The sequence below is a fragment of the Malurus melanocephalus genome, unplaced genomic scaffold, assembly GCF_030028575.1.
Source record: "Malurus melanocephalus ecotype Western Australia unplaced genomic scaffold, MMel_1.1 scaffold_390, whole genome shotgun sequence".
Taxonomy (NCBI): Eukaryota; Metazoa; Chordata; class Aves; order Passeriformes; family Maluridae; genus Malurus; species Malurus melanocephalus.
In genome coordinates, this window is record NW_026623622.1 from 232,263 (window position 1) to 376,441 (window position 144,179).

The 144,179-nt window shown below is 38.0% G+C and overlaps 4 protein-coding genes and 1 long non-coding RNA gene across 12 annotated transcripts in view; 2 read left to right on the forward strand and 3 right to left on the reverse strand.

Annotated features, from left to right (window-relative positions):
* Nucleotides 1-6,474, forward strand: part of GAD1 (glutamate decarboxylase 1) — a 30,956-nt gene extending 24,482 nt beyond the window's left edge. The window contains exons 15-16 of the mRNA XM_057379143.1: nucleotides 443-532; nucleotides 2,136-6,474. Coding sequence (XP_057235126.1) covers nucleotides 443-532; nucleotides 2,136-2,309 — 264 coding nt within the window. The 3' untranslated portion in view covers nucleotides 2,310-6,474. The remainder of the gene's footprint in view (nucleotides 1-442; nucleotides 533-2,135) is intronic.
* A 13,163-nt stretch (nucleotides 6,475-19,637) lies between these two features.
* Nucleotides 19,638-33,865, forward strand: GORASP2 (golgi reassembly stacking protein 2). Its single transcript, XM_057379138.1, has 10 exons — nucleotides 19,638-19,758; nucleotides 25,819-25,899; nucleotides 26,675-26,878; nucleotides 27,309-27,395; nucleotides 27,838-27,968; nucleotides 28,533-28,665; nucleotides 28,789-28,912; nucleotides 29,273-29,359; nucleotides 31,197-31,292; nucleotides 31,982-33,865. Exons 1-10 carry the CDS (start codon nucleotides 19,696-19,698, stop codon nucleotides 32,299-32,301), a joined length of 1,326 nt encoding a protein of 441 aa, XP_057235121.1. The 5' UTR covers nucleotides 19,638-19,695; the 3' UTR covers nucleotides 32,302-33,865.
* On the reverse strand, nucleotides 32,157-37,890 carry LOC130581177 (uncharacterized). Its single transcript, XR_008966195.1, has 3 exons — nucleotides 37,131-37,890; nucleotides 36,559-36,639; nucleotides 32,157-34,161 (listed from the first exon to the last, which is right to left on the reverse strand). It is a non-coding gene; the product is annotated as an uncharacterized LOC130581177 (long non-coding RNA).
* Nucleotides 37,891-47,212: 9,322 nt separating this feature from the next.
* TLK1 (tousled like kinase 1) lies at nucleotides 47,213-112,734 on the reverse strand. 3 transcript variants are annotated; one of them, XM_057379162.1, is made up of 21 exons: nucleotides 112,677-112,734; nucleotides 89,800-89,918; nucleotides 86,658-86,729; nucleotides 82,416-82,491; nucleotides 79,861-79,907; nucleotides 79,413-79,499; nucleotides 78,238-78,327; nucleotides 77,300-77,392; nucleotides 75,953-76,063; nucleotides 74,100-74,236; nucleotides 72,602-72,790; nucleotides 64,626-64,692; nucleotides 60,957-61,054; nucleotides 57,753-57,834; nucleotides 57,404-57,495; nucleotides 57,228-57,317; nucleotides 56,373-56,542; nucleotides 54,972-55,107; nucleotides 52,354-52,465; nucleotides 51,971-52,078; nucleotides 47,213-48,966 (listed from the first exon to the last, which is right to left on the reverse strand). In XM_057379162.1, the coding sequence occupies exons 2-21, from the start codon at nucleotides 89,911-89,913 to the stop codon at nucleotides 48,790-48,792; spliced, it is 2,148 nt and encodes a 715-aa protein (XP_057235145.1). In that variant the 5' UTR covers nucleotides 89,914-89,918; nucleotides 112,677-112,734; the 3' UTR covers nucleotides 47,213-48,789. The 3 variants fall into 3 exon arrangements, with proteins under 3 accessions (XP_057235145.1, XP_057235146.1, XP_057235144.1); XM_057379163.1 differs by lacking the exon at nucleotides 112,677-112,734 and adding an exon at nucleotides 112,337-112,415; XM_057379161.1 differs by lacking the exon at nucleotides 112,677-112,734 and adding an exon at nucleotides 111,992-112,319.
* A 28,043-nt stretch (nucleotides 112,735-140,777) lies between these two features.
* Nucleotides 140,778-144,179, reverse strand: part of METTL8 (methyltransferase 8, tRNA N3-cytidine) — a 20,449-nt gene continuing 17,047 nt past the window's right edge. For 3 of the 6 annotated variants that reach the window (XM_057379153.1, XM_057379152.1, XM_057379154.1), the window contains 3 exons: nucleotides 142,327-142,433; nucleotides 142,165-142,230; nucleotides 140,778-141,446 (listed from right to left, as the gene is read on the reverse strand). In XM_057379153.1, the coding sequence (XP_057235136.1) occupies nucleotides 141,262-141,446; nucleotides 142,165-142,230; nucleotides 142,327-142,433 (358 nt within the window). In that variant the 3' untranslated portion in view covers nucleotides 140,778-141,261. The remainder of the gene's footprint in view (nucleotides 141,447-142,164; nucleotides 142,231-142,326; nucleotides 142,434-144,179) is intronic. The other 3 variants (XM_057379151.1, XM_057379149.1, XM_057379150.1) reach the window with 1 other exon arrangement.

The following is a 144,179-nucleotide window of genomic DNA, read 5'->3' on the forward strand; positions in this document are numbered from 1 at the left end:
TACAATTGTTTTTGTACTCATAATGAGATTATTATGCACACTGAGAACCTGCTATTTTTGCTGTATGTTCTGTTGCTAGTGCCATTACATAAACCTTTGGCTAATAGTATAAACTTAATTTCTCCATTTACCAAGAAAAGGAAAATTGGGTTGCCCTTACTGTGATCCTGAAAAAAAGTTACTCATAAAACTGCACAAAGCATTTGCAGTTCATTAGCACCTAAATATTGTAAATGGGATGATGTATAGGGAATCTAAGGCAGCAGATGCRAGCAGCAGTACTACAATCCATTTCTATCTGTTTAGCACGCAGGACTAGGAAAGTTAATATTAGATTTTGTCTTTCATGTCTGTGATAAGATATGCCAGTGACTAGCCTTTACTATGGAACTGATCTGTATTATTTTTTAATTGATGTATACATTTGTGGTTTTTTYTGCAGCCTGAGCATACAAATGTGTGTTTTTGGTATATTCCTCCAAGTCTCAGGGGCATGCCAGACTCTGATGAGAGGAGAGAAAAGTTACACAGGGTAAGTATTTTTGGTTAAATGTAAAAAGATAATCTACTCTTTCAACCCAAAGTTTATTATTTATTAGAAATAATATATCTGTGTTTTGACACATATTCCAAATTCGGAGACATCAGTTCTCCCTTGCTTGTTATGACCTTGACATTTGTTCACTTTTGTCTCCTATTGATGCTGAAGTCACGTTTTCCCTGTAGAGTCAGAGTCAGAACACTTAGTTATCCTTTGGTTTGGATCACTCCTGTGCTCACAGGTGTTACAAGGATGCAAAAAGTAGCTAGGCCTACAGGCATCACAGACTTGTCTGGAGTGGACAGCCTACCAGCAAGAAAAACAGAAGGGTAATTATTTGAAAATGCTTGGACAGGTAGAGGACATGCAAACCTGCAAGATCCTTCTCAGGTATTTATTTTGATTTAAATGCCAATGCATTAATGCATTTCAGTGAAAAGGAATACCTTTTGGAGGACTTCGGGGTAAATTTATTTGAAGTGGTAGAGGGAAATGAAGGCATCATAGAAGACATCATCAGGAAAAAGTAAAATGTTACTTAGAACTTGAGGGGAACAAAATACATTTATTTTGTAGTAGTGTTTTAGACAGACAGAAGTGGAATGAAATACGGTCAGGAGACAAAAGAATGATTTTATAGGTGCCAAGTTATTGCTCTTTTGTGTGTGAGTGTATGTGTGTTTGTGTGTTAGGGAAGGGAGAAGGATGGGCAGACTTGGGAGATTTTGTAGAGGATTTTATGACTGCACTACAATGGGGAAAGAGAATAGATGAGAATAGAAATTCCTGGGTCAAGCAACATGTTAGTAAAAAAATTGCCAAAAAAAAAAAAATTAAAAAAGAGAGAGAATAGAGGAAGACAGAGGTAAGAGGTAAGAAACAGCAAGAAGGATGAAATATTTGATTTGACCCTATTAAATGTTAGAAGACATCATAAAGCATTCTACAAAACAGTAAAAGAGCCAGACATCTGACCTTGGCTGGCAGAGAGTAGAGCAGGAGAAGGAAGGTCTGGATGGAAAAACTGGGCTTAGTCAATAGCAAATATTAAGACTGTCAGGGCATTATTCTTTGTAAATTAAACCAAGGAAGTTAGATTGCGGTAAATGCACAGTACTGCAAAACTACTGGAAGGTTTCCATGGCTTATGTCAACAGAAAATATTCTTTATGACATAGATCTTGTTGAAAAATTTCCATTGTTGTCCCCCTACACAAGTTGCTTTGAGGATATATAATATTCTCATGGGAAACATCCGTTACCCTCAAAAAGGTCTGAAGTGAACTTCCATAAAGAAGCAGAAAATGTTTCATCATGAAAAAATCTTCAGCACAAAGAAATGAGATGTACATTTAATATATAAAATACTCTAGGATCTATTAATCTGTAAACCAAACAGACAGATATTATTGTTGTCAATTTTCCTTTAAATAGCCAATCCTACATATTTCGGTTTTTAAGCTTTTTCTGTTACAGACATTTTTTATTAAAACAAGTGCCTCTCTGTTTATCTTTTCCAAATTAAGAAATGCTGTGACATACAAGGAAAGAGTAATTTTTCCTTCTCTCTCTCCCTCTCTCTTTTATGATAAAGGTGGCACCAAAAATCAAGGCATTGATGATGGAGTCAGGTACCACCATGGTTGGATATCAGCCTCAGGGCGACAAAGTCAACTTCTTCCGAATGGTCATCTCAAACCCAGCAGCAACCAAGTCTGACATTGACTTCCTCATTGAGGAAATAGAGAGATTGGGGCAGGAGCTGTAGTGGTTGAATTATTTATTTCTGTGATTCACTGTTTTCCAGCACTGGCGATACTTTAACCCAGTTCTGCAGAACAAGTTTTAAGGAAATTCTCTTTCTGTAAGTTCCAATCTCCTAAGACATCCTTAAACAAAACAATTATAGGCTACTGAAATATATATGTATTGGTAGATCATATTATTGAGGGAAAACGTATTATCTTGAAGTTGAAGTACTATTGACTCTTACATTGGTCTTGTTTATTGTAGTCAGCAGGAAATTAATAAGTATTAAAATAGCAAATTAAGAACTCTGCACAGTATATATGTACAGTATAAATAAATATACATAATTCTATATACATACATATATATATATATCTATATATATATATATATATATAAAGTGGTTATAAACTTAGATCTAAGCCACAGCATGTTTTCCACTTTAAGAAAATTAACTTTTCCTTCAACAACTTTGATGTGGATAATGTGCTGCAAGTTTTTCTGCCAGACAGAAATAGACATATAGAAACATTTCTAAAATGTAGATTCTTAGGAGCTAAAGCAAATGTATAACGGTATTAGATCTTACTGTTGGTGCTTTTCTCACATACAAAACAGCAATCTCTAAGAGCACCTTTGAGCAAAATAGTTGTACTTGCCCTTTAGTGTCAAATCAGGGCATAACAGTAGCAGAGTCATTGTAACAGGTATATTATTGCTGTATTTTTAGAGGTTAATTTGTGTAGATTGTGTATACTATTGTTAAATTACTTTGTGTAAAAGGATTTAAATGTAATAGTTTTACAGCAAGATAACYGTTGAATTGTAGGTATCTGAAATATTTGCTTATTTATATGCAGAGATTTACCATGCTGAAGAGTTGTCTTGTATTTTCTTCCATTTGTAATGTAACYTATTTATATATTATTGAAGTTCTAAATAATGTTTATGGTATTTTAGTGTCTTTGTGAGCCAAAGAAAAAATATGAAAATATTAGTTGACACTTTCRTTTAAATCCTAGTGCCCTTAAAGTATAACTTACAGATAATTTTACTGAAGATAAGGAATTCTAACATTGTGTGTATACTGTCAAATTATGAGATCCCTTTAATCTATTAGAATTACGAGAAATTTCAGTTTTATTTATTGTAATGTCAGACTGTCTGTTCAGTGCTCTGAATGCTTTTTTACTGAATATTGACTGCTAACCAAGGCCCCTGGTTTTGAGTTTTATTTCAGGACTGACCTCTGTGACCATTTTAACTAAATTCTGTGGGAATTTTAATGAGCATCATTCTTCTAGTGAAATGGAGTTCACTCTGTTTGGAGCTTATAAAATAAATAAAACCAAAAGTAATCTCAGTATCTTTTAATACAGCTGGCTTTTCCCAATAATTTTAGCTGGTTAGGCTTTTCAAAGTATAGACACTGGATTCATCTTCAGCTTGATCAATTTTAATCATTAGATAATCGATAATTCTGAGTGGAAAAGTCCATACTGGAAACAGAGTAGTGGAACAAAATGGAGRTTCAATAATCCTCTGCTCACTGAGTTAGTGTCATGATGATAAATGGAATATGCTGATTTCAAGTGTTTTCATACATGATTCTATGCAAGTCAGTAATCAATCTCTTTTTCTCCTTCCCCTCCATCTCAGTAATAAAATTGAATTATTTTAGAAACTTTCAGTTTAATAGAGTCATGCTGTGCCCATGGAAAGACACCTACAAGTAGGAGTGATTTCCATCCTGCAGGTCCCACTGGCTGTCTATTGAGGAAGGTGTTTCACATTTTTGGCTGTGTTAGCACAGGGAGAAGAAAAACTGTTATGRTAAATGCTGTATTGTATAGCATAGCCCTTCCAGCTTTTCATAGGACTCTTGCTTATTCCTCTGTCATAGCCTTCTGTAAAATATTTTCTTCAAATTGWGTTGGATCTAAAAATTATTGTAGGTTTGTCACCGATCTTTAGATTTATGAGCATTATTTTCAAAATAGTATCTATATTGTTACTTTTATAACATTAAACCCCCTGGTCATCTTACCAATGCAATATTCCTTTCTTCAGGTTTTTTCCTCAAGACAGTGTAGTTGGTTTCTTGCCTTTTTGCCCTTCAGCCTCAATCTCCCTGAACTATAACCCTATAGTATTAATGTGGATTCAACCCTTGACATTTCCTGATGTAAACATCYATGCTCTGTGACCTGAGGCCTGCAGCACAGCAGTCAGCATGAACATTGACTTGAGCATTAACTTGCRTAATATTAAGTGCCATTCTTTATAAATACCTTCTATTCATCAAAACTAGAGGGTCTCTYATTGACAGCTGTTCTTAGAGCACAGAAAGAAGTTTGTTTTGAAGGAATACATGCCACATTTTTATTAAAAACTTCTGTCTGAATTCTGGTCTCAGTCAAATTTACTTTTTTCAGAGGGCAGCTACAGAAGATTGAAAAAATTGTCAATCCTTCTTGTTAATGGGAAACAATATGAATTAATAYGATCAATCCAAAGATGTACAACTGGTGACTTAGCTTCATTAGAGGATTTTATGTCTACCACAGAAGCACCATGGTTCCTACGATTTCCACCAGTTCTTAGGTGGGAATTTYGATTTCCTCCAACTCCTTGTCAAGTATTTTAATAACAGTGTAACTAAAGCTCTAACTTACCCTCAATCCTCTAAACTTGATATTTGACCCTCACAAACCTCATATCCAGATCAACATCTCAGTATTCTAATAACAGTTTAATGTATTTGAAATGTTAAATCTCCTTGAAGCATATAAACWAGGTGAAGAGAATCCTCCTCATCCTGACCACAAAGCTACAGTGAAGACCTCAATACAGCATCCTGGCATTCATACAGCAAGCTCCTGACAGTTCTGTGGTGTAGTCAGAAACACATCTAGAGYTCTGCAGTACTTTTATAATGTTTTGCTCATTAAAATTTCTGCTTCTTCATTTAGTGGAGTATCTCGTGTTTTGAAGGTCAAAAGCGTCAGAGGTTCTTCCTATTGCCRGTGATGGTTTGCAGCCAGGTGGGAATAATGGTGCTCCTCCTGCCATTTTGGAAGCGAGACAGTAATGCATAGATGTTTTCTCTAAAGGCAGAGGGCATAAATTTATCTTCCTCCCCTCTGCATTTATCTTTCTTTCCTGCAGTGCTGTGTCTTGACACAGAGAAGCACAATTAGATTTTTGCAAAGCATTTAGTTATTTAGTTCTAATATCAGATTCTGGGGTGTTTTCCTGTTACATCTACCATGCTCAACAGACGCTGTTCTCATATTAATTTCTGATTTGGTAAGCTTATTTTAACAGAGCAGCTATAGTCATTAGTGAGAAAACTCATCTKTTTTCTTATTAGGTCATTTCCATCTGAGTAATATGCCACAGCTTCTCAGACTAATGCTTACCTAGAATTTTCCTGCTTTTTAATCTATATACTATTGACTGGGAGAGATTAGGATGTATGGATATACAGAAKTATTGACTAACTCAAAGCATTTTAATTCCAGGTGAGCAACTTTGTTTTTCTGAGGGTTAAAATATACTCTAGGGTAGCAATTTTGCCTTTAAAATCACATGGACAACCACTGTAACTTTGCATGCRTGAATTCAGATCAATTAGATCTGATCTGAACAGGTAAAGATCTTAGCTGAACAGGTAGCTGCAGTGCTTATTAACTGATACAATTTATTTGGAACTGTCTGACCATTGGATAAAAATCAGGAGCAGCTGTTGATTTTGAATGAGAAAATTTCTGATTGTGTTATTAAAGGTAATTTTTAGAGAAGATAGATTGGATGATTCACAGCAGACAGATGAAACCAGGGGCCTTGGGAATAACTCAGAATTTTAAAATCATCATGGACTTTGCTCATAATCTGTTTTTTGAATGGTGACAAATATGAAGAGATTTTTTAAACAGAATCTCTGTTTTGTGGTTTAAGAAATGTTGAAGTTATAAAGAAGTTATGCAATGCAGTTTTAATTTTTCAATAAAAGTTTATCTTAAAAGTTACTCATTTGTCTCATATAATTTTTGTGAGATCTTTTRTTTCCTTAAGAATATGAGACAAAAGCCAGGCAAAATTATCCTTCACCTTAAAAATAGTAAGGGAAATGCTAAGACAACTATTTCATTTTAATTGTGGATTGAATGTGATCTTGTAACAACAGATAGAGTAAGGACCACAAGCACTGAACCTTGATCACTTTKGACAGAACTATTGAGATATTATTACTCAATGTGTATAATATGTATTACTCATGTGTATAATATGAAAAATGTGATTAAAAATCTTGGATTCTAGACCATATTTTGGGGCAACCCACCATTCTCTTGTGGGAGATAAAATAATTTTAGGACTTCTTTTAATACCAAATATATTGAAAAATAAGAGTAGATTTTGAAATCATTGAAATATAAGATTTTCTTTTTCTTGATATAGACACATTCTGATTAATTGCTGCCTTATGCATTATTCATAGAACTGTCATTGATTTTAATAGTATGTAAGAAATTTGATTTTGGTTGCTTTAGGGTAGGATGAGCATGCTTCAATTARGATGAGTTTTCTTAACAGTTTTATTTCCAAATTAAATATTTTATGAAGCAAACTAGTCATGAGAAAAATACATGCAAAGAAACTTATTAAATCAATTAGTGTAGCATACAATGCATAATGTAAAGCACTAAAAATTATGGAAGATGATTGTATGGTGCATAAAGGAACGTTCAGCTGACGCACAGATTGTTCAGTAAAATGTTAGGACAACAACAAGACTGTTGTCAGTACAGCTCTCTGTGGCCAACAGAATTACACCTGCATGAATTTCTTCTGTAATGTTTTACAATTTTCAAATGGTGACAGCTATGCTGAGGGTGATGACACATGAATTGGGAGTGCTGATCACTCAAGAACAGCAACTAAGAGAAGAGGAGATGAGAAGATGCAAGTGTCTGAAAGCAAAGGTTAAAAGGAAGGATGGCTGCAAAACACAGAGGGATTTGTGTTTCATTAGAGCATTTGAAAGAATCAGACTTTTAGACAAAGCAAACTTAAAATTTTGGTTAGAAGAAAAGGGAAAATGCAAGCAAATGATTTTAAATAGACYTGATAAAGAAAGGGAAAAGTTATGGATTTCTGTTTTAATAGATCTATCTACTGAGGAAAAATTGAACATTGTTTAGCAATGATGATAACAGAAAAATCTGAGGATAAAATATTACAGATCTTGAGTTATTTCTGCCAGTTACAAGGTAATTTGTTCAGTATCTGAATGTCATTATTTCAGAYTGGATAAGTATATTGATATGTGTATTTGTGAGTGCATTTATATTTCTTGGTATAGATGAGAAGAACATGTACATGTCTTTACATACCCAGCATGTATCAGAAAAAATTACGTTCTGCATGATGATGACTGTTTTGTGTAGGACTTTTCAGAACAATTGAAGTATAATACTGAACAATTATATAAGGAAGGAAATAGTAAAATATTTTCCCTTACCTTTGAAAGTATGTGTGTGGGATATTTATATGAATTATTAAATCTCCATCATGTGAAATTCTCAAATTAGATACCCTTTAATGGGATATCAGTCTGATTTAACTAAGAACAGTTGGTTTGATGCAGGAATTACTGTATGAAAATTTTTGGCCTGGTTTTATATGGAAAGGTGTTGTGTCACAACTGTGAGTACAAATATGCAAGAACAATGCAAGTGATAGGAAACAGAGTAAAGCTAATTTTAACATCCAAGAAAGCCTAGAAAAAAAAAAATGAGTCACTACAAGTAAAATCAACAAATGTAAGTACAGTTACTTTAGCTTAGATTTACAGAAGCCTATCATATGTGACCGCAATGTAAGCTGGTTTGGAGCAGGACCTGCTCCCTGTGACACCATTAAGAGTTTCAATTAAGCTGGTGTATAAAGAAAGCATGCTGGCCTTCCAAAAAATAGAAACTTGAATGCTAACTTTAAACTCATCAGGGGAAAGTGTCTCTAAAAAGCAAAGTGAGAAAGGCATGAGGTATTTCTCATTCAGTGTCATATGCTATTTATATCTTCTAAAGATTGCATGTATTATAAATTACATTGACTATTTAACACATTGCCTTACTAGGACTTCCCATGGGCCTCAGCAAAAAAAGCCATTAATCTCAATTAAGCTTCTTCCTTTACTTTTGGGAAGATTGCCTGCAGGGAAAGACTGACATTTGTTCTTGTGGGCATAGGGCCAGACTTGCCACTAGATAAAGTCTTTATTTCCATTAGTTTGATGCTTTGTGTGGTTCCTTGTTGCATTGCCTGGCTGTGAGCACCCTCTGAAGACAAGGCCCTTATTGACTGTCTCTTTTCAGGTAATCCACTCTSCTGCCACATGCACAGCACTGGCCATCACTAACCACACTAGCACAGCTCTTGATTATCTCAAGGAGTACAGCTTCACTGGGCTGTGGGATGAGATCTCCATCTGCTGGGTTCATAGTGCTGAATCAAAGAACCACAGTTGTTTTGATTACACCAGGATTTCCTATTTGTGGAAAAAAATTACTAATTCATTGTAACTGTGACTCTTAATAACTCACGGTTTTAATTTGCCAGTAGGTATGCTGCTAGAATAATTTGGTGGGTTTATTTACTTTGGTTGCACTTTAAAAGTATTTAACTTGTATCTGACTGTGTTATGTTTCAGGGGGGCTATATTTCTTCACACTGTTTAGCATCATGATGGCTCTTCAATTAGTCAATCTTTTTCAAGAAGAGGTGTGTGTGTGTGAGGTTTCCCACTGCAAAAGAACCAAATTTAGTTTCCTGCTGTAAATACCCCAGGTCAGTGAATAGCTGTTACTGGTTTGACTCAGTCATTGCAAATATAATTATTCTGTAGGTATAAATGAAATACCAGCTTTATCTTACAGTATAAGGTGATGCATCTCCTCTCGTCTTCCCAAACGTATGAGGCCTGTCTTTTTGCCAGGTATGATGTGAAGTCCCAGATTGCTAACTGTGACCTGGCTCCCTGGCAGTGGGAACTGTAATTGCCATCAGACAGCTCCCTCTGCTTCCTGAAGTGAGTGTGTGCAGACTGATTGCAGCATTAGAGCTCGTGCTGCAGGTTAAAGAATTTTTTTAAATTTTCTTTCTTTCACATACATCAACATTGCTTTAAAAAGAGCTACTAGGCCAGTAATTGCTAYAATTTTCCTTCCCTAAAAGCCTAGAGTTTTTTTTTCTCTCAGGAATTCTATGACTACAGTATAAATAATTATGCTTAGCTATTGTTGAATGACTTAAGAACTCATGTTAATTTTCTATAYATAATGCTGCTATAATTGTACAATTCCAGTACAATTACTACCGTACTGGAAGCAGGCCAGAGGTGGAATAGAGRTTCTCAGGGGGTTTGAAGTCTCTCTCATTTATTCCATTGCTCAGACCAGAGCTGTTTCCATYAAGCTGGCAAAGTGGTCAGAAGAAGGGACTGAAATGACTGGAATATACTATAGTTTTACCAGGGAGGGTACAAGCAGAYAAAACAAAGTTAAACTGAAATGAGCTAGAAATCCCCTACAAATCTTACATTATATATTTTAAATGACAAAAAGGGCTTGCACAAAATGGAGACATATTGGAAATAGACTTACTGCCTTTGATATTCTAATATGAAAAATGCAACTCTAAAGCTTGCATCCGTAGCCCCCAGTCAGTAGATTTCCCGTTTCCTACTGGGCTTTCAGTTGTCCCTGGAGAAGCAGAAGTTGGAGAGAAGGCTGGGGGGGGCAAAACTGAGCACATAGGAATAGAGGTGGACAGGTCACATRTCAAGACTGTCACCTGTCTGTGGCTGTGAGCCTGTGCCGCCTCCAGCTCCTGCTGGATCTGGGCCTTAGCTTGCAATTTCTGGCTCTTGCAGCACTCTATGTTCCTTTTCTAAGCATTTCTGTGGTTTCCATTGAAACYAGTGGGTAAACCGCCTTCCCTCTGCTTGTTTCTTGGCAGCAGCAATTTCCTCTGTGCTTCTGTTTGCTAGTCCCTTTGTGGTGACCGCAACCTTTTCCCTTCATGACGACTTAACTAGGAAAAATTTCWAATGATCATCTGTTCTCAATTTTCTTCAGCCATGTAAATCTTTCTATCCTTGATGTTGTTTTGCTTCGCAGCTTCTTGGCCCAAACCCCTGTTCCCGCAGTGTYGAGGCCTAAGACAACATCCAAGTTTGTGCTGGGAGTTAAAGCCCCAYGTCACATCCCACAGTTCACTGAGTCTGACATGTATTAAGAAAAGATGCTCAAAGAAATACACATGGTAGGTGAAGTCTGTCCTTCCAAACAAATCAAGCATCTCCCTGAAACTCTTTGAAAGCTCTAGCGGRTGCTTTGCACATCACTTCTCTCCAACATGTCACACCCGAACGCTACCCCATGAGTCAGGAGAAAGGAAGCCCTCATASTAAAGGTTCAATTTTTGTGAATAACACCACACTCTTCACAGTGTGCTACAGAATAAAAGCCTGTCCATCCATTCAAGGAGGTATTGCAGGACTCAAACCCCTGGGCTCTAGCAGTGATCTGCCCAGAACAATTGGAAGAGGAGCCAGTGCCKGCAGGAATAAAGGGGCAGCTGCAGAAACTGGCTGAGTCTTTCCAAGGGGTACTATATCAGCAGTCCTGTCAATTGCACTGTCACCTGCAAATCCCACCTCAAAATAAATAAAAGATATTCCAGCACATCCAGCTGCATCCACCAGTTCTTGTTTCCCAGACTTTGTGCTTGCTGAGAAATGAATCTGATCAAGGTGGCATTARCAAGGGCCATTGAATCATTCTTGTCAGCAGCATGGAAAGCATTGTTGTTCTGTGCCATTTGGCTTTCAGTGCAGTGATTTCAGATGACAAACTGCTCGTTTGATTCTTAAGCTCAACACATGGGTGACATCCTCAGCTGCTGCCTTGGGGACACTGCAGAAARCAGGGAGAGCTCGCAGTGAAATGGAAACCACATCCAATGGATGCCGGCCCAGGGACGAGATTCTTGTTGTAAGCTGTTCCTTAATTTAGTTTAACGTATCTGGGTAGCTCTGAAAATGACCTCTGGTACTTTTTCTGCTGCTAAAACTGATTTGTTTTGCCAATACACACAGGAAGTCCTTTAGCATTTCCTCTTTGGAAATGGTGCCAAGGGCACTCATATAGCCAGCAAAGGAAGGATTGGCCTAAGCTCCAGCTCTAGCTGCTCTCAGTAGAACATGTGAGAGGACAGAAATTCCCTTTTTTTTTTTTTGAGAAAGGTAGGGTGCTGCATTGAGTTGACACTGCTTTCCAGCTCAGTTTCTAGGATCTGACTATATCCTAGGTTTTGTCCCTCTTCTTAATCAATTTTATTTGCTCCCTCCAGCAAGAGTTCATTAAGAGAAGGGTCATCTGCCTTTAATGAACTCCACCTTCAGAAYAATTCTACCCAGTAGAATTCTTCCTAGGATTTTAAGGCTATTGTTTGAGGGTGGCCACTCCAATGGCATACATTATATTACYAGTTTGTTTTATTGTGTTCAAGCTCCCAGACCTAATCTCAAAATAAGTGATGTTCACAAGGACCCAGGAGAGGTCTCCTGCTTTTACAGGGATGTAATAAATAACAGAAGAAGTTCAAAAAAATACATTTTCTTGTTGTGGAAGATAGAATCCTTCTTCTTCAGACTTRAAGGAAAAGAAGTTATCAGCGATTGAGGCAGAAGAAAATAAATCACAATGGACTTCTTCTCAGGGCAAGAAAAGATAAAGGACAGGGAGTTGAATGTTGCTTTTGTTGAGGGCTTTTGGTTTTGTTTTTTTTTTCTGAAGGGGGGATTAAAAATAACTCCAGAAATGCATAATTGTGGAACCTTTCATAGAACATGTCAGGATGAAAACAATTCAAAAATATTACAAAGAYTACAAAGGTCTTTTCCTGAGGCTAAAGCTGATTGAGCTTTCTCTGAGCTAGCAATGTATTGTTTCAAGCATGGCTGGAAAGAGGTTAAAGGCACTTAGTTTGCAGCTGTCCAGAAGATGGAGGAATGTGCCCTTCTGAGACTAATGAATGCACTTAGGAGGGCTGTTAGAGAGCTGGAGCTCTGTGGGCAGGAAAGGAGTATTGTCAATGTGTATAGCCTATGGGGTCATATCATCCATGTCAGCCTGAGCACAGTATTTGTCCTGTTTTTCTCAAATTCCCTGTGATAATATTTGTTTCATTCTTTCTTTCTCTAAAGCAGGACCTTCTAGGGCCTTTGTATTTCTTCTTCTTTCATCCTATTCACATATTGCAGGTTAGCTAAAGGAGTAGTAGCCYAGTAACAGCACATCTGTAGCACAAGACAGTGATTACAGACTGCYTGATTTCAGAAGGTCCCTGTTCTGGATTTAGGGATACAGAAGAAAATGACAGAGTTTCTGGGACAGGAAACTCTCTGGTAACTGGGCCCTGATAGGAAGGTGGTTTCTGTTTCCTTTGACTTTTAGAACTGCTCCTGTACTCTGACAACCAAATCTATGAAGGCCAAAGCAATACAATAAAATGCTGTGGATGAAACCATCACATGGATTTCTTTCATCCCTGATACTCAAGAATTATATTTGGCATTTCTGCCTGGTCAAATCTGTCAAGCCAAGTGTAATTTCTCTTTTTAATGTTTAATGCATTTGCAATAACTCTGTAAAGCCCATAGAAGAGGTCTGAACTTTTTTTCCAAGAAGGACCTTTGTGTCAGGTTCAATAAATAGGACACCGTTCAGGATGGGACACTAAAGGATTTAATATACGACCCTTTTTAAAATACAGGGGTTTTTTTAGTGTAAGGCTTTCTCCAGTACTGTTTTATTCTGGAAGAGTCATCATCAACAGCTGATCTAAACATCCCTCAGCAGACTCTGGCAGTTTGGTAGTACTGTCAAGGTGTACATTTACTTTCCTGTCTTACTGCACTTCTGTCTTAAGCCATAAAATTTGAGTTGGGAAACTCCAAAGTAAATTATTTTGATTTGTTTTTTAACATGYCCCAACATCTGTCATTAACGTTTCAGTCTGAAGTTGAGATAAAGAGCTCTAGAGAAATTGTAGATAAAGCAACATGTAGAGCTGACTTCTTAATTCAAGACAAAATTATTTAAAGTGCTTTATAGAACTAAAGCTGAAATAGTACATGTCACTATACAAAGTACTGAGCACCCAAGACACTGCAGAATAGAGTCTGTTAGCAAAAAAATTCTCATTTGATTTGTTGCATTTAAGAAAACAGGATTTAACACATCCTTGGTAAATAAAAAGGAGTTCAGCAGCAAATCCTTGACTATCAACAAAGTCTCTCTTAGTATAAGCAGTTTCCTAAACTCCAGATTTTAGGCTAACCACTTGGGTCAAAAATGATTGACAGTGCATGTAAGTATCGTGTAATGAATTGGATGGAAATTACTTAATTAATCCTTCATTATGAACCCTTCTTCAAAACATCCCTAGCTGCAGTACTCTCAAAGCCAGCTGCTATCTACAGCTGAATAGTAGCAGGCATATTAAGCCTCTTAAATACTTGCATTGTAATTCCTAAATTGGGTGGCCAGAACCTTAGTCTGTGCAATTGCTTCTATAATTAAGATGCTATCTGTGTTTCTATAATGAACCCTGTTTTCAGCTCAATATAGTTTAAAGAGACTTCTTTTCTTTCTTTAGCAGTGATTTCACATACATTGTGTTATTTCCTGGTTAATAATCAAGTGAATCTTTGAAACATACTGACATTTGTCATAAACTCCGTGCCCTTTCTTAACCATTCACCAGGGCATCTTTTACTGAGAATACATCTATTTAAAGGTTATTCTCCTCTATTATGCTTCCTCTTCAGCATACACTCTGTAAAAAATCCTTAACACTATGCTTCAGGCCAGAATTGGGAGTCTGATGTCTATATGAAATGGGACAACAAGCTAGAGTAAGGATTGCAAGTTTAAAGTAATTATGGAGGCAGAGAAGCGAGGACATTGATTTTACCAAGCCCATTCCACTCTTCAGACACACATTTTCAAAGCTTTATAGGAGCAGAAGATGTCTATTTTTGAGTATAATCAGTCTTAAAGTCTTAGATGAAGCCCCTGTAGCAAGTAAAAATCGTATAAAAAGCCATTCTGTCAGAAGCCTATGGCTATAATATCTTCAACAGTCTGTGCCTCTCAGATTTGTGTGAAAACTACTTACCAGTGCTTAACTCAGAGTTATGGGGTCTTCAGCAGCCTTGGGAAGACAGGCAGAGTTTAACTGAGTTACAGCCAAGTCAATCACTTGGAGTTAAAGTMATGAAGGCTTTAGGTAATTTCCTGTGTCCTATTAATAGAACCTCCACAAATTAGTTTTGCTGAGTTTCTGGTTTCTGAAACAAAAGCCTTGATTCTGGTCTCAACTGACTTGGGGAAGGGAGCTATGGATTACTTTTACAATTCTCTGATCCGTTGATGGCATCTGCAGTCCTCGCTGCAAATTACAGCAGCCAAAGGAGCTGTTCCTGATAATAACCAGAGCGTGACAACACTGACTAYAGCTCTAATACGTGCCCATGCTGGCAGCTCTGGGGGAAAAGCAGAGAGCAATTCTGCCACGGAGCATTCCCCTTACASAGATGCAGCGTGCTAGGGCTGATCMTGAGACATTTTTGTGGCCCTTCTCTCCCACTGCAGAAGGAGATGGCTGCTTGTCACAATAGTACCAATTAAGAGTTTTGACCTGAAGGCTTATGAGCTCCATCTCCTTCCTGGCTGGATACAAGCAGTGAAACTGCTTCCCCTCCCTTGTGCTTTAGTGTAAATCAGCCATAAAACAATGGAAATTGATAGATATTTATAGTGGTAAAAAAATGTCAGGTGGTCAAGACTAGGCTTTTTGAGGTTGGTGTGGAATTTTTGTGCCTTGCAGAGCAGCAGCAGAGAACCAGCCCTGCAGCATTCTCACTGGGAAAACTACCACTGAAAGCAATTTGTCCAGCCACTGCCTTCATCCCTTGCATTTCATTCCCAGTTTAGYTGCACAGCAATTAATGACCATGGAACCAGCTTTACAAAAGCCYCACATTACTTCTGTACTTAATTAACTTTTAGAGCATCAGACCATAGAATTTAGCCATTACCTGCAGAATTTCAGGGGCTTGTTTGGTTAGAGGCTCACTAATGCTTGGCTTCCATTCAAAGCTTCACTGTTAATTTCTCTTTACATTCACACGTGKTCTGATCTTTGCCCAGTTGTTCCCAGCAGCATCTCAGCAACAGCTTCAGTCTCACACCCCTCACATTTTCACAAATGCTGACCATTGGTACCTCACTTATTTTTTCTCAGATCACCTCAGTTCCAAAGCACCTACTGCTCTGAGTCTCCAYAGCCTAAAACTATGGGGAGTGTATGTGAGCACTCCTGCAGCCAATGGAGGRGTGGATGGCTTCTCTGTGCCAGCAGGCTTTTACCACCATTTGTGCAAGCTAGAGCCACCTTTTTGTTTCTGTAGAGCTGAAGGGTYTGTGCTTTAGGTGTTCTGTTAGTGTAAAGTCCCAAGTATTGTGTGTGCACAGCCAGGTGGKTGCTCCTATGTGTTTGCAAAGGAGATAAAATCTCCTTGGGCACTGCCAGCATATGAGTTGATCTTAGATATGCATCAGACCCTTTATGGCTCCTACCAACCCCAATCCTGCTCTGATGGGACTGAAGTCAACAAGTAGGTATTCTGAATGGCAATTCCTCATATTGGGCAATGCATTAAGAGCAGAAATGAATAAGGTCATACACTGATTACAGGATAAAACTAAAAGCTATATTATGATCCATCTTCTTAGTCACTGCATACTGCTGCTCTGAAATTATAGCCTTCCTTCAGTGTTTGCTTACTGGGACCATCTTTTATTACTGTAGGTCTTCYCATAACTCTGGCAGTATTCACTTAATTTAATTTTAAAGGCATCCATTAATTAAAATTATTCTATTTACTGATTCTTAGTAATGCCTCAGAAGCTTTTGTTGTGGTGTGCATGTCTATGTTAAAGCTTAAGACCATTTCTGCAATAAATCATAATTTTCTGCCTGTCTTAGCCCCTAAATTATGTGGGTCAARTAGACTGATTTGTTCACTATATTTTAGTAGCTCCCTTTGTGCCACACATGCCTGGGTTTCTCTGTTTTYATTCCTGTTTGCCCAGCACCAGTGATACAGAAGGGTTTAAGGAGGGGAAAAGAAATCTCAGTTGCTTTTCTTCATCCACTGCATATCCTGCTCTGCAGRAGGTGCTGGCCCTGCTGGAAGCATTTGCACCACATCGTCTGCAAAGGTCAGCACGGCTGYTTCATCTATTGCAAACTGGATTTTAGCCAGCAGCTGTAGCTGACGGTTTCAAGAAGGCCACTTCCCCATTTATCTTYYTCAGACAACTGTGTGCAGTCTCCAAACCAATAATTCATCACTGCACATATGTGCCTTCTACTTTATGATTTTATTAACATATTAGAAGGGCCCTGATTTATTTATTAAATTAATTATTATTCTTATCAAATGATGACATGTTGTTAGCCAGGAAGATGCACTTGCTATCTCACAACTAATTATTCCAATTAAGTTTTCATGATTCTACCATAAAGCACAGCTCATTAACTTTAATTACTTTTGAAATGCAGCTGCTGAGATACAAATGTAAAAGAACAGGTAGGTTMTATTTGTTGGTTAATTTCTGCAAATGGGGTTTGTTGTCATTAAGTCTTAAGTGATACTTTCAGGCAATCTCGTTCCCTATTTTTTAGGTAAGCTTTGTCTTTTTTATCTAAGAGGGTTCTAAAGTTTGGGGTTTTTTTACAGTCTAGTCTTTTGCCATAGAACATTGGACCAAATCCAAAGATATTTCTTCAAATAAACCTGGTGTTTCAGTTCAGCCCTTAATGGGATTTGATGGACAACTGCAGGTAACATCTTTCTTTGCTCAGGTGGAACTAGCCCAGAAAGGGTGACAGGGTGGAATTGTGTGAAAGGCTAGTAYTCACACCACAGATTTTCAAGTGCATATTCACCAAAGTGGCCACTTTTTAATGGCAAAACACTGTTATTCTTTTTGGTCCTGGTGTTGGTGGACACAAGTATCAAATTTGGGATAATAGTCACTTTTTTTTTTTTTTATTTTTCCAAAGAAATCAAAGCTCAGATCTTTCCTTTACAGTCTTTAATGACATGGGAAAGGGTTTCTAATGGGTATTTTGCAGTGTCTATTTTKCTGTTTCTGCTGATAGTTTTCTAAGGATGAGGTATGCATGAAGTATGCTGAAGTGAGTCTTTAGTGTCTTCAGTGATGCACATGAACAATTATTGTATCTGACCCAACATGAACTCTGACTAGGAAATGCCGGCCGTTAATGAATTGTTTATTGGCACCAAAACCACTTACTTCTTCACAATTTCTGGGAAAACAGAATTGTCACTGAAATTTACTGTGTGGTCTAAAAATGCTCTGGAATTTATGGGACTTTGGCCAGGGAGGGAAGCAACCCTTTGTAGCGTGACTTAAGTTGTGGGGTTTTTTCTTAACACAGTGATTCAAAGGTCTTCCAATCCAAAGGCAAGGCAATGAAATTGAACATAACCTAGAGAAGCTTTCACCAAATGAAGGTTTTCACCCACAGGTCAGTTTTCAACAAAGAATGGGTCAGCATCACAGAGCCAGTCAGCCAGGAGGACAATATCTGTCTAGCATCTGCCTCATGGCCACACAAAACCTTACAAACAACCCATAAAACTGACAGCACCCACCTGGAAGGATAAGAAAAGGCATCATACAGGAGCTGCTCTGCCAGAAGAAAGCAAAAGAATGACAGTGGGAGGTAGTTTGCCATCAGCTGCGGATCTTTTAAGGAAGCTTCGGATAAAGGGTGTTGTCCCTGGATCACACTGTGTTTTACTATTGTAGATATGATCCTCTGATAGCAAGAAAGAAAGGAGCATGGCTGGGATTCTCCTCCTGAATCCCAATGGAATGTGCATGGAAGCATGAGATAGTTTTTCGACTTATTTCATCAGTTCACGATAACAAACTTCTCATACTGTGTTAGGAGCACAGAAACTCTTGAAAGGTATAGTTAGTTTATTTATGCATTATTCGCTTTGCCTTCTTAGCATTGAAGCATATCTGGATATACTAGAGTTGATTTCTTGCACTGATGAGGACAGACACAGTGCAGAGAGGTAAACATGCCTGAACTGGTGTGACTATAGAGTCCAGAACTGGCCATGCCTGGCGAGAGTGCCTGGAGAAACACTGTCTGTGCGCTCCAGTGCAAACAGCTGAGCACAGGTAGGTGGTCAAGGGGGAAAGGGGCCGGACATCTCTGCAGACGGCGCTGGGGTAAAACCCAATCACAGTGCATAGAGGCTTTTAATACTAAATAGTAAAACACGATGATAATACAGAGGGGAATGAGTCCAAAAGAAGAGAAGTATGCCAATCTGAATATCATTTCCGTGCCCCATTAACGATCTTTAACACTGTGTTGCAGTTCACTAATAAATAATGTTTCTGCATCACTAAAAGMCCGGTGACAGCAGCATTTCTTAAAGAGGTCACCTCTCCGGAGGTCTGCGGAAGCGGAACCRGGATGCACTGGTTTGCATGGGCAGGCTGTGAAAAAGCCCTCGAGGARCAAGGGACTGTCGGAGAGAAATGACCTGAGTTCCGTAGTGCTTCCCGATAACCATCGCCCGGCTCCTCCGGCTGCACCCCGCTGGCTCCGGGCAGGGTTTTATTGCTGGCACGGGGTGCGATCGGGCAGCGAGCGGCGCCCCCGCACCAAGCGCTCTCTGCCGCTGCGAGTCACGGCAACGCCGGCAACGCGGATCTGCCGCGGKACCGCGCTCAAGTTTGCGGGCGGTGCTTGCCCTGAAACGGGTTAGTCCAAAATTCGGCTCTTGGGCAGCCTTTCTCACCCGAGCCGTCCTACACCGGGGCACTCACTGCTCCTCCCGCTYCACCTCCAGCTCTCAGATGGTTTCAGGCGCTCCCGGCGCCGMCCCGCAGCCCCGACCGCGGCGCCSGAGCTCCTGAGAGCTGTGCGAGTAGAGAGGGCAGTACAAGATACGGCCTGCCGCCTTTATATTTTGTGCACACACTTACTACACCTTATTAATTAATCAAGACCAATAAATTAATTAACACTTCCCGTCTAGCACCGTCGGGGCGTACCCGCCCTGCACGTGGCACMGCCGCCCTCGGCCGCCAGGGGGCGACACGGCGCCACCCGCGAGCGCGAGCCGTGGCCCCTCGCGGCCGCCGTAGGGCCCCGCCTGCGCGGGGCGGGGGCAGCGCGCGGTGCCACGTCCCCGTCGCGGCGCGTTTGCGGCCATGGGCGCCTCGCAGAGCATCGACATCCCCGGCGGCGGCACCGAGGGCTACCACGTCCTGCGGGTAAGGGCGGCGCGGCCCGGCCTGGCCGAGCGCTCCGGGAACTCAGCCCGGCGGCGGCCCGTGCGCCCGGGGCCTGTCCCGCCGTGGGGCCGCCCTGGAGGGGCCCGGGGGCTCCCGGAGCGGCCCCGCCGCGCTCCCCGCTCGGCCCCGGGGAGGCGCTTGGGCAGCGGGGCCGCCGGGGCTCCGCCGCGGCTCGCGGGAGCGGTGAGGAGCGCCGGGCCCGCGCTGCCGCTCCCGGATTTGGGAAGTGTGGAGGAAGTATTGGTCCGGAATGAACAGTTGTCGTGCCGCCAGGTTATGCCTCAGTTGGACCAGGCCGGCGGGCCGATGCGGGAGAGGCGGTGCTGGGCTTGGGCAGCTTTTGAAGGAGACACGGCCTCTCCTCCAGCAAACGCTGTTCACACCTCAGCCGGCGGCAGTCTGGGCTGCGCTCAGGTGCTCCCGGGATCAGTCAGGATTGCTTTGGTCGCTGCATCGTGGGCTGGACTGGAGCTGCTGCCCCTCCGCGATAGTTCAGGGGTGTCGGATCGAGGTGTTCACATGACAGGCAGGGACAGACACCTGAGGGCTGCAACTCTAGTCGAAGTACTATTTTTCATGGTTACATTGGTTTTWTTCACACCGTGGCCACAAAACTTTGGTTTTGTATGCGAAATACAAAATATTTTATTAGGCTGCATTTTTGAGGTTTTGTGAACAACCTTTTGAAAGCCCTTTCTTTAGTTTGCATTTAGCTTTCAGTGAGCAGAATGGTTCCCAGGTCGTGCTGTGGAATCTGAGGCACTGGGATGCAGGGACTTTGCTGGACTCACTCACAGTCCTGCCCACAGCACAGTGCCTTTGCCTCTGCAGCCGGAGTGTGAGTGCCCTCAGGGTGGGCACCTTGCTGCTCTGGTGTGTTTGTTGGCATCAGATCCTCTTGGATCAGTTCTCTGCTTTTATACTGATGTTCTGATCAAATGMAAACATTCTGTAAAGTTTCCATGTAGACTAAAGTCATAATGGGTTTTTTTCCTCCCTTTTAATATTAATGGTATGTAACAGTCTAGTGTTACTAATTCATGTCAGTCCACTTTGTCTTCTCTTTTTCCCCCCAAAAAAACTATTCTGCAAGTTGGCAAAACAGGCAGACTTTTTTTTTCTTTTTTTTTTTTTTTTTTTTTTTTTAGCACAGCACAGTGTAAATTTCTTTAACTTTTTACTTTGGAGACTTGTAAAACCAGTAAGTACTTTGCAGTTAGAATATCAGCTACATCAGATTTGTGAGTTCATACTGTTTTATTAAAGCATGTTAATAAATTGAGATGCATCTCTTTTATGAAGTACAATCTACTCTTTTCTGCTTATAATCTTGCTTGGATCTGGCACTTTTTGTTTTCATTTAGGCWCTTTTTTGTTGTAATGTTTTTGCTGTGACCCAAAGTGGCACTGTTTGATTGTCTTTTTAAATGCAATTGAGAGGTGCACATTAAAGAAGGCCATCCTTATTTATATTAAATGAAGGAAAGGACTTACTTGTCTGCTGTCCTAAACAGTCTGATATCTCTCTTTTTCACTGTCTTACCTTTTTACTGGTATCTTGAGATGTCACAATAATGAGTGATTGCTCTTTTTCTGTGGACAGGCATCTTAAATTGCATCATGATCTAACAGTTGCAATTTGGGATGTTTTTATTGAAATRCATGTGACAAACATGAATGTGACAAGAATTTCCCTTTGTGGTTTTTCCAAGTWCAATTTTCCATTTGGCATTCTGTAGTAAGTTTGTTACAGACAGCATTGGGCTTGCACTGTTTAGAGGAGCTCTCTGCAAGTGCTTTGTTGGCATGGACTGACCTTTAGCAGAATTTAGGGTCAAGCAATACTGCTGATTTGTTCTAATTTACTCTCAAGGATGTTTTCTTTCTGAGCATAGTACTTTAATGAGGTAAATGAGAATGGTAGAAGGAAAACAGCAGTAGTCTTCCACTGTTACAGATCTAATTTGAGTAAGATCAGATTTCTTTGATAGCACCAAACTTCTGATAATTATGTAAAATGGTTGTTCTAAAGATGTCATTACCCATTGGAAAATTAGAGAAATGTCAGAAATTTTTTTCAGTTATTGGAAGAATTTGTTTGGGTAAGGCAGATAAATGGCAATGAAACAAAGTGTTTGCAGTCTTCAGTGTGATTGTAGGAGCCAGAAGTTGCCAGAGGCATCAGCAAATGGAGACGGTTGCAAGTTACAGKTTTTTTTACAGTGAGACTTTTAGACTGTACATGATGCTTCCCCACAAAAGTGGTAAAAAGTCTCTTTCTCTGCTCACTTCAAACAGGAACAGAAATATATGCAGCAAGTGAACACTACCATCATTAATTTTTTATGTAGTATTTTCAGATTACTTAATTCTTTTGGCTGCTTYTGCTGATATTCAGTGCAATATCGCTTTCACTGTGAGCTTTATCACCAGTGCAGTTGTAACAGGAAATAGGAACAGTCCAGGACTGCTGTCAAAGGAAAACAATTTCATCATGTGCATACTTGACAGCAGAAGCTGCTCTGGGTTGCACTGCTGGGRTTCTACACATTAAAATGTTTCCTTTAACATGAGGTGTGTGGCTGACTAGACCAGCTGGCTGACTCTGTGTTGCTCAGTATGCATTGTTTCTGCTCTTAGAAATAGAAGGAATGAAAAATTTTCTTGTTCCGCAATGTGAAACTGTTGTAGTTTGCCCAGGCTGATATAATGACCTGACAGTTTCTTCAGCTAATAGATGATGTCATAACATCCCCATGGCTGGGGCAGAGTGGCCCAGTGGAAAAGGTCTTGGGGGTGCTGCTTGACAGCAGCAGAACATGAGCCARCGTGTCCAGCTGGMCAAGGCCTGGCCTGTGTCAGGAATAGTGTGGCCAGCAGGACCAGGACAGTGATTTTTCCTCAGTACTCAGCAGTGGTGAGGTCACACTGTGAGTGCTCTGTCCARTTGTGGGCCCCCTCAGTACAAGACAGACTTTGAGGTGCTGGAGCAGGTCCAGTGAAGCTCTGGAGYACAAATCCTATGAGGAGCAACTGAGAGAGCTGAGGGTGTTTAGCCTGGAAAAGAGGAGCTCWTGGGAGACCTTATTGCTGTCTACAACTCCCTGAGAGGAGAGTGTACTGAATGGGGGTTGGCCTCTTCTCTCAAGTAACAGGTGACAGAACAAGAAGACCTCAAGTTGTACCAGGAGAGAGAGGTTGGATTTTAGGAAAACTTCCTTCATCAGAAAGATGGTCACGTATTGCAATAGGCTGCTCAGGGAAGTGGTTTAATCACCATCCCTGGAAGCCTTCAAAACACATGTAGATACAGACTTTGGGTCAAGAGTTGATGGGGAGCTTGGCTGCATTAGTGGTTGGACTTGATGATCTTAAGACATCTTTTCCAATCTAAATGGTTGTAAGATTCTCTGTAAGGATTCTGCTCAGTGAGAAGTTTGTATGCTACCATGGTATGTGATGTTCTCCCTAAAAGATACTGAGCAGTGGCACCCAAAGTTTCGATTTCTCACTCTTGTTTGAATGCCTTAGTTTGTTGTAATAGTGATACAAATGTGTTGCATGAAGTGATGACTTATTTTTAAAGGGAGATTCGCATTTTAAAAAGTTGAGTTGAATTCTCTGTGCTAAAATAAAAGGTTGTKCTACATAGATGAAATCTGTTTTCTTACCAAAAACTTAGAAAACTTCTCTTGAAAACTAGTGTCTCATCAAGAAATTCAATTCAGTTATACAGTRTAATGTGTTAAAATAGCTGGCAGAAATAAAATAGATTCTGTCATATCTAAGACAAATTGCTTATACATGATGTATAATGAAATTTTACTGCCAATTATGGAGTRGGTGGAAGAACTACAAAAAAACCTTTCAGAATTTCTTTGCTAATAAAGTAGAATACTAGGAAGCGTTTCTTATGTGGGGAAAAAAAAAAGCCTTGGGAGTTGTGTATTTAATACTAGAAGCTAAGCTTCTGAAACTTCAAAAACTAGTGTAAGTTAGGTGACATTCAGAAGTGGTCACAGCCTTCATCTGCTCTGAAAAATCCAGGTTTCAGTGCCTAATTTCATTTGCAGTTGCACTGYTCACTTAGGGCTTCAATTTGTGACTGTGCTGCTGAGCAGACTTCTTAAAATGTGTAATGTATGTACAATATATATTATGTAGGCATAGAATGATAGCATTGGGAACAGTGTTCAGCAAAGAAAAGCTTCATGAATTTAGCAGGGAAGTCTTTTCAGTACTTCAAATTAAAATTGGTGTACTGACCTTGAAACCTTCTTCCTGTTAATTCTTGATAGTGAATTAAAAGTGAAGTCAGTGTGTGATCTATGTACTCAGCAGCCCTGCTGTCATCTTGGTGAGAAACTGAAACCCTGCAGCACTATCTGAGGCCYTTTTCTGCCCTCTGATACTCAACATTCTTGATAGAGGTTTTCTTCATTTGCTCTTAAAAAGCTCTGGCAATGCATTTCCACAGCTTCTTTGCATTTTCTGTGCCACTGTTTGTCTCTGTTGTTAGAAAGTCAGGGCATTTACCCATAGGGGTCTGTAACTGGTATGTCTGAAGTAACAGCTGGCTTTGAGAGAATCAGGCTTCCTGAACTGCTGGGGATGGTATCTTGCCTGCAGTAGCATCTGTTGTAAATTATTTTACTTGATTATTTCTCAGTAATTATGCAATTACAGAGGCAAGTTCCTAAATWCCTACTTGGGGCACACAGCAAAGAAGCATATAGCCAGATTACTCAGGAGGCACAGAGTTTATGTACGTATACATGTAATCTTTATTATTTCCATCCTTAATAGTGGTGGAATAATTTGTGCCCTTGTATTTTCTAAAGTCCCTGGTTATCTTTCATTGCTGTAGCTCCTGGAAGAGAACCATGGCCACAGAGCTTGGAGCAGAGAGCTGAGTTGTGCATTTGGCACTGTGTGGTAGTGATGAATTGGGCAGGTAATGACTGAAACTAAGATGGCGCAACAAAAACTGTCTGGGGTCCGTGTGATTGTTGTGAAGGGCTGAGTATATAGCYTCTTTGAGAAGGAGACTTTTTATGTGGAATGCACTTGGAATTTCTGGTTGGTGTTTCTGGGACTGCCAGGTATGCTTTTCAGTCAGTGAAGGTAGGCCAGGGAAATAGGAAACTTTTTGTGACTGAACCTGTGCATGGCAGCATGAGGAAATCAGATGACAGAAGGGATGCAGCTACCTGTTTCTGAGGTGCTTGTATAATGGATTCAACTATTAGGGCTTGGATTAGATACAGCTTCCTGGTAGTTTTTACATGCCACCTTAGAAACAAACCATGCAGAGATGTTCAAGATTGTGATGGGTTTGGGGGAAGGTGTTCGACATCTGAAGGCACTTTCTGCAGACTARTTGTTTGGAACTTGGAAATTCTCTCAGTCTCTTCATCAGTTTGAGGCAGAATACAGACTTGGTATTCTAAGTAAATTATTTATGCATCYTAAGTGTCAGTGAGCTTGACATTGATAGATGCTGAACATATGCAATTCTCATTTATTGTATGTACTCTGTCTTATTTGAAAAGTTTGCTCTATTGAATACTGGCCACTCTTGGCTCACAGTGGTCATGGTAAATCTGATGTGTTATCAGAATAAATGTGCCACTTTGCTGGATTTACTGATTTTTAACACTGAGGTTTAACACATGTCATGTCTTTAAATTTTTTTCCCAGTGAGTTCTGAAACCATCTGCTGRTTTAATTTTGATATTAAGCCTGTATATCAGGTTCATTTAAAACCCAAACTCTAAAGTTCGTATATGACCTATGACAAGCTACTGCTGTGTCATTCCTCAATTTATAAATGACTACTTATTTTGAAAACTATTTTATTTTTCTTAAGGAAGGGATTTTTTGGTTCTGAAGATTATATTAATATATTTGAATATTTAAAAATAGTACATACAAACATTAATAGCTTCTAGAACTACAGTTGCCACAAGTAGAAATGTAATTCTGGTSTATTAATCAGAATTGGTAGACTATTACTAAATTCTTGTTTAACTTTTTTAGGTACAAGAAAAYTCACCAGGGCATAGAGCTGGATTGGAGCCATTCTTTGATTTTATTGTGTCCATTAATGGTTCGAGATTGGTAAGTGTGTTGCTATTTTATAACTTCTAATGTAAACAATATGTTGAACATCTGATACTTATAGGTAAACCAATGGATTTTTTTATTTAAAAAATACATCAAATATTTATCCTTAGTTTAAAATGAGGKAGAAAACTGCATCAGAAATCAATTTACTTCACTCTGTAGTTACAGTTCTGTCAACAGTTTAGGTGGAGAGTAAGGATGCAGACAGACATGCTCTCTGCAGACATCTGCACCAAGGTTGAACTGCCTGCTGATCCAGCCTTGATGGCTTATGGTGGTGCCCTCCTAGTTCTGTCTGTAAAACTGCTTCCATGAAAACTCACAATCTTCATTCAGTCAAAACTGGTTGATTGAAAAAGCTGCTGTCAGAGCTGYTTGCTGGGCAGGAGACATGGTGGGAGCTTTCAAGAAGAGCTGTAGTCAAACAACAGACCATCACAGTAGTGGAAAAACTAGCTGTGGGAAGGTCTTTCACCAGTATGCCTGGGTTTGAGAAAGCCTCTGAAAAGCAGCAAGGTGCATCTTATTACAGGTTCAGTTGAAGTATTTTCATTTTTGGAAAGTATGACCTGTTACTGTGAAATCCTAGGGTTTTGCCAGAGTTGTATTCTAGAATTGTGAAATGTCTGGAAAATTGTTACAAAGCAGCTGTTTATATAGTTCTGGTAATGCACAGTGCTTGTAGCACTTTTGAAATACAAGTGTTGCTGTAGAACTGAGTGCTTGTTCTGTTAAACACTAACCCAAGCTCTTGCTTAAACATTCGCAGAATAAAGACAATGACACTCTCAAGGACCTTTTGAAAGCAAATGTTGAAAAGCCTGTAAAAATGCTTGTGTACAGTAGCAAAACACTGGAACTGCGAGAAACATCAGTAACCCCCAGCAATATGTGGGGTGGGCAGGGCCTGCTGGGAGTGAGCATTCGCTTCTGCAGCTTTGATGGGGCCAATGAGAACGTCTGGCATGTCTTGGTACGTATTGACTTGGAAGTATTCTCCTTACTGTTGCTTACTGTTGAAAAGTAACTTGCATGGAATGTAGCTAGCAAGTCATGAGATCAAACTTGGTCTTATTGATCAAACTGTTTTTTTCATTGATTTTGGGTTTGGGAAGACTTTTGAACTAGAACTGTATACTTGTGAGTATATTGWCAAGTCTTGTGTTTAAATCAATATGTTTGGACAATATTCAGAGACAGTGTATTTGGTACAATATCAGAACCATATGAAAAGGGACTGTCATAGAGCCACTGTTCCATTAGTTCATTACTCTACTGTGTTGAAAACTTGACCAGTTTGTCTGACTCAAGAGCTTGTGTGAAGTTCGTATCTATCTGTTCTGCTACACCCTGTTACATATGACAGTTACATAGTGGTTTGTAACTTTCCATCTTAAAACTAGGAAGTGGAGCCAAACTCTCCTGCTGCTTTAGCTGGACTTAGACCTCACAGTGATTATATCATTGGAGCAGATACTGTCATGAATGAGGTAAGTATATAAAAATAAGGTGTTTATTTTTAAAAGACTAAAACCCCAATTGTACGAGGGCAGTTTGAAACATCCCTGGCTCTGTCTCTGTTCAGTGTGAATGGAAATCAAATGCAAAGAGGAAGGAGCTCTGGCATGGTGCCTCTTCTCAAATGCAATTTTGCTCTTAAATGTCTTCATKAAGTCAGATACAAACTTTTTTGTACTCTAATATTAATATTTTGAATAGCATATTTGAAATCTGGGTTATGGCATGTCTTCTGAGTTGTGCTAGGAAAACACATTTTGAAGTTGGTCTTGTAATAAAATGGGAGCACTGCAACAACTGCAACATGTGGCTGTTACCAGGTTCTGTTACACAGTCAGGACTAGAATGTTAGATCTAATGCCAAATGATAAAACAAGGACAAGAAAACCCTTACGCATTTTTATCTTTTTGCAGTCTGAAGATCTCTTTTCCCTCATTGAAACACATGAAGCAAAGCCATTAAARCTTTACGTGTACAACACAGACACAGATAATTGTCGGGAAGTGGTGATTACTCCAAATTCTGCCTGGGGTGGAGAAGGCAGGTAAGGAGACAATATGTTACAGGAGCATGGTGCAACTTTCTTATAACACCAGCCTGAAAATTGCTGGGTTTAAGTTTTCTATGAAGACAGGAAAAGAAGTGTTTCTGCTCTAATAAATTATATATTTACTTGAAATTCAGATGCATGTAGTAATGAGAGGGGTGTAAATCAATAAATTAGCCAGTGCAGATGTGCATAAAGTGCASTGGTTGCTTTCTGCATTAAACTCCAATGTAGTATATCCTATATTGTGAGTGGCCAGAACACAGCACTGCAAGTAACAACTGTGAGCTGAATTCCAAGCTGTATACCTGCTATAGCTGCTTGATTTAAATGATAATGAATTTTATTTTGTGCTGAGTATTTAGTGCTAAAGCTACAGAATTCCCTTTCAATTGTCTCATATTGATTATTTCTCCACAGAAAATGAGACAGCAGGGGGACAGGAGGGGAAGGTTGTAAGAATTTACCYTAAAACTTCTTGGTGTCTTGAGTTGTTCATGCATTGTTCATGCATTGCTGTAAAAGTGCTTCATTGACTCACAAGTCTTCATATTTTAAAAGCCTAGGATGTGGCATTGGCTATGGATATTTGCATAGGATACCTACTCGCCCATTTGAAGAGGGAAAGAAAATTTCTCTCCCAGGACAGTTGCCTAGTGCATCTCTCAGTCCCCTCAAAGATGGTTTCACAGAGGTAAGTGTGGTCCCTCCTTCGGCTTGGTAAAAATGGATGGTGACATTACACTGCTTTTCTGCTTCTRTTGGTTCACGTGGAAACAAACCCTAATGATTTAACTTTCTTTTCTCGTTCAATAAGGTTCAGCTGTCATCAGTTAATCCCTCAGCCACCCTCCCTCCTGGGTCAGCAGGCATTGAGCAGAGTCTTTCAGGACTTTCTATTAGCTCACCCTCAACTACTGTCAGTAATGTTCTCAGCACAGGTTGGTATGGCGGTAGCTGACCTGAAATGCATGGTCATTTTTTCCTGACTTTTTTTCTCATAGATGTTTCTAATTAATTTAATAGAAGGCAGAAGAGGGAATAAAATTTTCTTTTAAACTTTCCTCAGCAAAGGCTAAAGTACTGGATTTGTGCCTCACTTGCTCACAAAATAGTTGCAAACAACTTCTATTAAAAATATTGTGTGTATTACTTAGAATACTATTTTTTTGCATCAGCATTTTATAGTTAAGGCCAATAGTAATTCTCCTGTAAGCAATTATTTATTTGTATTCCTTAAGGAGAGAAGTTGCAGTGTTGTGTGCCTAAAATCAATGTTGTTTCCCTGTGTACCCCACCAGGTGTTCCAACAGTTCCGTTATTACCACCACAAGTCAGTCAGTCCCTTACCTCTGTGCCACCAGTTAACCCAGCAACCACATTACCAGGTGAGTAGGTAAAATTTTTTGCAACATTTCTGAAACAAAAATCTTACGGGAGCAAGTGATGAGAGCTGTCTTTTCCAAAGATTTGACTTCATACAACCTATGCATTTCATGTAACATCTCTCTATACAATCTCTACAATGTGAAGAATTATTTTTCTTGGGGTATGCACAYAGCTTGTCTGTACAGAGGAGTAATTTGGCAACAGTTTACAATGTTTACCTTTTAAGGCCTCTGCACAGTCGACGCATGATACAGGATTTCTCAGGAAGGTTTTGCTTCGCTATTTGCAACATTTTAGGAAACCCATTTTTAATACTCAGCTTGATCACTCTTCCTAGTATAAATACAGGGCTAACAATACAGAGTTTATGTTGCAGTTACTGTTTCTGAATTATATAGGAATTTAAACTARTATAGTACGAGTCTTTTATCAACATGGTTGTTTCCTGATAATAATGAACATATCAAACACTAGTATCACAGAAGTATTCATGGGGAGTAAAAGAAGGATTGTACAGGATTTTGCTGTGGCATTGGTCTGCAGGTATAGGATTCAATTGTGCCTTCCAAAACACTGAAGGAGTTGTATTTTATCTTTTGCTTTTTATGAGACAAGTAGATAAAGATATGTCCATTACATAATGCTTGGAGATACAGCCTCTAACATAGAAAAGATGTGTAGTAGAACTCAGTGCATGCAAACAAGGACAGAGAACTCTCACAGAAGCKGAACATGTTAGTAGTTAGAAAACTACTAGGCAGAAAAAATTGACCTTTTCTTCCCCAGCCACCAATTCACCCTTTCTCTAAAATCTGTAGTTTTCCATTCATCTTTTTCTTTGAATGGTATTATTGTTTTTTGAAAGGAAATCAGAATATTTCTTGCTATTTGCATGGACATAGTAGTGAAATTGTACTTACTAAATATACTGGAGGTTTAAAATATGAGTGAATTTGTATGAAGTTCAGTTTTTTTCAAATTTAAATAAATTTCAAACCAAAGTTGCATATAGCTAGCCTGAAAGCTCTTTGAGTCAGATTATACCAGCCTTCGTGGCTAATAAATTCATGGGTAGGTAAAGATGGCTGGGTTTTAATCAAAATCTCTATACAGTGGCCTTGCTTTATGACTTTTCCCCTCTGTCTTAATACTGTAGTATCAACAGTTTATTTCTGAATTAGCYTTTTCTAAACTAAAAACAAAGTATGAATAGAGTCATTGTCCCAGAAATGAAGCTCTTCTAAAGTGGAAAATTCAGGGGCGGAAGGATGTTCCATAGSAAACACAAGGATGGAAGGGCACATGTTGCATTCATTGTATGTTTCTCTTCTACTTTCAGTCCTTCCTGACTTTGAAAGTTACTTTGTTTAGCCTTTTGACCCACATTTTTGTGTTTAACTCTAGTTATGAACTAAGTGAAAAATACTAAGAATACACTAATCAGTATTAGGGATCAGGAAATACTGTGTATTTAATCCTATTGTTATTGTGTGCCTCTCAAATTGGGAATGGAGAACTTCTGGCATAGTGCTGTGATAAAACAACTGCCTTTGCTGAAAGCTGAACCTGGAATGCAAATCTAATTCCGAATAAGATTCTGCTTGCCTCAGRAAAGTCTGAAAGGTTTGAGATTATGTATTTGCTAGTCTAGACTTCCTGCAGTAGCTATCTGTTCTCACTGTGCAACTTGAAAGCTGAAATTCAGGTGGATTTCYATTGTTACATGTAAAAATGATAAGATATAAAGCAAGTTTAAAATTATCAACAAGAGCTAAGAAATAGTTTGAAAAAGACAATTTTAAGTTTTCAGCTCTAACTTTTTCACTCTTCTCTTAGGTCTGATGCCATTACCAGCAGGGCTTCCTAACCTGACTGATCTGTCCAAACTTAATTTACCTGCACCACAGATTGTTCCAGAAATCATACAGCCTGGTATGTGCTTCTGCAAACTGAAACACTGTAATAAGAGTTATCCTTGAAACTCTAATTTAGACTCTGGGGGGAGTCCTGAAGGGGGATAAATTAAATCTTTGCCTGAAATGGGAGTGGATGTTACTGCTCAGATTGGGCAGACAAGGAATATGGCTGTAGACAAACTCATTCTTAATCTGTGTCTGTATGTCTGATGTTTCAGTTCCTGTTATCTGATTTATATCTCAGAAGAGCTTGTGCCAAAAGTGAAAATATATTAATTATGGGTAAAAGAAAATATGAAGTGTTTTCTTGTAAGCTAGATGAGGAGATCAAAGCTCCCTGAAATGAATGCCAGAATTACGAATTAATGATAGATTTACAGTTTTGAATTCAATAAAACTGCTGAAGGTGCACATGAGGTAAAAATATATTGGAAGCTTATATGAAACACGGTTTTTGTTAACTTCTTGTTTCTGGCATTTTCAGTGAAGACCAGAAAAACCTAATCATCAGTGTTAATGTATTAAATATCTAGTCCTCTGGGGAGGTACAAGCAAGCTTGAATTTACTCTGATTCTTCAGTTCTGAAATCTGGAAAGTATCAGGCTTGAAATAAGCCTGCTGAGTCAGTGCTGCACAAATACCATTTGATCTGTCTGTGGTGTGCAGCAGCTCACTGCCGTTTTTTCCCCTCTTTTTCTCTTTAGGTTTGCCACCCCTTCCCCCCTTGCCGCCTCTGGATCTAATGGGAATAACACCTCTGTCAATGCCACCCAAGTGTGTTCCTGTGCTTCCTTTGGTCACAGAGGCATCTACAGTGCCTACAGATTTGCTTCCCCCTATTACTCAAGCTGGAAGCTTTTCCATCAACCCTGGCACTACTGTAAAGGTAGAACAGACCTCTGCAGTCACCTTGGATAGTGCTACTCCAACTTCCAGGGCAACTATTGTTGACAGATCAAATGAATCCTCCACAGCTAATGAGAAAACAACTGGAATCACAGATACACAAGCTTCTGAATCATAACTCCAGATCACTTTTGGATTGGCTTGGTATTTATTTAGCCATGGGATACATATTTGAAAAGCAAGCTATCATTAATTTCATACTAGTTTGTACTTAATCTTTAGGAGTCCTGTAAATAATATGGAGGTATAATAAAAATAAAAGGGGATTTATAAAGTGTGGGAGGGGAGGAAGAGACCTTGTAACGTTACCAAAAAAAAAAAGTCAAGGTGGTAAATAGAGTTCCACTGCCAAACTCTGAGGTATATGTTTTTAATACAGGCTGACAGCCTTACCCTGCTAGGCTTGTCCTTGCTTATAATTAYCAATTTTTGCTTCTGACAGAAATGAAGCGGGTCTTGCGTGTGACATTTACGTACCATAGTTCTTGTTCTTTGCAAGTATCTTGTTTCTACAGTGGGGATGAGAATGTTTAGTCTGAGTTGTGAATCTTAACGCTGCAAAACTTCCACCTAAAGATATTTCTGTTAAAATTGCTGAGTGACCTGTTAACTGACATGTTGTTATTCAGCTTGTACACAAATCTTTGTCTTTAAGCTCTTGAGAGATGCTCAAGCCATGTTTTGTGACCACTGCTGCGTTSTTTCATACGCCCACTGTAAAACGGCATTTGGAAGGAGATACATGGAATGTTAAATGTAGCACACAATTTGGCACTTCATGACTACTGTAAGACGATTTAATGGATTAAGCATACATATAGCAATAAATTCCTGGAATTTTATTCATTGTGTGATAAAACAGYACCTTTTTTTTWAAAAAAAAAATCTTTMAATCTCATTTAACTGTTTTTAGCTCAGCTGTCTAGCACYGATCTATGAAAGGGCTCCCTTCCAAAAGAATGGGTCCAAGAGGGAATGCCAGACATCTTAATGGCAGGCAGGATCAGCACTTGTTGTTAAATCCATTGCAGCAATGAGTCATTAAATCTGCCTGCATATGATTCATACTTGGCTTTTTTAATTCGTATTTAGGATGAAAATTGTAGATTAACTGTAGATGGCACACTTGTAGAAACTGTTATGTGCACTGTGCTCCTGGTGATAGCCGGTGCTCTTGGTGTCAGGTAMAGTTGATGTGGAAGACTCTTCTGTATCACTTCTAGTCCTTCTGTATTACTGGGATTTCATWTGTATGTGGTTGCTACATGCATATCATCAGCAGGCTCAAGGTGAAGTCTGTCTCAACAGCTGTTTAATTTTGGCAATGTAGTTTGCCTGATCACTGTTTGGAACAATAGTTACATCTGATTTCTGACCATAATAATAATGTCTCAAATAATAAGTTCAACTGGAAGCCTTATTTAATACCTGTTGTCTTTATCACCTAAGTATTTGTATTTCCTCTGCCCCACTACTGTACATCCTTCATCATCTGTTATGACAAAAGCCCATGTCAAAGACAGAYCCCARATACTTTTTCATACTGTGAGCAATTTCTTTTCTCAGCTGTTTGGAGTTGGAAATTAGAGGGATTAGGGCACTTGCTGTTTCTCAGAATGTATTCTTATTTACCTTTGTAAATCCAGTGTCACGTACCTCAAAATTAAACCTTGACATGAGAAGGATGTTCCTCTTTTCTTTCCTGTAACAGAGAAAGTATGTTGGTATCAAGCTTCATTAAGCCTCACAGATATAACAGCCTTTCCTTCAACTTTGTTACACWCTTAAACCCAAAAATAGTAGAAATACATTTGTCACATACCAAATCTAGAGCAATTRCTGATTGTAATCAAATGCTTTGAACTAGTGTCCTTGGGTAGATGTTTTTGTTCTTGCAGTACGGCACAGTGTTCTCTGGCATGGTTGTATGCTTTCCAACAGCAAGCTGCAAACTTTCATAGGTCTTGTGCAGTTGTCTCTAGTAGCAGACAAAATAAGATGCTTAGTCTGAAGTTTTGCACTTCTGTTAGCTATTTTAAGTCCCTTGTTGCTGACTATATATCCAACCTTTTGATAGTTATGAGAGCAGTGGAACTTTTGATAGTTATGAGAGCAGTGGAAGTAAGGCAATGTTAACATCAGCAGTTCTGCTGAAGATAATGCAACTTCAAATTTGGAGATGATTCAGTGGTATAGATTTAAGCAGTAATCGCTCAGCTAAAAAGTCATATACACTGATAAGTTAAACACTTACTACTTAAAATGAAAGCACARACCTTGAAGTAATGCTATTGTACTCTGTCCCTGTTTTTTTAATTTCCTTAACTAGATGTGATGAAATTGTACCTTAATCATTTCTGGCAAGGGTCTCTTAATGATTTCGTTTTCCCCTCAAAAAGAGAAAGGAGGAACAGGAAGTTAAGCTATACCTAGTGGCTGACAGATGAYATAACCCTGTTTCCATGAGTTCATATATTCAGCTGTTAATGAACAGTTATGAACAGGCACATTAGCTTTATTCAAAGCATTGACACATGGAGTACTTCAACAAGTCCTGACAGCAGATGAAGACAGATGTATCATGAACATCCCCAGCGCTGATGTCATTAAGAATGATTTACATRTGTATGACCTACTCTGAAGTGCATACAGTGATTTCCTGCTCCAYCAAAGGCCAGTCTGGGGGCTGTGGTGTTCACTGATACTGTGGATTTGTGAGGGTTGTCTCAACAGCCACRTGAGCATGTGCTGAAGAGGTGCCTTTTCCAGTTTGATGCTCTGCTGCTGCTGCAGGAAACAGCTGCTCAGGCTGCAAGGTCAGGGCAGGAGTGTGRACAAAGCGCTAATGCTGAAAGTTTCATAGCAATGGAGGGGTCATGTGGTGGGGCTGTGTCTGAGTCTCTGACAGCCATCTTTTAAATCCTGCCCACATTAAACCTCGTTGCAATTGGAGCTCCATTCGTTCCCGGGAAATAGCTGTGCAGGGCCACGAGATGGCGTGCACCAGTTTCTTTTGGCTGAATTTACAGGATAAGAGTCAGCAACAAGGGTGGTTGGTTCCTGCCCGCCAGCAGCAACCGTAGTCAAATGGATGCCAGCTGGATGCAGAATGACTGTGCTGGAGAACTATAAAACCAACTGATCTGAAGGCAGAAATGGGCTGAGCTTAAACTATTTCTAACTTTCAGAGTTTTGTTGGCAGTTTGCTGACTTAAGCCAAGCTAACCACGGCACCTGGTTAAAGTTTAGAAGAAAAGATCCTTACAGGCAGGGACTTGTTTGAGGTACTGTAATGCTGAAGGAAGCCTGGATAAGATATCCAACCCCTCCATGATGTAAGTCCTGATTATGGAATTAAGTCAAAGGGGGCAGGATAAGGATCAGGGATGTTTGATCGTGGCGCCACATCTTCCTCAATTATGTATAGGCTTTGTCTGTACTAGTCAAATAAAAGTGTTCATAATCACTCTATGACATGGAGGCCTCACTGGCACCAAGSTCAGATTTTTTGGTTCTTCACCTGGACTTAAGACATCTAGAATCTGTTTCATTTTAGATTTGTATCTAAATGTATCTGTAATGGCAAGCAAGAATTAAGACTGCAGAAGTGTTTCTTCATTTTTAAGTGTCTGTAGTTCATAACTAACTCATGCTTGTAATTCTCCTGTGTACATTCTTCATGGTAGTGTCAAGGCTTAGTATGTTGTATTTGTGCAGTCCAGCACAGTGTCTAGCACTGTGCTGCGCCTCCCAGTAAAAATTTGTGTAGGTCAGAAAACAATAATCTTCAAACTGATTTCTCTGTAATATCTGTGGTAGAAACTGGGATTTTTTTTGAGCTGTGGTATAACAGAACCAACACCTGCCATAGCAAAGTTTTAAAGTTAAACATTTAAAGTGTAAGATAAACCAAAACCAAATCCATGGCCTCAATCAAACAGAAAACTTCATTTAGCTGATGTGAATCTCCAGCACTTCTGCCCTGCAGCCCTGGCAAAAGAGTTAAAGGATAGTAATCTGCCATTTTACAGAATATCTAAGAAATTTGCAGATGGTGGCTAGAGAGCTAATGAGCTGAGCCAGGAACAAATACATCCTTTACCAGAAACCGCCATTCACGTTTATCCCTAGGCCTTGTGAATAAATTATGTTGCCAGGGTGCAGTTAGCAATTCAGAATTTCACTTGGGTGGATGACTGGTATTTCTTGAGAAGAGCTTGCACACATGGTTTCAGCTAAAGTTTAGTAACAAAGTTTTGGGTTTACRCAGGTGAAACTGCATCAAGACTTTAAAGTTCAAAGGCCAGAACCTGGCATGTRGGTACCTGCTCTGGGTGGAAAGGGTGAGGTGGTGTGTACAGTTTTCTTTACTCACAGCAGGAGAGTGCAGTCTCTGTCCATTTGCCACATTCCACTGCCCTTCTTGGATCACATTCTCAGCCTTGGAACTTTTCTCCTGTGCAATCAAAAGTTATGTTTTATCCTTAGTCATGCAAAGCAAAATTTTTACTCTCAACTGTTTCCTTTGTTAGGTTCACAGTTAATCTGCCTTAAAAGCTGCATTCCAGCATTGCTTTAGCTCACCCACAAGAGAGAGCTTCAGCGACCACARAGGTCAGGCTCACCTTGGGCAACTAGGAAAGCCTATTCTGCCAACAAAACAACATTTTAATAACAATCCTCTTGTCTGAGAGCTGTTTGCTCTGCCAGCAACTGGTTGCATATTCACTTACTTTGTTCATGGCCCTTGCAGGTTATCTACCAAACCCCAACAGAAGCTAAGAACACAGGAAACATGCATGAACTCAAGCTGCAAAACCTATAGCCAGCATAGGCTTGCTAGTTACGTAAGAAAAGCCTGCAGTGGATGATTTTAGTATTAGCAAAAGCAATGCAGAGCTATGAGCTTTGTGTTTGAAGAGAGGCTCTGGATGTAATGAGACTCACTGAGGATCAGCTCGTCGGGATCTTCTGATGTGCAGAAAGGACATTATAAGCAGTGCCCAGGTCCTGCTTACTGAAGACATCTTTTCCCAGTTCTCAGAGTTCACCTGCCAGCATCCTCTGCTGGCAGCTTTCAAGAACAAACAGCTCATTTCAGTGATCTTGCTCCTAAATGAATGTGAGACATGAATAGCAAATCTTCAGCAAAACCCACTACATTCTCACTTGACATAATACAAATAGCTTCCAGAGCAGACAGACACTTCAGTAGCTAAGACTCAGCTGTGACCATTTTGCTGCCATCTCACAATTCAAGCTGATTTCTCCTGAAATTCTGTTTAGTGAGTTTTCAAAACAGTCTTTAATAACAAGCTAAAGATATAAACCTCCCATCCAGGCATTTCTAAGCACCTTACCATTGCTTGGGCTTGAAGCTGTGCCCATACYATCAAGCAGTGATGCGACACACAGGAAAGAAAGAATCTGGGAACTGAAGCTAGCTCGGAGGAGCAGTGTGACTTCTTTAAAAAACATCAAAACTTGTAAATAAAATCTGCAATTTTTGCAAATAACAGCTCATTATTATTAAGTGACTTACTAGGCACCAGTTAAGTATTATCAACTGTGATGCTAAAAGCTAGAAATGTTAGTAAAGATACTAAAACCTTTTTCAGAATACTGTTTATGCCCTCAGGTGTTCATATGAAACAGGCAACAGAATATGAACAGAATATGTGTTCATATGAAACATACAACAGAAGTGTGGTCCCAGGCAGTGACACTGCTTTAGTAAGGGTCAGAAATCTCGCAATAGGAGATGTTTTTGTAGATATAAACAGTACTTGGGTAAAATCCTTTAAGAGAGTAACTGTGGTTTCTAAAAAAAAAAGAAAAGAAAGCAACTGAAAGTCTTTGTATTGCCAAATAACATGCTGTGACTAGAAATGACTGAATTTGTGAAACAATTACCTTTGTTTCAAAGTTGCCTTTTTATTTGAAGCAGGTTTCTTAGCCATCTTGCCAGTAACACCTCTTCAGAGAGAAGACAAAAAAGCCCCACAACACAAAACCACACTTGCAGTCTGGGCACTAACTGTTTAATAATGAAAAGGAACTTAGTGTTCCTAACCCAGTTCTTGACTGTTTTCATTCCTAACTACTAAAAGTAACAACTTACATGCTTATGGATTGCATTGTGCTTCTGAATATTTTTAGCCTAAAAGTACATATCATAAAGGAACAGGAAGACTTGAAGGAGTTCAGGGTGAAATATGTAGAACTGTGAGGAACTGAACCAAATATTTTCCAAACACTCYGTGGAAACTGTCATATGTCACTCACACACAAGCATGCTGCTGCATCCTTACCTGCAGATATGCACTGCTGGAGTTCGGTTTAGTCTACTCTTCAGTCTCCCATCAGTTTGCAGAAGTACTTGTGTCAGCCTTTACTGCTGTCTTTGCAATGCCTGCTTGTCAGTCCACAAACTTGTGCCTCTGACAACTCAATACCATCACTCAGTAAGTACATTACTAGCTCCTGCTTTAGAGGACTTGCTGCCTTGATGGTTGCAGCCATAATCAGTACTACTTGAGGTAATATTTAAAGGTAAGGCCTGAAGGCCTCTCAGATTCTTGCTAGTTAATACCTTCCTCCCATTTTTCTCTCTTCACCTTACTCAACCTCTCATGTGTAGATGGAACCTTGTAGTATGATTCAGAAAGGCTAGAAAGGGTTGCCAAAAACACAGGGCGATTTCTTGTAGTGTATAGGAAGAGAGACAATGAAAGAAAGCTGTCTTCTCACTAATCACCACATTTGGCACTCTGCTTGGCTACTCCATGGAGCAGAGGGTCCTACTGTCACCTCTTGTTGAGGATTCCTCATTTTCCATCCTCATGCAGGGAATACCCATGCTTTTTCAACTAGTTCTCCTTGAACCTCCCAAGAAAGGAGTGGAAGCGCCGCCCACATCCAATGCCTCGTATGCTCTGCTCACCACCCATTCAGCCCCAGCCTGTGCTCACCTCAGTGCCCTGCAGTTTCTGTGGCAGATACGGGCTGGCCTGAGAGAGGATCACAAATCAGCCGGTGGGAGACACTGCCCCACGCCTGCCACCTGAGACACCACATCCTGTCAAGTGCAGCAGTGGTTTTCCAGAGGCAGCTTAGCAACAAACAGCTCGCTCCGCCCACAGCGTTTGTGTGCTGGAGGAGAGGTACCACACTGTACTCAAGGGGAACTCTTCAAAAGTATTAAAAGAAAATAGTTGTTATTGGGGTTGAACTTGAACAACCTCTACAACTGATTGTGATGCTGACAGCAGCTCATGAACACAGTGTAGCTCTAAGTGCAAGGTCTTTGCTTCTAGCCTCCTATGCTGTGCAAGCAGAATACTGGCTGTTGAAAGAGAAGATGTACTTCACTAGAGAAGGCTGCTTGATTCCTGTACGTATCTCCTTATAAAGACTCGATGTGCTTTCTGAAAGAAAGACAGTATTTAAATTGATTAGGCAAATAATAAATAATGCCCCCAGCCTCCTGTCTGCAGCAGACTCTGAGTGCTGGGCATATGGCACCTTTCCAGACCACTTGGCAGCCAATGAGGCAGAGCTGGTGATTATTATTTCACCCACCTTTGGCAGGAAATAAAACATCTGTTTAATCCTGACAGCGGGACTCCCCAGCAGTTAAGCTAAGATGGTTGAAAAATAATCTAATTGAAAATTATATTTAAGACAGCAGAAAGCAGTGCTAAAACTTCTCAAATTTTCTAAGACTCCAGTCTTACACTTTGAAAGTCATGGGATTTTTCATGGCTGTAGACAGTCAGGACCTCTGTTTCACAGCTCAGTCAGAAAGAAATGCTGCTTTTGAAAAAGGGCATCTTTTCAGCAGGACTCAGTGGACAAGTGGTTGTGGCTCTGGACTGCTCACAAGTGGAGCAGCTGTACTTGCTGCTGCTCTCASTTCCGGTTACCTGTGGTGCTTCTCATTGCTGTTCAACCACATGGCAGTGTTAAGAGCTGGAACACTTGGACTGTAACTGTGAAAAAGCAGCAAGAGAAGACATGCCATTCYGTGAAATATATAAGCAGATGAAGGTATTTTTGGGCTGTGGAACAACTTTTAAAATGATCTGTTCTCCTGGAAAGTTAAAACCAGTATTACGGACTATGAGTAAGTAGCCAGAGGGCCAAATGAATAGCCTACCTAGGCAATGATGAACARGAAGGACAGCTGCAAATCTCACCTCATGGAACAGCAAAAGGCCCCTAAGGGGTCAAAACAGACAGCCTTCAAAAGAGGTAGGGCTATTTACAGAGGGTGATATAGTAAGAGTGGTCCAATGAAACTGMGCAAAGCGAAATTGAGACCAAATTCTTGCAATAATTCCTATGTCTCAGATAAATCTGCACAGCAGTCTTAGCAGGGAAGTATTCAAATCCCCTTCCAGAAAAGGACAAAACAAAATGTTACATTCAGCAACGCAAAGAATAAGTCTGTACTGAATTACTGGACTATGATGAAAAACATTCGCTGTTTTGTGGGATTCATCTCACTCTATCCTCTTCCTATCCAGCAGAGCTTACCCACAGACACTGTAGTGTTCCTCTTTGAACTGGTTTGGCTCAGTGGRTGGACAGGCATTTGGTTAGGGGTGGTCACTTTGGAGGGAGGAGGGTTTGGAGACTCTTTACAGGCAGTCACTGAGAACAGATTCCAGCTGGCTGCAAGCACTCCCACTAGGATGCGATGCAGCAAAATCTCATGCTTCTGAGCACCCCTGTCAGCTGAAAAGCACAAGCACCCTGGCAGGCATGATAGCATTGAAATGTACAGTCACAGCCATTATTGTGCTACRCCTTAGCCGATTTAGTTGCAGTTTGGAGCAACAGATGTGGATTAAACACTCAAAAAACCCTGTATCCATTTGAGGAATAAGAAAAAGGAGCCTGAGTCCAACCAAAGACAAAACTGGAAAGCAAAAATGGGACTTTGGTAACTTGACTTTGCCTGTTGCACCCACTTCTTTATTGGCTTTGACTAGGTCAAAAAAAGTGTTCAGCCTCTGCAGCTGCAGGTAGCTGTTGTCCTTTGCTCAGCAATATAATCAGCTATTGACACAGAGCTGTGACAGAAGCTGCTGCTCTGGTTATGGGCTCAGAGCTACTTAAATTGTGCAAGATCATTACCATCTTCCACTTAGACCTTCCACTTAGACCTGCTGCCTACCACAAAGTGTCTCCAAAAGTTCCTGTGCAAGCTCCACATTCCTGGATGAGTTGGAACATAAAGGAAAAGGAATTCAAACTTCAGTTAGTAGTGGTGGATTATATACCTACAACTTTTAAAAGTATTAAAAGTTGTATCTTACTGTATTTTGTTTCCCTCACTGGAAAGGGTGAATTTTTCTTCTCCATTATGGTCTTGGTAAAACTCTGTACACTTTTTCAAGGGTACACAAGTGCCTTGCTTGACTGTTGGCTACATGGTCACAGGTGTCTTTGCTGTCAGTTATCGATGCTATCAARAAAGCAGCATCCCTTAAAAGGCTTCCAACTGAATTTTAGCTCCAGGCCACATACTTTCTCTCTGCAGGGTAGCTTTTACCATCTAATCTCACTGGAACAAGAAGCCTTTAAAACTAGGAAAAAATGAATGAGGAAATCAGTGATACCAATTATACACCAAATGAAGGTAAGTCACTCTGTCTCATTAGCACTGTTTAATTATGCTTGGATTTAAATTCTAAATATAGTTCATACAAATTCACAAGGGCRAGTGTTTGCTTCCCCTGTTGTAGTCCTCTTCACATCTAATACTTCTCTCTCCTATGAGATCAACAGTTTTAAGGACCCATCTGCCTGAGTCATAAATAGAAAAGATGCTGACACTTCACCCCTTCTGAGTGAAAAATGTTGGTTAAGCAATGGCTTATGTTCAATATTTGCACTGCTGTGAGAGCCAAGAGGTCTCAGATGACTTCTCAGCTTCCTGCACTGGGTCTGTGTGTACACATAGAGTCCCTGTTATGGGTTTCTGTATTCTTAAAAAATTCTTAACAGTTTTCAATATGCTTGTTGTCATGACTCATCATGACCGGCTGAACAGATACTGGACCAAGTGGCAGGTATATTTATACTTRTATTGTACAGTTGCCATAACTCTGGCAACCAGCCCACTGTTTAGACTAAAAAGGTGTTGGCTAACAAACCCCTGAATTCTTAAACTACGCTTCCTCAAGGGCGTTGGCTAACAAGCCCTTCGTTTTGTACACTTCAGTACGCTCTCAACTCCCACAGCAAGCTTATCAAAGGTGCTGGCTTACAAGCCACAACACARCTTCAGTAGCTCCTCACTTGCACAATAAACCCCAGTACAGAGTAGAACATGATAGCTGTGCTTTGCCAGACAAAGCAATCAAAATTAACAAAGAATATCATCAGTCCTTAGAATCCTGCATTGGTCCTGCCAYGTGGATGGTCCAGAGTGAAAGAGGAGAAGAGAGGAAAAAGAGAGAGGGGCCCCAATCCTTTTACAGCTGGTGCACAGCTCTTASATAAACTAGATTTTCTGCACCGCTTTGTTTGCAAATGCAGAGTCAGCCCTTCTCCAGGAAGGGAGGTGGGGGACAGGACACCGAGCAAGAGTCTCAGGGCACAGCAGGGAGTTGGCTCAGAACAGTGCTGTCCTATCCCTGCAGGAATCTCTGCTCTGATCACCATTCCTGTACCAATACTCAGAATGTTTGAGACAGAACAAGCTTAGGTCTGGTCCTCTGCACTTGTGTGCATGCATTAATCTGTATATGTTCTGTTTGTCTGTCTGTCTGTCTCTTTAAATGCAAATCACCAAAGTCTGYAGGAATTTGAGTCTTACCTTCCCAGTCGTGGTCAAGCACTTGGCCCAATTCATACCTTTCTGGGATTAACTTCAATGTCTTTGCCAGTTTATTACTACTAACCTGGTAACAAATATTATTTCTAACTACTTGTCCAGTTACTAGTAGATTTTAGAAGGATTCCAGAAAGCCACCCTAAATCTGTGTCTTCTATCAAGGGGTTCAGCTGAGAAAGAGAGAGGAGACCCACCCTGTTTCTCCCTGAAGAAAACACCCCCAGCAACAAGTCTCAGCTCTTGAGAGGAAGCCTGCTGTTAGTCCATATGCAGAGTAACTGTCCAAAACATCAATGAAGATGTCTTCAGTTTGAGAAAGGTGGGGTTTAAACAAGCACTTCTGCACCACACATTTCTAAAAGGAAGGAATGGGACAGGAAGGAAAGAAGCTGTTTTTCTTCTAAGTCTGGAAAAAAATTCAGTGTTAAGAAGCTCCATCTAAAAAGACAAAGATTTGAAAACATCATCAGTATTTCTAAAAGCACAGAGTGCAAACATGCTGCCTACCACAGCCTCAGTATTTGCTAATCCTTTATCAATGGTTTTGTTTGAAATACCATTAATTAATCAAATCACATATAAAGACTATTACACTGATTCTTAGAGGAATCTCTGCTATCCATCCAATTGTTAACCACCGCACGTTTCGGGAGTGCATCCTCTGCGCATCATGTCCCATGGCTGCATGGTGACACACTGGGGTGCTGCTGGACACAGCACCAGCCCAGCTGTTCTAGAAGTTGTAAGGCCAGTGTCTGAGGGCTGGGAGATACATATTAAAGTATCTCACTCTCTATAAGCCCCATTTCCCACTATTCCATTGCAGTGAAAGGTGTGCAGACAATACATACATTTAAGCTAAAATTCATTTGGGCAATATTGCCAGATCCTACCTAAGAGTACTACAAAGTGAAATACAATATTTGCATACGCTGGCAAAAGCCAYTGACTTGTAGATGTGTGTGACACTTCTACCTCTTCAGCAAGAACTATAAAAAAAGAACCCATTGCTTGTAGATACAGCCAGCATAGTTAATACAATATACTRCCTTTGACAAAGTTGTATACAACTGATATTTTAAACTATCATAGTTCTCTATTAGTAAACAATATTTAGAAGAAGCTGCTTTGAAAGTGTCTTCAATATATAGTATAGTTCTGTTAGGAGTTGAATATCTGAAACAAATAATGCAAGAACCTCACGTGTTCAGATGATAACAATCTTAATTCCAAAAGATACATGTGTAGTTCAAAATTAAATACATGGCAGCTGTACAGAAAGCAAGGCTCATGTACTATACAAGGCTCGTGCACTGTACGTGGCAGGAAACTGTTTTTCCTGCCACAGWGCACAGGACTGGAAATAATAGGTTTAAAGAGCAGTAAGAAACACAGGATGATAGGARAAACTAGAACAGATCACTTGGATAAGTAACGCAGCCTCCACTAACAGGCATCTTTAAGAACAAGGTGGACAAGTTTGTCAGGATATAAGTAACCTTGAGCCAAACTTCGGTATTGGAAGAGGCCAGAGAGTTTTTCAGGGATCCTTGCCTAGTAAGCATTGAGGACCAAGTAAAACCTGCTTTGTTTGTGGACAGGGTCCCTAGAAACACAGTGGCCTCAGGTGGGAGGTATGCAATGCCATAACYCCAGAATAGTGACTCAGGGAGCTCYAGGTAYMTCATTAGAYTCCTTTCACCAATCTGTGATCACAAAGACATGAGATCACTGGATCATTCATTATTTCTCTGAAAAACGTGTAGTCTTATTTTTCCGACAAAGGCAATACAGTCCATGGCTGCCTGGGGCCAGGCATGATCCGGGCCTCAGGAAGGGTATTTAGACCCTGAAGCCCAGCTCATGCTGGGACACGCCAGTGCCCTGGTCCCCGTGATGTGGTGGCAGACAGGCACGCAGAGCTGCCTGGCTCATTGCTGTGCAGGGCACTCCTCAGCTATGAAACCCATCACCTTACTCTGGCTCYAGCTGATATGGAGAAAAAAAAAATGTAAGCTACAATAGCAATTGTGAGATTAGGTATTTTAGACATCGGTATCAGGACGCTCTCAATCCACAAATTTTGARGCCATCCCTATCCTGATACACTGCCCCACCAGGCCAGGCTCTCCAGTCTCCCCTCAATATTCCACTGCAATATCCCTTTACTTTTGGAGAAGAGCACCAAGTCCTGAAGGCTCTTTGAAGAGTAATAAATGACCCAGGGACACTTCTCACCTGTCCAGCGGTTTCCTCCCCTCGCCGTCCCACTCGGCGGCACAGGCTGGCTGTGGGGCGGTGCTGTCCCGGCCGCAATCCCGAAGCAGCAGCGCTGTGGGGGCCGCGGGAGCTGCGCCATGGAAAGGAGAGGCCCGGCCCCGCTCAGACCCGTGCTTTTCCCACRCTCAGGAAGACATCAAAGCTGCAGCAGGAAAACGCAGGATGCTTTAAAAGCCAAAACATGCTTTCCTTTTCGGGGTTGCTGATTTCAAACACGCAGTCACCGCTGCTCAGGCTGCCASGCGGGTCGCAGCAGCGCGGAGCTTCCCGGGCCGCACTCGTCCTGGTGCCTGCACTGCCATGGTGCATTTCCCAACTGCCTGAGTCAAACGAGCTTTTCAGAAAGTTAAAATACTGACCAGCCTCTATGACATTGGTATCTATCAACTAACACAGACCAAGTTCGAAGTGCCTAAGGCTCCACAGTGAAATACGAGCAAATTCAGTGCTMAAATAAGCAAAATTATGCCAAAACATGGTTTTATGGCAGGAACAAGCCAACCAATGTTAACTCTAGCAGCAAGGATGTGTAGCATTACATTCACTTAAAATCATGTAACTTCTCTTACAGTAATTTGTTTCATATGTAAAGGGTTCTAAAAATTATTTGATTATAGAATAATGTATTTTACAATCTTGCAGTGCAGACAGTTGAAAGTGTTTATGAATTTATAGGAAACCTTTTATTTCCAAGATTYATTAAGAACTGTATGATGATGTTTAACTTCATTTCTTTTGTCTACCTGCTGCTAAATCAGGAGAAAGCTTAGGAGACCTAATGACAGATGACACATGGTGAAGTTAGTAAAACRGGCATGAAATAACAGACTGAACACCTGACACATGAATTACCTAGAAGTGGATCAGCACTACACCAGCAGCATAATTCACGGTCCTAACCTTAGCCTGAAGGGTATTTCTAACCCAAACAACTTCTGAGTGGCAGGCATCAAACACACAACTCAGAAGTTCTTCCAGTGACCACAGAATAAGTCCTCGTGGGGATACAAAGTTTTCATTAACAGTTGCAAGATGTTAACACAAACACAACTGTGCTACATTGGGGTAAAAATCTTACTACTTTGATTTAAAAGATGAGATGGTAACTAATTTTTTTTCCCAAATACTCCTGTATGAAGCTCTTTTAAAGTGAGCATTTAACTTTCAGAAACACCTACTTGTAAAGCTGAAGTAAGTGTCATGTATTTAGCTGCAATAACCTATTCCCAGATCCTAACCATAGGAAAAACAAGTCTGTACATAAACCTCCTCTTTTAGATAGCTGTTAACTTTCTCAGGTACTTAAGTAGTTCTGTAATATACTGCCTAACTTACCATTGCTAAGAGTAACCATAACAAATTCCAAATAAATAAAAATACAGTTAGCWCTATCCTGCATATTTTCCTGTGGTAAAACCACAATGATTAAATGATTAAATGATTAAATTTCCGTTATCAACATGCAGAATAAGAAGGAATAAAATCTAATGTGAACTTACATCCATAGCATGTTCTCCTTGAATTCTGCACTTGGTATTGTACTGCAGAGAGTGAAAAGGATGCAGATCCAGTACTYCGAGTCTAATTTTCTAATAATTCTATGAGCTAATCTTGTTCCACAATATTTATTATTCAATATTTAAAGAAGAACCACTGAAATACTTACAAGTTGCTTCTGTGAGGTCTGTTCAATGAAATSAAGTTTTGGTTACCTCATCAAGAGAGATGTTTTAAGTTTCATGGAATTTTCTCCTTTCAGCTCCAATGTTACTTAAATTAATTACTGCATTATTGGCCTTTTGTTTGTAATTAAGAAGAGTTAGCTTTAAATAGTTTTGTGTTGCTAGTGATATGGTTATGTGATTTGCCCTTTGCTGAAATGCAAAAATGCACAACGAAAATCTTGAAATTTCAACTGCCATTGTTTATTACTGTTTTGGCTACATTCTCTACAATTTCAGCAGCATCTTAAAGAGACAGTTAACGTTTCTTTATATACAATGAAAACAAAATGGCTTGCAACATCAGAAACAAGAGCAACAGTTTAACTGTACAATACTAAATGAAAACCTGTGGTAATACAGCCTCCTCTTTCTGCAACATGGACAAAATTACATATAAGTATTCAGCATCAAGAATGGGATAGTAAAAAGAACAGAGAACAGGAGAGAGATACACTGTTCTGAAAAATAAGTTTCTACCATACAAGGCAGTTAGAAAATGTTTCACATTTTAAAATATCTGTACAAGCCACAAGAAACATTTCCTTGTTGATAGGAACTTCCAGAAATAGAGAATAACCATGAGCAACTTCTACATCTAGTATCAATGTGCTCTGCAGGTTGAGAACGCAATAAACTGACTGAAAGAACTGTACTTTATATTGCCAACACAGATCTGATTTACATGCCTTGATTGTTAACAAATTGCCTATTCTCAATCTCTCTTACAGTTGACTTGCACCTTAAGGAGGTCATTTGACTCTTGTAAAAGTAAAAGCAACATCATTTAGCAGCAATTAAAAGCGCCTTGRGGGAGACTTAAAAAAAATACAATATCAAATTAGAAAAAGCCATACTTTAAACATTTGTACAGGAATAAGTTGCTGAAATTTAACTGAAAATGTGACATCTGTACAACAATTTACAATAGAGCTAGAAGGGAATTTATCATTATTCCTGCATAGAACATTATACATGACCTGTTTGCATTTGGTTTCATACTGTTGCTTGCTTTTACTAGAAGCCTGGAAGGTTTCACAAGTTTCAATACCACAGCAAGTATAGTACTTTTAGAAAACTGAATGGATTTCAAAATTAGCAATCTTATTTGAGAAATAAGTACCAGGAATTCCATATCACCCTTCCAATCTAAATCCACTGAAACACCACCACATTTTTGGAGGTACAAGCCTGAGTAGCCAAATAAAATACTCCCAATTTTATTTTAAAAATCTGATGCTGAACATTATCTTTCACCGTCTCACACTCCTTACTTTGGTTTCAAAAGATCAATGTCTTGAAAAGATGGCAGTTCATTTAGTTTATAACCAGGCACAAAATTTTTCCTGTGTTTTCAAATTTGCTCAYTACCCTTTTTTATTTAAATAATGAAAAACTACCCTTCATGTTAGAACTTTCCAGTATCCACCAAATGTACTTTAAAGTATTAAAAAGTTTATTTACAATGTTCCCCAGAAAAAAACTAAAAACCTTTTCTTCAGTCTTAAACACAGTATACCTGTCAGTTTGTAACAGGCAGTGTCATCCTTCAATGTTTAACGGTGTTTCTCAGAAGGGTACATTTACTCACAGTCCATGATCCATTCCAATCATACAAATGACACTATGTAGGAGGACTTCAGTCTGAAAACACAGTTATCAAACTTGTCCTGTGTAAAAACACTCAAATGCTTTCAAGCTCAAGTCTGCATCTGGAAACTAAATAAAGGTATAATCTCATTCCTCAGCTGGAGAAATTTCAGTACGAAATAATGCTTGAAGTAGGTGGTGTAGGGGATGCTGCTAGGCCAGTCATATGCAAGTTTCCTGAAGAATTTGATCTCCTCATGTGAGGGAGAAGATAAGGATCATTAGCCAGCTGGTGGACATCAAATCTATCCTCTTTTCGGTATGCTAAACAGCGTCTGATAAAGGCCTAGAAAAGCAATGTAGAAAGTTAAAAAAGCATTCAAAATACTTACATCTACTTTCAGGCAAACAGGCAAATCCTTCTGGATAGACCAACTTCTAAACAAATTCTTGTTCTTAAATAATTAAATTCAAATGACAATTTCACATTTTACTGCTAAGCCCACTGAAAAAACGTAACATAATGGCAGAAAGAAAAAGGTGAGCAAATTAATTTGCTTCAAATAATCACATTTCAAACATGTATTTCCGTGTTTAGGAACTGTATTTGCAAGTAAAACACTAGCACCTCACCCAACTAGATTTCTGCATGTGTTATGCCTGAACAGAGTAATGAAAACCAGGAGACTGTGTGAGGATTGAAAAAGGAGACTTTTCTACTTTCTCCAATGAGCTTCTAAAACCATTGAGTTGAGTGGGGAAGAACAGGTGGATGCAGAGACAGAATTTCAATGCTTTAGCTGACTCTTGAAAACAGTTTTCTCATTTCCACACGTGCCAGGACAGGATATAGCAAAACATGAATTTGACAGTGATGRCTGCCATGCTCAATAGGCATTATATAAAGAACATTTAGGAAACCCCTACACTGCTGAAACTCTCTTCCCATGAAAAACTCAATCACACCTGCTTAAAATTATCTAATCAATGGAAAAACTCTGTAGCTAACTTCACAAATGTTCTTGAGTAACGATGTCATCCCTACATTTAAGTCCATACGGTGTATGCCAATCATTTTGTGCTGAAAGTTTCTATCAAATCTTATGTCTAGCACACACAGAACATTTGGTCTCCTGAGAGCCCAGGCTTCAACATTTAATGACAGAAAATCCTTATTATTGCTACAGAACTGATTAGCAGATCATTACTTAATTTAGAACTTAATTTAAAAGAATTACATATATCTTTGACAAATCTGTTCAGCTGTTTGTTCTTTGCTCCAATTAAAAACAGCAAATTAAAGGAGAAAATCTGTGATACAAGTTCCAAAGAATCCTGCTCGAATGTACATCTATYATTTACATATCCAGCACGAACAAGGTACAATATAATAATCACGCACATCTGTTAGCATATATTTACATGTTCTTGGATATACCAGATTTTAATAAATTTTTTTCACAATAAATCCTTCAAAACAAATGAACTGTAAACAGTTATTTGCAAGATCCTCAGAGTAACAGTTTGTGTCTAAAGTGTTTTTAAAATACTTCACGGTTTTGTGGCACTGTAGCCACACTTGTGTGAAGCAAAGGAGACCACTGCACAAAACAGGAAACTGTGAGGAGGATCAAAGGACAGTTACAGTCTGAAAACTAACTAACAATGTCATTTGAGGTTCCATATTTATTTCATCTCCATGTTTTCCAAATCAGAATTTCAGGTTACAAGCTGTTCTTTTCCCACTGCCAGGCCCATAAATCTCAAAACCAATTTGGATTCTACACAGTCATTGTAAATGGTCTGCATTAAGAAGCTGGTCTGAAATTGTTTTATAGCATTTCCACCAGASAATGATTTCTCCCTCTCTCTTAAAGTTGAGACAATCGTGACAATGGTTAATATGAGTGGAGAACACTGGGAGTTTATTTTAGCCTTTCAAACAAACAGAGCATGGAATACACAGAGAATGCAAAAAGTTGCCAATTCTCCATGCTGAACTGTCTACTCTTTCCTAACATCCTCTAMATAAAAACTAGTAAAGACAAAGAAATGCAAAGTCAAAAGACACAGATATAAACTGCTGGTGTGTCATGTTATCATTTACATGATGTGTATTTGTCAACTGCATTCCAGGGACTTTTATCAAACATAAGTGAGAAAAACAAAAAACAGCAAAAAAACCTCATCCAAAAATAAAAACACATTACTAACTACAGGTCTTCAACCAATTTTTCATAACCTTAACTGCAACTGTCTCACTAMCACTACTTTTAGAAAATATAATGAAAAGAAATATACCACCACTTGTAACAGCAGGTTTATGTACCCAAGAGACTTATTTTCTTGGGAAGATACTGCCTCTAGAAATAGGTTTCCTTTCCTTTTAATCTTTAGAAGCTGAATCTTAACATTCCTAAATTTTTGGCATCTTGTGCCCCAAATCTAAGTATGTTTAATTAGTGGCTGGAACTTGAATAAGCATTCTACTATCCTGGCAATTTTTTTTCAAAGAGCGTATCTCTTCCATCCAGTCATGAATGYATCTTTCAAAAATTGGGAGAGCTTTTACAACCAAGTAAATACAACATTTCCTTCCACATCCACAGAATTGGATTTGTGTTACAGATGCTCACAGCAATAATCATTTGGGAAACCACCTTAATCTGTTACTGAACAGCCCGTCTGTGCAGGGGAATTTGATACTACTATAGTTTTTAAACACAGGACAAACTGCCGTTGACACTTTTGTGGCAGAAACACTATTTTGGCAGTTTTATTTCCCRCATAAATCAGCATTAAAACATCTTCTAGCTTCTTCATCTTAAAAATTCCTGTTTCTAAACTCAGCTTTGAGTTAATGCACACATACGATGACCTTTCAAGGGGAAGAGTGTTAGTGGTCCTATCCTTCAGGTACATGGTAGTCAAATAGTTCTTATGGTCAACAAGGCCAGAATAACATTCCCTACTTTCAGAAAGAGATTGTTCCCTACTTTCAGAAAGATCTCGCTAGCAGCAGCATTTCACAAGAACTTCTAGTGAAACAGCCTGAATGAGACACATAAGGTCCTCTGGGAAAAAGCAAAGCAGACACTTTTTGAGGTGGCCTACTTTAAAACCACTTGCAAATTTCTGGAATATATATATATAGTTTTGCTTTGAAGTACATGATTTTGAGAAATCCCAGAATAAGGTTGCTTAAATAAAAACATCCAAATCCTAGTTCTCCATTATGTTTTTCTACCTATTTAGTTATGATGTCCCACAGCTTTTTAGGGGTTAACAGCAATTTTACAGCTGAATCCTTTAAGATGAGTGTTTTACTCAGAGATGATATTAAAAGTTACCTTGGCTTCATTGCTTACAACGGGTTTGACAGGGAATTGAACTTCTGTGGCTTTTAATATTGTATTTTCTTGTAAGATATCTTGCTGTGATTGATTGTGGCCAAATGGCTGCAAAATAAGCACAGGGTTTTTTTCAGATTTATCCAACTACTTTGATTTCATAAATATTTATGCTATAGTAAGTTGTTGCARTGTTAATACAAACTGCCGACCATTCTGCAAATAAAAGTTACAGGCAGGATTTTTTAATTTTTTGCAAAATCAATGTACACTGCCAACAAGTAATTTTCCATGTAGATTCATGCCTTTCAAATGTAATTCACAGTCTACTGAGAACAGGCATCTACACTAAAACTCTTTAGATTTTCAAATGTTTTCCTTACCTTTCTACCATAAAGGCATTGGAAAAAAATTACTCCAACTGACCATACATCAACCTTATTAGAAATCTTTGGTGGCTCTTTGCCAACTACAAAACACTCCGGAGGCAAGTACCTGTAAAACAAAACATGCATCTCAAGTAACATCATCTGTAAGTATGGCATCACTACAATGTACAATTATCAAACTGTACGAATACCTTGGCTACATATCTCTGACCTTCTGACAACTGTACAGCTGCCCTACGTGCTGCATTCCAACACCTTGCAACCCATCAAGACTGACATTACACTTTTTGTACAGTTGGTCAAACAAAGGGGTCTATTTCACACAAGTACAAACACAAACTCTTTTTTCCTAAACTGTCAATTATCACTTTTTTAAAAAATTGGGACCCCAGGTTAAATAAMAACCTTCTTCATCCATCAAAGCAAGAAAAGATGAAAGCCAAATAGGGCATTTTACAGCAAGGCCTGGTTAGGAATCAGCGATAATGCAGATATGACTTAAAGACCCTTTATCTAAGTTTTTAGTAAAAATGTAATATTACCCAGAGGGGTATATGATAGAAAAAAATTGACTGTTATTTTCATCCTTATGTTCTGCAGAAAGAGAACTTTACTTAATGAAAGCTGAGGAAGTTTCCATGCCATTTCTCAATTACAGAATAACTGATTAAATGGAGCTTCCTTTACAAAACAAAACCTTCCAAATKTATTGATTTAAGTGCAGTTAAATATTATTGACTGCAATACCTGAAATTGCAAATGCAAAAAAAACTATTAAGGCAATCATAGAACAGGCACTTTTTCGCGAACAACATGTAAGACTTAAATAGAAATTTTGAAGAAGTATTTGTAGAAATGGAAATAAGCAGAAAAATTAGATAAAAATGCAACAATTTAAAACGGTGTCACAAACTCTCTTCTGGAATACTTGTCTACAAGTCTGATTATGACAATCAAGAAAAGTGATCTTAAAATGAAACAAATGCAAAGAAGGTTACTAAAAATAAAAACCTACAGTTCAGGAAACAAATAAAAACCTACAGTTCAGGAAAAAAAAGTGAAGGCTATGAAAACACCCAGGAGCAAGTACTAGCAAGGGGCCACAACCTACCTGAAGGAGGACAATGTTGGCACAGGAACAAACAAGTATGAACTGGCCACAAATAAACACAGACTGTAATTAGAGGATTATGTTTCTAATGATCAGAGAACTGAGGTTACAGAAGACACTTCAAATCAGATTACTGGGGAYAAAACACTAACTAGATTTAATATAAATGTCTAGAAACTTACARGAGATTACATAAACTAACTGCCTGGGAAGCCAGGTAGCTGGACCCAKTGACTGAAGAAATCCCTCCCAGAGCTATGCTGCTGACAGGTTTGTGCAATGTACTCTGAACAGACTCATTCCCCCCTCAAACTCACTCTTAAATATTTCCCTCCCTAATGAAAATTCTGGGTGCAGAGAAAGCATGAATTAGAAATGCAGAGATTCATCATGAATCTATAATGATTACAGATCTTTTTTTACTCTCGTTTGCAGCACCCCTAGTGCCTAAGGCACTTTAGGCATTTTAGATGAAATCCAAAGGCCAAAWTTTTTCTGACAAACATTCCTACAATAAAATATTTAGGCTGGTGTTTAAGTAGATAAAGCATTAAAAAGAGTAACAAAAGCCTAACAGTTCTAAAATGCTTCAGCTTGAATAATCATTTTTTCACAGCAYGTGCAGCGTGGCATTTGTGGAAGAATATGTGTTTCCTTTTCTAAAAACTCTGAAGGAAAAGGCAAAGACTTCATTACATGCAACTTCTGAATATGGGAAGAAGTGCAAAGCAAATGGGAATGATACTGGCTTCTCTGTAGGGCAAATGAATTGACAAGCAACAACCTGGCCAATGCAGGATTTCTAATCCACCCACCCTGACATAGCCACCACACCCCCAGGCTCAAAGAACTACTGTGCCATGAAGAATCTCCATCTTTAGAGAACAATTTCTAAAATATGTTTTTCTGTAAGCAATGAAATGTTTATTGTCATTCCTATGCTTTGGCAGGTGTTTTACACCAGGCACTGGTGTAAAACTCCAGTGTTATGGATGAGCATGGAAGTGCACCCAAAAACCAAATCACAGCTGCTGAGCTGTCATTAACCTTTARAAAGGAAAGGTGTCCTCTTTTGTCCTAAGGACATTACCTGTTGGTAATCCCTGCTCTACGATTTCCAAGTACTGTGCACCCACACCTAATCATCATAACTCTGTCAAATGTCTTCAACCACCAGCAGCCAAAGATTAAATACCTGCTTCTTCAGAGGAAACCATGTTTCTAAATCACAGTGATCATCTCCACAGTTATTTTGTAGACATGTGTATATATATATATTTATACATTAAATATATATATATATAAAATACATACACTTATTTTACTTGTTATTTTTCCAGCATTTGGGAATATTAACATGCACAGCACTGCACAAAAACCCTTGTCATGCATGTTAATATTTTCAGTCCTACTGGTCTCTCCAAATCGGCTTTTTAAGACAGATTTATGAATTCTGAACAATGATCCAAAGTCTAAAGAGCAAAATCAAACCAGGCCTTACCAATAAGTTCCCGCGCCCTGTGAAGTTAAATCCATTCCATCCACTCCATAGCTATCATCATCCATTATTTTGGACAGGCCAAAATCAGTAATTTTTATTTCTCCACATGCTGTTCCATCTACAAGAAGGATATTACCTATTCAGGGCGGGAAAAAAAAGCAAGAAAAAATTACCTCAAAAAAGSTAACAGAATGCTTTATTTTCAAAACCAAGTTCAATTTTCAAGAATATCTAACTTCATGAGACATGACAATTTTACAGAATCAAAGAATCAGAACCATAAAATGGTCTGAGTTAAAAGGGACCCCAACCAAACCCATGACTTTGGTGTTATTAGCACCRAGACTGAATCAACTGAGTTACATCTACATAATTTTTGCATCCTCAAGTCTAGAGTAACTGAACCCTGCCAAATATCCATGCAGCTTTAGGAACTCTCTAGGTTACCATCATGATGTGAGGCTGGTCAGCMAAGAAATGCCAAAATGAAGTGAGGAAACACCAGAATGCAGCAATACACTAGTTACAATGAAGTTTCTTTATTTTTCTGCAGAACAAATTCAACACCACAGATTTCAGGGTTTGCACATGCCACAAAGTTGTGCCAAGAAATTGTTACAATCCTACAAATCTTACTCCATGTGTTAAAGTTGTACAATAATTTCTATTTCTATTTCTATAAAAATTACTTGATGATGTTCCTCTGAGAAAAAAAACTAATGAGACTAAAAATACATTCTACACAATTTCGTAAGACAAGAGAAACATGTATGAACAGCTCATTACAGAGAAGCCAGCAAACATCCTGGCACTAAGAATTACTTCACAAATCCCACACTTGGAAGTGTAGCATATTAAAGCACATGAAGAATACAAGGATCATTCATGCCCSGCTGTAAAAGCGAAGGCCAGGGAATCAGGACAACACATTGTTTATAAAAATGTTCATTATTTGTTATAAAGAAAACTCTCTGAAAAGTCCTATTTTGGAGTGCTTATGCTGGGATACTGGAAGTGATTGATTACATTTTTTACTGGTTAATATGAGAAAAATTATTTACACATCAGCATTCCACAATTACCAGACAGGATTGAGCCTACTAATGATCTTATCTGATTATACTGCTAATTACCAATGCATGTATCGATTAGCTATATGATTTTTTTGTACAAATTTGTATCGAAATAATGTGAAGTAAAAAAATTGTTACAAACATTTTCCACAGAAAAGGCAGATGATTCTCGCGATTAAATTCTGAAGAAAAGTACACACTTTTCCCAGATGTTTACAACCCTGACACACAGAAGTTAATTCCATCATTTTCAGGTGTGAGTTACAAACCAAATAAAGCATAAAAAAAAAAATTTCATTTTCAATCGTAACACACGTAAACCACTTACCTGGTTTAAGATCATAGTGTATAATAGGGGGCTTGATCTCATTGAGATACCGTAGTGCATTTACTATTTGCATTACAATGGACCTAGCTTCTTTCTCTGACATCAATTTATGTTGCTTGAGATAGAAATCCAAGTCATTGCCTTCACAGTATTCTAACACCGTGCAAAACCTAGGGTAGAATTTAGAGAGAGAAAATTAGAGAAAGTATCACACTGCACAATCAGAAACAGTCATGACAACCTAGTTTCATACTGACAGGTTTAAGAATGGCTGCCTGAATATGAAAATCTATGAATGAAATTGTTCACAGAACACATGGTGTAACTATTAGCTTATGAAAACTGACATAAATCAGAACGTTCACACTCACTTAAATAGAGAATGCATCCATATTGATGAGAAGTTGAAAAAAGCCTCTTTATTTATAGTATACACCTTCCTCAAAATCAAAACACCTTAACTATCCCTTAAGACATGACACATTTCATGCAGAGGTGCAGCCCAGTCACCAGGAGCTATACCTAGGGTAGTAATGCTCCTGATAACTTGGTAACTTGTCTAAGGTATGGTAGCATTTTGAAGCTGTCCTGCAGCAGCTCTTGCTCTGCCCCACAGCCTTCTGGCCTCACACCCCCAGGCCACCCTGCATGGTTTGCTAGTCACGTGCTGCAAAASGCTCTCTTCATCACCCTATAGAAGGCCTGTAATATTTGGCAGACAAAATTCTGCAATTAGTGTGGGGTTCTTTAAACTGTTTTGGCTGAAAGCAAGAACATACATTATTTTTGTTCAAATACTCTTCATTTCTGTTTATCTAATRTACAGCACTGAAATCCTTGCCAAGYTCTACTTACGTATCTGTATCCAGGGAGAAGTAGTCATACAGTTTAACTATTCGGGGGTGATCCAGTTCTTTGTGTATTCTATATTCTCTGCAGGCATGTCTAAAAGAAGATGGATACATTAACCTTCTACAATCAATAAAATGCTATTAAGCTTAACATATGAAGCGTAAGTCATTAATATTTACTTGTGGTAGTTCTCTTTCTTTTCATCCCTCCAGCTTTTGTTAAGCTGGTGAATCTTCACAGCAGCATATCTTTGTTCATAAAGATCAAAAGCCTAAAAMAGAAATGTACAAATATGGGACAGTTATAACCAAGGTGATAAAAATAACACCCAATGAAGTGAGGAAAAAAGCTAGCATGTGATTCACACATTACTGACAAGGCTACTGCCGTGCTACCTCCCCTCCACAGGTTAATCGAAATTTGCTCAACCCATTACAATGCTTCTACTTAATTAGACCTTCTTTTGTCTTCCCAAAATTAAAAGTACATGGCTCAAAAACCAGATTTATCAGACTCAATAAACTTTACCTTGTATACTTCACTGAAGCCACCTCGGCCAAGCAAATGGAGTAACAAATACCGTTCATTCAATGTGGGATGATCTTTAAATCTTGAAAGAAAAAAGGAAGTTTTACTCTACTTAAGGTATACAAGTAGCATCTTAAATGTAAATCTCTCTGTATTACTCATCATGAGGAGTTTTCTCTTTAGAAGCAACATATAATATGCTGAGCAACATTACACCACAAGAAATCTTAAGAGCACAACTGTACAACATGACCGATTTCAGAACSTTTTGACTATTTTGTTTAGAAATATTATCACAACACTGTCATCAAAACAGTCAATCCTGGCAAACTTTTTGTTATTTTTCTCTATTTGTTTTTGAGGATAAGAAAAGCATGCTCAAATTTAAACATGTGATACATGGGTCTCTCTTTGTTATGCCAAATTTCAGAGAAGTCTCACACTTCATCTTTCTGGAAGAGATAACAAGGACATTCTTCCAATTTCACATAAAACATGACCAGACGTTGTATATTACCACCTCTCTTTAGCAAAATGGATTTTATGTACCACTAAGAAGTTAAAACAAATCAGRAACAGCAATATGGGGAAAATACACCAAAGGACTCACTATCTGCTCAGACTCTAAGCAAAAGCAAAAAGAAAACACTTCTTCCAAATAAAAAATGATGCTGTTGGACCAAGAAAAATGACTATACTCTCTCTCCTGAATATACAGAGGACAAAATAGATTCTTCCGTCCAACCAGGGTGAAGGGATGTGAATACTCATCACATTTTTAGTACAATGATGAGACAAAATACTCATGAATCTAAGGCAAGCTGCCAGTTATATTCCACAGAAAACTTTAAAGAAGGGTTTAGGGCTAGTCTGCCAATGGCTCATTCTATCCTTCAATATTCTCTACAATTTTGGAAGTATGGTCATAGGTAGTCAAGTATTTGAGAGAAGATGCATATTCTTGTTTACTGTGCCCCTTTTAGAAATAAAACTTCCTTTTTCACTCACTATGAAGATATATATTTCAATGCTMAGTATCTTTTTTAAAGAAACCATAAATAATAATTAATGCATTCAGTGTAGAAGAAATAAATTTAGAGGCAGCATTTAGGCACTTGATATCATGTGACCAAGTAATCCAATTCTCAAAAACCACACTCAACATACCTAGATTCGTATATTTTTTGTACTTCTATTACATATGTACTTCTAGTAGGGCCAATCTTGTGAATCTCACTACCTTCCCTCWCCACTGCTTTTGCTACTCTGTGTAGCTCTCCATGGCTCAGAATCTGCACCCCAAAATGTGACCTCCAAAGCCAGTCAGGSACACCCTAACTAACACTCTCGACTTGCCCCATTATCCCAGTGCAGYTGTAGATGTACAGGTTTACCCACGAGTAGATGCACTTGTTGCTAGAACAAGAAAATGGGCTTAGCTTTACACCACAGCTGGAAGCAGAAATCCCAACAGGATTTGAGTCAGAATCCAACTGCTGCTTTGCCTCAGAACCCTCTCCCTTACCAAACAGCCAAATTGCCAAGACATGCTGGAAAAGACAGCAGGGGCTACAGACCTAAATGACTTCTTCATTGCTTCTCTCTTTTACTACAAGATGACTACAAGCTGTGGCTTAGTCRCTTGGTAAATACTTGTCTAAACTCCCACAAAAACATGAACATACAGTTTAAAGTTTTTCATTCTGTACCATAAAATGTGTCAGCATTGACTGCAGACRATGAGTAGTGAGTGAAGCTGCACTATTCTGCTTGGCCATGTCCTGTAACTGTTTTCAACTGTGACTGCAATTTGGACATTCTTTGCCGCACACATACAGTATTTACACAGKCAAAGTCTGTCATTTTTTCTGTGCCATTTATTCCTTATGGTTGAAGTATCCTCCTTTTTAAAAAAAAAACCTAAACCTGCTCTAATGCAAACACAGAAGATTTTAAAACACTATCATTTAACCTGCTTGTTTATTTGCTGCAGAACATTTATTTTTAAAAGAAAATTCTCTGCCGTCAATTTGTAAGTATCAACACTCATTATTCTTAATATCCAAAATATAACATCAATTTAGCTATCAATTAGCACCAAAGCCACATGGTAACAAAAAAAATCTGTATTACTGCATGGYAGGTACCATTAAAACAGTCAAGTATAATCTCACATCCTTTTCTTTTAACATTAAAAGCCTTAGTGCATGCATAATTCAACTGTGTCTAAAAAATAAAAAATTAAATAAAATCCTGAAGCCTTAAGGCTATTGTCTCATAAACATTTCCTAGTGTAGAAAGCGAGAAGTCCAGTCCTACCATGTCCTTCCCCCTGGCTCATTCCATCCTTGCACTGTCCTCTCTCCTCATGGCATAAACAGTTTTGCAACTGGGGCAAAGAACTAGACCAGGAAATTGATCCTGGATTAAAATTAATCCAGAAAAATAAACCACAGGAGCTGATTTTAATTTGYATCAATTTCCAACATCGGTTCAGTAAAGAAATGCCATTGCAAGCGTGTGAAAGAAAACAGGGCTAAGTAGCCAGGGAGAGGCAGAACCAGTTCYTTTCAAGCAACAGTGCCAGCTAGAAGTGTTGGTGAAGCTGTAGCCTCTGTATTTGTCATCATGGAAAACAGACTTAATTCCTCAAGTTACATAATTACTACTTTCAAAACCACACAGYAAAGTTTCATATTAAGTAACAATTTAACATGATGATGCACCGTCACAAAGGTGAAATACAAAGTAACAACATAATACAGCTTTTCCCTAACAGGCAGCTATACCTAGTAGGAATGACATAACAGTGCCATAAACTCAAAAAGTAATTTTAACTGCAGCACAAAATTGCTGCTGGTGCATCACACCTCCTTGCCATTTTTTGGATTATCATCAGCTAAGTGAATTACATTAAGTTATCTCACAAGTATTTCCCTTAGTAATATGGTCTAGCAAGTTTCAGCTCTACACTGTAAGATATGTATGTATGTGATTTCTTYCATATTCAACAAAAACATTAATTAATGTACCAAATTATGAGAAATTTTAATAATGTTTGAATAAGCTGGTGTTCAAAATACATATATAAACATAGAGAACCAGTAAGAAAATATTAACAAGTCTCTGTTCTGTAGGTAAAATGTTATATTAGAGAATTACTTTAAAAACAGGCATGCAAAATTAAGACAGTAAWTCTCTTACTGTGAATTATCTTCATTATTTATTCTTTTCAGTTCTCTTATGTGAAGATTCCTAACTCTTTCCAAACGTTCAAGTTCTGCTTGTATTTCAGCTTCCTCCTGCAAATGAAAAGMAAGAAATATAAAAGCTCATTTACTCCCCATTTGAAAAGGGTATTTTTACCCCTGCATCAATACTAGTGGTGATGGAGGAACATTACATTACAAAACCCTGCTGAACTAGAAGAAAGCGCTGCTTTCTCTTAAAGCCAGAAAAATTCAGAAAGATAAGGCAAAAGCCTGTTTCAAGAAATTTTTCTGTTCATGAACCCACAGGTAATGGGATGTTCATGGTTTTGTTCTGCACTGTAGGGATGCTATTTGAAATGAGAGGCAGCTGGGTTTTGTACCTCAGCCAAAGAGATAAATTATCTGGGAAGCGGTCTGAAATTGCTGTACAAAAAAAGAAGAGATATGGGCAGTTATAGATTCTGCACAAACCGACAGATTTGAAAAAGACATTTAAAATATTAYAAGGCTGAAGTGCAAATCAAGTAATAGAATAAAAGAGCACATAATTACAGCAGAAATATTCTTAAGGTGCTGATATATAAGACACCACMAGCAATCTAATTTTAAAACATTTTTCTATTTGTATCTTATTAAAATTACAAATGCAGGATGTGTATTGCCTAAGATTTTAACCGCAACTTCAAAAGAAGCATGTCAGGTAGGAGCACATTCCTCAACTAATTTGAGCATTTAATTTTATCTCAWCTTTATGCTAGGTATTAGGAAACAATGAAATAATTATTTATTCAGGTTCTCTAAAAGAGTAMAGAATTCATGATACCTAATTTGAGGAAACCTATGTGTCTACAGTCAAACTGAAAAATAYACTCATTGAAAGATATTGTAGACAGGGTTATACTGAGTTCAGAGTTAGTGCCTCTAAAACTTGAAAATTTGAAGGAAGGGGAGACAAAAATAGTCCATATTAGAAAACTCGTAACTATCGAATTATTAATTTTAGCTGAAAAGGAAATGGAAAGTCTGGTATCTGATACGTATTTTTTTTTAGTATCAGCACCCCTCATCTTCTCATGTTATTTTGGCATGGCCTTTTGCACAGCCACATGGTTTAACCAACTGGAATACTAATCAATCTTTGAGAGRAAAAAAAAACAAAATACAGAAGAAAGAAAAGAAAAAAAGAAACTAGCATCACAAAAAAAGCCACATTTGTTTTTTGAAAGAAGCTAGATCAGTGTTCCAATTCAGTTTACTCTCTGACTGTACAATATGATGGTAAAAACAACACRGCAACAAGCTATGGCACAAGGGAATAGAGGCAGAAGTCAGCAAGGTAGAGAGAAAATGTCAGAAAGCTAGCATTTTCATAAACCTGTATGCTGAAGCAACAACTGCTTTTGTATGATCTAAATCACACATTAAATGACCACATATCTAAAGGATTAAGGAGTTTGGACTAGATTATTTCAGTGGATATCCTGAAACAAACCCCATAAGGTAAGGAAAAGGCAAGACATGAGATCAACCTACATTCAGAAAATGAAAATCAGAATCCTAATAATTTAAAAGCTGGACAGAGTAGCACTAATTTGCTAGTAGGAAGAWTAAACAGTACACTCAGGTTGAAGATACAATGTCAAGAGCTGGGTTGTTCCCCGTTTATATAAYGTCAAACTCCTTTTTCTATATTTAGATACATCCCGGCAGTTCCCTGTTAAATATCCTGAAATGATAGGCAGTTCCTCATAACCCAGTAGTCCTTTATAAAGAATTCTAGTCCTTCTCCCCTCACAAAAGGCCACACACAATTGTCTATGTTCTTCCCAAAGGCTAACAAAAAAAATCCATCAGTTATGCCTCTTTTGGACCTTTTTGTTCATATATTATGCAATTCAGTGGTTCTCAAAACGTGGTTCATAGGCCAATGTTAGTCCAAAGAGAACTGGCTGGTTGCATTGTTTCCAGCTGTTATTTAGGACACTCAGGCTATGAATACCTTTAAGCAAGAATGAACCAGCTTAGCTGCCTCAGGTCACTGCTATATAAAAGGAAGTGAGAAAACAAGAGCCCCTCTCCAGGACCAAAGCAACTAGCTGGAAAAGAATTTCCTGGGTAGCAGAAGGAAAAGAAAACGGGTGGTGGCAGCATATACAGGGCACCAAAAATAAGAGCACCAGGAAAGAATCTCCAGAGTGAAAAGGAAGAGGAGTAGTCAGCAAAACAGCACATGCTAAAGGAAGGAAGAAAAAAATGTAAATAGCAAAGAAGCATACGTAGGAAATACAGCCATATAAAAATGAAGGTAACAAAACTGGTTTTCTTAGTTAATGACAAAATCTGTACCACACATAAGAATTACAATGTAAGAATGTATTTTTATTATTTTCTTCACATATACTCCAATACGATTTGCTAAGAATAACACTTGTTTCCCCTCTGGCATTTGGTTAAGGAATTTCCTTCTTTTGCAAACTACTCCAGCACTGATGCTCACAGTGAAACCAAAATTCTGGTATTAAACAGCCATGTARCAGCTTATTTCATCTATCATTTGAAAATGCCATTAGACTTCAATAAAGTTAAAGCAAACAAAATTTCCTGATAGAATTTTATGTGAAGCTGGTGCTTCTAAACCATTAACAATGAAGAACTATGTGGGYAGTCTACTTCACTAGTGCCAGCAAATTATATGCAGATTTCCCATGATAGATTCAAATTCTATTGATAGATTCAGATTCAAATGACTTTCCTGTCATGTTCYTTAGAAAAAGCTGCAGCTTTCTCAAGGGGCCCAGTTCAGTTTATTACAGYAGGATTTATTTCAGGTGGCTTGTAYTTGAAGAGAACAGGCCTGAAACAGAGTCTTGCAATATTTCAAGGGGAGAAACACTATGACCTGTTTTGACTGAACAACTCAGGAACTACTRCTCAGCAGATACAGGTACTTTTCATTCACTCTTGTTGAGGTGTTTCWGTCTGCATCAACTGCCATTATTTTTTAGAGGTTATTCCTCAAAACTTTTGCTTGAATGAGCAACAGGTTTTTCTTATAATTATCTCACTACACAGATTTATTAGCATGATGGGCTTTAAGAAAAAGAAGTGAAAGACTAGAGTAAATATCTGACTGCAAAAATAATTTAAGATGCAGAGAAAAGATTTTCCATAAAAGCAGGAAAATTATATTCTCTTGTGATAGGTAATGTACTAACTGGTAACAACTGAAGTGAAATCTGCAGATGATGAAAATGTTATATTAATTCTGAAATGCAATGTTTGTGAATTAGAGCTTTTGAAAGGCCAAAAAACAAACATAAAAAGCCCATATATGAAACTTGGCTGCCTCACTGAGCTCTGAAACAAGAGATCAGAAAGTGGAAAGGGAAGAGCAGGATTGACAGCATTAGCACTGTTAGCACTGTTAGAAAGATTTCAGGAACCAGCACAGTTACACTGGATGGAATCATTATTGATCCTCTGTAATCCCAGTGTTTATGAAAAGTTGCAGAAACAGAAACAAAAGGGAGGTCACTATTAGGCATAAAGTAGTATGGCCATTTTAGTATTAGGTTTTTAAATCAAACAGCACTCAACAAGTTATCTCTTCATTTTGATAGTGCTAGTTTTTATGGGTTTGGTTGTGATTAAAAAAACATACCTTTTTGAGATGTCCTAATCGAAGTTTGAAAATTTCTTCCTGTTCATGGTACTCTGCTAGAGTCAAACTGGAAAATGAAACAATCATGTAATTACAGATTTATAAGGTGGCAAACAAAACAATCGAATTTTTACTTAAAAACTACAGTATATCCAGTATCTTGTCATTTACTGCCACTAGAAGTACTAGATGCACATTTTTGAACCATCTGAACATCTTGGGCTTGTCATTTCAGGGTCGAAACATACTTACAGAATGCCTGTGTCTGGGATTCTGCAATATTAAGTGCCTCTCCCACTGAGCCATTTCTTTCTTCCAGAAASCCTATTAACTACCTAGGTGCATCTTGAATCCCATCACCATTCCAGTTTTCAGCTGATACTACTCCACTGCTTGGATCTCAACTCTAACGCATTCCAAAATGAGACGAGTGACAACACTGGATTTCTGAGCTGTGATTTACAGAAAGTAGTGCAAAAMCACACTTTTCAAGTTCATTAGCACTACATTTTGCATGAAACCACAAATTCAGCTTTGAATTCATATGTGACTCTCTTGCTCGTTCTCTTTTCATCTTGCTTTTCCCAGCAATTTCTGGTTACAAATAACTCAATGCTCCCTCACTGTCTCTGGACTTGCCAGGACCTAAAGCCAGTTACCATGYAGAGAATCTAGACTGTCTGCACAGACTAGAAACTAAGAAACATGKGAACTGACTGCATGCAGCATCCATCTAATGAACAAGAAAGACAAAGCATAAAAAAAAATAAACCAAAGAGACTTCAGTTCCAGATAAGAAACCATGCACATATGAGGAAGAGAAAAGGGAAAGGGAAGGAGAAAGAGGTATGGCCTCCTTGAAAGGGTTCACACAACTCCTTACAAATGAAATTAAAATGGCACATTTTATTGTTTTGCATAGACACAAAGCTAAAACTCTTGCATGACACAAAGCTAAAACTCATAGTATAATGCGTTCTCACAAAGTCCACATTTCTGTGGKCTCAATAATCAGCTGGGAAGATAGTTACCCAAGGTGGTTAGAAGGCTGTACATGCTGTTCATATCGCAAGTCTGAGGTCTGTAGTGTCTTAAGAATCACCAGCAGTTTTCCCAGAGGTGAGGGATACTAACTCAGATTTCTCTTACAGCAAATGCCAACCAACTTCAACAAAATCTGCAGAAACCTAATAAACTATTAAGACTTCTTCCTCCCCTTTTAAACTTCAAGGTCACCAGAGTTTCCAGAATTCTAGCCCCTGTGTTTATTGGGTCTCAAAAGTTCTTGACAAAGGAGTGCATCGTTTCAAGATAAAATCTGGTGGTTCTGAAGCCTTCATGGAGCACATCCCATTCCTGGTATTATAAATACTGAATTTTGCTGCCCATTTTCTGATTTGACCAGGACAGAAGACAGATTCAACCAAATCTCAGTGAAATTACTGGGGTTTTTTTTTGACCACAGCATCTAAATTTTCAAGATGTTGGAAACAGCCTCACAAGACCGTAGTTATTTCATCAACCTTCTGGGTCTGTAACATACAGAAAACACCCAGATCAAACAACAAAAGCACCCATTATCACATCCTGTCACACTGTGAGAGAGAAGCAATAATTTCTTTAAATATCATACAAAGYTACCCTGCATCTTTTATTCTTACTGGAATTCAGAGCAGTCCCGTATCACAGTCAACAGACATCCCCAAACACTCTGAGGGCAATGGAGGGAGGAAATTTGCCTCTCCAAGAAAAGCAAAAGGTCTCTGAGTTCTCAATTTTGGGACCTAACATTTGTATTCTTTTCCTAGTAGAATCTCCTTTGGGTTTAGACAACGTATTCTACATCTTAAAAGAGGAGGCATTAAAGCAAATGTGAAATGGGGTGTCTCAATAGCTGGGAAAGCTGGCAATGCATTCTTTGTACAGTCCAAGCAACAGCAAGAAACGTAAGACACAAATGTCTAACTCCTGTTCTAATATATCTGCACTATCAAGGAGATTAGCAAGACCATGCTAAATGACTCACAAAAACATTCCTAACACTTTTTCAATACTTCTATTAAAACAGCAAACTATTTTAATGTGGATTWAATTCTTGGTTAAAAAAGACAAATGATCAATACCAAAGTGTACAAGATTGAATATTGCTGTTTCCAGATTCTTATCTAGAGWACAAATTACAGGTTTGTGCATTTTGAGAAATCCTGATAGTAAAGTTTGTCTTTCTCAGGAAGAAGAGTAAGTATTTAGATGGCTTTGCAAGGCTGAACCAGAAGTAAAACACATTCAAAATAAGAAGTTTATGACATGACCTATCAGAACTTTCAGTAAACACTGAGAGCCCTAGAACCACACATCCTCTTAAAAACTAACATAATACAGAAAATCTGGTTCTTTTTATAAARCCTCAAATGTCCACATAGAATTGTAACAAAGTGCCCAGACAGCTCAAGCAAGTATCGCCTTTCAAAATGTTCTAAAATAGCCCTCTTGAGCAYAGAGCACAACTCAGACGTCATATTGAAAACATTAAGATTCAAAGTAACTATTTCCATGTTTCTATGCTGTAACCCAGTAAGTGATTGTTTTCCATTTTTCTATTTCCTTACAAATCTAACTCTATTAGAAGCACAGCATGTTTCACAGCAATCTTAAAGTGTCATTACTGGCCCCCACATTTCGGAGGAAGGCATATAAAACACAGAGCTGTACACAGACATAGTCACTTTGGATTTTGTTAATTTACTTCTGAAAAACAAAACTGTATTCTCTCATATGCAGAAACACTTTATTTTTAGGAGTTTATTAGTTTTTATCTATAAATATAGTGTAATTTGTATTAAAACAGCACACAACAAACATCCGTAAGCCARTAACAGTGTGCGTACTGTCTGTTTTCTGCCTGTAGAAGCCCACTGCAGAGTGAAAACATGCYACCAGCCTAGAGACTGCTTCCCATCAGCCCACCACTTTCCACCTGCATCCACTCACCASACCTTTTGCAGGGCAGTGGCATGGTGAAGCCACCTTGTGAAAACAGAATTATGGAATCATGCAATGTCTGGGTTGCAAGGGACCTTAAAGATCATCTAGTTCCAATCCTGCTGGCATGGGCAGGGACACCACCACCTACSAGATCAGGTTGCTCTGGGCACCATCCAAGGCACTTACAAGACACAGTCACTTACTGCAGAAGGGGTTGCTTCTCCATCACCTGAGACACGCAGGTCTCATCAAATGCAGAGGGAGAAAGGTTGAGGAGCACAGGATAGGGATGTCAACCAGAAACAAGCTKCTGCCATCTTAAACTGGAYTGTCAGGCCTGGGGCTAAATCTGARGAGCACTGGGRAAGAAGGGCAGCTGGGAACAGGTTGCATGAATTAATGTGGCAGCATCTGATCCTGACCATGACCTTTTCTGCACAGAAYTACCGTACAATAAATGCTGTATTTTAACTGTCTGCAGCAAATAAACTCTAAAACACATGCAATGAATTCCTGAAATCCCCCCAAAGGAACTGGACATATTCTGTGCATGTAGCATAATTCTCTTGTGACATACAGGGCTATGATGTGCCCCTTTACTTGTTGCTGGAAGAAAGTGGACAGCTTTCCTGGCCTGAATTGCTTGATTATCACCAATCCAAAGTTCTTTTTTTTTTTTTTTTAATTAGCAAAAATAGGCCTTTTAGACTTATGTTTTCGCAATCAAATTTTAAAGGTTTTGACACAACATGCATGGGTAGACATAACACCCGTCTTATTTCCACTTCCTCCTCACAAGTTCAGATTAAACCTTCCTCTATGATCAAAATTCTTTTACTAGTGTATACAAAGACAAAAAACYCAAACTAGCCATGCATTCCTTGGTTTGTACCACAATCAAGCCTGGTACATTTACAAGSATCTACCTTTCCACCTCTTCCCAGCTGGAAAATCATCCTGGATACACAGGCACAGCAGAATGCAGCCATGCTCCCAAACACACACACATCTAATACAAATTTTTTGGCTACAATTTCTGAAGCTCTTCTCTTTTGGTCCAAGCTTATTCTCACTCTAGTTCCCCAAAATTCTACAAGGATGAACTAACACCAACCAAGTCAAAACTTTTCATGATGTCTTTTCACCCATTGTTTCCATGTTTGCCTTAAAAAGAGACTGCCTCAGGAAAGGAGCTGTCTTTATTTGTCCAGTAAAGCCCAGACATATTGTTGGCACTTCAGCCTGAAAAAGTTCCTGAAAATATTTTTATTTGTTCCATACAGAACAGAATGCTCCTGCTAAATGATGCATTTGTTCAGCCACAGTAATAAATTCTGCCAGCTCTCTCTATTCTCCTAGTCCAAATTGCATGCAAAGACAAGGACATATACAGGCTACCATGGAGGAACTGGGGAGCACTTGAATAGGTGACTGGGAAGTGAATACAACTGAAATGGCTGAAGCTGCAGAGGAAGGATTACACCATCTAAACTAAATAAAACATTGCTTCTAGAAGTAATTGACTCATGAAATAAGAGCGGCTTCCAAAAAGTGGAGACTAGCATCATAATCTTACAGAACMATCTCCCACATCTCCAAAGAATTTGGAGACTTTTTTCCAGGGCTAACTAAGAAAGCAACCTCTACTTCAAATAAATTTTTTTTTTCTTTACGTACATTTCAATGTATTCCTTTCATTTAAGACTAATAAAGTTACTTTGCTCAGCAGAAAAGAGAACTCTYAAAATTGGAACTACTTTAGCTTTGGCTTAGGCCACAAAAAGGGAAARAATGATGGAAAATCAGGACAGTGTTTAGACTCATCTGTTCCATGTTACTTGAAACACCAACCCACCATTCACTCACAAGACACGAGCAAGCTGGCCACTTTTATACCAGTAACTTCAGAGCAAAAATTCTGCTTTTACATTCCTATCAGAGATGACAGTATATTYATCTAAACTAAAACAATGTCCTTTTTAAGAATGCCTCAGGCAACACCTTCAGCCTGTTTCAAAAGAGTTGACACCTGTTTTCAGGAAAAGCTTTAAAACTACTGATTGTTACAAAGCYATAGATCATTTTGTCTTGTCAATACCAGAAACCAGAGACATTTTAAAGCAAACAATGCAGTGGTAAAGACACCTGGTGGCAACAAGCCCCAGCAAGCTGTATATTTAAAATAGACCTGCACGATCACTCRCACCTATGCTGGACTAATTCACTACACTTTAGTTCATTAATCTCAAGCAGCTCTGCATTTCCTCATGTCTCATATAAACAGAGCTTTTTCCATTTGACTATACTAATTAAGCTCATTACTGTCAAAGTAATGCAGAAACAGCGATAAGCACAATGTAACAGGAGAGAATCACATAGAGCATGACAAATTTACTCTAAAATGGAAGTGCAAAATTAATATTTTACCAAGACACACAAAACATTTAATTCTGTMCTGAGAAGCAGAAAGGAGTCAACACATAATACTACTATACGGTCTAAGAAGAAACACAGGCACTAGGCATTACTAAAGAGGCACAATGAGCAATGATTCTTCAGCTCTCTACCAAAACACGAGGAACACTAACCAAGATTTGCTAACATTTCCAGCCTTACTACTGTATTTTCACCGTATTTTTGTCCCAGCGAAACAACTCCACAATGTGAATTTTAAGAATGATGTATTATGCAAAACACATGCTGCTGTCTTCAAAGGGATAGTCCAAATGTATACATTGCAGATCTAACCAGAGTAATTTATATACCCTTGACCTGGTTTTACTCGGTCAGGTTTTTGGTGGTGGGGGGATGGGACCGAWAAACCACAAAGATGGCTCCTGTGARGAAGTTCTAGAAGCTTTCTCYTTCTTCTCCAGCAAAASGAGCCCTGCCCCCTGTGTTTTAGAGCCAATCCATYATGGCTCTGAGGKTGATGGACAGRCYRCYSRTCAGGCCTGGGCCAATTGCACMGGTTGGYTACACCTCTGTGATGACRTATGGTCTTGTACTTAAGAATTCAAAACAAGATAGGGGCGGCYGCSATGTAGCTTTAAGGTTGTTAGTATKTAGTTTTAGTGTCATGCACTGGGGAAAAACAGAGCAGGAGGGTAAGGAGATGTAAGAAAAAATGGAGACCCAAGATCACAGTAAGAAGACAGGTACTGYTGTGCTGTACTGTGGTGCTCGRACATGGAGAAAACAAGCTGTTCTCGAAAGGAMTATTTCTTTAATGGGAGACCTGTATAGAAAAGAGAGCGACCTTGCTCAGAGAAAAACCTGGCATTTGAGGACTGGACTTGATCATAAGCCAAAAAGGGGGAAGAGGTTTGCCACCCCCCCCAAAAGCAAGTTGATGCTGAGAAGAAATTGTGTTCTGCGGGGGGAACAGGTGCCCCTGCCTATGTCTGAAGTGGATGCTTAGAAGAAGCTGTGTTCTGCCAGGAGATTTGTGATAGTGGCCTTATGGTGCTGAAATAATGCAGTCGGCCTTGGAGGACTGTTTTTCCTTTCTCCCACAAGATAAAGAAAAGAATCCCTTGCCATCAGCAGTTATACACTGACTGTTTCTTGGGAAAAGACCTTCCACAGCTTGGAGCTGTATGAACGCTTCTCCTATGAGGTTGGACGATAACAGTTATGAGTAGTTTGATCTATGTTAAACTTTGATCCCCTGCCTCTCTTGCGTACAGGAAGGCATGGAGGGGTGGGGAGGGAAAACSTGAGAGAGASASAGGTTCCTGGAAAGAATAACAGGTGTCTTAAAATGTCYGTTTTTATTTTTTTCTCCTTGTAAATTTGTCCCTATATCTTTGTTCCCCTCCCTGGTGTGGCAGTATTCTTAGTAGTCCTCAGTAATAAACCTATTTTGCAACTTAAGTTATTCAGCCGTCTGACCATTTTCTAGAGCATATATATAGCTTTCTCTCAATTATGTTATGTTATCTAAAAGCCATAAATTTTAGTGTTAATTGGGCTTTTGCTTTCCCTCCTGCCTCCCCGTTGGTGGGGCAGGGGGTAGGGAAGGTCATAGGTGTTTTGACTTTCCGTCAAGTTCGAACCACAACRTTTTTGGTRCRTTGGCYGGGAAACAATAGGTTTAAACCCACAACAAGCCTCCGTCCCCAGAGGTATTAATTACTACCTCCATACATGAGAGGTGACAGGTGACCATGCTCAACACATGTAGCTTACTTCTGCTATGTAACACAGATTAATTTGTCAGTCTTTTTTACCCTAATTATTTACTTAAAAGTGAACTAGGGAAAGATACACTATCAGCAGCAGCCTCAGCATTAAGGGCAGTAACTAATATCTTGAAGCAGCTATTTCATAAAATATTCAAATTAAGTGTCAAGAACACATATTTGTGTCCTTAAATTATACCCTGTCTGCAGGAAAAACACGTCCCTGGGAAAAGAAGAGTTAGTAACTCTCAATCTTTATGTTTTAACGACAAAAAAATTTCAACACTCTCAGTAGGTAAAATGGGATCAGTAACTTCTGACAGCTGGTCACAGGATATAGCATTCAGAAGGGGGRAAAAGATATTATTTCCATTTGTTTTAAAACATGTCTTCAAATACTAAAGGCTGAAAAAAGCTTTTTTTGTCAACTAAATACTGTTACATAAAAAAAATCTCTAGCTAAAGAAGGAGCTCTTAAATCAATGTGGATAAAGAAAAGTTCATAGCTATCAGCAACATTACAAGAATAAGAAACCAGGATAAGGACACTACTAGATCAGGACAACATAAGGAACACTGCCCGAACCCAGAACAGGCCTTTCTCTGGTGACTTTACCAAAAAGAAATTGCGCAACTGTACAACAACTTCATAGACAGTGGTGCAAATTTCCCTAACATCAGCAAGTCCTTAGTGAGAATATAGCTGCTGAATATACCGAGTGTCTTTTTATGCTGTTATTTGAATAGAACACACATAGACAATATCTGCGAATTTATGTAAAAGACTGATTGAAATGTTAAACTTACAGCTGTGGTAAATTGGGTCTAACAAAGGGATCGTTTTCTGCCCCATTCACAGCTTTATTTTTCCTCTGCTTGGGTTCAGAATTGGCAGATGGTGCCTGAGAATTATTTGTAGTTGGAGGCTTTCGCTTGGCCAGGAGCTTTCTTTGCCTTTCAATGTCTTCCCTTTGTTGATTCACCCACTCTTGCTGCCTGTAAACCCCAAAAAAAGCTTTATTAAAGTTTCATCAATTTGCATTTTTTAAAGATCTATCCTTTTAACTGACAAGGCATTTAGAAATTTTAGAAAACTTACTGTACATGTGAAAGTGTTTCCTAGGAGAAAGAATACCAGTGTTCTTCATGAGGTGGAAAAATTTTGCTAAAATCAATGTCACAATTTACTCTTTAAATATATGGTGGGTTGGGGCAGGGGGAAGGGATTGTTTGTTTTTTTATTTTGGTGTTGTTTTGGTTTTTAGTGGTTTTGTTTTTTGGTTTTGTGGTTGTTTTGTTTTTGGAAGTGTTATGYATGACTTCTGCACTAGGAAAAGAAAATCTATCTGAGATGGTGGATAACTTCTTTTATACCACARAACACCTCCTGTGACAGAATCAACAGAGAGTACCTGATTTTCATAGGCCAAATACTGAATTTCATCTGGCCATTCCCAAATAAATCATCAGTTTGGTTATACGRCAAACAATTGTAGCTTTCATGCAAAACACATCCCCAGACTGTTTTTATGACTGTTMAGAAAAACAGTGCTTTAGGCAGTCCCATAATGCTAAGACGACATACTGTCCTTCAAAAACTAAAATCTTGGTGAATTACTTTTTAGAATATATGTATCTTTCTATGTATATATCTATCTGTATCTCYAAAGACTGAATCAGACTCATTACCAAAGAACACCTTTGAAAGCATTGCATAATTATTTTACCACCATGTCTGACAGTCTTCCAGAGTCCTTTTCCTTGGTCCCATCTCTGCCAACACATCTGCTACAGCAGCTCTTTTCCAGGTGCTCACTCTCCCCTATCCAATTGCACTAAACCCTCTCTTTAAGATTGCCAGATTTGTCACTCCTCCTTCACGGCACTAAGGAGCAGGATGCCTGAAAAAGCTGCTGCCATGTGTGACCACTGAGAACTTCACAGACCTGATCTGTCCCAATGACCATCAGTGATCCATGGTTAGCTTCCTGAAAAATCACTGATTTAGTTTTACAGCTCCTTCTATCAGCTGAGTTCAAGAATTATGTGGTGCTTATTTGCTACATTCATGCTTTTCCTAAAGATAGTTAAAACAACATGAAACCGAGCTGTTTTTTAAAGACACACAACCCTAGCATTCCCTCAGCTGATTAACAGAGTTCTGTATTCCATTCTCAGTCTTCAAAAGGCAAAGCAAAATACAACCTATGAAAAGCTGTTTCAATCCCAGAACATTAGTAATAAAAAAATCCACTAGAGGGAAGTATCAATTAGTGAGAATTTTAAGAACATAGCATTGACTAACTTCACAAGATTTTGAAACGCAAAGCCATCTGTCCACTGTTCAGTAAATGAAGCACCATGACGAACTGTTGTAAAATGCCCCAGGCGTAATCTGTCTTGCATGCTCTTCTCTCTGCTTGCCAGCTTCTCCTGTGTGCTCTAAGAAAACAACAAAAAAAATTTCATATTTAATAGCAAAAAAGTGTTCAAAAAGTCAGTAAAACACTCAGGTTTTTTTGCCTCCAACAGCCTTCTAAGGCAGGGATAAAAGGAGAGTAAATGAAAATATCTTGTAGCATTTACTSAATTTACTCTAATTTCTACAGAACTCAAGCATCGCATCTGCAGTTGTAAGAATCAGTACCAGAAGACAATTTATGCACAAAAAAAAAAAAAATCTGAGTTTGGCTCAGTTTTCCTATGAAGTTTGCTGCTCATCATTAAAAAACCACTTTATTTGTAAACACAGAAAAACTGATAAAGTATCAACATCATTGAGAATGTAACTGAGATTCTGTCTGTACATATCTATTACAACACATGAGCTGACTTAGATAAAGAATGCACCTATACTTAGCCTGGAAACATCCTTGACACAGCATCTATGCTATTTGTACCAAACCGACTTGGGGTAGGAACCTCTATGTGGGAATGCACTGTGGGCAAGTTTAACTGCAATTAGACATTCACTTGCAGCAACAGAAGCAGATGCCCTCCTTAGAACTAGAACTGCTACCACACCATCCTTGGGAAGTGACAAGCACCTGAGTGCCTAGTCTCCTTCAGCAGAAGAAAGAGCACTGTGAACACTGAATGGAAGGAAACCTCTATGATTGCTACAAATGCTTGTTTCCTAAGAAATGTCCATGGCCCAAAATCACAAACACACACACACACACACACACACACACACAGAGTGAGAAATTCTCAAAATTAAGGATCTTTGTGCCAGACTTCTAGACTGAAGAAGGGCCTTTTACAAGAAACATCCCTTGTACTCTCAGTATGAAGGTACCACCTGCTATTTGGCCAAACAGACCTGATCCATTTTTTTCCTTGCATTCCCCTCAYGCTAGAACTTAAAAAGATCTGCAATAATTTATTTAAGACATGCTAGTGAGGAAACTCTCCTTAATCCTCCAATGGCTCACTTTGTGCCGTTGTATATGACAGAGGCATCCAGCAGCTAGCACTAGGGAAGGCACTTGGGCTGTTTATCTTAAACTCTTTTGTATCTTAATTTGTAATAACATGATTTTCTATTAACCTTTTTTTTTTTTTTTTAATGAGGCTATTTTAAAGAAGAGGGAGCGACACAGGGTATCCTCCTCTTGTAATGAATTGCTGCTAGCATAAATACAATTGGCATCAAATTTCAAAATCTTTCCTTAGTAGTAGCATGAAGACAGCCACCTTTTTTTCCCTTTTCCCCACTAATTTTAAGCTAACATGGCATTTTATAATTTTGCATCAAAAATCATCTAGCYACTTAAGTGTCTCACAAATAGGTATAATCCAACTCCTCTCCACAACAGATTACATTCAAAAATACTTTCATCCACTGTGACCTCACAGTTTGTCCAGAAAATATGCCATGTACTGAATTCTTAACTTCTATGGTTTGCTATATCTGAATTATGATGGGTAAATCCTTAAATTAAAAAAGGTACAATTTCCACCATCTGAAAAAGGCTAAACATTATACGTAGCTTATTCATGTTTATGAAAATACTGCCAGACAGAGACCATGGATATGAAATTTCAGTCTCAAGGGACTAATGTGAAAAARTTGAAGTGAAAATAAAGGAATCATAATGGAGCTTTACTGCAATTTCAAAGCTTTTTTCACAAAKATTTTAAGAGTACTAAACTTACCTTTTCAATTAGAAGCTTCTTGCTCATTGAAATACATTTGTTTAACCTTTCTTTGTATTTTTCAAGTAGTTTTTGTTGTTCGTCTATCTGTCTTCTAAGATCACAGTTAGCCTAACAAATGCATAGAAAATATGAAGAGATACATTGAAACACTATTTTTAAAATCAACTGTAACAGAAAATAAACATATCTACTTTCACAYGAACAAAGTAAGGAACATGCATAAACATATCTATCAAAACAAAAATTTCATTTCACAGATCTATCCAAATTTGTAGAAGGATGCCCTGCTTCCTTTTTATTTCCTTTACATTGTCCTGCATTCTGTATTACAGAGCATTCAGYATACAGAGAATATATAAAAGCTCTGTAGTGATTCTCTTTTTCAGCTTTCCACTAAGGCTCCACTTACATTTAAACTGAAAGTTTAGATTTTAGCAACTTWTAGAAAGTTGGATCTTTATATATAATTTCTGAAGTCATGTGAATCCTAACATCTTCAATTTAAAAGAAAGCAAAAATTTCACAATGATAAAAGTTTCAATTATCTGAGTAGGAAGTTTAACAAATTCCCAGTGTTCCAATTACATTTAGCTTACTACCTTAAAAATCCCACAAYAGTATTATTTTGATTAAAACAAAATTTTTAAAAATAAAGTTTAGGGTCATCTATCCCATACTATCRAACATGTGTTAAAACAGTTTACATGTACAATTTGACAATATATGATTGCATGGTTAGTATTTTTGTGTATTGCACATATGTATGTACACATATAAAAACTCAACAGACTACAGCTAGTGAATACAAGTTTGTTTCATATTCCGTGTTTTTATACATCACCTCTAAAATGCTTCCTTCAAGAGCAAAAGCATTAAGGAAACAGGTCTTAGAGCACAGTATAGTTTTCTTATTAAAAGTAGTTATTCACTGCCTGCAATTATTTCTGTCACAATTGCTTCCATTMTGAAAATGCCAACAGTTGTTCCACTGATATTGGCTATTCACAATTAGAACAAAAAAACAAACCAAAACCACCCATTAGGTGAAATTATGATACGAATTTAAGTAATCAATCAACTGCCTGCAATCTGCATCAGCTTTTTTTGTACCTTCAGGAAGTCTATAAACATATTTAATCATTAACAAGTCATAGCATAGAAACTGAAAAAAACACCTTATACATTTMATTATTTACACTTCTTAGATTTAACAAAATAATTACAAAAATTAAAAACTTGTTATTCTTTTTAATTTAGGTAATTTTTAAAAAATCTAAAATATTTGCCTCATATTCACTGTTTATTGATCTGAATAAATACTTTTACCTCATGCCCAAAACTTACCCTGAGTAAGTCATCTATACGACCTTCTTTCTTTTCCAAATCTTGATTTTTATTACTTTCTAGTGCAGCTAATTTCAGCATTGTGAGATCAGTCTAAAAAGAACATTTTGAAATATTTATCCCTTCCTTTAAAAATYACAGCTTTATTCTTATGTTTGTTAGGCAGAGAAATAAACTACTTCAAAATATTCAACAAGATCAGCATATTATTTTCARGTGTTTTGGAAGTGTCATGTAAGGTTGTTATTCAAAACCACTTTCTGTCTTTATGAGGACAACTGTGAACAGTTGGGACAAAGCATTACCACTATTAAAAAATTTCATCACCAACTGAGAAGTTATTGTTCATAAAAAAGCATAAAAAACAGGGCAAGAACGTAAATGTCAAATAACTCATTTCCCTCTACTGGTCAACAGGTGAAGCAACCTTTTTCTGGCTAACACATGAAAGATAGAACAGATCAAGTCAGAAATAGGAGAGAGGATGAAACAATTGCTTTCAGCTTTTGAAAGTCACGTCAGAACTGTGTGTTTATCATTTTGATTGCCATCTCATTTTTCTTCTTCAATGTCGGATTTTAAATGCAGTATGACAATGGCAGCTGTCAATTCAAATACTGCCTGAAAGAGCAGCCTCTACTTCTAAGATCACACAACAGCTACAATCTTGAGCAAAAACCTACCAATGACATGGTCATCTATGTAGTCATGAAGCGCACTGCTGGAAGMCGAGCAAATGCAGAATACAAAACTCACCAGAGATATTTAAATTATGAGCTGCTGAACGTAACAGAAAAATGCTTTGGCAATTTTAAAAAGCAAAGCTTTTGAAAGCCTTTAGGAGTTTAGAAGAAGTTAAAAGACATARAAATAAACATAACTACCTTTTTTTTCCTGCAGTCTGAAGTGATATAGGACAGCTCTACTCAAAAATTTACCTGAGTTATTTTAATAGATAACTGCTTTGGTTGTGTGAGAGGGTGGTCCCCAAAAGCTAATGAAGTAGGAGAAGGACTATTCTGTCGAACCTGAAAGTCATGAAAGCAAAGTATTTTAGATACAACTGTAAAATCTAATTATGCGCACAGCCTTGTTACAACTCTTGGCAGGAAAACCACAAAGAAGAGAGAATCAGAGTATTTATTTACACAAGCTACTACTTGGAGCACTGCACTGAAAGCTATCGGTATGGCATTACATATCACTTGCAGTTCAGGAAGGATGCAATATATTCTCTGAGAAAACGAAGATTGTCACTTTTGGGAAACAGACTGAAAGATTTAAGACAATACAAGACTGACATAAGGTGATGTCAGTCTTAGACTTATTTTTCTGATTCTGAGCTTTCACAACTCAAGAATAATGTGAGTTATTTTTGGAGTGTTCAGTTCTCGTGGGAGAAYGAGAGAGAGGAAGCTAGTGCAGATCAGAACACAAATCCTGTTAATGAACCTAGTGTGTGTGAATGAGACCTTTTCCAAGCCAAATTCTGCAATCTGTATTACACTCCATATTGTTGGCAAGACTAAGAGAATGCCTGAAGTTGAAAATACATGGAATAAAAGCTGTGGTCTACCATCAGAGAAAACAAATCTTTTCCGCAACTAGCAAAATTTGTTTGGCCATTTAGAATAACATGTGGGTGTGCTGAGCACTGAAACTGTGCTTMTGAGAAGGAAAAAAAAYTAATTATCACAACCAACAAAGAGAATTTTAAAGTCAGATTAGGTATCAATTATTAAAAAAAATTTATGACTTTTCAAAAATTGAGCTTTTAAAGTCCTAATTTAGGAGTTCAAGCTTCCTTGTAAATAACCACGGCTTTTTTTTGGTGTGAGKGCTATTGAATAGATGCCATTACAATTTAAAATTCAGTCAACATTTTACACAATCACTTTGCATTTAAAAAGATTATTTAAGAAAAAATGACCCAGTGTTAACACAAAAATTTTGTTTTAATACTTGATTTGATACTTCTTTTTTCCTGTTAGTAGAATGAACTCTTTCCCAGGACTCCTTCCTTTGAAAACCCTTCCCTTGAATATAGACTATTCACCTTGCYATTTTTTGACTACAAAACTATCTCCAGCAGTTATGAAGTTCCCAGACTTACAGAAGAAGGAGCGGAATGTGAATTCTGAGGAGAGCGGATTGCAGGAGGTACGCCTCGCACTGGACTAGAGCCGTTTCCACCTTGGTACTGTRGAGCAGATATGGCCCCCCAATTAGTCAATCTTCTCAAAACACATTTACATCTACTGAATGATACAACTCATCTGTATTTATCTGAATTTATAAATCAGATTGTATTGTGTAGCCTTTAGCCGCTTAAAGGAAACTGTGAAAGAAAACGTTTTTGCATTTCAGTTCAAGCTTCACCCAGAGACGACTGCACCTCTGCTTCAAGGTTTAATACTCAGAAACTTACATGAAGAAACTACATGAAGAATAAAGAAGCAACCTCTCAAGAGGCCTATCCATTACAAACAAAAATGCTGTAACATCCAAAAAAAATCTAAAAGGAAATTTTAAAACCAAAGTAAATTTTAAAAAGTTCTTACCTCAAAATAGTCACTAATCTTGTGGCCACGTCCCCCAATATTCTTTCCTGCAACAAAGAGCATAATACATTAGAATTGTTTAAATAAATTACTTGTAGAGGTAGGTTACATTTTTACCTATAAAGTAACTCCAGCAAAATCTTACCACTTGTTAATTGGTTTTCTTTGATGTGGTAATATGTAATGTGCCTTGGTAGGTAATTAAGGGATTTGCCACAACAAAGGTATTTGCATATTACATTCATTGAGAAATCAAATATTAAGTTATCCTCAATTCCAAAACCAGTTTAGAGTAGATTTAGCAGTAACCCTAGACCTCTTCWAGATAACAGGGAACTCATCTCTCATCCTAAAGATCAAACCTTTAACTCTGAGTTTCTCTCCTTTTCAAGCACTATCTTAAAGTTCACCCATTTTCAAAATACCAAATTAACCAAGTCTAACTCCTAACATTATATACTCCAGGTGAATTATTATGCCCAAATACCTAAGAATTTTCCTAAATGCCAGTAACAGTGGGCATAGATGATGACAAGTACTTCCAGTCCTCTTGACCTGATTATGAACTGGATAACCCACAGTGTTAGCTAGGGAAATAAAAAAACAGAGAATGAGATTAGAATTTATCTTTAWTAGTATTGAGGGTTCAGGAGAAATAATGTAAATTATATTTCTTCAACATGAGGACCTGATCCATATGTAGCATTCCAGAAATYGCACCTGTATCTTATCCAAGGCACAAATTCTTTCTTTTATTTGGCCCTAAGACAACYGACAAATCTTAAGACTGTGTTTCTCCTGAATAAGTCAGACCACCTGTTAGGGGACATCTTGGAAATGGACTGTTCAAAGTTTTTTACTTTTTAGAAAGAAATTTTTGCAATACATTAGGAAATCATCACCCATAAATCCATAGTAATTTTTTTTCTTTTTAGACAAAGATTTTCAAGCTTTTCTCTTGTTTCAGCCTGATGAAYTCTCTCTAGTCCAATATACCTCTGTTCTGACACCACTGCATAATGCTGCATCACTAAGAAAGAACCAGAAACCTTTTSTGTCAAGACTTTTAACAGAAAAATTTAGATAAAATAATTCCAAGACATAGAATAGCACACAACCAACTTCTCCAGTAGTTACCCAGTGTACATATTGCTACTTCCCTCCAGACTATTCTTAACCTGCTGTATAAATCTGCTAGTGATTTGTCTTCATGCTTACATCTCGTATATCCCTTCATCAAATTAAAATTTACTTTCATGCAGATAAATGAGCCCATGGATTCCTTTTAGTATAGAAAAATGTATTTGATGTCATGTTACAGAACTCAACACTGAAGAAATATGTCAAATTATTTTGGCATACTCAATTATGAATARATTTACACTGATTTTATCCCACGTTCCAATTACCTCCATGTTCTAAACAATACTTTCCTCCAACATTTATAGCTTAATTTACATATTATGTATGTATATAGTCAATATACTGGGTTTACAATATACAAGAGATTGATTTCTTGTTTCTTTTATCCAATRCAATAGCAGTTATTTGATTCAACAGTGCTTCAACTGTACTGTGACACTCCAAGTGGCTCCAGTTTCTTAAGCCAGCTCTTTGACAATATTGCAGTGCAGACTATTCAGTTTCACTGCTGCTGACAGTAAAATAGTTAATTATAAGACATAATAATCATGTTTTCTATATTACAAAGTTCTGAAAATTTCCATCATCTCTAATTTCAACTCATTAGTAACAGGAAGGATWAGCTACTAGAACAATGAAAGCAGGAAATTTCATTCAGGTTCTTTGAACAAAGCAGGTGTCTAAAAAGTAACACAAAGAAATTAATTTGAGTCAAACTACATAATTCTTCTACTAATAGCATGCTGCATTAACAAAGACTTCCAGATATGGAGCCCATTGAAGTGGGCTGAAGTATCTRAAGTGACATTTTCTAGCTCAGTTAGAATGACAAATAAAGCTGATACAGATGTTATCWGCACTATTACCGCTCCCCCTCTGATGAATTTTTRTCTTSAGGTTAAATTTCCACCAGTCCTCGYCCAAAAGTCACATTATAGAGAGGAATGACAAAACCAAACTTTGTAAATATTAAATCAGAAATCGGTCTCATTATGATTTCCCCACGCCTCAAGACAACTACAATCTTCCACAGAAAAAGAATAATAAAATTCAATTTTTATTATACCTGTAAAACAAGCATCAGATACTGTAATCAGTAATCCCTTTTCCCCCTTATCTACTGAAAAGAAATGCAAACCCAAAGGTATTTTTCATGAGAAGAGTTGCTGTAATTCTTAAAAAGATTACAGAGCTGTATCATAGCAGCGAATTACACATGCAGCAGCTCATGTTTCTTTTGGGTAACTGCCAGTCCAGTTCACGTTTTACTTGGCCATCCCTTCCATGACAAATGGGAGAGTGAGAAGAATACGTAACTTATGGTCCATAACACCCATATTACATAAGGAAAATAGACAATTTGTAAGGCTAACAGTCAAAACTGTGTTACATGCAATCACTATCTGGTTTACCTTGGCTGCTTTCACTCTGAGTGTCTGCTTTTCTTTTTCTTCCTCTGGAAGGTTCTGACTGTTTCTTCTCTGGAGTCTACAAACAGCAAAAACAACATGATGCAACATAAGCTGTATTTATTTATATTATTGCTATATTATTGTGAAATAAATTTAAAYCCTCATCCATCAAACATGATTTCACAATTCAGCAGAAATATAATTTCAGATCATAGTTAAACTAGACAGTATGATCTTTGGTCAATCAGGTAAGTACAAGCTAGAACAGATATTTAAGAAAGTGAAAAGTAATTCTTAAATTATTTCCCAAAAGGCAATTCCACATATTAATTGTTAAGCAATTACTCCTTTTCATCCATTCCAGGGTTTATGAACACCCAATTTAGTTTCATTTATGTCTATATTTTACCAAGATCTCTGTATTTTAGTGTGGGTGTTTCAAAGCTTAATACTTAGGTGAAATAATCTGATTCTTGATTGTGTTTTCTACACGCTGCTATAGCATAAACACRAAGTTCTACTATTTCAAAAGGAAGCCAATAATGTCACACTTTTTCASGTGTGCAAAAGATATTTCCAAAGTAACAAAAATGGTATCGATTTCTAGAATCTGCTGAGAATTAAAAAGAAAGGAAAAGAGGAAAAAAATGGATTAACATTTTGAGCAACTTCTGCTTTCTATCTACTTGGAAAGTATCATCCTCCCCACATACTTTTACCTCAAGAAGTGAAAGAAAAGCATCAATGATAAATAAAAAAACACAAATCTGTTAATATTTCTGGAATAAATTTTTCTTTACAGTTGCCTAAAAATTGTAATAGGCACATACAATACAGATAACAAGAAATGGCTGTGATCAGAAGTAACCCTAAATTATATTTGCTCCTCTTTGATCTGAGGATTCAAACCAGTTAGTCTCTCCAATTTAAGCTAAATAATAGAAGGTGCTYCTGCTCAAGGAAAGCATATTGCAGCTCTGTGTGTATTCCTGATGATGCCTCATATGTAACTGGGGAAAGCATAGGAAACATTACATGAACTATTTTACTAGTAGTATTTTATCAATAAATCAAAGGTCCATAATAGCTCAGACTAAATTTGAGATCACTGATAAGATGCTTCATTTTCTTATGATAGCATCATTTTATCATTTTATTGTATCTGTCATTTGGTGCTCCACATAAGCATTTTCAACAAATTTCCAGCAAATTATATCGAAATTCAAATTTCAACCATCAGTAAAATCATTTCAAGGAYGGTTCAATTCCAAAATTTTCATGTGGACATGCTCAAATATAAATTTACTACAAATATCCTATATTATTTATGTTGGCAAGAACCACTTTAAGCTAGCTGTAGTCCCTAGAAAATTATTAAGTCTACAAAAGTACCAGCAGGACAAGATTTTCCTTATCTATACCATATATTTTTTATGTGTTTTGACTCTGTGTATATCTATCTTCATAAAAATATCTTTGRAATTTTACAACTGTAACTGTTGTATTATTAAGTTATAAATTAAGTTCAAATTATATATATTTTATTTTAAATAGACTCATCCAACTGACATCTGCATCTTTTACAGTGCTATCATACATTAGCAAGCTGCTCGARATGAAGTTATCTCAAGATTATGACTCTAAAAGCAGAAAGCATAGCTTAGAAATTTTACTTTAATAATTTGGAATTATTGCCAGGTAAATACGTAGCATTAAGCTACCTTTCCACAAACCAAATCAAAACTACTTAACCAAGATTTTTCATGTTATTTTTGTTTTCCAGCTTTTAATTTTGCAGTTACATCCTAATGTAGTCATTTTTACCTACCATATCAAGCAAAAAAAAGTTTAAAAGTGAATTAATGACAAACATGTAAGATTCCCCAAACTCGTTTCCAACTGCTGTGACTAGTATTTAAAAAAAAACAGCCATTTAAAGAAGTTTACAGTTTTAAAACTCAATTCATAAATGTCTGTTTCCTTATGCTCTTCTGATTTCTTTCAGTGTTTAACTTAACCTTCTAAACTAGAAAGTACTAGCACACTAATGAGGTTATTAATGAGGTTACTCAACAAGGTCATGTTCCCCTTTTCTAAGCACAAAATTCACATGAGAATGTACAGCACACATCAATCACTAGAAAATGTACTCCAAAATCCTTCCTAATGAATGGAGTCATACAAATTACAAGAAACTGAAGACTAATAGGGCTGGGGACTATCCTCCTGATAAATGAAGACTCAAGCTAATTTCTGCTGCTTCCAAAGTATTTACATATAGCCAAGATTTAGATTCAAAACTTACTATTTCATAAACAAGATAAAATAGTTTTAAGGCTATCCAATGCTAAATTGTAAAGTYATATTAAAGTCACACACTGCTTGGCATAGTAGCAGAGCCTCATACATCKTGGTCTTGATCCTTGTTTTCCCCTCAATTTAACTGTGCTTCCCCTGAGTCTTYTCTTCACATTCACCATTTTTTAATGTGCCACTTCATGATGAAAGCAGAGAGCAATGACACAAATGTATCATCACAGTTTGAGCAGAAAGTGACATTCTTGCTCGAAATTAATTTCAATGATTCTGAGATTTGTATTTCTACTTTTTTTCCCTCCCAAAACCTACTGTAATACAACAGTGCTCTCTCAACATCAAATGATGGCACTGCTTCCCCAATGAGCAAGTCTCAAAGAGCAGGTCTTCTCATTTCCACACTACTAGCACTATTACTGTGAAACCTTCAAGGTCACAAAATAATCTCACAACCTGTTTGCAGTACTAACAACTACAGCTTACTTTTTATGGTATATTAGCATATAAGTAACCAGATGTCATTTTAAGAACTGTAAAAATTTATTAACATACTTTCTGTTACAATTACAATTTAAGTGAATACAACTAACAACTTCTGAAAAAGTCAAGGAATTGTACTTCACTACTCAGTGCCATTAAGACTCATCTTTCACTGCAATGGAGAACTGGACTTCTGTGCAGGACATTTTTGAAAAAGAAGTCTTAGAATACAAGTCTTAGAATATTTAAAAGACAAAATATTATCCCCACCCAGAAGCATTACTTGAGGTTAAAACACTGGGTGGAGACTTTCAAACTCACACRCCTTGAAAAAGCTTTGCCTCTGTATTGCACATATACAACTGTAAAATATCATTTCCCTACACCAAAAACTTATTACACATATAGTCAGAGTTCTGAGATCACTCAGCTACTCATAGACACGTTTTTCTGTCAAGGAACTGCAATAATGCATCACAGCCTTCAGGCTACTGCAGCACATTTACATTCCCACACCTACATCAGAGCTGCATCACTGCCCAGAGTATTTCTAGGAAAAGCCATGAATAAAAACAACAGGCAGACAGAATCTTCTGGTTAAGAAAATAGTCTGTGCAGTTGAATGAATAATCCTSCTGGGAAAGGTGAGGAAAAATAAACATAACAGAGATTTTTTCAACGAGGAAAACAAACCATACAGAACTTTTATTTATAAGGTATCAGCTTTGGGAACCAATTAAGTTCACTTGCTGGGCAGCCCAGTATAAAAGCATATTGTAATGACTGAGCAAATGAACAATTAGGCCCCAAAGTAAAGCTCTGACATGTGAAAATAACGTCAACAGCACATTCCAAACAACTGTCTCTCCAGCATGACACATTGTCACCCAGGGTCTAGCCTAGGCTAGAAATCCACTCTTGGTGACAATGGGTATAATCTTGTCCATGCAATCTGTTACACASAGAGGCAAAACTGTCACAGGGATTCACCGACCCCAAAATAGGTAAATTCTAAGAGCTGTWGTATTAGTGCAACTGTATCAATAGTCATCACTAAAAGGAAAATATCCTCCTCGAACAAAGTCTGAAGCATGAATCCTTTTTTGGATTACAAATTGGATTTAGGTAAGAAAATAGAGTGACAACTGCAGCAGTTTTCAGCTCCAAAAACTGTATATATCCTCAAACCATGAATACATAGATAACAGAGATGCAGCAGCAGCAGCTAATTTCATGACCAAAAATCCAAAGWAACTGGCTTGTTCCAGTCGTGTTCCTCTTCCAAGAGATGGTGTCCTTCAGTAATTTATGCACTTTCCTATCTGAGTAGTCTGCATTTTACTTTAAAAGCTTCTATACAAAATAAGACATCGAAGWAGAATAAAGAAAAATTACTTGTTAGCATCAAAAATCTGAGGCAATAATGAATCTGCCCCATATACTTACCTCTGATTCTTTATCACTTAAAGATCCCAAGCTTCCAAAGCTGTGATTTGAACTCTCGTTATTTGTTGAGGCCTACCAACACAAGTAAAATACTCAAAGTTATACACAGAATTACAGAACATAATCCATTATTATGATTCAGAGCTACAAAAAATAAGTAATTTCATGCTTGCCTAGAAAAACTGATTAACTACAGAGCACTTGTGATTTTCAAGGGGGATAAGAGATTTGACAGGTGGATATTTTGAGAGGGCACAGTAAATTCTGAATTCCCATTGCTTTTAAGCCAAGTAAAAATCTAGCATACTCAAAACCATTGCATGAAGTGCTGGAGACTACTAAAATTTTTCAATTTTTAGAAGAAAGCAAGATTTTAATTTTCTCCAAGACAGACGAGATTATTACAGAGATTATTTTTTTAATCTATTCCATGAAAGAAAATTAAAACGTATTGACAGTTCTATTCTAAATTATTAAATCACATTATTTCCCACAAGGAATAAATTTACATTAGTGAGGGAAGAAAAAAAAACAAAAAAAACCCCAACACAAACAGTGAAATATTTCCAAATTACAATATTTATTTAGAAATTTATTACAGCTGATTTATCCAGAGATCTTTTGAACACAGCATGGCAGAGAGGACATATTAATGAGTCATCATCAGCTGAGTATCTTGTCTTAAAAAAAATCAAAACCACCAAAACTCTTCAGCAAAACAGTAGGTAAGGGCAGCCTTTCAAAGGAGTATTCCCAGAAAGTAAGAGTCCATTTAAATTTAATTACTAGAAGAATATAACGATCTAGAATATTGTTTAAAAAACCAAACCAGCAAGTGCAGTTGCAAGCTCTGTACTGTCCTGCTAGGTTAGGAAGACAAGAAGCTGGTAGGTAGGGATTTGGGTTTGTATACAAAGAAGTTTTCTCATTTTGGCCTTCAAAGTGAAGGCAGACCAACAGATATTATATTTTTACATCACATTTTCCCAGTTACCTCTGCATAGATGATCTAAAATGTTTTATCAGTTTTTCTAATAAGAATCAGATAAGCCTGTCTGAACATCTCCCACCAAGAMTAAAGACTATATTTTAAAAAAGCATCATTTTCCAAACACAGCCCAGATCAACTAGTACACTTCATGTTATCTGCATGGATACACTGAATGGTCTCAAATAAAAGAAATACAAACAGAACTGATATAATTGTCTTTTTACAGATGGTGTAATAAATCACAGGACTAGAAGGTAAGAACAACAGTGTCTTAGATGAGGATCTGCATCTATCAGAAAACAGTGCTAATAGTATCTTCTGCAAACATTTATCAAAGCACTTGATAATATTAAAAAAAAAAAAATCATCTAGATATCCATTTGGAAATCAAGTGAATGAGATACAGATCTTGGAATGCACTAGAAACAAGAAATTTATTTTTTCCATAGCTGAGTGAAAAAGGAAATGAGTTAAATGTTTTTCTTTTTCTGGCTAACTTGGATGAACAAACTGGGAACCGGAAAGTGGAATTGATTTGGCTAACAGCTGAAATCAGCTAACAACAGACAACAAGAAAAAGACTTGAACAGATTTATGGAAATGGTAAGCAGTGACTCACAGGAGATCAAAGTTTAAATAAGAGGAACACCAAGAAACTTGATAATGCCTTTTAAAGAAAATGTATTACACACACAGCAGTAGACATATTATGAGAAGGGAAAATTTGCAACAAAGCAAGGGACCAAAACAGCTGTATCAAAAACTAAAAGTTAAATGAAGTTAAAAGTACRGATCTAGTAATGAAAAAGGATAAATAATAATTTGAGTGATCAGCTATTAAAATGAGTTAATCAGGGGTGTAAGCAGTACTAGAGAACCCAAGGAATAAATAAAGATGGGCCAGAATTACTGTGTTTGTCTCTTTTAAATTTTAAGTATAAAATATGGCAAATATACACTTTTTCAATCGTTATGAGAAGGCAATTAAACAGTTCATCAACCTCACTGTGTCAATCCAACCTCATTTCTTCCTGACTATTTAACTCACTTCTTGGTTTAAATGGTARTAACAAGTACACCATCTTTTCACAGCTTTGTGACAGGTATCTTCATATCACTCTCAAAAACAAATTAAGATATGATGCAAGATCACTATACAATAATTTCAATCCTGTATAGTTTTTYAATAGTCATCAATACWTTGCATGTCTTCAGAAATTTCACCRRTRTCTGCTATCAGGAAGTAATTTGTTCTRTAATCTATTCTGGTAACTAAAATACAGCATAGGAAGCTAAAAATACTGCATGTTTGTGTCAGGCACTTATATGAGGACACTGCAAACACTTTGGAAACAACTCAGAAGTAATTTAGTCAYAAGGGAAATGTGCCTAACAAAATTAGTTTTACACCTTTTTAATATCAATTTATCAAGCACTACACTTGATGGAGCACATTCAAAYGCATCAATATGAAATGGAGTACCTCTGGCTAGGTAATAGTATTGCAGAAATCAGTCTTGGAAGCTGAAGGTAGTAACTTGAACAGAAAATGCAACAAAGACAAATTTATTTTGCATATGTATTAACTGAAGGGTAATATATGACACATGGAAGGTAATTATTCAACGTTCATAATGTTCCTCATCAAGTGTTGCATCCTGGCTTAGATACTAATGGACAGAAAGTCTACAATGAAAGTAAAAGAAATTGATATAAATGTCTGGCAACATTGAAATAATTTATCTATATGTATTAATCTTCAAAAATGTTTCATCTTAAAAAAAGAGGTCACACCAGACTCCCTGTGTCTATTACAAGCTGAACTCTAAGTAGATGGTCATCCGCAGAAGGGACAACTCCACCTAAATATTGGGAAAATCTTCCATCGCTGATCACATSTGCACTACAGCAAAACTACAAAAGAGCCTGTATAAGCTCATTCTTCAGTGTTTTTAAGAACAATTCAAAGTCCACATCACAGAAAGGTTCAGGATAAACAATTCAATCTCAAAGCAAAATAACAGACTAACAARGGTTTTTCTGAGAGCCTCTTCCAACCCAGTACTCTTACAAGTAAATCACATGGACAATAKGAAAGTGAGATTAGTATTTCAAAGATGGCAGATCTGAATGACTGCTCTTAGGACTTACTTTAGCTCCAACACTGCAACTTCCAGTACTCCCAGTGCTGCCACTTACTACTCCCGTGAATCTTGCCTCTAACAATTCTTGTCTTCTTGGGTCCAGGCTATGAAGTTCATCCATTGCTCCTGAAAAAAAAARGAAAGTTAATTATATTTCCTAATATTTGCAGTAGAATGTTTTATAAACAAGCCAAACATACTGCTGGCCTATGCAAAAGAAGGATTTATACTCTCAACTTGACAATGACTCACCATCTGTTACCTAATAACCAAAGCACTCAAGGAATTACAAAAATTCTGTGGAAAGTTCTGTGTATCAGAATAGCCTTGTCAATTCTGGTTGAAAACTAGAACCTGTTAGAGGCTTGTAAGAGACATAGAGTCTGCAGCATGCAACACGCCAACCAGGCAATTATTTATAGATTAAAAACTAGCTGACAGGAACAAAGTATTTTCCAGCATAAAACCTCCCAATTCTGCAATGCATTCTGCAATGCTCTGTTTTCCGTATTATTTAAATGCTAGAATATTGATGTCAAAGATCAGTAAACATGAATTATAGGGAGAAATAAAGAAAATCAGAAGGTAGATTGCAGTCCTCAACAAATGCACAGGAAGGCGGTGTTATATGGAGGTTCAAAGGTCAGAGAAAGAAGGAGCAAGATCAGCAATAAAAAAGGAGCCAAGAGTTACAGAGACCCCTGCAAAGGTGATGGCTTCAACAGAGCCCAGCTAAATGGGGTAAAGCAGGGCTGCTGGCATCGGCAGGGAAAGTAAGGTGGAAGGAAATGGAGGAACAAAAAGAGTTTCTGATGAGCTCAGCCTGCATGAGTAGGCTGCAACATGATGTGCAGCTTTCTAATTTTTATTTAAATCACTTACGGCTGTTTAATGAGTCTGAAAGATGATGTAGACAAATAAGTCTTCCGTATTTACACAAACTGTGTTCTGTGTTTTTATCTTTCCAACTACTTGAACATTCAGTTTATCTTCAATTGGAAACATTTCAGCTGCTTTATTTTAAATAAGATATTTCATGTTGAAGTCTTTATGCACTATTGTAATAGCATATCCTTCAAATACCACATAGTAAAATAGCTTCARTTTTTTCAACTAAGACACAAGTTAGTGCTTTTCAGTCTCACAGGGTAACACAAGAGCTCAGAAAGGAATGGTGCCATGAAAAAAAGCTTTTGAAATTCTATTTTCGTRAAAACTACAGTTTGCAAAGTTTAACTGCTGCTACAAACCTCTACCCATCAGCTAAACATTCTAACCAATGCATTAATGTAGCTTTCCCCTCACTATTAGTAAGTCAAAAGACACTTCTCTTACAGGACTCTTGGGTATCTCACAGTCTTCAGCATTCAAGCATTAGACAGATCTTTCTGTTCCTAACACTTTGGCCGCTCCCGGCCATGGAGCTAACCTCTCTGGTAGGGATAGTACTGGTTCTGCTATTTGGCGTATTCAAGTTGCCCTTGTTCCTGTAGGAAGGCAGATGATGGCAAGTGTGGTATCAGCACGCCTTTGCCACAGGAACTGGTAACAGACCTCCTCTGATAGAAGAAAATCACACCAAGACGGAAACAGTTGGTAAGGAAACATTCAGGMAATGTGTTTGTGGCAGAGTCTTCTTTTGAAAATTTAAACCGCGAGTGGCAGGTTGGAGACACCACATTTTGTCATTAGACCCAAATGCAGCCATATATGGAGCTGGAGGACTCTCTTCCAACAACTCAGGGGAATTACACAGTTTGAAACTGCAGCTGGCTTATCTGTAGTTGTTATGCTGCTTCTGAACCTGCCTAGAAAAATTTCYCCAATTTCTACATCCTTTAGATTGCAAACACCCCATTTTTAAAACTGTTTGTGTATGTATGTGTATGCTGAGTGCAGAACAATTATGAATCCTCCTTAAAATCTTGCTTCCTAAACTGTGCTTGTGTACTGCTTTAAAGGGTTTCTGTAAGTAATTGTACACTTCTTGTATGCACAAAAAATACTTCTTACATGTAAGGACTGTGTAGTAAGGATTTTTTTTAAAGGTATGTTCAGCATATCTTTCCTAGTATTTATATGCATGCATGTATGTAACCTATGCCTTAATRGGAAAGCATTGATCTGAAAAAGCAGATGAATCACACCAGATTTGTGAGGAATGTTTAAATTATTATTATTTTGCTTTTTAACAGCAGAAGTTTYTAAGTGTATGCCACTCTGAAAAAGAGCATTTTAGTTTACCAAAGTAAACCATTTAATGAAGCAGGTCTAGCAATACTTTGATTTATTGGCCTATTTGATAACCCACAAAAGTTCAGAGATTTAAAACGACTGATGTAACTCCAGCAATTACAAAACCATGTGTACACTACAGAAGTAGACACTACCGTACCTTACATTGGTTATTTTACGAAATGAGGGAAAGCAATAATCACTGTGGATAGCTAAAGCTCATTTGAAGTGCTGCAGGTCTCATGTACTGTAATGCACTAAAAAGATAAGCACCTATGGGTTAACTCCACAGTCAGAACGGTGATGCAGTAAGCAAAGGGCAATCCACAGCACAGATAAAACATTTTTTCCACTCAGATTTTGGAGTCTACACACACTAATGAATCCATGGTATTCCCTTCACTAATTCTGCTGGAGTGTTTTTTGCTATTATATTAGGGGGGTTTATTTTGGTTTGGGTTTTGTTTTTGTTAAATATTCAAAGCACGCAGTCTGCTATCTTTGTGATTTGAAGGACAAGACAGAACAGCTGGATTCAAACCTTCTTTCTACAAAGAGCAAATCCCAGGAAAGTTCCCAAGAYCTGCCTTTCTCATTCAAGTTGTAATTTAAAATACACCATTCACATCCAAACACACAACTGTTTTATCAAAAACAAGCAGTTCCGTACAATCCTTCAGTTTTCAGCATGAGTTACCTACTTTTAAAGGTACTGTCAGCTTTAAGGCATTTCATGTAAGGGACAATTTTTTTTTTATATTATAGAAATGACACATTAAATGTAAGAGACATACGATTTTTTTTAAACATTAGACTTTATAAATTCTCCTGCTCACGGAATGCCTTGCTACCCACAATACTGACATAACTTAAAGTCCCGACCCTGACTTCTTATTTAAACTTAYATTATTCCTACACCTGAAAGCCAACTCACTAACTCAAGGGACATGCARTCACATTACACAAGTACTTATGCATATTTACCACTATGCTAAAGGAAAGACTGGCATTGCTACCACCCACTGCCATTCAAACTTATACTACCTTCCAAAGAACACCTTTCCTGAAATTCATGGAAGAGTGAAGAGTCCTAAAAAATATGGTTCTTTATTTCTTGTAACCACTACAGATTTCTGAATGCATTTTCTGACAGTTTGGTTTTTGTTGGTTTTAGATTGCCAACACATTCTCACTTTTCCTGTATTTTTTGAGAGTGCTGCTATCATCCACATTCATTTATCAGACTCAGAGAGAACCTCTTCTSTAAAAACTAATATAAAATATACAGATATCTTGTCCTGAAAAGGACACTTTCAGCAAGCATTTTTTTGAAATGAACTCCAAATTCTTCTGAGAATTTCTTAAGCAATGGGGTATGTCAAAATTCCAAGTTCTAACTCAGAGAATCAATCTGCAAGCTTTTTTTGGGGCACTTGGTAATATCAATTATACCTTAGCAGAACAGAATATAAAGATTTAAAGGATTCTCCATGGCAGTTAGAACTCTTCAGAACCAGTGACAAAAAAAAAAAAGTCACCAAGTGCAACTACACTTACACCTGTACACCAAGCCTCTATACCCACAAATATAAAAATGCTTGCAAACAATCCACTTATTTAACCAAATACTTTCTCAGGCCTCAATAAAATTGGTATTTAAGAGTTGCAGCTGCAAGTCTCCACCTTCTAAAACTGCATGTTTTGCAATACTCTTGTACTACAATCTCTACCATGAACATTGGGAGACTCCACACGGCAGCACTGCAGATCCAAATGCAAGGGCTGACAGATCAGACTGTTTTTTCTTTTCCACTAAATACGGAATCAAGCTCCACAATTCAGAATTTATCTTTGACTCTCTTATTACCCTGAATTAACTCTTGTTATCTGGCAATCCTTTACAGCTTTGAAATGAAGAAAGATCAAGAGCTTCACACACTGTCAGCTTTCTACAATGAAGATAAAGTTCATTATGAAGAAGACAGATTCTTCTTAGAACAACTCTCCAGATTAGACTGAGGCCCCCTTTTCCCGAATTCAAGGCCAGAACAAACCACCTTTCACTTAAGTGAAAAGTCAAACTGGTTTGGTCTGGGTTTCTTTAATGCRTTTATATCCATATAGCTTTTAATGCCAAAGCAAAATACTTCAACACAGAGATCTATCTGTTGGATAGAAAGAGACAGTTCAACAAAGCCCAAATGTAAATTGAATTTCCTGATGTGCTCCTAGTAGGCACTCAGATTTTATGGTAACRCACAGTATGAGAGTTATGTCCAACATATTTTTAGGAATACTTCACACTCACATTGAAAATATTGGCACCATGTAGTCTTCCTACAATGGCAACAGCATCCTTTAGAACAGTAATTTTAAATAATATCCAGCTAAAAGGGCGAGGGGCAAAAAAAGGAGGTGAGGCGTGTGGCACACACATTTCCAGTAACAGGAGACGCAACCTGGAAAGCAGCTTCCACCTCCTTTTCTGGTTTTTTTTTTTTTTTTCCCCATTAAGATTCCTTTAAAGGTATCAAACCAGACTTTAAGCATGGTAACCATTCCAAGTATAGAAATCACTGTTTAACAGCACTACAGTGCTATCCTTGAAGTCCTTAAGTAACTTTATTTCAGTTTGGAGTATCGTAAATACGTATTTATCCCATTATGTTGATGCTCCAATAATTTAACTTCATAACAATTAAGTATGATAGCTCTTGCCATTCTAAAATACATGTTTACCAGCAGGCAAAAGGAAAGCTTTAAAATATCAAATCCAGAACAGACTACAGAAAATTACTAAATCCAGATTTTTAAACCCTTTAACAGTCTCTTAAAAATGAGGTCACAAAACTRTTTTTCTTCATTCACCAACACGAAGATACATATCTGCACCCACATGCATTTCCTTTTGGAAATCTTTTGACAATGACTGTAGCTCTTGAATGTTATTTCAGTTTTCCCAAAAGTTAAACAATCCAGAAATTTAATCTAAAATAAAGAAAACTTGGGCAACTGGATAGGTAAGTAATTTTCTGCAAATCATTCTAAAACAGAAATCAATTCTTTAACATTTAAAAAATTGTAATCATCTTCAGACTTCATGTCTGTGCTGCCAGTTTTTGGATTTCAATTTTCTGGCCAACAACCTAGAAAAGGAAAGTGAATTTCATAGAAATATGTTACTGAGGGAACCCCTGTGAACACCTTGAAGAAAGACTTATGAATAAAGCACTAAGGCCAACTCCAGACCAGCTAGTAGACATTGGTGGGTAACAATTTAAGAATATTAAATTCCCTCTGCCTTCAGGTAGGCGCTGTATTCTAGGGATCTCTTGAGGATTGTTGTATCTCATCAAATGGCTGTAGAGGCAGAGACGAATTTACAGGTTGCCTACCAGTGCTTTGATTTGGCCACAGACCAACAACATACACTCATGTGAGTGGGCATATGCCACAAGGATGGCAACTCAGAATGGTTCATTCAGAGCTAAAGGGAGCAAATGATTCATACAACAGAGAGGACAATAGATCCCCAGGGTCTATTCTATTGTAACTGGGGCTAAACCAGGCATGCAACTATGTCCTAGACAATCCAGCAACGCCTCGTTTCTGACCAGACCCTCTACCAATCCCACTCCCTGGAAGTCCAGCCAAATTGCCTTAAGTCACATGGCTCAACAGTAACACTTGGGCCTCATGAAGCAATGAAGAACTCTCAGAAATGTGAGTGACAGCAATTCCCCTATGTATTGCATACAAGTWACTGGACTTTCCTTCATTTACACAGACAACAACCGCACAGGTGTAAATACAACCTGTTTGAGGTGCAGCGTAGTACCCAAAAAGACAAACAGTAACCTAAGTAATAAAAAGACTTGAAAAGGTAAAAAAGCCACAACTGAGTACCTTTAAAAAATACATCCAAACACAAAAAATGGTAACTGTATGCCCATAACAGCTTTCAAGACTGAAGTCTAACAATTAATGATGCTGATGGTCTGAAAGCCAATTACGCTTTTTCACAATACTCATTGAAACAATGGCATGCTGTGTCCCATTTCAATCTTGTACATTATTCAGAAAATCAAGATTCCGTTTTATTTGGCATGTAAAACCAAATAATAGGTCAGTTTTTAGTCAGATTTTTCTTTTTGCTAGCTTTTTCTGAAGAAATTCTTCACCAATCAAACTTTTCTCATCTTGCCCCAGAAATTATTATGCCATTATTTTTKAAGTGGGGGGATTTTTTGAATTAGTGATAGGAGTAGGCAAGTAATAACTAATAAAGAGAATAAGACATAGCACAGAACATTCAAGATGGTATCTACCTATTGATTTCCCAAACTTTCAAAGTAACTCCATGTGCATTGTGTACAGGAAGCGTTAGCACAGCAAATACTGCTATGAACAACAGAACCACGAGAAGGTCCTTCCTGAGTCTGCTGAACAATGCTTAATGACATGAATGAAGGGAATGAAGGGAAAAGGGACAATTCAAAGAACATGTAGTGCATTTCCCCCTGTACACAGTGTTGGTGAAGTCACACRTTGAATACTGYGTTCAGTTCTGGGCCCCTCTCTTCAGAAAGGACATCGATGTACTGGAGCATGCCCAGTGAATGGCAACAAGGGTTGTGAAAGGTGTAGAAAACATGCTATGGGAAACAGCTGAGTGACTTGTTCAGTCTTGAGGAGGCTCAGGAGGGAGCTCATGGCTCTCTACAACTCCCTGCAGGGAGGCTGTAGTGAGGTGGGGGTCAGTCTCTTTTATGGCACCTGCAAGTGAGAGGACCCAAGGAAATGGCCTTAAGCTGAGACAGGAGAAATTCAATTAGATATTAGATAATTTTTTTTCACTGTTAGCATGGTCAGACACTGGAACAAATTGGCCAGGAAGCCAGCAGCCCTGGAGGTGTTTAAGAGTTGTCTGGATCTGGATGATACATAAGGGTTTCGATGACAGTGCTAGGCTAATGGTTGGACTGAATGATCTTGAAGGTCTCTTCCAACYTTGATGATTCTACATTTCTGTATTACTAACAGACCAAAAGCTGTTTATCTGGAATTCTCACTCCTCAATGGCACTTAGGAGGCTACATTTTGAAGACTGATGTAAGTCTATTTTCTCCTCTCGTTTGCACACCTTAACTACTAATTTCAACAGATCAGTTCACGGACAGTGTAAGAGAAACATATGTTGTGCCCCACTGCAAAACAATCCACTTGGAAGAATAATTCCCCACATCCAAAATCCCTCTCCATGACCCTTCTAATAATCCCTTTGAGGCTCTTACAAACAGTATTGAGTTAGGCAAGATCAGAAAGTACTTCCTATGTCAAAATCCCAATCTGCAGTATCTTTCCCCATCATGAAAGCTCTTCCATATCAATAAAACAGAGAAGCCACTACAAGTAATACACCACGGGAAAGTAGCAACAGTGAATAATATCCCTTCTAGAAATGCCTTAATTGGTAAGACTTATTCTGAACTCATACAACTAGGAGTTTAAATAATAAAAAAAAAATTGCTAAAACCAGGTATTTCAAGTTGTTGGCTACAACACCATATGCAGAACAAGTCAAAGAAGTCAGACTGAACATATACAAGCTACAAAGACAATATCCCGAACACGTTCATTACAAGAAATGGCATCCATTCCTTTGAAACTTGTTGCTATATAAGTGTCACATTCACTTGCTTTTTCAAAAGGTCTGGATTCCTCCCTTGCAAGTGCTCTCTCTATCATTCTGAATTTCCAAGAATAAAGAGCAAGTTCTGATATGGCAGAAGGATTTTAGTAGCTTTTCAACAACACCAACTTCTGCCATTTAACATCAAACTACCAGAGCCAGAATGCACCAAAGAAACAAATACGTTTGTTTACATAGTCCTCACTGAATATCTTGCACTCTTCATGGCTAAAGAAAGTGATACCAGAGACCAGGTTTATTCAATAGGTGATTCTCACTGTATAAAGCACTGCTCTAAGCATTTAGTCTACTTATAACAAATATACACATACTGAAAGACGAATGCATCTTCAGTAAAACCCATRTTTAATGACAGCATCTGATTTGAACATTTGCTATAGAGACTGAATAATCAGAGACACAAAGCCCTCTTTTAACRTGCTTTTAATAAACTTTTGTTCCAGACAAGTGTCAGTTTTGGCAACAACTGGATACCCAACTAACACATCCACCTCATGTTTCCCRTCATTTCTGACCACTATAGTCTGTGTGTGAGTAAATGTGATCCTAAGCTCTCTAAAATATCCCAAAAAGCCTTAAACAATCCTATCTAGGTTCCATGCAGCTTCCTACTGGAAAGGGAAGATTTATTACACAGCTATAAGATCAAAAGCAGTAACTTTTCTTTCCTCAGYGTTAAAATCAATGTTCTGATTAAGAAAAAAATGACACTAAATACATTGCTTTATGACTGTATGCTGCACAGAAGAAAAGGTAAAAGAAAATATTATGGCATYCCTTTGGATTCCCTTTGTCAATCAAAAGTTAAATGAGTCCTTGCTAGTGTCCTATAGAACAGTATCAATGTTGATGTATTACACTGTGCTACTTCACTATGATAAACAAATACACAGACAAGTTCATGCTTACAATCTCCTTATAAAGTAAGAAAAACCTATATATATTTTACAGRAAGTACCTATTGTCTTGGCCGAAGTTATACAAGACATCTGTGGCGGACCACTGAAAGACTGCCTGTCTAAGTAGCAAACATCTGCCTCAAACACAACATTATGTCAAGAGAGATAAAAACTAACAGCCTGGGCTGCACATATGCAGGTGACATGCTGCTTGCCTATCTCCCTCTTCATCTACATAGAGAAATGTGCAGCAACTACTCTTGCTTCCAGGCAGCTCTGTAAAAGGTATCAAAACAGAAAGAGAGCATCAGAAGTTGCCCATTTCAGCTTCATTTGCTGCAAAACCAGATGCTCCCTGTCCCCTTGGGGAAGAGGCAGCAAGCAGGGAGAAGCACACTGCAAGTTCATGGGTCACTTGGTGATGCAGACTAACAGGTCACAAGATAACACCAGTTCTGTGATGCTCTCAAATGCAACCCACTCTGAACAAAAGGCTCACTACATTCCATCCCTCCATTTATTTCTATGCTGAAAAGGCCTAGAAGCCAGGAGCAGTTCTGAAGAAGGAACATCTACCTAGAGAAATACCAGAAAGAACAGCAAATTTTATTTGCAGCGTTCAGTTATAAGGAAGCAAACTGAGAGCTCTCAACACTCGAGTCCATGAAATGGCTGTACTGCAAGAATTTAAAATGGCACAGCCTTCTGCATATATCAAAAACAAACAGTAGCTTCTGCAGTCTGAAAAAGAGTGGAAAGGAAGTTAAAAGCAGTCGTCACCTATCAAGCAGGAAGAGAGCAAGCCAAGTCTCTTCCCACAGGGCTTTTGGTTCTCACCCTCCTCAGMAAAAGTAAACTATGAAGGAAGAAATGCAAGTTGTGCAGCTTTTCCCCAAATAATTTTTTGTGGTTACCCATAAGGTAGAGAGTGAGGCCAAAACCCCTCAACAACTTAACAGAATAAATTTATTTTTCTGAGTTACAATACCAATCATTTAGTACGTGAAAGCTGCATTTGTGTCAATGGAAGTGTATTTTAGTTGTTAATTCCCCAAACTTCCTAATCTCCTTACTTCTGTAGCTCCCACTGCCACTTCTACCCTAATGATCTTCAAAATCTCCCAAGTAGAGACAGCCCCCTGACCCTTGAGGCAAATGCTCTGCTCCCTGGAACATACAGGAGAAATTGCTGCCTACAGTAGGTAMCTCTTCATCTGTACTCTTCTTGCCATTATATGTCAAGGAAGATGTTATAAATAAGAAAGTAAAAAAAAATCATAAGTCTTTCCAAATATATCCATCTATTTCCCTTATTACATTGTGATCAAATAGAACATCAGCCTCCATTCAGTTTCAACATGCAACATGGAAAAAACGCTCATTACACCTCTAAGATTAAACTAGGACARTAAATTTACCACTAACTGTAATTACAAGATATATTAAATATTTTGGCTTTTGTACTACACCATTTTAAGAATATTAACCTCAAGTAACACCATCCATTTCCTCCTTTTCCAAAATACTAGCATGGTCCACACAGCATAGAAACTACCAAAAAATGAAACAAAACCAACATATATTAAGATATTTAGACAGCACAATTACAAACCAAACAGCTTGTACAACACGGATCCTGTCCCTTATGCTAAGCAGGTCATGCTACCTGTGAGATGGCTGTTTTCTCTTGGAGGCACCCTGTCTAGGGGGTGCTCAGAGAATCAGGCAACTAACTARACACTGTTCCTTCAGGTTCTATGGTTTGGTTGATTTTTAAAATTTGTAACTCAAATCCAAGTTCCACTAAACAGGGGAAGAAACTAATTTCTTCAAAGACCCTTGTAAGGAGGAGACTCTCGGAACACGTCTAGACAAATTACACACACAYAGAGCTGACATGTTAATGACTACATCTATTTTTTCTGGGACCTTGCAGCATTGTTCCCATTCTACAGTTAGAGGAAAAAAGAGACTATTATGAAATGACACATAAATCAATAAAAAAATCAAGTTTAAGACTATRGGAGGGAATATTTCAAAATTTTTACTCATTCTTCTTACAGCATACCTACAAAGCCTGTTGATACCAACAGTATACACTCTTGCAACTTCGAGTACCAAACAYTTTTAAAATTTTAAAATCCACTCTGTTCACACACAAAGAAACAGCCTACGTAATCATCTGTCAAAAATTCAGTTTTAGTGTTGCTCAGCATTATCATTAAAGAAATTTGCATTACAGCCATTTCTGCCATCCAGAGCTCATYGCCTAATTTTAAACCAGCTTTCTTTTCTGCTATACTATCACTTTCATTCAAGTTTTAGAAGAAAAAAAACAGAAGGGATTTTCATTCCTTTCAACATAGTCCCCTCCTAAGAACTGCCCATCTTGCTGGCTAAGCGAACCTCATGSAACACAGTCTGCAATCACATGAATTAAACTTCAAAAAGTAAATGCTATTTAAGCCCCGAGGGCAACCAGATATTAGGAAACAGCAGAGTTAGACATCTTTGCTATTGAAAAATTGAGTAACAAAATAGTATTTTCAGGTGTATGTTCAAAACACATTTCAAGACAGCAGTAAAAGTACTTATCTGCAATTAACATCATCCTGAATGCCCATAGTACCTACTGCCCCTTTTCTTCTYAAGGGATGTTACGCTGTCTTCTGCAGACCATTGCGGGCATAATTTTAACAAAAACAAGTGTGATCCAACCTCTCCTCCCCATCTGACAGGARATTAGGCAGGATTTCTCCTTAAAATAGCTTACACCAGAAACACGGGAGTACCGTGAAATCCCGTGGATGGTTAAAGTGGGCTTTATGGAGCCTACTTCCTGCAGATGACTTGACAGAGACAGAACAGACCACACTACCGGGAGACAGCAGCACACCTTACCAACATCTGACAAATCAGGATGTGTTTTATCTGGAGCACATTTAACASGACTGATCCACGCTCCTGACTTTGGGGTAACTAAGCACCAGCAAACCATATGGAAAATGCTTTAAAACTGACACATTTATCACAAAACACATTAAAGACTGAAAAAATACGAACACAATCTGTTATTTCCCCAAAATCTCTCATTTGACCTGTTAACCACAACAACCTTAAAACTGGATTTCATCTTTTCTTAAGTGGCAAACCAGCAATCTTCTCCAGTCTTTCTAGATACAGGTGGCTGTGAAATCCTAAGTGCATTAAGCACTCACCAGCCTTGCTGCCAGSACTACAGTGAAAGAGCTCCCACATAGTGATGTGCTGCAGGACACGAGAGGACACTCCTGGGTGTCACTGAGAGCACCTCCAGCTGACTGCGGGAGGTCAAACACAAGGTTCCTGCTCCTCCTGYATCAACGCACTCCCTTCATCTAAAGATTGTCCTCCCGCCAGCAGTATCAATAGGATGCACAAACGAAAACTGAGAGGCACAGGCGAAGCAGAGAAGCAGGATGGTACTGGAGGTCACCCTTGTAGCCCAGTACCAGTCAGGAAGGGAAACTGGCAGTGGGAAAAGGCAGGCTGAGTGACCTGGTGGTGTAAGAGATAGCACACATCCCACCCAGGGACAGCAGGAATGGTGGCACGCTGCCAAATTCTGCAACTTCTGACAGTCACTGGTACTGCTGCCTCATTGCTTGCTTCCCTTAGAAAGATGGGATTTCAAAGCCACAAGAAMAATAMAAAAAAAAAAAAAAAGTAAAAATAGCAGGTTCTTTCCCTTTTTTTTTTGTTTGAACAAACTTGAAGCAAGAGATTTGAGGGAAACAGCAGGAAGGTGGTGTCAGACACTGACAGAGACTGTTGCTTGTTTGCACTTCTCTGGAAGAAAAAAACAAGTGAAAGGCTCAGGGAACAGCATGCTGTGATTTAGCCAAGAGAACAAATCAGGTCAACTAGCAATCACAAAACATAGGGGGAAAAAACCCAAACTCTGTCACTATTACGGGTTTCATTGTCATAGCTTCAGTATTTCGTACCCAAATTATGGTACATATTGCAAGTATAACAAACAGGGGAGAAAATACAAGAAACACAATATTAAAATGCACAACCAGACTGTTGTGACCATCACAGGGTTTTGTTCTTCTGTTTAAAAGCAAACAGCAACACAAAAAACTGAAAGTCATCATATGGCAAAACTAGCATAATTAATCCAGCTGCCAAATTTTGTACCATCTTCAATCATCATCAGATTTCACAGCATTATATACTTGAAAAAATTAAACAAAGTTTTTAAGAGGTAGGTAATAACAAACAGCAGGAATTTAGAACATTTTTACTAAAAAGCAGCTGAAGCCTTTGTGTAAGTTTAGCTTGTTTATGAGACTGTTTTGTGAAATACAGGGTCCTAATTGCAACATTAGAATTCCTAATAATAAAACAGTTCACCGAGACAACAATTTCTGTATATATAAAAATGTGTACATTCAGGACATGTAAAACTGCTGCCTCCTTAATAGTAACCACTTGCATGTTCTCGATGTGGCAGCATGCAACTGAAAAAAATATCGTGTATGGATGCAGAATACAAAGTACCATCTAACAAGGAAGACCAACACGGCATTTGCTTTTCATAGTTTGAATACTGGTGTAACTCCTCTTTGCCATTATTTGTACCACAATCATTCAAAAATACAATTTAATTACAAAGAGGCAATATGCAATCTGATTGTATAAGCAAATTAAATAAGCAATGAACTTCAAAAAAGCAACCACAGTAACATACACAACAAAAAGAGCTTTTTTAAAAATCTCATTAAAAAATTCTAAACCTGCATCTTCAGGAATTACTTCTATTTGAATCCTACAGTAACTTTAAAATATTAAAAACCCACTCCTCATAATGACTCTTCATAATACTAAGAACAAAGATACCATACCAAGAATTATTCCACTTTATTCAAAGTTAAAGCTTGTAGTAACCTTACAAGAGACCCTCTTACCAAATCTTAGTACTGAAACTAAACCATGATATTAATGTAATAGTCAAGAAAGTTTCTAAAACATGCATCAAAGACACAGCAACCACTCCCAAACAGCCACCAGCTCAAAGAATAACTGAATTGTCAAAAAAAGAAGAAAACCAACCTGAAAAAATTAAACAAAACCCCTAGTAATCCTGATTAAAACCACTCTTTATAATCACTGCTATCACAGTTTAAAACAATTACYTTATGAAGATAATCACACCCCCTAGACCACCACCACTCTTGAACATTCTATTGATGTTAAACTGATTATTATTAATAATGTGTGGATTTTATTTTCAATTGCTTTATAATGAAAATATCAGCTTATTAAAGGACACAACTTTTCTCATCACTTTTACTAAGAATCATCTAAGAAACAGCAAAGGCTATAATGTGCTTGAGAAGCAAAGTAGTTAGCAAGAGGGTATTAGGGCACCTTCCAAAAAAACTGGCTAAAGTAGAGTTGCAAAATTGAGGATAAAACTGTGGAACCTATGAATACATAGCATTAACTAGAAAAAAAAACAATATTTACCAAATACAGCTACTCAGTGTACAGGCTGGATTAGTCTAAGCAACAAAAGTGAAAAAAGGAAGTATTACAAATCCTACTTGTAGCATTATCTAAGGTTGTCTCCAGAGAATCAAGAGGCCAATGAGTTCCATGGTGGAGAACAGAAATGGRAAACACCTCTGCTGTTAAATCTACATGATCTCAAGAGCATCAGAGACCCACAGAGGGAAGACCAGGATCTAAATTATGAAAAGCAACTTGTACATTCATTTGTAAGATTATTTTCCAATTTCTTGTCCCTCAGCATTAGAAGTCTTTTTACTTATTTWAAAAAAATGCAATCCACCAAAAGTTACAGATGAAAGATACAATGCTTGAAGTAGCTACATGCTCTCAGTTCACCATAATTACAAAATTAAATAGCTAAAAGGCTGGGCATATGGGACTTCACACAACAGATTTTTCTAAAAGCATCAGGATTTCCTTTACTCCTCAAAAAAAAAAAAAAAATCTGACTATTATTATTTTTCTCTTACAGGTATTAGAAGTCCATAGAAATAGAATCTAGTACTCGCCAATCCTCCAAATAATTATGGTCAGACTTCATTTTCTGTAAAAGGCACTCTGGAGTTTCTTACCACCATCCCCATCTTTTAAAATCTGAAGATCAGAGTGCTTTGTTCTTATGGACATTATAAAGAAAGCACTGCAACCTTACATTTCCACCTACTTAAAACGACAGATATGATGAGGTGAGTTACACTGCTTAATGCTCCTGTTGCCACCTCTCAGCAAGCAGAGGTGGTCCTAGGGAACACCAACCTTCTCCATGATGCTCAGTTTCATGTAAAAGCTCCAGTAAATTAACGTTCCCACTCCAAAGTGACCAGTTTCCTATCACAGTTGTGTAGTCACTCAACAATCCCTAGCTTTCCCTCTAAATCATCAGAGGACAGTTATCAGCTTCAGAGCCTCTCCAGCTAAAGCTATTGAGCACAAAGCAGATAGATTTTCTTATTTGTGTATTTTAAAAATACATTTCAGCACCAAATGTTTAATCCAAGCTTGAAGCAGTAAGAATCTATGGTGAGGTTTTAAGTTTATGAACTAATAATTCATAAAAGGGAAAAATACATTGGAACATTATAAACTTCAATGCTCTGCTGGCAGTCAAACCATCACATCACTGGAAGCTGCGAGGGAGCTGCCTAAATTGGAGTTTTGAAGTGCTTGATCAGCTTTCACCAGCAACTGCTTCGGCCATTTTAATTTGTTCAGCCACTTCAACAGTTGGTTCAACTCAGAACTGCTAAAGAGCAAATGACAACTCGGAAGGCAGGAAAGCCTGGCTTTCTCTTCCAAATAATGAACAAGAAGGACTGGTGACTGGATTTCATCTAAAAACCCCAAACCTCACAAGGCACGGTGACCTGAAGTAATTAACTCATTTGACAAACTACAATTCTCCTTTATCTGGTTTGAATGCAAAGTACGTTTGGATTTTTATGTATGTAGCACAATTAGAATTCAATTTATTTAACAAAGTTAGCTAAAAGCTGTCTAAAGCATGGGGAATTATGTTTCTTAAATATTAAGAATCTAAGCTGCATAACTCCTTAAATAAATGCATATAGATGTGTCCCCTCCTGCCTAGCAAGAGGTATGATCAAATCAGACCAATTAGAATCAACTTTTCTTTAGGAAAAATAATTAAGCACAAACGCAAAATAAAATTAAAAACAATTATTTAATCAGGATTTCCTGCTCACTGATTTAAGTCATGATTAAAATTAATAATATAGTCACTGATTTCAGTCAATCCCTCCAGCATGGACCCATCCTGAAGGGTCGCATAGTCCCAGTCTTGCCCCAGCATCTTCAGCAAGTCCAACTTCTCTTAAGACCTTCTCCTCCCTTCTTTCAGGACTAGGTTTGCCTGAGGTGGATTGAAGTTTACAAGCATTCATATTCCTGACACCTACCACATCCTCCCCAGGGAAAGCCTACGTGCCAAGATTTTTCTGCTGGTATATCCCAGTTCTCTGCTCAGGAATAAAAGGAGTAAGACCTCCAAAGAGATGGTGCCTGGGAATGAAGAAGGCCCTTCCTATCCCGAGGAAACCATCTCAATAAGGATGGAGTCMAGATGATGGGAAATGCCAGATCCAAAATACCTTCCGATGCTCACTAATCTTCCCTACTGCTACTGAACTTTGTCCTTAAGTACTGAACATAAAGTGCGGTATTTGCTCCTTGTTATTTGCAGCAACTATTAGAAGTTTTCCACTTGCAACACCTGAAAAACTGGGTCATATTATGGTGGCCAATTTCTGTTTAACTGCTCTCCAACGATCACAACTGAAGTACTGGCAATCTCAACAGAAACCCTGACCATTCTTCTTCCTCTACCCACCTTCACATCCACTCAGAGCAATTTGGCAAACCGAATTTCCCTTTTCCTCTTTTACAGCTGAAACACACCAAGCCAAACAGAAAGTTCATAAAGCTTTTCTTCCTCCCACTTGTGCGCTTTTATGCTTTTTAGCTACAGTTAAGGAAATACTCTACTGCATGAACACAATTTACTAACTTCAACATTTTTACTTGTGTAAAAAGGCTCAGCATGGAAGCAAAAAATTTAGTATGGGAGTAAATGTATTGGGAGCAAGGACTACTTCAAAACACAACCTTATACAAAGAACACAAAAAGCATAAAGGATTAGTTAAGCCTGTCATATTTCCATYATCTCGATTCTTAAGGTACAAAATTTTACATTACTTTAATCATGATGCGCATATATATGGTACTGTTTCCCAGAAGTCACATCAGTGTTTTGCAATCATTTAGGATTATCAGTCTCTAAGAAAATCCAAAGAAATGTCAAGACTAACTGCAAACCACAGTTACTGCTAACAAGCAAGTTTGCTTCAGCTTGATGAAGAAAAAAAATACCTGCTGAAAGAAAAAACAAACAGACAAACATACAAGAGAAAAAAAAGAATGAGAGAAATAACAAGTTTTTTATGTGAATGGAGATAATAAATAAAAACATCCTGTCCTTACATTGATTCTCTCTCCAATTAAAATGGAATAGGATAATGGGAAATTCCATTCCAGGCAGAGTAAAACAGATTTAAAACAGTTGGCCAAAGACTAATTTTCTTTATTCGCTACAACACTTRCCTTTTAGAAAACCAGATTCAAAAAAGGATCTGTATTAAAAAAGGTTTCCTTTCCCATTTCTCATTTGGACATACTACAAGATCTCCTAAGAATTTGGCGTAAGCATTGATTCTCATACCTTSAACAAAACTAGCAATAATACTACAAGCTAGAATTTGTGTTTATCACTGGCACAATATTAATCTCAGATGACACCTGCTCATGCTACAGCCAGCCTAAACAACCTTTCTGTTGTGCTCATTCCAAGTAAAAATATGCCATAATTTTTAAATACAAAAAGTGTTTCTGTTCTTCTCTGCTCCCATATAAACAGGCCAAATCCATAAAATATTTAATTTACGTCAATCTAAGTTGAATTATAAAAACTAACAAATTTACTGAGAACTTACTGTTAAAGGAAATAAAGTAGCTGAGATTTTACATACAAGCAAACAACAGAAAACAACAACCCTCGAAGTTTTAATAAGATTCAGGTTGCTTTTGTGTTTACAGACTAATATACTGTATGTAGCACACAGCTACAACTTGGCATCTAGAAGCATTTTCTAGACTGGAAACTTGAGGAAATAAACCTTACCCTTGTGCTCAGACACACAACTACCATCACATTTTAGGTAACAATAAATATAAATAATACACATTTATCATATTTTAGGATAAAAGTTAACAACAAAATTTGCTACACATACAATGTAGCAAAGACTGTCAAATGCATAGCATAAGTTTATTTGCCATTTTGCCATCATATATTAATTTCATCATAAATGAAAACCGAAATTTGCATTTCGTCGGGTTAATTCAGAGTTCTCTTTGGTGTTCTATTTTGCTTTTAGYAGAGTGTTGAAAGCCAACAGCATACACAAAAAATAACTTACAAAGCMTTATAGTTGAATACCAGACACTACAGCACTGCCCAGTGAGCCAACTATATCCAGGGCTCCATCAAAAGCAGCGTGTCCAGAAACATGAAGTGAGCGGATTCTGCCGCTCTACTCAACTCTGGTGAGACCCCACCWGGACAGCAGCGTTCAGCTCAGGGGCCTCAACATAAAAATATGGACCTTATGGAGGAACCAGACAATGGCAACCAAGATAATGAAGGGCTGGAGCACCTCTGCTATGAAGACAGACTGAGAGAACTGGGGTTGCTCAGCCTGGAGAAGAGAAGGCTCTGGGGAGACCATGCAGCACCTTCCTGTACCTAAAGGGGCCTATAAAAAAACTGGACAGGGACTTTCTACAAGGGCATGGAGGGACAGGACATGGGACAAAGGCTTTAAACARATAAAGAGTAGATACAGATTAGATATTAGAAATTATTTACTTGGAGGGTGATGAGACTGGTAGTTGTGGAGTTGTGCCGGACCCATCCCTGGAAGTGTTCAAGGCCAAGCTGAACGAGGCTTTGTGCAACCTGGTCTAGTGGTCTATCCTTGACCATGGCAGGGGGTTGTAACTAGATGATCCTAACAGTCYCTTCCAACACAAGGCAATCTATGAAATGCCTTCTGACTCTCTGCCTTGTAAGCATTGGTCTGAACATTCTCCATTTACAAAACAGCCCTTTCCATACACGCGCTTTAGTATTTTCAGTTACATGCATAAAGCAGATAAAAGTCAAGAAACTTCAAAGAGGAAATTGTGTGGCTGCAATTATGTGAGCTATGGCACAAGGTTTAGTCACACAATCACACATACAATATGTAAAGTAACACTGCATAACAGTCCTCCTAAACTGCTGATAGCATCTACTGCAGGGCTCTTAAATAAGTATCCACATATACCACACATAAGTTATGGGCATACAAAACAATTGACAGAACGACAGACATTCACAAGCTATACTAAAAGGCAAACAAGAGACAGTTCTTATACACTAAAAGTGTACAGACTCATCTGTATTCAAGTCCACCCCAGTCTTTTCATTTCAAAACCTCAAAACATTCAAATCAACACAGCTAAGCCACAAGGCCATTCTAGATCAAGATATAGAAGATAAGAGCCAATGGAAAATGTTGCTGCAATGTAGCAGCTCATTTTAAAATATTAGAATATTTTTAAAACATTATATTCTCTAATTTCATCTGTATTTTCCAAGCAGTCTCTTTTGATATTGACAAGGCATTGCCATTTTTTAAAAATGAGTTTGTGCAATAGTTACATAGGCCAGAGCTTTTCTTTTTGCTTTTTTCCTGTTATAGACTCAGAAAATATTTTTAGAACTTCCTAAATAAAGGTGTTGGGGGTTTCTGGTCTTAATAAACCTGAATCTTCAAATGCTCATATGAGACATGTGAGTTGGTACCAGACCTTCACAGCTGAGGTTAGATCAACCACAGCACATGCAGTACACTCTGTGAAGGCCTGCACTTCCAAAGGCAACATGGACAAAACTCTCACAGGAGCCAACCAAAGGGATTTTAATCTACAAACAAGAAGAAGGCCAGGCTGGGAAAGCAGCTCTGCGTAAGTGCCAAGTGCACCGTATCGGTAAATATTACCCACTCAAAACTGGCATTAGCAACGATGCAGCTGTGATCCAGTATGGGCCAGCCTTGTGCACTGCTCCAAAACTCATAACCTCTGTTAACACCACAAGGCATCACAAGTTTAGAAGTGATGACAGCACAGGCTCCTATAAACACACTGCACTGAAAATATTGCATGCCTGTAGTTTGATCTGGCATCAATCTTTCACACATATAAGCTACCATCTATGAACATACCGATGTGTTTATATTTCAGGGCCTACTGATTTCAGGCAAGATACTTCATTGTAAAATGTATACACATAAAGTAAGATGTGTTGATAACATCCCACAAGCATGAATGCAAAACATAAACCCAAACATGGCAGCTTATACAGATTTTCAAACAGAGCTACCTAGTAAGGACACACAATTAAATGCAACCTAGGAAAACCATACAACTACAGCACATTAAAGTACCAAAGAAACACCAAGGTTTTGATTACTTTTAACCCTATAATCTGTATTGGAGGATGCAAATTACAATATCCAGAAAAATCCAACAGCATGAGTTGTCAGAAAGAAAAATGTAAAAAGCCATCATCATCCTATCAAAATTGAGTTTCACAAAAAATRTTTTTCTTGTTTCAAGAGAGATACTCAAGGATCACCATTTTTTGTTAAAATAAACAGATATATAATTTATGCTGCAATAATAATTTCAAGCTTGTGTGGCAGGTATTTGAAATACACCCATCAATATCCTACGTATACATATTACATGCATGCATAACAAGAGTTGCAACACCAAAGAAACCTACTCTCGACAAACTTAAAACTACAAATTTGSTTGGTGGTTGTCATTTTTCTAAGATCTGTGGTTTCCCAGAGAAGATGAGCACAAAATGCCTGCCACTTTACTCAGCATCTTTAATATATACCGTAATTCCTTCCCAGGTATTTTCTAGAGCATTTCATGTCAATCTACCTGCAGGAGCATGAGCAAAAGTGACACAGAGTGATACAAGTCTGACAACTACTGGTGTGGAAAATGGAGAAATYGGACTGCGTTATATGTCTAGTCCTTGTTACCGAGTCCCTATGCTGCTTATCAACCAAAAAGAAAAGCCCAAGAAAACCCAAAAAGCAAACAAGCAGCTACAGGAAGGCCTGAAAAACAAAGACTGCCCATCTTCGCAACTATTTCTATTTTAAGTTAGCAAGTTTCCTGCTTCGGCGATTACGTTTTGCAGATGCTAAAAGAAATGCTACACGGYATTCATTAAATTGGGGCAAATCAATTAAAATTATACAACTGCTCTGTATGCAAGTATCTGGGCATAAAAGTTCTCCTCCGCCACAAACCGGCGTTCAGCAAGTAGTTATTTTAGCTAAAAGCGCCGAGCAACTCACTAGCTGTATAACTGCTACATCTTGTGGCAACACATTTCAACACAAGGAGGAAAGGCAGACAGTACCCGAAAGGGAACAGCGAAGGGACTTGTTTGCTCATAACCTTCAACAGATATTCCCTGCAAACACCCACAACACCCTGCTGTCGGTGTAACACAAGAGGGGAGGAGCAGGGGAGGGAGGAGAAAAATATTATCATCGAAGGCGTGATGGAGGACAGGAGAAAGTTGCAGTCATTCCGTGGCGGCCGCAAGGCGCCCTGTCACTTCTGGCTGCAAAACCGGCCGCCCCCGAGGGCGCATTCCCCACGGGGACGAACCTCCGGTGTCGGCCCCTCTCCTTCCCACCTCCATGATGCCAAAAGTGCCCAACTCCCTCCAGCAAAAGCGGCTGCATCCTCCGGCACAGCACTTCTACTTAGCCGCTGGCGGAGGGGAGCCTATTTCGGGGAGAACGCGGCGAGAGGCCGCCCGAGGAGACGCGAGCGGCGGCGGCAGGCGGACTGCCCGGGGACGGAGGGAGCACGGCGGGTCCCCCTCCGCGGCCCGGCGCGGGGGGAAACAACGAAGCTGGCTGCTGACGAGCGGGCGGGGGCGGCGGGGCCCCGCGCTCCCAGCGCCCGAGGCTCCGCTCACCGCCACCGGGCCCAGCGCTGACCCCGCGCCGCCGCCGCCGGGGGCACCGGCCTCTCCCGCCGCCGCTCCCCGCCAGCCCGGGACCGGCCTCCGGCGGCGGCGGTCGAGCCCCTCCCCGAGGGCCGGGCGCCCCGCGCAGCTCCGCGGCGCGCTGGTTACCTTCCTTGGGCGGCTTGCCGGGCGGCGCGCCGTGCAGCTGGGAGGCCGCCGCCGCCGCGGAGCAGCCCTGCAGGCTCGGTGGGGACGTGGAGAGCCGGGACCAAGATGGCGGCCCCTCCAAACTTCCACTGCTACTTTGGACACTCATCAAGCTACTTTCCTGGAGCCCGGCAGCCGCCGGGGGCGGCGGGGAAGGCGGCGCGGCGGGGGGACACCCAGCGCCGCGCTCATGGCCGGGGGGCCGGCCCGACACCGGTGCGGGGAGGCCGCCGGCAGGGAGCGAGCTCCGGAGGCAGGCGGGGCGCGGGAGAGACGGGGCGCGGGGCCAGCGCAACCTGCCCGCACCTCTGCACTGCGTCGCCGCCGCCGCCGCCGAGCAGCCGCCTGTGTCTAAGGCCAACCTTCCCCGCCGCCGCCGCCGCCGCTGCCGCCGGGGAGGGGAGGGGAGGGCGCAGGCGGGGAGGGGTCATGCGCAAACACGATCGCGAGCCGAGCGAGCGCCGCGCTCTGCCGGCGCCCAGCGAGCCCCGCCGAGCCGGAGCCGCCCAGGGGCGGCNGGGCTCGCCGGCTGCCGCCGCCTGCTGCCTCCTGCCCCGGGCCGGCCCGCAGCCGCCCGCCGGCTGACCCCGCTCCCCGTGCACGCCCGTCCCGCCGCGGTACCTCACCCCCTCGCCCAAGCGCGCACCTTCCGCGCCGTGGGCGGCCCTCCGTTGGCCGTCCCGGCCCAGCCGGAGGTAGCTCCCCTGAGGCCGCGGCGCTCCCCTCCGTCCCGGTTTCCTCGGCGGCACGGTCCGCCCGTGCCCCCGCGCCGACCGCCGCGCCTTCCCCCGCGCCCCGCCGCCACGGCCATGGTGGTGTCGGGGCGGGGCGGCGGGGGCGGGAGCGGCGGCGGAGATGGGGACGGTACGCGCGGCTGGAGCCGGAGCCGGAGCCGGAGCCGCGCCGCCCGGCACTTCCCCGGCGTGCGGCCGCGCGGGGCGAGCCCCAGCCCGCTGCTGCGGGAGTGCGGACGGCAGCGGCGGGGATGAGCGGTGTCTTCTTGGCGCGCTCCAGGTGAACGTTCTTTTGGCAGCATCTCCGGGGGCTCTCGGGCGCCTGCCTTCTCTCAGTGTTTTTCTTCTCCCGGACAGGACGGTGKGGCAGCAGAGATTCGGGGGTACTCGGAAGAAGCTGACGTCCCGAGGGAGAAGGCTTTGGCCGCCAGCAGCAACCTGCTTCGCTGCGGAGCAGGAGYTCCATCGGAAGAACTGGAAGTCGGGCAGGAGCCATGTACCAGGCCCACCACCTCACCCGCTTCAGCCACCAGGCTGGAGCTCCCTGCTGAGCACCAACGCCGACCTGGCAAATTTCAAAACGTTCTTCTCTGCCTTCAGTTTAGAGACTAAACTGCAAACTTAGTCGAAAGTAACCCATTTTTTAGTTTTTCCTTCCTTGAAATTTACATAGTCACGACTGAGAATGTGAGATATATGGAAAGTCAGTTCTGAAACAAAACCTTTTAATTTACCAGTGCAACTTAGGGATAACAATGACTCTGATTACTTGACAAAAATAATAATGGATTGCATATCTATTGCATTTTGTGTATATTAATAATATATTCGGCGTTCAGGCATGGGGCTTATTTTGTGGTTGCTATGTGGAGACATCCTGGCCATCTATTAACCTACTTTCCCCTCTATTTGAGAATGACAGGAATAGGTTACTAATGTTGGATTGCAGCTCTGTGCACAACACACATACTACTAATTCTGTCTCTTCCTTTTAAAGTGACATCTGTCAAATTATCTAAGATCTTCACCTCCCACAAGTATACAGCATAGCTGCAAGTTTCCTTGCAATTTGGTATTAACTTAAAKTAAAAATTAGTATGTTTATTTATTAAACAAGTCTGTTCCAGGACATATATTTAGTAACAGCTGTACTTTTTTTTTTTTCAGGCAGAAGTGATCTGATATTTCAACCAGGACTTGTTTTTAACGACTTGATCCTTTACCTAAGCAAATTACATCAGGAAATTTCCAGTACTTGGGCATGAAGCAAAACAGTGCTAGCTCACTCTGCAATATTAGTACTTAGCAGCTGGCATAGAATATTTTTGCCAGGTTAAAACTAAAACGTATTCATAATCCCACAATCTGTATATTAATTGGCAGATAGCATAAGTGAAAATGCACCTTCTGATGAATATATCCTGCTGCAGCATTCTGCTTTTAAAATATGCCAAGTAAAAAGCAGTAAGTGAAAGAAATTCTCTATAGCCCTTTGCATCCATTTAACACAAAACCCTGCTATCCTTCCAAAACCATACATAAGCAAGCATTCTTTSTGCCAGTTTTGCTGTTGGCTACAAATCATTCCACTGACATAGCTGAGACGTCTTGTTTAAAAAAAGRATTACTTACTTTGATTAGGAGAACAGGACATGATGAAGATCCCATTCATTACTACTTGTATCAGAGATGCAGTTTAAATATTATAAAAATGGTGAAGTGTCTTATATTTTCAAACATTTACACTATGAAAAAAAGATCTTTGCCATATGCTAAACATCACCTCACCAAGGAACCAGGATTCAGTGGACATGTACTGCAGGACTTCGCAGAAGAGCACAGTATCTGTGGCAAAATATGGGTTGGGTCTGCATTTTGTTATATGGTAGAGCTGTATCTCTTGGTTGTGATCTGCTGATGTTGAGATTGAAAGCAGAGTGTGAATTACATACATCATCTCCAGATGAGACAACCTATATAACTTCAAGAATAAATTGAAGTGGATATATTTCCCCTCTTTAGTTTACAGAAAACCTACTTACTTATTGAGTTAGAGCTGACAGTGATTTTAATGTATCCCTTTATTTGAAAAGCCACATCACTTCCTTGTTACCAATTTAATGGTATCATGGCAGGAGAGACTACCTTCAATAGTATCTTTAAGAAATTTCAAATTTCCAAATACTTCCCTTATCAAATGTACATAGTGCTTTTCCTCAAATACCCTGTCTTTATTTTGCAATAAAACTGTATGATCCAGTGGCCAGAGAGATGACCTTTCTCTCACAGTGGTGAGCAGTCAGCATCACCTGCCCAAAATGTTAAAAACTAAATAAAACTYAAATAGTACTGAATAAGTATTACTCATTCTTCTTCTAAAATATAATAAATAATCAATCATTCTGTTTGCTTTCTAGTTTTTAGGAACAGAATAGTCTGCTATCAAGTTTTCTTACATGAACACTGCATACCATCAATATCAGACATAAATTGAGGTAATAGATACAGGGAAATCAAATTTCTGTGGGATTGTTCTGGATAATAATGGTGGTARTACCACAGTGGTACCTGTGGAACAAGGTACCACACACCTACTTACATGGGAAAACTATTCCAGATGAAGCCCCAGAAAACTAATTCCTTAGGAAAAGGACCTCAAAATTCAGATCAGAACAGAGAGGAGCTGTTTTTCTCATAAGAATGTGTCAAAGTTAGCAAGGTTTATTGCAGTAGTAAYTCTCTCATTGAGGACAGTCAAAGAATAGAAGAGCCTAAGGAATTTTCCTTATTCCAAAGATAGAAAAGCTAAGCAACAAAAGTCTTGAAAAACATTAAGACAATGTACAAAACATTGTAAGAGCTTTCAACTTTTTCACTGGAATTATCTATGCAAGAAACTTTTATCACAGTAAGTTCACARTCTCAAGGAAGTAAGAGAAGTTAATTGGCAGATAGCAAAAGGTGCTTAAAGAAAAGAATTAATGCTCTGGATAGTGACAGTAAGGATGATCACAGCTGTAGTGAGTTTTTGGAGACTCAGGTCAAATGTCAATTRCAAAATTTTCACTTACATCCCTTACAGAACAATGAGCCATAATTTCAAACATTACACAAAAAATGCAGTTTATCCCAGCTGTTAAGTAGAAGAACTTGCTCTGATTGTGGGACTAGTTACAGTGAGATGGCAGTTTCTTCCCTATTCTGTCACCTTCATTGCTCACAGGCACCAAATACATTTTGGTGTCGTCATGAAAGATATGTATCTAATAACATCAAATAATGCATACACTTAATAACTGCATATATATTATTTCTCTTTTCCCTACCAAAGTTAATTTGCTATTATCTCACTTAGTTGTCACGCAAGCAGCAGATACTGCAATACCAAGGTGCAGCAACTGACCATGGAAAGTAACTGATTATATGAATAATGTACAGGTTCTAAATAAGACCATTTTTAAATTATGTCAGTAATTAGAAGGAAGGCCTCAAACTCACGAGATGATTGGGTGAAGTAGAGGTAGAAGAGAAATTTGATTTAGCAGGCTGGTACTTTTAGTAATGAAAGTCAAGAGTTACGGGAAATGACAATACCCTTGGAAAAGTAGTAAGCTACATGTTTCCAAACTTAAATCAGTCTCTATCAGCTACAGATCAGGGAAATATCAGGAGTCAGAAATTAGGGGCTTGTGATGCTTTTGGCATCTATTTTTTGTGTAGCTTTCTGCCATCTTCTTGGACTTGGTGCAAGACAGTAGAGCAACCAAGACTTAGTATTCCTTCATTTATCCCCTCAATTACTTGTAATGCTGGTGAAACTGAGGTTTTGTTTAAGAAGGCTTCAAATTCTCTGTTAGTTCCCTGTCAGTYGTGCACTGCACAGTAAGCCCATACTGGTATTTTCTTAAAGCATAAGCTATTACAGTATGGCTCACTGTATATTTGCCAATATTTATGAAATTTATACATAAAAATATGTACACACATGCACTCACCTACCACATATATAGAAAGACCTACACACATCCTATAACTATGCCAACACCAGCAGCCAATCTGATTTAACTAGAATAGTAGAAAAATATTCTTGTTACTAAACAGACACACTGGTACAGCAGCTTGTGTAGAAAATGCCTAAATTATTTCATCATCAAAATGATGTATCTGTGACATTTCTAGGTTAGATATAATGTAATATGCTGTGAAAACAGAAAAAAAGTATTGTCCTCTGTCTTGGTGAATGCTGGAATTTTGTAGCTCAAACACTCTGTCCTTCCTTCTCCTAACACAGCTGAACACATGTATGGACCCTCCCTGTATAAGACCAACATGSCACTGGCCAGTCCAGGCTGGAATAATGACCAGAATCTTCCATTTTCTGTTCTGTAGGTCAGAAGATTCAGAATGCAGTTTTGGCACAACTACAAGGTAAAATGCCACGTGACTGTGACAGCAAGTGCATTGCTGTGATAGAACACCATCTCAGACTGGAACAGCTTCTGCACCTGCTTCTCACAAAACATTTCCATTTATGAAAAAACACGAATGTTGCAATTGTACTAACAATAACTTTAAAGTTTAGTTAAAGTTTTCTAAAATTGGTGTAGTGCAATAACACTTTTGTAGGAAAAAGTTATTTTTATCTCGATTAAATCAATTTTGAAGCTCACTGAATTAGAGCTGTCTCCTTGAGCCATATACTGCACTATATACTTTATAATTTTTTTAATATGGCACTTGCTGGCAACTCTGAGTTGCAAGGTAACAAAACCATACATAAATAATATACTAGCAAAAATATCTTCCCTAAATATACCAGCACATCAAGATGCARAGAAGCTAAAATGAAAACAATGTTACCACATTAAGCCTACATTTAAGAAACAGACACAAACACGATCTAAGCACAGATCTATTTTTATAATTTATGTAATTGTCATAAACTGTTTTTTTTAAACCTTTGATATTATCACAATTAGTTAGATCCAATGATCCACCTCTGCTATAATGATTTTTGCTCCAAATCTCCAGGAATTAACAGCTTCCCATCAAACCAAACACAAAAATTAAATAGAATTTGGCAGTGGTTTTTTTTGCCAGAAATGTTCCTTTTGACTCCAGCTCTAGCTACTATGATTATTAGCTATTCCAGTCAGAATCAAGGACAGCTTTACAATCTTCGTGTTTATGTAATTTTGATAAAAWATAATTTGGTTTTAAATGTTCCCTGGTGAAGAATTTTTTTTTTTAAATCATCTCGATGGACGCTATATTCACTTTCTTTTTCCCCACCTGTCTGTTTTAATTTTATTATATTACTTTTTTTCCCATGTCCCTTGCAATCTACTTGTCTGCTCTTCCCTGCAATTTTTCCTACACTCAGATTATTCCTTTTACAATGCTGCTCTCAGGTAAACAGGCCCCTCTTATCTGTCAGGCTTCCTCTCCATGTTTTTTTTTAAGCTCATGCTTTTCCACACATCTTTCATAGTTCTGTATCAYTCTTTACACCTTATATCTTCTTTGCTGAAGTATCTGTCTTGCCTGGAGCTTATTTTGTTGCCTTTGATTTTAAGCCATTAGAGACAGACATTGTTTGCAGAGAGCCATGTCTGTGGTTTCCAATAGCAATGGAGCATGTCTTCTTTTTTTCAGGCAGAAGTCTGAAAGTTTTGGGTTGTTGGTTTGGTTTTTTGGTAATTGTTGAATAAGGCCTTCAAATTTTGGCCACAAAACATCAACAATAAGCCTGAAAGAAAATTAAATATTAGAAACTAAAATAACACTATTCTGTTCCCTGTGTTCCCTTTCAGCTGCAGGTGAGCTGGCCTGCTGCATCATTCTGAAATGCCCCCTGTGCTGGGAATAGGGGAGCTGTTCTGACACCCACTCAGTTCAGTGTCCCATCCCTTGTTCTGTCCAAGCACACCTCCAAGAAAAAGGTAACAGCCCCACAGTCAACAGATTTGTAACAAYCTTTCTTTCAGGGTACTGAGATTTCAGACAGTCGAGGAGATAAGAGAGGAAAGGCTGTTTTGCATAGTTAGCTCATCAGTCAATACGTCCTAATGAGAAAAAGGTGGAAGATACCAATATGAAACTGATCACAAAACAATAGAATTAATGATGCCAAAGAAAGCATAGAGTGACAGAAAGAATATGGGCTTCCAGAATTGGATCTTTCATGGCTTACAGAATGAATGGGTGGGTAGACCTTCTGGAAGAAATTCTTAAGAAAACAAGAGCATAGGAGAGCCGACTGTTGCTGAAATAAGTGTACTAAAGGCACAAGAGCAGACTACCCCGATGTAAAGTAAGCACTGAAAGAGAGAAACAAGGCTTCATCACAAGCTATTTGGTTAACAGAAAAAAACAAGAAGAGATCACACAAAAGATTGAAAACAAGAACCRATGACTAAAAATAAGTTTATAAGAATAGTAAACTGACACAAGGAACAAATGGTGAAGGCTGAGGCTAAATGRGTTAATCTAGGAAAGGGCCTAAAAGCCAATAAAAGGTTACAYACACACACACACAAAGAGAGACAAAGAAAAGGTCAAATTCAGTAAGTAAAACACAGCAAATAATGTGACACAGAGAAGACTGAAATATTCATTGCTCTTTTTTGACTAATGTGTCTACAAAACATCTTAGTGTCAGACATGCAAAGCAATTAATTTAACAAAAGTCTAAGACGCACAGACCAGAAAAGGGAAGGAATGTATTAAGCAATATTAAGAAATGTCAGTTTCCAATCCTGCTGACTTAAACATGTAGTTCAGAAAGCAGTGGATARAGCCAGCCTCCCTGTAGCCTTGTGTCTCCTGTTTGTATTAGCCCAGAGCAAAAAGTCTGACTGAAATTTATKGCTGGAATATTCATAACATTCTTCTGTGAGTTTTCCAATGCCTGTAATCAGGGTTTCATTTACACTGAATTCCTTRTTGCCATGGAAGACTCTCTATTTACCTGTTCATTTTCACAAAATCTGTAGAAATGTGGTATCTTTGAGACCACCACTACTCTGTCCAGTTCAGTTGGAGAGCGAACAACAAGTTCAAAGGGCATGGTGTGGTCTGATTGGTCATAYTTGTGGTCATATAAACTGTGTTTCYATAGGAAAATGGGCTAAAAATTACCCTGGAGCACTTAAAAGATAAAATCATCTCTGTATGATGATTCTGGGATGGGAGCAGGGGGAGAGTGTTGTGGRGGCGTTTTTTGTTTTGGTTTGGGTTTTTTGAGAATTCATGATGTGCAAGGGAGGTCCTACAAGACTACAAAGGATGAAAATATTGTCTCTTAAGAAACAAAATTCCATTGGCCTAACATACATGAATAACATCTCTGAGAGATACTGTCAGCCTATTAGGCAGTTAGTGTATAGGCATGAAGATGACAATATGATGGAAAACAATTAAGTAGAAAGACTTTAAAATGTAGTCTTAGGATCATTATTGTGTCAAATCTCTCCAATTTCTTTCCTAGAAAGGGCAGTGGGCCTATTGAATAAGAAGGAAAAAATAAATGTGATATCTATACTTTAAAGGCTTTAGTTGGGCTGTCTCTGATTTTGCCTGCAATACAAAAAGGGGTTTAAACAAAGTCAAGTAAGTTAACACAAGCAGTTAAGTATTTGTCCCAAACAGTATTTATTTAACAGTTTCCTGGCACAATAGGATGGCACTRCAGTAACATCCTTCAGGGACTTCTCATCCATCCTATTCTATTCAATTTTTCATTGAACAGTTTGGGTAATAGAAAAGGGAGCAAACTTGTAAAATCTGCAAAAAATCTGGAAGGGGGTTGCAAACACAGAAAAGCAGATCAGAATCCAAAATATTTAGATAATGTGAGAAACAGTACCACTGCAATAAGCTCATTTTAGACAGAGAGAAATTGGCAAAAATAAACCAGAGTATATTAATATAACCTGATGATGCTTTAGCAAGGCAACAGGATTGTGAAGGATAGGAAGTTCAAGTGGATTTCAAACTAAATATGAGTYAACATGATGATGTTGCAGAAAAGCATTTCACATTCCAAGATGTATTAGGAAGTATGCAGKATGTGAGCTGCAGGACCCAATTATTTTGCAATCTTCAGTGCTGCTGCGGTCTCAGCTGGAGCATTCTGTGCAATTTTGGGCAATGCACTCTAAGAACAATTTCAACAATTTGGATGGAGTTGAAATKATATCAACAAGAATGATATTCTGAGAATAGGACTTACAAGGAAAGGTTGAAGAAATGAGGCTTGGCTTCCTCAGAAAAAGAAGACTGGGTGGAAAATGCACAAAAGGTCACATATGGAAAGTCATGGTCAACAGATCTTCGTACACACCTGAGTTATAACAAGTAATAGGTTAATTCCAGTAAAGAAGAGTAGACTAGATATACAAATACACCAAAAAATCCTTTCAACTTAAAGTCTAGATTAGATGGAATAGATTTAGGAGGTTGTGGATCCTCTTCATTTGTGGTTTTTAACAGCAGCCAATACAAACATCTGTCAGGGATGACCTAGTTACCCATTTCCTGCCACAACAGGGATGGACTGGACCTTCTTTTTTTTTTTCCCCCCTGTAATGATTTCATTACTGAGAACCTGTGTCATGTAACTTGGTTGCTACACATTAAGCAGCACACACGTTGTGGGGAGCCAAGGCCTTAGTAAAAAAAACAAAAAACAAACCGCCACATAAAATAGAAAATAATTCAGAAAATGAAAAAAAAAAGAAAACAAAAGAAAACTAGCTTGAGAATTTTTAAAACGTGTCAAAAAGAGTTATTCTTTGCTAATCACATTATTTCTTAGAATACAGTTCTACTGTCCAAACCAYACCTTTTACAACCATTAAGAAGCCAAATCGAGATTTTGAATTCATTTAAAATAAGCAGGATACTAAATTATTTTGGTATTAATTCTTAATGTCTTTATTTAAAGAGAAGAAATGCCAATGATTTTCATCAAAAAAAGAGGAGTGATAAATGAAATACAGAAAAACAACTCATAGAAAAACTGTGGATGAAACTCTGTCAGCACCTCAGGATATGATGGTATTATAAACATAAACTGCTCAAGAGCATTTCTTCTGTGCTTAAGATGCTGTCATCAGAAACCTGTGTTTATCCACGGTAGCTTTAGGTATCACTGTTACTGATACTTAGATAATATCAAGCTATGCACATGCAGAGGCACAGAGTGTCAAGCTATAGTTACAGTCCATTTGATGACACTTTCATCCCAAGAACTAATGCAATCCCTTTTAAAGAAACCAAAACATCATTTATGTTGAAGTCTTCATGTCTACTATTAAATTTTCAGATTATTTCTAAGAGTTAATTTTGAAAAGTGCATATTTCTTTTTCTATTTTTCCTCACTACCAAAAAGGCCTCTTCCAATTTTTGAAGCATGAAAAAAATTCTGTTCCAGAATAACATTTAAAATTATTTCTTTAAAATTACTTTCCTAAAACTCAAAAATGGTTATGTTTTCAGACCAAGCTTGTAGTTTGCAAAATCTACATAGCATAAGAGGCTTTTCATTTGTTTGAAACCCACCAATCAAGAAAAGAATGCGACTCCTACTACTGGCCTGCAGTGGGGTGAAACAAGTGAGTAAACCACAAACATCTAGTTCAAAACATGGGATGTGTGGCCAAAGGCTTAAGCAGATTCTATATTACCAAGATGCCAATCAACCTTTCCAAAATAGTGTGAATTATTAGAACTAACTAAATGGTAATTGATCCACAATCGATGTAAATCTCTCCCATTTTTCTAGACAGGTATGTTTAATTCTGTGTGTTTCCTAGACTCTGCCAGGTGAAGATGACCTGTGAAAGAATTCACTAAAGTAGCATGACAAGAAAGCAAAATGTTATTGCTTCTRTTAATGTGCAACATTCATAGGGCAACTGAGGAGATTAGCTTTAATTTCCAATCTTAAAACACAATTGCATGCTGGATTTTTATAATGCAAAAATGTGAGCTGCAGGATATTGCAGGAACGCTGACACACCAATGACTTTTCCATTTTCTAGATTGGATTTTTGATTGTCCTGCATACCAAAATGTTGGGTTTTCTCCCCTTTCCCAACCTGGTTTAAAACACAAAGAAAATAAATGAACTATATAATGTAAGAATTAGCATAACTATTTGGGAAATACTGAGAAGAAAGTACAATAGTTGTGCCTGTAAAAGTAAGTTCTTACGCATGCAAAAAATCAAATGTATACAGCTGTGCAGTTTCTACTTACAAAGTAAAAGTCTGTGCTTATAAAAATATGCTTTTGTGGCTGCAATGTATGTAGAATTGCTTCTTTTTAAACCAGCTCGAAGTGAAATTCAATTTTAGGCCTTCCCATTTTTCCACCAATCTGGTATAATACTGCATATAGAATGAATGGCATCATAAGGGAATTCGTTTGTATCTCATCTCTTTTTTTCACCAAATTGTATTCCTAGACTGTTCCCAGCAGCTGTTCATCTAATTCCTCAGCAAGAACCATATTCAACAAGATTATACTGCTTTCATTTGTCCCCTTCGAAGAAGCAGAGGAAGAGCAGAAAAGTAGGAGAGGTAAGAATGCAGTGAGCCTACAGGAAAACACAAAATTCCCAGAGTCCTGCAACTCCATTAAACCCTAGCTATAGGCAAAACATCACAAACTGCCCTTTGATGTGTTAATTGAAATTTAGCTTTCCACACAGTCCCATTTTCTTCTCAGCACAAGGGACACTAGCTGCTCTTGAGAAAGAAAAAAATTAAATGCCTGTCATATAGTTTTTCCTTGCCTACTTCAGGAACAAAGGGTTAAGACAGGCATTGAAAAAGCATCCAAGAGATTAGATAAACTAATAAAAATGCTTATGTACGTATATATGTGTGCAAGATGATAAGACAATTTCTATAAATCTTTCCTTGTCCCCTTGCTGCAACACAGACAAAAGAGAGTGTCAAGACTGTTAGGCTTCCTCCCTTTCTCTTCTGCTACAGCTTTCAGTAGGCACAATGCTTATTAGTACCACAATAAACAGGGATTTTGTAGTTCAAATGAATCACATGTTTTGGGATGTAATCAATGGCTAAATTTTAAAAAAAAAGGTCATAAGTTAAAGACTGAAACTGCAAAATTCTGTTTCCCAGAAAGGAACAGATGTTAAACATGCCACAATTTGTAGACATGACATTGACTCTTACCTGCATCTTATCAAAAAGCTCGAAGATCAAACCCGACACACAATTTTGCTTGTAATTTGCTCTATGGCAGTCCAGCAGTGTTTCACACAAGTATTAACAATCACAAAAAATAGAGATGGGAAAGAATTCTGCAGGTCCCTCCGCTAGTGCAGGATTTTTCATTTTGTATTTTTCTTTGCTTGCTTCAGTGTCAAGCACTGGAGATTTTTGGTGGTGGATCTGCACCCAGTAGCTCTCAATACACTAGAGTATTCTTCATTATGGTCTGGCAGTGTTAGCTTTGCTGATTTTTCTAGAAGGCAGAAGAGCTTTTTTCCCTACACTCTCTCATAGGCCTTCTAATTATCCAATAAGTACTATGAGGGTTGGGTTCATAATTCTTGCCAATTTTAGTAGGAAGCAGTTACTGTCCACTAATAATAAATATTTATATTTGCAAAGTTTTCTCTGTTATGTTACATCTTGGCCCATAGCTGTTCTTTTCACAAACAATCCATATTTGTTGCATATTTGTAGAAGTCAGTATCAGTATGCTGATACTGTAGCATATTTTGAGGATGTCCTGTTGCTGTCTGGATTGCTGTGCAATTTACATCCTCCATTATGACCTTATTTTGAGATATCTTCTATTTCCTGTCTATGTTATATTTCAATCCCTCTTTTTTAGATTGTCTCCCATTTGTTGGCCCTGTGCAGGTAATGAAGTGTYTCTAACTGAATGCTTTCAGTCTGGTCTGACAGATGTATGCCAGGRTGAATCTAGTGTCATAGTTCATATATTAGAGGGAAAAAAAATCAAAACTGCGTTGTCTGCAGCATTGATTAAGGGACAGCTTGAATCCCTAAGGCATTTCAGAGTGGAGTGCTAAAGATATTCCCTGTCAAAGCAGAAAATTTAATCTATTGCACATAGAATAAAAAGCCACATACTAGACATATTCAGCACATAGCCTGAAACACAGTAGCATGAAATGAGGCAATGAAGTGGTCTCACTGTACCAAGTTGAATATCTCAGGATGTTGACATCTRTAACCACAATGCACAACTTTGCCCAGTCTTGAGTAAAACTGTCAGACAGTAAAAGGACGATGTCCGCTCACRCTACTGTCCTGTTTCCTTCTGGTTTGACAGAAATAATATTGCTCACTTTTTTTAATTACTCAATGAAATCCTTTTCTTGCCTTYTTAAGTTGTCTCTACCATGTACACACATTTCTTCAAGTGTTTTCCTATTTGCAATCAAGAAACTTTCAGTTTCTCAGGGAAGATCATTACAAGCCAGCTTTAGTCTGAGTCTTGTTTTGTCTTTTATAGTGACAGAAAAATTCCCTAACAGAGACTACAGACACYGGTGAGCCTAAAGCTACAAGGCACTACTTGGTCTGAGAGGCAGCTGATTTTAAGCATGCAAACAAATACAGGCAGGGAAAAACTGAATGACGKCTCAGAGCCTCCTTAATTTGGAAGAGGGTATGACACAATGCACTGAAGCACCCATAATAGCTCTATTCCTGCATATATGTATAAGCTCAGCAGAAGGTGATCTCCATTGTCTGGCAGGAGGCACTCAGACACTATTCAAAGAAAGAGCAAGTGTTTCCATGTCATTAATCAAGCTGGTGACTAACATTAAAACACTGATTGACAGGATGTTCACAGCAGCTATTACTGGCTGTAGATGTCATTCAATGTTACCCTCTCCCCATCATGTTGCATTGATGATATGCTGGCAGAGGCTGTATTTTATATATTAGCTTTCCTAGGAAAGCCAAACTGCACCCTAGGAGTAAAACTGTGATCATCCTGAAGTCAGGAGCAAATCTCTCATTAGAATCATAGGCCTTTAAGATCACAAATTCCAACTATTAACCTAGCTTATAAATGGAGCTAGAATTTCACAGTAGGAGTTATTCTATGGAGATATATGCTAATCCTTTATTTCTTCTCTCTCTAGTGAAAACTTATTTTCACTTTTGACAAACCTTTTGTAAGACTCAATACTGACACATAAAAAAAGATGTCTATCAGACTTGACCACTAAAAGACAATGCATCTCATCTTCTGCCTTCCTAAAGTAGATTCACCATTCACATTCATTCATCACAGAAACAACAGTAAAAGCAATGCCTGTCTCAGATGAAGGTATTCAGTCAAGGTTTAAGGATCCCAGGGAAGCAAAGAAAACATAGTTTGCTATCGGATTATTTGTCAAGCATGTCCTTAATAAAGTTTACAGACCACAGGAAGAGCCAAAATACTTCTTTCATTGCCAAGAAAACTTAACATGACACCACTAAAATCAGTCATAAGACTCTTACAGACAACTTTGTACACAATTTGCATTTCTTTTCACAGAAAGYCCCACCCAATTTTCCTATCAGACAATTCCACTTCAGGTAGTAAGGGTGAGTGCCTAATAACACACCGGGCTCTTTTAGCTGCTTGCATGCTAACAACCAGTATAATTGCACCTAGCTTTTTATTTCAAATAGAGACTRCCTGCTTCCCATCATAATGGTCCTTCATTAGAGGACCTATTCCATCATGATTTATACGAAACCTACGTAAGTTCCCAACGGGAGTTTTACTTTGAATAATAAAGGTACCTCTTTGTTCCATACAGATTTTGTGCCAGTTCTATCTCCTTTTCACTTATTCTAGCCACTATTTTGATCTTCTTTTTGATGACAGTACCACAGTACACTCATAAATTCACATGCCAAGTTATTATAAAGTTTAAAAAAATTCAAAGAAGTTATGAAGTACTCTGTAAAATTTGCTCCAAATTAAGTTTTTAGATCCTCATGGGTAAAGGATAATCCATGGTCAATTGCAAATACTCATTTATTTACAAYAACATTTAGAGGCAAACATAATAGCAGCAAGACATTTCTGCATATTAGTTTCTTTTTTCCATTCTATTTTTATGTATTTCTATATATTTTTTAATGTATTTCTATATTATTTTTTTATGTATATTCTATATTGTTTCCTGACCTCAGGCATGCATAAAGCAATACAACTGCTGTCTGTGTAGTTCTATGATTCTGTCTATGTGGAGCTGGGAAGAATCAAGTCAACTTGCTTTGTTTTGGAATTTTTGTTTTACATACACATGGACACAAATWTGGATACTTACGTTCCTTATCTCTGGTTTCTGAGACACAGCTGAACCATTTTCCAAAGAAAACTCTGTCATGGTCAAGCTTTGCAATTACTTTGGAAAGATCCATTGTTGTAGATGACCTATGTTTTATCTCTGAGCTTTAACAGRTCTCTTAAGCACTCCAAATCTCATTCTTCCTAGAGAAAACAGAGCAGACTACTGATACCGATTTATTATTCTTTGACTAGGTAGAGCAAAGAACAGAAGACAGATGGGCTGTATCCTCCATCTCTGAGGATACACAGCATTCTTCTGTGTTAGCTGCAAGTCTTAGGTGCCAAACTTACTGCTTACTGACATGTTATATCAGCCCCGTTCTAACCCAACCATGAGCAAGCAATGAGTTAACAATGAGTGAGATGAGATGATTATTCATCAGGATGGGACAATTTCTTGCACAGCTTCATAATCAATAAAGTTTAGCAGCTGTACTGCACTTGAGGATTGCAGCCATGCCATGCCTTTTTTGCTGATGTGATATGTAAAAATATCCAGGTTGTCAGAGAAGCCCTTGTTTATATATGGCTTTAGTCAACCGTTATTTTGGTGGTTATCTTGTCCATGGCTCTTGTTATTTGGTCCTGGTGTTTAGCAATGGCAAACTGTTACTAGATAGTTTCTTGTAATGGGATTCAACAACATGAAAGTAAAGATTACATAAGGATTTTTTCTGAAAAAGTTATGATTCCTCTTTTATAGAAGTTTTCACTTTTCAATACTGTCATTCCAAACTCTAGCCCTTCTACCTTCATGTGGCAAAGGATAAGAGAAGCCCTTTTGACAAGGACTGCTGCAAAGGAGTGGAAGAAAAAATGTCATCTGGGGCCCAGGGCACCAATAAYTGAGGCTAACACACATTCAGAGTAACTCAGGACATCCCAGACTGCAGCTCAAAAGAGCAATTGCACTGTTACTGATAAGTTCCCCTAAGGACAGTGTGAGTGCAGAGTCTACAAAGACATTTGCTTTTTCCTGCTTTTCCGGATCAGAACCAAATGATCACCCTGCCTTAATRCAAACAAATACTTATTGCTAGGAATAAACACAAAAATGCTACTTAAAATCTAGTGTGTCTAATGCTGGGCATATTAAATAGAATAYTAAATCCCTAATCCCTCTTATTGATTCAGATATTTTTTCACAAAGCACTTCCTGAGTGTAATTCACAAACTARATTCCTGTCCAATTTCATTATGAATTTGCTTTTGCATGAAAATCACAAACCAAATCCAAAATATTACAGGTCTCAAGCACCTTGTTAGATATGAACTTGTCCATAAAGACTATACAAAATACCTTAGAGATCTAACACAAATGCTGAAACAGAAAGGGACTGAAATAGGTGTACTATTAAGAAGTCCCACATACAAAGCAAGATTTCTCTTAGACTTCTAATATAGTTTTTTGTGTAACTCCCGAAGAAAAACTTCTTATAGCCACTATCTTCAGGAGGAATTTACTGTCAACTTATACAGTACATTAATGGAACAAAATTACCTCAGTCTATATTCACACTAACCTCACAGCTCCTTAAAACAATCATTATCATAATATTTTTGTTCAGTAAAATAAACATTGTTTCAAGTTTCTTTATGGCAGACCACTAGAATCAAAATGAAGGCAGGCTTGCTCACCACTCAAAGCCCTTGCCTTCTTCTTAATTTCTCACTGGAATTAAAATTATATTCAGCTTTTCCTCCTTCAGCACCAAGGTCTGCCGTTGCAGATTACTGAAACATGAATTTGTTAAGGCTGTTTCAAGTAGAAGGATGTTCCTATGTATAGAAATGATGTTAATTCCTGTCACTCTGAATATCCAAGTGAGATTATTGTTAAAGTTGCATCTAAAGGACCAAGGGAATTTGTGCCATTCAGTTCAATAACTTTCTTCACCTCTATTAGACTAAACATAAATGTAATATAGCCAAGCCAGTCTTTCATTTAGGCAAAATACTGRAGATATAAAACCTGTGTAGCATTTACAGGAATCTAGCATGAATTCAATAAACCAATTGAACATGAAAGGAACAATTTTCTAAATGCAAATTATTCAGGTGCAACTTGAGTTCCTTAAAGGTTACTCTTCAGTTCCCTCTCCCTGTCTAATAAATGAGAATGCAGAACAGGTTCATTTCCTTTTTCAAAATTCTTCATATTAAGTCATTCTGCTGCTTCTATCATGGGTCTTGACTTCTSTATGGAGCAGATACAGAATCTGGACTGCTTCTATTCTGTGACTGCTGAACACCAATATTAATATTTTACTAAAACGCTTCTTAGATAAACTTCAATTTAAAAAGAAGGACTGACAGCACAGCAATATACAGATATACCCAAGYTGCAGCATTTTTTATTTCCATTTTGCCAAAAGATTCTACATTTTTCTAATCTGCAAGTGTAAAATCACAAATATAAAGAATGTCCCAGAAGATGTAGCCCAACAACCCTTGATATTACACTCATCAAAGTGTCAACAGATCCCAGAACAGGTATGCACAGTAGCTCTAAATCTGACTATGAAATTTCTTTATGATGAGATCTTGTCTTCAGCGATGTCTGGCAAAACTTCTACTTGGTTCCTGAGGGTCAGAACAATATTTGTTTTACCAAATTTGAGGCAGGGTTGTACTAGGAATCATATTGGAGGTGTCCTCACAAGAAGGATGATATTTGTACATATTAATAGTCACTGTAAGTTACTGTGGGCCCTTTGTGGCAATGAACATTAGAGAAATTCACAAGCCTACTTTATACCCAAAATTGCATCTTTATGTAAATTTAATTTTACCAYAAGTCATATGACAGCATTGTCAGAATTAACAGGGATGAGTGAAACTGAAGAAAGAGACACTAGCAGTTTTGGATATACAGTAAATATTTTGCATTTTCCATGGTTTTTTTCACATAAGGTTCAAACAAGACATAATTAATAACTGGTCACGTGTTAGAGTTTGAGCTGGAATTGTGGCTATATTTTAGATAAGCAATAATTCATTCCATACCTCTTTCTCATCTCAGGTGCATTCTCTAATTTTTCAATTGTATCAAGACCTCATCCATTATATACTAATGGTAGCATGCATGAAATAACTAGTGTTTGGAACGCTAGATAGAAAATAGACAAATAACAGTAAAAATTTCAATTAAGAAAAAGAGATGTGTTGTGGCTTTCAGTCTGTGCAAAGACAGCACGTAAAATAAAGATAATTATAATAAAAACTGGTAATGAAGTCCCAAATGAATACCTTCAGCATACCATGCATAACTGAAAGAAGGACTCAGGCTCCTCCAAAAAACACGTTAGGAAATGGTTGGATAATAAAAATTTACTCATTTTTCTACTAGTGGAATGAACTAGGACTTCCTTGTTTTCTTTATATCTACCACAGGCAGCAGAAATACACTTGTAGAACATGTATTAGGCATTTATCTTCTGGAGCCCAGAGACCTTGACTCCACCTACATGCTGCTGAGAAACTCCATGAGCACAACAGACCAGATGTTTATGGCTAGGGCGAGACCTTTCAGCACAAGTGTCACARTAGTCCTCTGCCCTAGTTCATTCAAAGAAAGATTCTTCTCATTATGCTGCTGTAATATTATCAAGAAACCTCATTTTGTTATAAATTCATCTGTCTTAATCTTACATCAGTTGGAAGGAAACTGAGAAGATTCCAGTATTTTCAAAATTTTATGAGCTCCTAATTTGTTGTGGCTTTATAACTCACGCATGGCCAACTTAACTTTAAAAACCTCAAACTTTGCATGTTTTAAGTTCTCATAGGAAACRAGGGCACAGCCTCATTTTGAAGCTCACATCTTACAGTAAGGTTAACGGCTGTTTTTTTGACTGATGAATCAGCTGCACATGAGCTGCCCCTGCACAAAAGCACTGCATGTAGGATGCAATAGTTAGAGCTTTGTCATTTAACATAGCTACAGGTTTTTTACATCCCGTTAAAGAGTTCTGTTCCCAGCTATTTCACCTACAAAAAATAGCCCTTGAAACATACTGTGCATACTCAGGATGAAAGTTTGACACAAAGTTTAAAGAAAAAAAACTATTTTTCCTCAAAACGGTCTTTCCTCWGCTGCTATCCACTTACTAGATATCCTCCCCTTAATTCAGAGTTACAAGGAGTTTTGCCTACTTGGACTGTACCAATCAAATAATGAAGTGTGTGCTTCACTCAAAGCAGAGCCAGCACCCCTGGGGCACACCTGGCCTGCCAGAGCAATAGCCATGGGACCTCACAGCTTGTTACAGCATTTTCCTGGAAGACCTTGGTGGCTGGATGGAGAGATGGCACCTGTGCTGCACAGGCTCTGCAGCAGCAGATCTGTGCCCAGAGAGCCAGGGGTGAGTCTCTGGCTGAGATCTGCCCTGCCACAGGCGTGATGCCACTGCCGGCAATGTGCGTGCTCAGCCAAAGTGACATTATTGCTGACCAGGCAGGATTTCTCCATCCCTGTCCCACATTTTCAGGTGGCAAAGCACTCAGCAAGCATCTCTTAAGCTAGGATCTATGTAGAAGGCACAAATGCTGTCAAAACAAAACAYTGTACCACCTTGCTTAATTAAGAAGGAGCTCCTACCACATAATATTGAATTATACAAATTCATCTACAGTGAAAGTGAAAAYGCCCTTTTAAAATCTGATTCTTTCACAGCATTTTGAAGGTCAAAGGTCCTACTTTAGCAAAGTTTCCAAACAAACAAACAAACCAAGTGCGCAGAACTTCACATCAAAAATAAAAAAAAAACCCACCAACCTATGTACTGAAGGTTAGTATGGTACTCAAACTGCAAAGGTGATGTTAGTATAAMTATCTGACAATATTATTCATCAAACCGACAATTTCCAGGCAGACTCCCACAAACTTGCACTCCTTATCCCTGAACATAATATCTAAAACCCAGTTAAACAGTCAAAGTTCACCCCTTCTAAGGCTTAACCTAAGCTTCCTTCCTTAATTTAGGTTGCTCCTATGTTCCCTCCCCCAAAATCTACTTGCTCCACCTCCTCTGCATATGGCAAAGATACACAAGCTATTCTGAGAAGGTTTATCAAAGACTGAAAGTTGTTATTCTTCTATATTTCTTTTAATAATTTTAAATTTTTAATTGATTGTTTTTTGTCATAGAAACCACATTTTGCAGAAACATGTGTAATGCAAGCAGGGTTTTGGTTTTGATACAAGCCTATTAAGAATGAAATCATTCATGTCACCAAAGCTGCATATGAGTGTCCACTGTTCCCAGATTAGGGCTTTCAATGTTCACCTCTATATTTAGAAACCAAAACCCAAATGGCYAGCTTTCCTGATGACTCAGCATCCATACTGACTGCAGAAGAATGTAGATCCCCAGCAGGGCCCTTGCATAAAAGTGCTTTAAAAGTCCAAACGTGAAGGTTATAGCTTGTATACTTTCCCAGATTGAGAATAGAAAGATCCTTATTAACTTTTCTTTTACTTTCATTCCACACTACCTTTTGTTTTAGGAAAAACTTCTAAGCAAACAACCTTTTTCTCTTACCTCATGTTAAATGCCTATTTAAAGAATTACTTTTTCTCATGCCTGGACCTTTCTTTAATTGGATGCCAGCCAATTTCCATTTCTCTACCTCCCAGCCTGCTGATGTTCTCTGTGCTCTCATTTTATTTTTATAYATACAYAYATACATATGTACTTGTRTGTATATATATARTCTAAGCCTGTTAGGCTTATCTATRGCAAWAMCTATTTTGTTGTGGTTTTGCTTTGTTTTGTTTTTAAAAAAGCAAGTACTGAAACTCTCAGAGAGCTAGAAAAGGTTGCTCTAGGCTACCCTGAGGAAGTCTGCACGTTCATTGCTGATCTCACCAAACAAGCTGGGCATGAAAACCAGAGGCCTGAAGTTGTCATTGTTCATGTAGTTACACAWAGTTACACATGCATATTTATGTTAAACTTTGTATTTATTCACTTTATGAATAAAACCAGGAATATTTTGATAACATATACTTTAAATATGTAAGTAATACTTACTTACACTCCACTTGAGAATCTCCAAAAGATTTATTAAGATAAATCAGAAAGTAGTGTAGCTGGAAACAAGAAGATAAAAATTATACGAAGTATCACAACCACACATATAGCATACCTCTACTAAAGAAATTGCTGGTGAAACACCAGACAAAACTGCCATATTCTTGATCTCACATAGGAAAGGAAAATCTGCTGGAAAAAACACTTAGCTAGTATTTGCCTGCATTACCTTCAACAATCGGTGACTTCCCAAGTCTGTTATTTTTGCTTTCTTTTCTAATCTGACTAATTTAGAAAAAGGAGAATGAACAATTGGAAAAAAATGCAAGCGCAAAGCATTATACAAGTTCAGATTATATTGCTCTGCTTGTATTTCCTTAGAATCACATAGCATTGTGCAAAGTCTTTTGGCAATGAAATAACACAATTTCTATGAAATGTAAAAACATAGGAAAATATGCATAATYGTGCATTTTCACTTTCTGACAATGAATTAAAACAAGCAATTTTTTCCATTACTGTTTCTTTTTCCTATCTTCACTTTGTTATTTTGGACTTCAAAAGTCTTCTAGTTTAAGAATAGGCATACTCACAGGAACTTTCTCAAGTATTTGAGGAAAAAACAACAATTATGAACATGCTTAAGGATTTTATTGTAAATCACTTATCTKAATCAATCATGTTTATCTGGTTGGTTATTAAATTTCATAAAACTTATTACCCACTACAGAATGTTGTAGGATAAAAAATTCTAAATATCCTGCACCCAAAACTATAAACATGTATGTGAACAAACCAAATTTCAGCAGTTAAACAAAGCAAGAGTAGAGATCTTATTTCAGAGTTTGGTAACAATCACTGAGGATTTACTCAATTCACTAATATTCACCCTTGAATAAAAAGATTAACTGTTTATCTAAAACAAGATAATGAATGTGCTTGTCATCATTTGTCTGTCAAAGAAAGTCATGGTCAGTGACAATTACAGCTTTTTCATATCATCTTTTCTTAACACAAACTCTCAGGTTGTTAGATGACAAAAATTCAAAAAGGATTAAATGAGTGATTTTGAACAGSATTGTGTGTCATCTTTGGGTTTAGCTCAGCCCATGTGTAACCAGGCTTAGCATTGTCATTGAGATTTGCACCCGTTGATGCTAGGAATTAACATGCCAGTGTCTCTCTCTGTGAAATCACAGCTCCATGCTAAAGATGCAGTTTCTCGCTACTGTTATTTTCTTTCCATTTAAGAAAATGCCTGTTTAACTACAGGCTGCACAGGTAGTTTGCAGGGATGGAGGTTAAACCTGAAGTGAGCACAGAAGATTCAATGCTGCTCCACTTCAGAGTAAAAACAGTTTCTCTGAGGGATTGTCACCCACATGCAAGTGCTGGCGTGCAAATCTCCTCCCTGAAATGCCTCACACTGCCTTCTCATTTCTCCACCCACTACTCTTTCTCAAGCTCTCACTGTTGAGTGTAATCAATGTCACTGGAAGCTAAGCTRCCCAATTCCTCAGAACAACATCTGACTACTGTACTTAATAGGCAATGTAGCAAACAGAGCCATTTAAAATGGCAAAGCTTTTCCTAGTGTAAAATAAAGGACTAGTGGTAGGTTCAGATTCTCTAAGCCCATCTGCTAAATCCTTCACTGTACAATAACCCTTTAATTCAAGTTCAAAGATGCACTCCTCCATTTAAAGAGCACTTGTTATTTCAGAAGGAAATGGAGGCTAGAGTGTGCCCGACACAAAAGGAAGAAAAAATTAGTGTTGGTCATGCAATGAAACCCTCCAAAACAGCCAGTCTCATCCAAGCATAATTAATCAATTGTATACTCTTACAGCAAACAAATTACATTCATTCTGTGGCTTTTGGCTTGCTCATGTGCCAGTTTATGGTCATAAGTGACAGGGAAGTGTGGTGAGACCGTTGTATCTCTCCTGCTCTCTGAGGCACTGAATTTGTCATTCCATATAAAATACTAAGTKCTGTATGATTGCTACAGGACTACATGCTGTCATGCCAATTAGTATGTTCACTATTTTTCTACCTTTTCCTCCTCTATCTTTTCATAATTTGGTAACTGTGTCTACTAGACACATTTTGTATTCGGGCGTATTCTTCAGCTCTACTGTTGAGCTGAATGTTGAGCAATATTGGGATCTCACAAAAGGTAATGAAAAAGGTTTTAGGATTATTGTTTYTTTGGTTTTTTTTTCAATTGGAGACATTTAAAAATCTTGAACAGTAAATATGAAAAACTACCCTTTCACACATATGAAAATAAAAACAGAAAAATCTAATACAACCTGGTTTTGGTAAATTCACCAATCTTAGCCTTGTGAACATTGTCCTTGTTTTTATAGGGCACAGTGATAAATATATACAATGAAGGTTTGTTGCCTGCCAACTTGACTAATTTATCTTGCTTTTTGTATCATGTAAAGGATAAATCAGACCTTCTAATTACTAAAACATAACACTATATGCCATTCTCACATTGTCTATCATTCAATTCCCTAAGCTGTCTTCATATGAAAATTCCTGGAGACATGAAAAAACTTCACTATCTATTTTTACTGCATCTTTTTCTTCTAGCTGAACACGACACACTACAGGGAAGACTATGCACTGGATTTATGCAGTAGCTATAGAGCATTCTATTTTTACATCATACTTTAAAATTCTAACATTTTGGTTGTTTTTCTAATTAGCAGCATACAYCAGTCTGTTTTTTTAATGAACTTAAAATTTCATTTAATATCAAAATACAGGGATGCCTAGATTATTCTTAATCTGATTATTTATTAAATTGTATATGTCATCTGTGGGTTTTAGCCTTATTAAACTGATTCACTTGCTTCCTTAATCTTTCAAATTCCCTTCAAAATTGTAGCAACCTGATCAATAAAATAGCCTCTGAAAATTAGTCTATCTTGTTGCTAACTTCTTTTTCACAGCACCAATTGACAAGATATCTTTGGCTAACATTAAGTATACAAAGCTTCAGAACACAGATATTAGCTTTAATATTCTTGACATACATTATACCTCCAATAAGCTAAATTTTCAGTCTCTTCGATAAGTACTCCTCTGCAACTGTGTTTGAAAATAAAAATAACAAAACATATTCCATCTCTAAATTGCTGTAATCCCAGATGAAGTCAATTCTGCTATTTTTCTTTAAGTTTTATTTCTAGTTTACATGAATTCATTTTAAGTTCTGTTGAACAGATGCAAGTATAATAGAAACTGATATTGGGAGGCTCTTGATGGTTACAATCTGCAGATATTGCCTTGATTTAAATGGAGCATCATCGGAACACATGGAGTAAATTTAATTGTTCTACCTTGATTGAACATAATCAGGATACAGACACTTCTGTTACTCCCTGGTATCTGCCTCCCAGGAGGTTAGGAATGGAGCTTCTGTCACTACAGGGTTCTACTTGAAAGAAGGTAAAAACATTACTCCCTRAGGAGAAAGCAAAAGCAGGTGTATCACACACACTTGCCTGCCCTGTTGCAAACGTGCAYAGCACATACAAACTACAACAAAGGAAACAGTCCATCTTTTTAATAAATTGAAAGACATCGTGCACATATGGATGAAAGACAAAACCTACAATATTCTGCTAAGATGTGAAAATACATGACCACAGGGAGAATAAAAGCTTCGAAGACAGRTCTTTCTACCTCCAATCCTTAAATCAATTGTTTTATTTAGCCAGATTTCACCCTATTTTTGTGACAAATAGTCTCCTTTCTCTTCTTGCCTCCACAATTTCATTAATTTCTAGGCCAAAGGTCCTCKCCTGCCACACTGTATCCTGTTACAAATCTCCATAAAGGATCCCCACAGTGTTCTGTTCCTCAGTTCCCTGTTCTGCATCTCTTTTTTCTTGGTCAGTCCACCCAAGCTCCCGTCTTACCACTGCTCCCAGAGGAAACACTCCTTCTCTTGCCTGCATCTTCATCTTYCTCCTCTCTTGCATGTAAGGCTCTCACTTTCAAATCTGGCAAGTTCTCCTTTTAGTTCCTTGGTGCTAGAAAAGGGTGAAGGAGGGTCACCCAACAGAGAAGTTTCCTTCTCAGCTCCAAGCCCTGTCTGGGCATGACCTGTATGTCAGGAGGCACAGGCAAAACAAAGAACCTGTTAAGATGCCCACAGCAACCCATATAGTTCTTACTGACTACATACAAAGTGTAATTGCATATAGGAGACTCACACTTGTCCAAATTCTGGATGAGTCTTAAGACAAGGGGAACTGGCACATAACTGATGTAAAAAAAAAAACCCTCATGTGCAATCCTCATTCCAAACACAGAGTGCAGTTTACCTATACTGAAAGGCAAAGTGATCTATATAGTTAACAGTGGCAGTGCTTAATATTTTTGTAACATGTATACATGTTTTATTTCCAAGGTTGTGCAACCATCCATTATGAAGATGCTTCATGGAGTAGAAATTGTGTACATAAGAACTATTATCATAGACATCATACTCTTATTCAARGACAGGTTGGATGGTACTTTGAGCAACCTGGTCTAGTGGAACTAGATGATCTTTAGGCTTCCTTTCAATCCAAACCATTCTATGATTCTCTGATACTTGACTTAAAATAATTTAAAAATACATCCAATGCCACTATRGATCATTTACCATCTATACAATCCACTGCATTCACAGAAAAAGAAAAAGCAATCYATACAAAAAGAAATAAAACTCTCTTTTTTTCCAATCCTAACAATAACTCAGCCCTCAAACTTTACTGCAAAAGTTTGTGTATATAGCTCCTGGGRAAACTGCTTACTTGTCCACTATGCATAGGAAAAGGAGGAAGCAAACCATATGTCAACAGATCAAAGAGCACATTAGAGCACTCAATAAAGTTCACACAACAAATGAAAATGAAGCAGCAAAAGTAGCAAAAAATGAAGCAAAATGAAGTAGCAAAATTTATGCTACTTGATGTCCACCGGTGTTTAATACAAATTCTGGGTTTTTTTGTTACTAATTTTTAGTCATCATTAAACAGTGTAATCAGGAACGATTAGCTGTGCAGTTTCCAAGACAATAAACTTTTCCCTGATGTTGCTAGAGTTCCTACTCAACATGATGGGTCTCCTCATCAGGCCTGCATTTCGGCTGTTCCCTTCAGATTTGGTGGATTTGTAAATATGGCACAAGCACCTGCCTTGGTTTTGCTGGGAAAAAGGTTTATTTTTTAATATGAGCCAAATGTTATTGACTAGATACTTCAAAATTAGTGTAGGAAAAAAGGCTGCTCACTTTCTCYACTTTTTAACTGTCTTGTACTTGCTTCAAAACTAAACAAGGTCTAAACAGTAAGTACCATGTTCAAGCATCCCTGTACATAAATGTAATGCAATACCAGCAGAGCTGGGCAAAGAATACACAGTATTCATAAAGCAAGTGAAAGCCAATGAAGCCAAAGCTCCATTCTAACAAGACTACCTTTCTCTAATTGCCATTAAGAAGCCATCCTGAAACAAGGAAAAAAACCTCCACAAAATTTAAAAAAAAATTGCAACTACAAGTTAAGATGTTTAGTATTTATAAAATGTGTATAAATTAATTTTAGGTACACATCTGACTAAAGAATTAACTTCATATATCAAAAGTGAAACTTAAGTGCCTTTTTCTAGATTAACAAACTAATTTTTCACTGGGAATCAATTAACAATAAGTTATTTTAAAGTGTATTTCCTATATTGTTGCCTGCATCTCCTTTTCTTCTTTTATTTCAGCAGTCTTACTTGCCTAATAGAGATAACTTGGAAGTATTTTAAAAATATGTCTTTGATTAAGCCTTTTGAAAACTGAAATGTCATGAAGCCAAAATAGAGAAAGTGCTACTCAGGTTCAAAAGTTCTAATTGGGAATGATGTCTTTTTCCATTTCCCCTTCTGTGAATCTTACAACTGTTCAGACAGTGGATATTCTATACTTAAAAATAGTAACTGATCTTATTACTTCTAAATCATGCACCATTATTCTAAAAGAGACAGCTAATATTTCTGCTGCAAATTRTGGAAGAGTAACAGCTGATTTTGCTTAAGGCATTCAAAATTCAGGTTTTGCTTTTTTGTGATGTCACACTTCTGTTAAACTAACAACATATAGCATATTAAAATCTTGCCAGAATCAACACATTCTTGTGAGTGCCAAAGCAAACATTACATTAGTCTCTACGTACGGAAAATTTACGTCACACACATGAATAAAGCTGCACAATGCTCAAGAGCTTATCGTCATCACTCCCCTGGAAAATTCTAAAAGTGAAAATGATTTGTGCTAGCTAAGAGCTATGTATATTCAGAAGTCAAAACAAAGTAGCAACATATTTAAAATATAAGCAGATATTTATTTCTATTTTCCGTGAAGATGCTACAAGCTCTTAGGACTCTAAGAAACACAGCTGTGTTTTCACCTTTGATTTATATGACAAGAGTTTTATTGCAGGTTACAATAATGTTATCRGTAACCAAAGCTTCCGAAGCCTCTGAATCCATAAAACAGCATCTTCCTCTAACAGGAGTTTTGAATATATCAAGAACGATCAGATCCCTTGTTGCACTTCATTCTTGAAATACATCTGGATTAAAAGGGGATGAATTTACTTGGCATCCACATTTAGATAATTTAGGGTTTTCTTCCTAGAAGACAATCACTTCTCCTTAGCTTAGAGACTAACAACTTGCAAAAAACCCAACAGGCTGAGCTGTCAACTGTGACATATGTTTACCTTTCAGACTAAAACAAAACAAGAAGAGACTTTGAGTGTCACTGTATTAATGGCACTCAAAACTGCATGTCATAGATTACATGCATTCCCTACCCTTGTCGAAATGAGACTTGTTTTATTCATTCATCGGTTTCTTGCAGCTAAGTGATTTAAAATTACATTTAAATAGCAAAGTGGCATAGAGGCATCTTTAAATAACAGCTTAACACCCTCAGTATCATGTCCTACATTTGAAATAAGAAAAATTTGGTTTTCTTCTTAAAAGAACTTCAAGTACAGGTGYAGTCCTGTCCTTTACTGTATGCCCACCCGATCAATAAAAAACATGTTATTTTCTTTCTAATATCCAATCTCTAAGAAAGCAATTTTTTTCTTTAAACAAAAAAAATATCTCAGCTGCTAGGTAGATTAGCATTCTAGTATGATAATACCCCATTACAATATACATAAAATGTACTCTGGACTACTGTTTTTGCTCCTCCCTCTAGCATATCTAACATATCATAAAAATAATGTTTGTATTTACCAAGGCAAGTTTCAGCAACTATTTGGTTTCATCACTGTTCTATGGTTAATTAAGGTAATTCCTTTCTACACGAAACATGTTCAGTTTACAACCTAGGGCACTTTAAATATAACATACTGTATTTGAAGTTGGTATGTTCCTTATGAGCATATAAATGAAAAGTGRAGACTTCAGCATAATAAGCCAGTCACAGTGGAGGAGGCCAATCACTAAGTAATTTGATATATATACATATCACATGCAGTTAGTGTGAAATGATAACTCAATGCAAATCAGAAAGAGGTTTTTGTCTTTATTATTTATGCACCAAGAAATTTCCCTCCAAAGAAGAAATAGTTTCAAGACACACAGTGGTTGAAWAAGACATGACACGGAAATTAACACAGCGCAGCCTGTAATAACARTGAGAACAGATAATCTGTTTCTCTAAATCTCTGACACAATTATGCTTCAGACTAAAACTTTTTACATACTGTGAATTTCAACAGGAATTAAATATATATTAATTGACTATTCATATTCAAGGGAGTAAAATAATGCCTGGTCACAGTTATGAAAAGAGTATTGCATATAAAGCTCTAGTCAGAAATGTCCTTCCCCTCCCGATTTTTCTCACACATACGTATTTACAAAGAAAAGAAAGTCAGAGAAAGGTTTTCAGTTCAATATATTTATTGAACTTTTTTATACTTTTCAGTGGCTGAGACAACATTTACTGGAAATATACGTACTTAAATCTGGTTCAGTTTCTGGAGTTYATTTCTGTACTACATTTCTGAAGTACAGTTATTAATAAGGGTGCCTTTCGGTGGCTTCTTCAGGATTATGCAGAGATAGCAACGGCTTCTGGAACTTGCTTTGTATCCAAACTCGCTGCATTTTCACCTTTTTCTTTCTGTTTACTTGTAATCGCCGATCAACTACRTTCTGTACTTCAGTTAATCCAGCCAAGCTGAACATGTTCCATACCTCATCTATTTTTTAATATGAAAAATTTTATTGCAATTCAAAAAAAAACAAAGCAATTTGTAGAATGTAGTAATTACCAACCTGTAGTTCAACTAAAGATGGATGTAAATMTGTTTTGCAATTTTAAAGATAAAGGACACTGCCTGTAAGAAGTCTTTTGYTAGAAATTCATTTTCACAGCTCTTGGKTTATGTTGCAGTAAAAATAGTTACRTTGAGGCCCACATTAGTTATTACTCACAGCATCCACAGATACACTTTCTTCAGAGGGTTTAATATGCCATAATTGAGTAAATAAATGCACGCCATTTGGTCACTGTTCATGTATTATTGAGATAAAGCTAATTCACCTGACAAATGACAATCCAGACTTCTATGCCATRTACAGCTACAGACTCTCCTTTCAAGCATGCTTACCTCAATTGTAAGACAGAAATCATGTGCATGTTTAAATAACAAAATTTGAGCATACAATTAGACAYAGGATCCTTAAAGAGAAATTTCCAGTGATGTCTGTAAGTGATCTTGCAGGACTCCAAATGCAGTAGGTGTACACATAAAGGACATTATTTTCTTACAGCGATTAGCTTTGGGCTTTTTAAAAGCAGAGAATTTGAAAAAGCCAATAAAACCTTCTTTAAATTTTTGTTTTAACATGAGCTTTCATAATCCAAATCACCTTGACAAACACTAACCCTTTATATGAAACTATAATGTTCCATACCTTTGGTAAAGAAATATACTCTGGTTCCATCTCCTCTTACATAAAAATTTTCTGACAAGCAACGACCTAAGAAATTAGAACAGCAATGAAAAAGATGTGTCACTTTTTTTTTTCAAAAAGAGTTAAAATGAACAGTGATCTACAAAACCATTCAGGAATTACCTTTTTTAAAACGAAGTTGAGCTGTATCATATCTTCCATAGTCTCGAAACAGCAACATTCCTCCAGGTTTCAGTAGCTTAGCCAACCTATTTACAACCCCTTGCATCCTTAGAAAACAGATGGGATATTGGTGAAGTTTGCAAACATAAGCCACCAAGTCTTCTGCCACAGACCAAAATGGCAGCATCACCCAGCTAAGAACAGGAGACTGCTCATGACAGGTAATTGTGCACAGAATCATAGATGTTGCTTATATAAACAAAAGTTTTGCACACACAGAAAAATTGTATGTGCACAAAAAGTTAAAGTGTTTTCAGAAATCTCATCCAGCAGAACTAGAAGACATTAATTATACAGCTTGAAGAAAGTTTAACTTCCCATTCTGTAGCCAAATTTTAGAGGTGTCTTCTAGAAGAATTGAAGTGTGTTACAAATTSACAAGAATAGCAATTATCAAAAACTAAACACAACAGACTAGAGAGAAATTATTAAGTAACAATTTGCTGATAATAAATGTGTCCCTCTCACATGCATTTTCCATCTTTTCAAAGTACCTAAGTTCTGAGTCATGATTCTCTTGGTCTTYTTTTTCATTTCTCACTTTCAAAGTTTCCATAAAAAATGTATACTGAGCAAGATGAATCTGGATCCCATTTTCCTTTATGCAGTTATTTTAGTTCTATGAGATAGCAGYTATGACTAACACATCTTTGGAAAGTGGGTTTCACAAGACAGATAATTACATGGAAATCTTTATATGTGTATATACACACACGTACAAAAAAGCATCCATGTCACCCCTGGGGGAAAAAAAAAACAACCCAAACAAAAAAATCCCCCACAAACAAACAAACAACTAAAAAAAGAAGACAAACAACAACAACAAAATCCGAATAAATAACCAAAAAAATCCACAAACAAAACCAAACCCCCCAAACACTAACCAAATCAAAAACAGACAAAAAAACCCTAACAAAACAAAGAAATAAAAACAACCTAAAAAAAACCAACACMCCCCCCCCCCCAAAAAAAAAAAAATCCAACCCAGAAAACCAACCCCAAATTCCCCAAGCACATTCTTAAAAGACTAACAGGAAAAGATAGACAGAAATTCTGACAGAACATCTGATTACTACTTGTGCAGGCAAAGCAATTGAATGAATCACTATGGTCCAATTTCTTTCTGGAAGCATCACTGGAGTTACAGAGATCCGAAGTTTACTGCTTGAATTGTTTTTGAAACCTGGACCCTGGCTTTGTGTGACTTGGGCTCATCTCTGAATAAACAGAAAGGATCAATATCCTGTAGGGGAAAGGTTTTTCTGTATAAACCTAATCACTAGTACCTTACGAAGGGAAAGAGTTCTGAGACTTAGGCAAATACCATTCTGAATGCCCAGMCCATTTTAATGGCATTCTTAGAGTAATAAATGTATTATCACACAGTGTGTATTTMCCTTCACATAATCTAGCTACAATCAGGAAGTTTAACTTACATGCCCTTTTTTACATTTTTCCCATTAAAAATGGCATTTTCACAACMAGCCAGCCTTAAGTCATAAAATTTGGCTCATTATACATTGAGAAGTATTAGCAAARGCTAACAGTACTCACTCAAAATAACACCATACATGAAAACTAGATCAAATGTTCTTAATGCAGACAACCTACAGAATTCCAGATGCATTTTAGTTTAAAGGCCTGTACGTAAGCATTTGAATGTGGCTAAACCAGCAATCTAAGTCTATATCAACATATTGTAAGGTGTTAAATCATGAATGTTTGGTTTTAATCATTAAAAATAACTTCCTTCTAGAAGACTGTCAGTCTGCCTTTTTAATATGTATTTTTTT

What these genes read in the sequence shown, in the direction of transcription:
- TLK1 (XM_057379161.1), bottom strand. Translation starts at nt 112,139, where the DNA reads ATGAGTGTCCAAAGTAGCAGTGGAAGTTTGGAGGGGCCGCCATCTTGG. An exon ending in TAAGTGATAAAGAATCAGAG is followed by an intron (nt 82,492 to 86,657) that starts GTAAGTATATGG and finishes TGCTGTTTGTAG; the next exon opens with ACTCCAGAGAAGAAACAGTC. An exon ending in CACATTCCGCTCCTTCTTCT is followed by an intron (nt 78,328 to 79,412) that starts GTAAGTCTGGGA and finishes CATGACTTTCAG; the next exon opens with GTTCGACAGAATAGTCCTTC.